The sequence below is a fragment of the Halichoerus grypus genome, chromosome 5 (assembly GCF_964656455.1).
Source record: "Halichoerus grypus chromosome 5, mHalGry1.hap1.1, whole genome shotgun sequence".
NCBI lineage: Eukaryota > Metazoa > Chordata > Mammalia > Carnivora > Phocidae > Halichoerus > Halichoerus grypus.
In genome coordinates this window covers 143,032,990-143,177,168 of record NC_135716.1, presented here as the reverse complement: position 1 = coordinate 143,177,168, position 144,179 = coordinate 143,032,990, and the positions used below count along the sequence as shown (strand labels likewise).

At 46.5% G+C, this 144,179-nt stretch overlaps 1 protein-coding gene and 1 long non-coding RNA gene across 2 annotated transcripts; both read right to left on the bottom strand.

The window, feature by feature from the left end:
- Positions 1–45,680: 45,680 nt before the first annotated feature.
- On the bottom strand, positions 45,681–53,522 carry LOC144381771 (uncharacterized). The gene is made up of 3 exons (XR_013447585.1): positions 53,377–53,522; positions 49,151–49,280; positions 45,681–46,160 (listed from the first exon to the last, which is right to left on the bottom strand). It is a non-coding gene; the product is annotated as an uncharacterized LOC144381771 (long non-coding RNA).
- A 7,759-nt stretch (positions 53,523–61,281) lies between these two features.
- PLPP3 (phospholipid phosphatase 3) lies at positions 61,282–143,595 on the bottom strand. Its single transcript, XM_036122823.2, has 6 exons — positions 142,842–143,595; positions 102,267–102,424; positions 87,677–87,957; positions 87,187–87,244; positions 76,491–76,667; positions 61,282–63,200 (listed from the first exon to the last, which is right to left on the bottom strand). Exons 1-6 carry the CDS (start codon positions 142,978–142,980, stop codon positions 63,075–63,077), a joined length of 939 nt encoding a protein of 312 aa, XP_035978716.1. The 5' UTR covers positions 142,981–143,595; the 3' UTR covers positions 61,282–63,074.
- Between the last annotated feature and the right edge of the window lie 584 nt (positions 143,596–144,179).

Genomic DNA, 144,179 nt, shown 5'->3' with positions numbered 1-144,179 from the left:
GGCATATCTATCAGTATGCCCTATCTCCCGTCTTAGACTGTAGGTACTCCGAGGGCAGCAACCAGGTCTGATTCATCCATGTATCCACCACAGCACCAGGCTGGACACAGTGGGTGTTCAGTGAGTACATGTGGAAAACAAGAAGAAAGATGGAAGGGGAGAGAAAGAATAAGAACCCCTCTTCCCAAGAGCAGCTCACTGAGCCAACTGTTGCGGGCACGCAGCCGCCAGGCAGACCCACACTCTCACTCCTCCCTGTGAGAGCAAGCCCCACACATTTTCTTAGTCCCCCTGGCCAAAACCTTTACAAAATTCAAAAACCTGGCTATGATTTTTCTTTCTAGCAGGACTTTTCTGTGTGATGATGCTTAACCCAACCAGTCACCCAAAGGTTACAGTCACTATAGGGCTGCTAGGGTTATGAGACAACCCATCCCCGGCCCCACGATGCAGGAAGATCCCTGTATAATCTGTCCATAACCATGGGTGGGGAGGACATACCTTCGATTCCTTGGCCCCACTTAGACACAAGCTGCTGCTTCCAACTCCTGCATCTTTGCCAGTGTTCTTCCCTTCTGTCTGCAATGCCTTTAGCCATTCCCCAAACCACACCCTCACACGGAGACACCTACAGCCACCACCCTTGCCACAGCCAATATGCCTACTTGACTCATACTTCTCCTTCAGGATACGACTCAGGTGTCCCCTGACGGACACAGAAGCAGTCTGCATGGCAGGCATGCAGATCAGCTGTCAGGAGCCCAAGCATCAGAGTCGAATCTTAGCCCTAGCACTAACGAGCTGTATGACTGTGGAAAAGTCACTGCCCAAATCTGAGCCTCAGTTTGCTCATCTGTAAAATGGGAATGATAACACCTTCTTCACAGAGAAGGGGCACCTATCCAGAGAGAGAAAGAAAAGAACCATTAAGATGGTCTCCATGTATCCCAAACACGTGTGGAATCTCACTATGAGAAGTAGTAAACGTAAAGAGCTTGGCATAGAGCTCAGCATGTGGAAATCTCTCAGTTAGTGGCAACTGTGGGTACATAGGAAGCATCCCTGTGCCCAGACCGGATTAGGTGCCCCTCCTCTAGATTCCGATAGCACCCTTTGCCTATCCCTGTGGTTGCCGTTCACCTGAGTGTTTTAATATCTGCTCATTATTTGTGGCCTAGCTAGACGTAAGCAACAAATGGGCAGAAACTCTCTCTGTCTTGGTATCCCCAGGACCTGAGAGCAGGTCTATTTATTGTAGGCGTGAATGAATGGGTGGAATGAATGAAGGCATGAGTAAATAAAGTGAATTAATAGGCCTTCAGGCTACATTGGCAACAATGCCTATTCTAAGCCCCACTAGGGCTAGAGCTGGGGCTGCATAGAGTGGCTCAGGTCTGAACCATGCCTAGGATATCACACTGAGCCCCTGAGGACATGGAGCGGTGGGGACAACAAGAACTGAAAGGCAGACTGCCACATGTATTTGTTAGTGCTGAGCCTGCCCCCTCACCTCCTCCCAAGGACCACCAGGCATCTGACCATCAATAAATATTTGCTTGGAATGTAGAGATTCATTTATTCACTTAAGAAATACTTATTGAGGGGCGCCTGAGTGGCTCAGTTGGTTAAGCGACTGCCTTCGGCTCAGGTCACAATCCTGGAGTCCCAGGATCGAGTCCTGCATCAGGCTCCCTGCTCAGTGGGGAGTCTGCTTCTGCTTCTGACCCTCTCTCCTCTCATGTTCTCTCTCTCATTCTCAGATAAATAAATAAAATCTTTAAAAAAAACAAAGAAATACTTATTGAGCCAGACACCATTCCAAGCAACAGGTTACAGCGGTGGATGGGACAAGCATGTTCCCAAGTTAGACAAGAGGAAATAGGATTCCTTAGAGAGGTGACATAAGCCAGGATCACCTGTCACTGTGGAGGTAGAGGAGGAGAGGGAGGAAGAGCAATGGACAGGGAGCCAGGAAGCCCACATTCATACTTTGGCCACCGGCACAGTCATCGCAGCCAAGTCACGTAGCTTCTCTCTGCCCCATGACATGTTCCTATGCAGGATGGCCGTATCTGCCCTACCTACAACAAGGGCAGATATTCATATCGGGAATGATTCTAGAAAATGCTGTAGAATCAGGGAAGGATGACAGCTTACTGCCATAATGAGCTGGTTCTATGACCTCTGTCTACCCCTCCAAGCCTTTACTTCTTCCTCTGTAATGTAGGATAAACACTCACTTGGCCTACCTCCCAGAGTCCTTGTGGTCTCAAGCTAGACCACAGAAGGACACAGGGCACTGTAAATGGTAGAGAGCACGGACGTTGAACTCCCTGCTACGGGCCTGTACTTAATCTACTCACCCAGGATTTCCCTCAGGGGAATCAGTTAGCCTCTCTGACCCTCAGGGTCCTCATCTGTCAAATGGGAACAAATAATCCCTATCTGGCCCAGCCTGCAGTGTTGTGAAAATGTAATGAAATTATGGATATGAAAAACTTTGGCAAATGCTGACACGCTGTATCAATGATAAAGCGCTCTGTACATCTGAAGAACGATTGTTCTTTTTGTTGTCACGTGCGATTATGCTCCCTGTGGTAGAACTGGGCTTGGTCGCACGTCCGTGGCTCACCTATCCAGAGAGAGAAAGAAAAGAACCATTAAGATGGTCTCCATGTATCCCAAACACGTGTGGAATCTCACTTGATTCTTGAAGTGACCCCATGTGTTATGCAGGAAAAACGGGTTTTTTCCAGTATTAGGGAGAAAGATAGAATAGGATTCCAGGTTGCCACTACTGTACTTACAGTGTGACCTTGGGCCAGTCGCTTTCCCTCTCTGAGCCTTATTCTCTACATCTGTCAAATAAAGAAATGAGATTCTTTTTAAGTTAAGAGGCTTATGGCTACAAGAAAATAAAGGTGATAATCAGTAACTCGATTTGTTATCTCACAGCAAGAAGTCCAGCTAGAGGGGTCCCAGGCTGGCTATTACAGGGCCTCAAAGGGCTCAGGGCCACAAGCCAGTTTCTATGTGATTCTTTAACAGTGTCAGGATGGCTCCTGCAGCTCCAAACTTCACACCCTCACTCAGTAATAATGCCCAAAGGCAAGAGGAGGTGGGTGTTTGTCTTGGGCCTCTTCTTAAGAAAAGAATAAGGAAAACTTTCCCAGATGTGCCCCCTTGTATTTCATGGTGGGGGGGGCGGGAGCAGGAGGGTGATCACATGCCTCTTAACTAAACAGGGAGAGGGGGAAGTAAAAGAAATTACCATGATGAGCAACAGAATCAGTGTTCTAATAACAAGAACCAAAGCAGAAATGGCTGCTGGGCAGGCAACCTTCAGTGTCTGACACAGGCTCTGGATCTCTGAAGTCCATTCAAACTGCAAAGTGCAATGATGAGATCAGCCCAAGGTCACAGAACCCCATGGGAGGAACTGAGGACCCCCCCACCCCCACCCAGTCCTCAAGCCCTACGCTGTTCCTAGTGGATGGAACCGGGCGGCAGGTGGTGCCAGTGAATGAACCCGGACCCCAGAGGCGTGACCTTTCCTCTGGCCGGCAGGACACCCGTTCAGCCAAGGTGCACCTCTGGCAGCTTTCTAAATTCTATTTCTAAAAACAGCCTAGCCCACCAGGCCCAGAGCCAATGACCCCTTCCTTTCCTTCCTGCATCTTCCAATAAATAAACAGAAACTGATAAGAGTGACTTGAACAAAATAGAAGTCTATTTTTTTCCCCACGTAAGGAGTCTAGAAGCAAACGACCCAGGGCTCCACCATCTCTAAGAACCCAAGTTCCTTCCACCTCTCTGCCCCTCCATCCTTAGCACACCTCCATCCTTAAGGATATTTCGTGGTCCAAAATCACTTCTGCAACTATCTTTATCATTATGTCAACATTCTAGAAGGAAAAGGGAAAAGCAAAACCACCACCACAAAGACCTTTATCTGCCTTACTCTTTTTTTTGTTTGTTTTTTTAAGATTTTATTTATTTGATGGAGAGAGACATAGCAAGAGACGGAACACAAGCAGGGGGAGTGGGAGAGGGAGAAGCAGGCTTCCCACTGAGCAGGGAGCCCGATGCAGGGCTCGATCCCAGGACCCTGGGATCATGACCTGAGCCAAAGGCAGATGCTTAACGACTGAGCCACCCAGGCGCCCCCCCCTTTTTTTTAAGTAGGCTCTACACCCAATGTTGGGCTCAAACCCACAACCCTGAGATCAAGGGTCACATGATCTACCAACTGAGCCAGCCAGGCACCCCTTACCCTCTCCTTTTTTTAAGGAGATTTCCCATACATCCCATCCCAAAACTTCTTATATCTCGTTGGCCAGAAATTCATCACAGGGCCATACCTTGCTGCTAAGGAGGCTGGGAAATGTCCTTTTTAAACTAGGTGTATTGCAACTCTCAATTCACTTAAATTAGGAAGCAACACGAAGAGAATGGATACTGGGCAGGCAGCTCATCATCTCTGCTACAGTTCCAGGGATGATCTTTTGGATAGGACATCTGCATGGCTGATCCCTGCAAAGTGTTGGAGGACAGGGGACACTGGCAGTGGTGGTGGTGGTTGTTTCATTTTGTTTTTGCTGGCTTTCATCTGGCTCCCTATGGCACTCCGGATATGTCACCATATTTCCCCGAACCTCCTCATGTAGAGGGTGGGACTTCTAGGCCGACTGTGGGCAAATGAAACTGAGGACAAGGTTCATTCCTCCATTTGTTCATTCTTTCATTCAATAAGAATCTACTCACACATCTTCTGCATGCCAACAGCTGTGCTAGCATTGAGGATTCAGAGATTCATCATCAACCCTGCTTCCGGGATGTCACTTGAAAAAAGCCCACGAAAACATCCATTATGATACATTGTGCTAAACTGTATGTTAAGGATAAGCAAAGAGAAATAAGCTGGGAGAGGGGCACCTAACCCAGGCATCATAAGGATGCTTACAAGATGAACAAGAGCTTGTGGGGAAAGGGGGTTGGAGAGGACAGGAAGGAGGCTGGCATGTGAACAGGTATGAACCTGTGGAAGAGTGTATCACATTCCAGAAACATTTTCCTACTGCACACTGAGCCTCAGGTCAGGCTCTGGTTTCTGAGCTTTTTGTCCCAGCTGGTATTGTTTATTCTGCTTGTTTGAATTCGAACAGATCAGAGATTGGATTTCAGCTCTACCACCTAACAATATGAGTCCAGGCAAGGGGCTTCATCTTGGACTTGAGCTTCGCCATCGTCATGAGCTTCAGTGTCCTTGTCCATAAACGCCATCAGCCATTGGTGTTCCTAGCTGGATCCTGACACACAGTGAGCTTTCAATCCCTGTTTCTTCTCTCCCTCCCTTCCCCCATGGCTATGGGGTGAACCCAACTGGCTCTGGGGAACCAGGAAGAGGAGAGAGCCACTGGTAAACAGCTTAAGGACAACAAGAATCGTTTCTGTGTTGATCATGGAACAGGAAAAACTCAGATAAGAGAAACCACGATGCATGCCACAGAGCCAACTGCATTGTTCCCCATGGTAAAGCAGCTGAAAGAGCTCTCACAGCAGGGGGGAAGGTCAACCTCTCCGAAGAGAACAAACCCCCAAGCCTTGTGACCCCGTGACCCCCTCCTGCAATTCCCATGACTCTCTGTGCTGGTTTCCTCCTCTGGAAGAAGGGAAGAGCGTAATCTCTGCCCTGCCAGGCTGTCTGGGCTGTGTGCATGGCTGGCAGGGGCTCTGTAGATTGCAAATTCCGGGCAACCCTGACAAGGAAGGTTGTCTCTGTCTCCTCCGCCAACCTGGCGACTCACCTCTGTGCTGTTTGCGAGTGCTGCCTCCGTGCCTTCCTTCAGGCTCCCCTCCACCCAGAGCTCTCCCTTCTTCCTCTTACCTTCCACATCCTGCCCATCCCTGACAACCGTACCTCTAGGAAGCCCCTTCTGATGGCGCCGGTCCGCACTGACCTGGTGCCCTCAAGATGTCTCCAGACTGGACCGCACCATCAGATGGTCGCTCTCTTTCTTCCATTTCTTTCTGTTCTGCTTCATCCTCACCTCACCTGGACAAAGGCCCACTGGTCTTCCCTGTCTCATCACTCTCAGAGGGCCTCCCCCTGCCCCACCACAGCCCACTGAAAATCCAGGTCCCTTCATCTCTGCCCCATATGATGACTTCAGTCCCTAAATGGGCCACGCCTTGGCTCTTCTTCCCTGTCATTAGCTTTCGGGCTTTGGTTTACATGTCACCTCCTTTGGAAGCCTTCCTTTGGCCTCTGCCTCTAACCCCACTCAGACTAAGTACTCCTACCAGGAGCCCCTTCTGCACCGTTTCCCTCATGACTCCTCTTACCAATGCTGAAACAAACCAGTTTATACCTTTCTCCCCCTCTGACAATAAACCATGTGAGAGCTAGGGCTTATCTCTGCCACTCTTCAGAGTTCTATCCCCAGCACCTAGCCTGGTGCCTACCAGGGCAGGTGCACGAATGACCTACCCTGAATTAACCAACTTTCCACTGACTGCACTGAACGTCAGCATCCCTCCAGCCAGTCCCCAGCATTTATCCAGTGTCCACTAGGTGTCAGGCACTGGACCAGGTCCCAGGAAAGAATGATAAATACAGCAACCCCTGCTCTCACAAGATCCCAGGCTGAGGGGATGGGATAGGGTAGGGGGATGAGGCCACGGGGAGAGAGACAACCCCACTACTGTAGCAGTACAGGAAGGAAGCCAAAACTTCATCTGGGAGAAGCAGGGAAGGTTTCTCAGAGGAGGTGGTAGTTGATGGGTCCTTTCAGATGAGAAGGAGTTGGCTAGGTAGAGGAAAGAAGAGTGGGCTGGCCAAGGTGGAAGTAGCAGCATGTGTAAAGACAGGGAAGGAGCAAAAGAGTCCCTACATTAGAGGCAGGCTGAGAAGCCCTGGGTCATGGGGGCGTGGACTCCAAGAGGGAAGGGGAGGCAATGAGGCTAGAGAGGAAGGCAGCCCACGTGGGAAGGGCCTTGCACTGCCAGGCGATGCAACTGAGCCCTGATCCTGCAGGCAGCGAGGACCCATGGAGACCTTTGAGCATGTTAGTCATGTGTCCACGTTTGAGTTCTAGAAGGATGTCTCTAAGCACAGTACAATCTCATATCCAACCCTCTCTTTTCACAAACTCTCATTCATGACCTCCATCCTTCTTCCTGCAGACCAGTTGTTGTCAAGGTGAGGCTCTGAACCAGCAGCATCACATCAACTGGGAATTTGTTAAAAATGCAAATTATCGGGCCATACCTGACCCACAGAATCTGAAACACCGGGGGGGGGGGGGGGGGGCACCATCTGTGCTTTAATAAGCCCTTCAGGTGATTCTGATGCACACTCAAGTTTAAGAACCAGTGCTCCACAACCTGGTCTTCTAAGAAGGGAAAGGACAAAAATAACAATGTCCTTCCTTAAGCTGCAGAGTTCTTCAGAAACACACCAACGTGAGGGTCTCCATCGCAGTAAACTTATTCTTTCCCCCAACCAACATCACAGCACACCTACTGCGTGGAGACAGAAGGCAGAATGGTTTGGGCCCTTATTCATTCTGCACTTTATCCCACAGATATTGAGTGCATGCTCTGCACGTTTCCAGCTTGAACTTAGACACACCTGAGCCTTGAGTGGAGCAAGGCCTCCAGTGGGGAGGTGAGTCAAGAGGGGTGGGTGAGCTCAGTCCCTGGCTCTGCCTACAGGAGGGGCTGTTCTGGGGGGAATCTCTAGGTGTGCATAGCATGGTCCCCCAGCACAGGGCTCCAGCCGAAGGACTCCCAGCTGTGCAGGGAAGGGCATGGGGTGGGGCACTCCAGCAAACACCAATGACACATGTTTCATATTATATGCAACATTCTTTGTGGAAGCCCCAGTGAAAAATACACATGGCCAACCATCCCTTTCTAGGCAGGAGGGGCCCCAGGAAAGGGGATTTGGACTGCCAGTTTTATCAAGAGTTAGAAACAAAGTGAAGGCTTTGAGTTTGCTAGAAAAACACATGGTTTGTGTTTGGGCTTTTATTTTAAGGATCAAGAGATGGTCTGGATATCAGGGGATACCTGAGGAGCCCACCTGGGTCTCAAGACAATGGTAGAAAGTGCATGGGATCTGGCATCTATCCCAGCTCCCTGACCTCCTTACTGTGTGGCAGTGGGGGATCCACCCGCCTGGCTGAGCTTCTATTTTCTATTTCCTCATCTCAAATATAATAACACCGCACCTCCCAGAAAAGGCACTATGAAGACCCTGTGAAATGCCATTTACAAGACTGCTTTATAATACATATTACAAAAAAGGGATTCTTACCATTATTGATAATTCAGAAGGAAATACTGTCCAAAAAACTATCTGATAGCATAATATAGTGGAAGAATTATGGATTGAAAGACTTTCCAAACTGGAAATCCAACTTCACCACTTACTGGCTGTGTGACCTCAGGCAAGTTACTTCACTTCTCTGAGCCTCAGCTTTCTCAAAATAAGGGTAGAAATGCTCCCCAGCAGACAGGTTGCTGAAGGACTAACACATACTCTCTGTAAATGTCCCTGGCCTATAGAAAGTGCCTCCATCCAAGTGAGTACTGCAGCCCAAAGATGCCCAAAGCAGCACCGCCTGTGCCCCCAGGTTCGAGGCCACTCCAAGGGTCAGCTCTGTGCTGCACATCCCCTCACTGGAGGAGAGGAGGCTGCCCGCTCCCCTGACACGCTTCTGAAAGCTGTTCTTCATTCTCACAGCTCTCGGAGCCTCCCCGGCCACCTCGATCAAGTTACAGGTCCATTTGTTTCCCCTCACAAAGCACCATGGTTTGGAAGCTGCCCCCATTCTCGGGCCTGGGGAGCTGGGCCAAGAGCTCAGCTCTGAGTAGCACAGTGCTGGCACTCCTCATTAAGGCACACAGAAAGTGTCACAGCTGGCCCCATGGTCATTCCCTTGTATGTGTCTTCATCAATTTCCAGGCCCCTGGAAGCAGCCCCCTAGCCTCCACTTCTTTTCAGCTGAGTAAGTTCCCTGGAGGGGAGGGGGTTTCATAAACCCACAGAAACCTGGCAGGTGTCTGTGAGGGATCTGATCCAAGGCAAGGAGGCAGGAGTGAACGTTGGTGGACCATCTCCCACATCCCAGGCTCCTTGTATGCACAGCACATCTCAGCATGAGCATCACCTTTCTGGGGGCCCCTCTCCTGACCCCCCCAGACTCGGTGAAGTCCTGCTACACACTCCCTTAGCAAGCTGCATTTCTTTGGCAATACTTACGAGGCTGTGTTGAATCTTTCTTCCTGTGGAAGCTTCGTGAGGGGCAGGATCAAGTCTACCTCCTTCTCCAGTGATCATCTAGCACCTGCCACAGTGCCTGGCCCATGGTAGGTGCTTCATATTCTACCGAATGAATGAAGAAAACCGCAGGGCCATGGTGTAGGGCTAATATTTTCCTGACTTTTCAGAGAGGCAACTGAGACTCCAAGAACTGAAATGTCTTAGCCAGTAAACAGTGGAGCTGAGATTCAAACCCAGGCTCTCACCAGGCCTTGTTGCATTTGATTCGTATTAAGATCAGGCTGAAAATGTTAACAAAGGCAATTTTTAAAAATAAAGAAGCTGAAACTATTTGCCCAGAACTCCCTCTCCACCCCCAACACAGCGTGATTTGTACCAAGTGAGAGGATTCTGAGAGCTCTGTGCAACCCGCACAAAGCGGAGAACAGGGACAGGGGTGGCCCTTGTCCCCCAGCTGCCAGGGACCAGCTCCTCATGCTGAGCCCCTCCCTGGCTGGTCCCCACCAGGGCAGGACTTGGATGAAAAGTCTCTGGAGAACAAAGACTACATTTTCCCCTGCAAAGCAGAGAAGCCAGAGCTGGAGAAACAATGGCCTTGCTGGGATCAAAGAGAGCAAGGCCCAGACAAGGGACAAAAGCTGAGTCCCAGCAGGATAAGAATGACAACCTGCTCTCCTCCTTTTGCAAAGGTCTCCAGAGAGCATATATGCAGTGGCGCGGGGGGTGGGGGGTGGGGGGGCGGCCTCACGTCCTTTGAGGCCCACCCCACCTTCCTACCTCCATTCCCAGAGGCCTCCCCTCCCCACACCACAGAGCCAGGAAGCAGCCTAATTGTCCTGCCCCCTGCCAGCCACATTTGATTCCCTTCTAGGCCTTCCCTCAAGTTTTTCCTCTACCTAACGTGCCCTTCCCCTGCTTTCCTCTGCAGTGCACTTACTCAGGCTTCAGCTCAAGAGCTGCCCCCTCTCTGCCCTCTGTGACCTCATGACACCTGGACCACTTGCATCCTGCAGTACGTCGCCCCCACCCACATGTCTGCTTCCAGTTACAGCACTGACCACGCTGAATTATTACTACCAGTGTCAATGCCTGCCTCCCCGACCAGACTAGGACCACATGGAGGCTGGGACAATTTCTTAACGATTTTGTAAATGCACTGCCTGAGACATCGGATAGGTCAACAATTCGTTGAATGAATAAAGCAATGAATGGTGTAGAGTGAGCTCTCCCAAGGCATGGAAATCCACTTTGGGTGAACCCAAACCTCTGTGACCTGTCAGTGTCCCTCATTGACGTTACGCCACTAGCATTCTTAAACTGCCTCCTCTCTGTTCAGGGCCAGGCTGGGTGCTGAGAATGGATCAGTCAGCAAAACAAATTCCTACCCTCATGGAGTTACAGTCCAGTGGTGCCTACACACTAAAATGCACACAAAGAACCTGGTGGCAGAAGCTGGCAGAGCCATCAAAATATGTGAAGGTCAGACTCGAATGCCCAGAGAGACTTTGTCTTTGCCCAACACTGTCCCCATGCAGATGGAGATGGAGAGAAGGAGCCCCAGAGCCCTGGCTCCAAGTCTGCTGCCTCACGATGCCCTGCAGTGGTCAGAGGGATCAGAGAGACCCTTCTCTGGCACAAAGATGGAGTCCGGGGCTTAAAGCACAAAGCAACCCCAGGAGGGGCCCCTCTGGAGCACCAGGCTCAACCTAGAATTCCCAATCAAGGGACAGCCACTTACCACAGCAAAAATAAGAAGTGATGCCTTATGATGTGTTCACTCAACAATCATTTACAGTTTGTAGTGCATGTTCATACAGGTGGTCCCATCTCTTCTAAGGGCAGGTTTCAGTGGGACTAGGCTCTACTCAGGTCTTCTTCTTAACTGGGACCTTAGATGAGTTATTTCTCCACTCTGAGTCTGAATTTCCTCATTTGTCTCTTGGGACCAATCCCTCCCACTGGCAGGGCTACGGTTAGCATTACTAGTCAGCTTGGGCTGCCATAACAAAGGACCATAGGCTGGGGGGTTAAACAATAGCAAGTTCCACAGCTCTGGAGGCTGGAAGTCAGAGATCAAGGTGTCAGCAGAGTTGCTCTTCTGAGGCCTCTCTCCTTGACTCCCAGATGATCGCCTTCTCCCTGTGTCTTCACATGGTCTTTCCTTTGTGTCCTACTTTCCTCCTCTTATGAGGATACCAGTCATCCTGGATTGGGTTCACCCTAATGACCTCATTTTAATTACCTCTTTGAAGGTCCTATTTCCAAATACAGTCACATTCTGATGTTCCAGGATTAGGATTTCAACATATAAATTTCAAGAGAATACAATTCAGCCTTAACAGTTGGAATAATGCTTGTAAATTCCTGCATGATGCCTGGCACAGAGTAGGCACCGGCTAGATCGGAGGTGCCACTGGCACTGGCATCCCAGGGAGACACGGGACGGCAGACGGCCACCAGTTCTCCCTTGTATGTTCTAGTGGATAAATGGGGGCTGGGAGGTGCCAGACAAGGTTCTGAGTTCTAACCCTGCCTTGCCTCCTGGATGACCTTGGCAATACCTTGTCACAACAAATGGGCTGCATTCTGTACCCCATAATATCTATGTTCCTTTTCTTCTTACATAGTTTCATTGTGTAAACAGAAAAAAATCAAGTCCCCAGCTCTGGCCACTCCCACGGCAAGACAGGAAGGAAGCTAAGGTTCTACCATTTTCAGAACCAGTCCACGAACACTCACCAAGGACTCAGCTTCCAGCTGTTGCTCTGAACATGTAGCTGAAGCAACGTCAGAAAACACTCTCTCCTTACCTTTCCCCTACTGCCCTACCTACCACGTGGGAGCGGTACTTTACTTAGAGGCACTCGGTTAGAATATTATCAGGCAAACAAGATATAACTTAGGGAGCCATCCTGGTAAGACTCACCTGTCCCCAGGTCACCCACTGATATTTTAGGCAAAACTCATCTGTTTGGCAACCTGCCCTGCCCTGCCCTGGCCTGCCATGCCATGCCCAGGACAGCTAACCCTCCAAGAGCAGGGGACAAGGCAAGAGTACCAACTTTGAGGTAACTTCTCATATTGCTGCTTGTTTGGCGAGATGCTAAAGAGGTTGTTGGTTTTTGTGGGTTTTTCTAAAGACTGCATCAGGAATTTGTTTTTGCAATGTGAGCCCAGGCAGTTCCTAGAGACTGGCTTTAGTCTATTGTATTTGCTTCCTCTTTGAATCCAGTCAAATCAAGATAGTGATGTCAAAAGAGATGAGTGAGCACAGGAGAGATGCTGAAATGGCACTTTGGCACAGCAGGAAAAACAAAATGGGTTTTGAAAAGGTGCTAATTGGTCTCTGGGCCAGTGAGGCCCTATTTGGGAGCTCACTGTGCTCCATTCTGAGCCCCACATTTTGTGTTGGTTTTCAAAATGACCCATGCTCATTGCAGAAAATTTGGAAAATAGAAAAATGTAAAGAATATACACATATACACACATACATATTTATACACATGTGCACACACACACACACAACTCATAAGCCTATCATCTCCAGGTAATTATGGAAATAATTATTAACATGGGGGATGTATTTTATTCCAGTCTTACTTTCTGTTAAGTTGAAATCATACTAGAAATAATGCTTTCTACCTTGTTTGTGTGGTTTTTTTTAGCCTCAGTGAGGTATAACTGATGGAGCTTGCTTGCCTTAATTAGCATTTCATCATAGCGTTTTTTTAAAGAAGCTTTAATATCTGCAAACCACCATCCCACTGAGGGACGTACCGCTGATACTGAGCCACTCTCCTGCTGTGAATGCTTCAGTTAGTTCTGTTTTCTGTTTTACTGTGGATGGCCTTTCTTTTATTTGTTGGTCTGTTATAAATAACGCTACCTTGGACATGCATGTACTTTATCCATCTTTTCTGAGGCACTGCCATGTCCTTAATTTCCTACACTGTATTCGTGAAACAACCTTGAGAAAAGATGAGGGACCCAGAAGCCAAGTGATGAAACGCAGCTTGTAAACCCTGAACTGAAGCAGAGCCCACTTCTCTAGACCTCAAGCCCCACACTCGTTCTTCTACTCTGTGCTTCGTGTTTGTTACAAGGTGAATGCCAGGGGCGTGAACCACCTGACAGCCACATCTCATTAGGAAGCATTGGAGGAACCGGGAATTCTGCACCTGGAGGAGAGAAGACTTCAAAAGCAAAAATTTCTTCTAGCACCTGCCAGGACAACAGATTGCCTGAGGCAAAAGCAAGCAAGGGCTTCTATGTGGAAATTAGAGATGATTTCCACTCAACATAAGGAGAAAGTGCGGTGCCATGGGTTTGACATAAGACGGACTTGAGTTTGAAATCCTGCTCCAACACTTACTGATTGTTGACCTTGAACAAGTCACTTGTGTTCTATGAAACTTAATTCCCACAAATTTAAAGCATGTAAGGCTAATCTGAGGGTTAGTGTGCATTTAGTACAGTTTGATTTATACCAGGGGCTCAAAAAATGGTCACTATTATTTTTAATACTCTGTTATAGTTGTCCAACCCCAGAATGGGCCACATTGGATGTTCAAGCAGAGTTGAACTGCCAGAAGCAGCCAGACGCTGAACCAGGTCATATCTAAGTCACATTGTAGAAAAAATGTGAGCCAGAGATAGGAGCCCTGGACACAAGACCTTGCTCCATTACTTAGCAGCCAAGGCCTAAGGACAAATGACTTCCCTTTGGGGGCCTCAGTCACCTCGTTTATAAAAATAGGTGTAATCACAATGCACTCCTCACTGGGCTACTGGGGGAAAGAAAGGAAACTGTTGATATGCAAGCACTCATTGTAACCCCAAAAATTTCCACCAAAGTCCATTAATTTTATGATTATCATTCCAACTCAATGATCCGATGACTCTCCTGGGGTTACACAGAGAAAATACAACTGCTGCCTTCCAGACTCCGTCGCCCTTCACACAGTCACTGTATTTTACGCAGTTGTTTAAAGAGAGAGCTGGGCAGATGAGCACTACATGCCTGGAGTTTGGACAGGCTCACGGTGCTGCCTGTGGAACTGCCTTTCATCTCCCAGGAATGTCTTCAGTATTTACAGAACAGACAGATAGCGCCTCGTCTCCAGGGCTGAGGCCGAGCCTGTGAGGACCCTTCCCCGGCCCCCTCACCTCTGGGTGTGGGACACTCGCAGGTTTTGGACAGCTGACCCTTCGGGCTGGAATGCAGTGAGCCAGGCCTGACACATCTTCCATCAATTTCCTTGGGAAAGAAAGAGCCCAGAGAGGCAGCCTGCATTCATTTGTCTGACCTCAGCCATCCCTGGTGTCTTTGGGGTTTTATCTGCTCACCGATCGCAGCACCTAACTGGTGCCCTTCACTCAAATGTCCGTTACATGAGGCCAGACATTACTGATCCTCACTGCTCTGACTTCCATCCATCACTTAGAAAAGGACAGGAACTGCATTCAGAGGAAGAGGTGGCTCATAACAACTTCACCCCATAAATTCTAATTATGTGTCTTCTTAGCCAACATTAGCTTTCCTCCATTGAAAACTTGGGATTTTTATCAATCCTCCATCAGTCTCCTTAAAGTAGAATTGGGCAGTTGAAAGCTCTGAACACAGGTAGACCTGATCATAAATACCAGTTCTGGCATTTATTTGTGATGTAAGGCAAGCCAGGAGGTAGATTAGAGGAGAGAATGTAAGTGAGACCCTAAGCCTGTTGCCTGGGCCATAGAGAACACTCTGTAAAAATTAGCTGTTGCTTAGCTGTTGTACTAGGTGCAGGATCTTGGGCAATTCATACAGCTTCTCTGAGCTTCAGCCTCCTCATCTGGAAAAATGGGTCCTCTGTAAAAGGTGGTTGGGGAGAAAGGAATAGGTTTCACACTCGGAACAGGCCAGGTTCATTTTCTGCTTCTTTCATTTAGCAAACTGTTTCCTTGCATGTGGTTTAAAGGCACCTCAGAGCTTCAGGTTCCTTTTCCATAAAGTATAAATAATAATGCCCATTTTTTCAGGGCTGCTGGGAGAATGAGAGAATATCTGGAAAGTTCCTAGCGGGAAGAACCACGATGACATTACTCCTGATAGGTGACTGGCAGAATGATTACCACTTTAATTTTGAATGGCAGCGATTTAAATTTGGCATCTGAAGCCATCACCTTCTTCAAAGGGTGGGAGAGTATAAGCGCCAGCCAACATCGCAGCAAGCAGATACTGGAGGTAGACGCTGTGGGCACAGCTGATGGGCCACATAAATTAAATCAGAACCAGGCTCAAATGACACAGGCAGCCACTAAGTGCTTTGGTGCAGAAGATGACTACTCTCCCATCTGTCCCAGCCTTGCCCTGCCCCAGTTCAGGAATGGATATTCCTCTAGACCTGAATGCATGGAACAGTCAAAATAAAATAGACTCTTGCTCCCTAGTTTTCATTCCCTCCTCAACCCCCGTATCTATCCTGGTCACTCCTCATCTAAAAGCGGCTTCATCAGACGACTTTCAGTTTAAAGAGCTTCAGTGAGTTCCTAATATCTCCCAAATGAAGTTCAAATTCAAAGCATCAGGTTAAGGTCTGCTAGAATTTTCCACCACATATCCTGAGGTGAGCTCATGGTATGGTGGGGCGAGGGCTCTGGACTAGGAATCACACACGCTGAGCTGAAGGCAGGCCGGTGCCACCGAGTGCCTCAATTGTCTGGACAAGTTTCCTGAAGAAACTAGTGAATATCCCTCAGGTACTACAAGAGAGGAGCTGGCGCTAGGCACTTCTGTCTTGTTATTTCTGGTGTCCTCACAACAATGGCTGTGAGGCAGAGATGCTTATTGTCTCCGTTTTGCAGAAGTGGGACAGAACTCAAGACCAAGCAACACTGACAGAGTCTCTGCGCTCACTTCCTGGTGTAAAACATGGAGGCCCTAGGAACGCCTCTCCGCGGGAAACAGGAGGACTACCCCCATACATCGTGAGGTTCAGGGCTTTTGCCGGCATCCCCTCAGCTTGAGTGTTGGTACTCTTCTGGGCCTCATCATCCTTTTTTCTTGATCTGTGGCTAAGCCATAGAGACCAGCATGGTGTCTGGAACGAGCATGGATTTAATAAAAATCTGCAAGTATTTTGGAAGCCTGGACACATCATCAGGCTCCCATCATAAAAAAAGGAGCAAGTGACTCCCCCCACCCAGCCTCAACTAGCGCAGGCCTCCCTGTTATACATTCTCAAAGTTCCACTGCATTTACCTATAACTCAGAGAATTATACACAGTGGTAGCATGGAGGCTGTGGAGTTCATGAGGGCAAGAATTATGTCTACTGTGCTTATCACCATATCCTCAGTGCTGAAGGAACAGATGATTAAGAAGCCTATTTTACCTGGCAGTGCTGTGTGTCCAGCATGAATTACAATAGGAAGGAGCAGTTGAGACAAGTCATATGGGTTCACACTGATATAACTGCTGGCCAGTGTTTGTTAGTCCATTAACAGTGACAAGGAGACTAAGGTGAAGTTTGCTTACAAACTCCTAGGAGAGCAAAAGTTTAGCCCTCGAGGAGCTGAGTTCAAGTCCCACTGCTGCCCCATCTCCCACTGCATGACGCGGGGAGGTGCTGTCTCCTTCCTGGGATGAGAGGAGGCGGCATCAGGAGAGTTCATAATTTGCTTCCAAGTCTGATATTCACATTTCCCACTGGCTAATTCCTTTAGCGCCAATGTCTAAGGATGTTTCAAAGAGAGCTGAAATTGTGTCCTTAATATTAGAATATTAGAGGCACTACTGAGGGTAAAACACATGTTGACCAACCCCCCCCCACCTCAAAAGGGTGCAAAGATTTAGGGCACAGGTAATTCAAAAGGAAAGAGAGGCCCCAAATATGAGGGTGAGGGTTTTTAATATGACCAGAGGGATTCTCAAGTTCTCTCTCTCCCATGCTCTCCCTCTCTCCCTTATATACACACACACCCCACACCAAGTTAATCCTACTACCCATGTGGACCAAAAAAAAAAAAAGAAGAAGAAAAGGGATAGGAGACGGAAACTGGCATATAGCATCCTATCTGCCCCCCCTTCTCTAGATTATTCTTGTTCAAAGCCTAGGTCAACCAAGCACAAAGCATCACCTCATCAAAATCGCCTATGGTGGGGATCACATCTGTTCAAATGCATATTTCTAGGCCCCATGCAGATCTCCAATGGCCCCCTCCCCACTGCTTATGCTTAGTAACTTCTGAGACTCACTGCATAAATGCTTAGCCCACTTGGGGGACTATTTAAATGTGCCACTTTATATACATATATACACACACATATATATATTTATGTATAATATATTTATTTATTTATAGAAAGAGCACTTGAAGTATATGAAATCACCAACATTCAACAATTTTTGACCTTCAAAAATGGCAATTTCATATGATTCAACCTAAACCACTGGCATACATGATTCAGACCTCAACACAACCTTCCAGGTAGGTATGTTACTCCTATTTTACAGCAAAGAACAGAGGCTCTGCAGGGCTCCACATCTTGCTGAAGGACATGGCATCAGTGGGAGGCAGAGGAGGATTGGAACACAGGTTTACCCGTGTCCACCCACGTACACCCCTGTGTCCCTGAACTTGGCGACACCACTCCTCAGGACAACTGAAACACTAGACCGATGTGCACTGCTTTGGCCACAGTGTCTGAGACTGGCGCCACCTCTGGCTCAAAACAGGCTGTGAGTTGGTCCCTCAAGGCCTGGGCTGTGTGCGCAAGTTTTCAGAAAGCCTTGTTTCTTGTAGAACCAAACTGATGTTTTTCCTGGAATGGCTTTTGGAAGGGAGCATGATTGCCGATTAAATATGAAGTGGTTTGAAACCTCAGTGTCTCTCTGAATAACGTAATGCGTACTTCTGACGACCAGGAAGGGGTGCCAAGGGGCTGTCTCCTCAGGGTTATTTAAGTGTCCGGGTCTCCAACACCCCCTCTGGAAGCTGCTGCAGTGACCCTCTTTGGGTCTGACGCCCCCCAAGGGATCCGTGTCCTGAAGTGGCCTGAGGGCTGGGAGGGAGGACTGCTGTCCCCAGAGCCATCAGCTCTGCTGGCTGAACCGAGAGCTGGCTGCAGAGCTCCGTGCCTGGAGGAGGAGGCAGAGACACACACACACAGTCTCCCACCATCTTAGCCTGGGGTCAGGAGACCCTGGCCCATGACGCTCTGGAAGAAATCCTGGAGGCGGGTGGAAGGAAAAAGAGAAGCTTTGTCTAGAAGGGCCTCCTATGTTATATCTACCATCTCTTTCAATTCTTCAAAGAACCCTCAATATGGTTGTTCTTGTCACCACTTCATACATAAGAAAAACTAAAACTCAGGGAAATTAATACTTTTCCCAAGTTCACAGAGGATTTGAACCCAGGGCTGATTCCAAAGCCCCTGGACCTCAAGAAGAAAGGGGCAGGTAGGGGAGAAGGAGGATTAGTTTTCTGCCATGCACTGTACTGGATGACTTCCTCTCCATTATCTTCTTTATTCCTACCATTCTTGTGAGGAAGGCATAATTATGCCCATTTCACAGGTAAGAAGACTGAGGCTCAGAGTACTGGCAGTGTTTGCCCAAGGTTACACATGCAATAAAAAGTTAGAACCAGGCTACAGTCAAGGCTGGTCCTCATTTCCCACTCCTTCGCACTGGCTCACTGATGATGAGTCCCAAAGTCTGGATCTCTTCCTAACCCTACCCCTAACCGATGTGTGATCTGGGGCAATTCACTCACCAATTTCAACCTCAGTTTCCCCTTCGGAATCATGAAAAGGCAGCAAGAGTCTCTGAGATTTGTAAATATGAAACAACAGAGGCCCATCTAAACAGTCTCTACATGGAGAGACAACCTGGCTCCTGGTTGGGTTATAAATAAATATTGTTTAAGTAGCTGGCCCTTGAGCTGTCTTTGTATTGGGAAAATACCTCAGAAGACACCAAAAGCGTTTATGTCGGTCTCTAGGGAGAGGTTGGCAGGGGGACTGGGATGTAGGAGTGTTTGGGAGAAGCAAGAAGCTTCAAGAAACCCTTGGAAAGTCCCTCAAACAGCTCACGCAGCCACCAGCTCACTCAGCCACAGCAGGAAAAGTGTAGGTGATCTGGGGCTTGTGCAATATGATTCTAGGGTTGCTGAGAAACCGGGTGATATTTTCTGCACACCTGCCTGTAGTAAATGTATTACCAGGTCATCACCCCCAATTTCTTCACCCCCAATTTCCATACCCGTGACATCTGCAAGAGTCAGGGTGTGCAAACATTCAGTCCTGGGCCACCAGTTACAGGACAGTCAACCAGAGACTAACCCTAAAAAAGGAAAAAAACTCATTTGTTACAAACCAAATGAATACCAGGCCCATAGTCAATAATAAAAGTAACAAATACTGCAGTATTTTTTTTTACCTAATAATAAGAAGTAATAGCAATAAAAAGGAAACTAAGGACAAATGAGAACGGTGGTAACTGTGACCAACATTTCCAGAGCTCTTTCTTTGTGCCTATGTGCCAGTCCCTTTGCATTCATTATGTTTGTTAATCCTTGCAACAACTTGATAAAATACTTACTATGCCCACTTCACCATGTTGGCTCCCTGAGGCTCAGAGAGGGTGAGTAACTTATATGAAATCAAACTGCAGGTAGCTGGCACATTGGGAAGCTGAACCTATGTCTGTGACTGAATGCTCTCGCTGCTCCCCACTGAACCAGGAGGCCTCCTGGAAGAATTTCATGAAGTTAATAAGTCACTTTCCCTTATTAACTGTGCTGCCTTGGTCAAGGCATCGAACCTCTCCAAACCTCAGTTTCCTTATCTGTAAAATGGAGTTATGTGGGGAACCAAGAACATTAGATCCATTTGCATACTCAGCCAGTCATTCCACAACCACCTGTGGGGCTCCCCTGGTATATGGGGCACTGAGCTGGGTTCTAGGATTAGGGAGCTGAAGGAGAGTCTCTGCTGACAAGGACAAAGGACCCCGATGCAACTAACCCAAGGCAGCATGCTAAGCATTATTAGGGCACTGACTGAGCACCCAGCAGCACCAGATAAATGTTCAGAGTTCTTAGGGACCGGACATAAATTATTATTATTGCTGGTCACTGGAACATTAAAGGCTCATTTCCCTTATGAGTCTCCCTTCCTGGGCTCTCTCTTGAGATCCCGCATTCCTCAGATGGACACTTGGGCCAACAGAACTTGTAAATGCAGCTGGTTTCAGAACTTGCAACACAATGGACTTTTTTTTTTTTTTTTTAACCCTCCAGAAGCTGGTAACTTGGAAAATCCCAAAGGTGACTCAGAGACTTCCAGAGAAAGTGACCACGGCTGAAGCCACTAAAGCCCCCGGACTCTGCCAACCCCGCAGCTGCCCCTCTCCTGGGGCAGACCTGGCCGGAGCTGCAGCCCACAGGCCTTCTCACGCCCTGGGGCAGCTGCGGGAGAGGGCACCCAGCAGCGTCTCCGTATCCGGTTTCTACTTGCCTCTCAACTCTGTGTCAATTGTGGGTCCCTGGGCAAGTCCCTCCAAGGTCAGTGTCCTCTTCTATAAAGTGGATACAGAACTGCTACCCTCTTTTCCTCCTAAGGCTGCTGTAAAAACTCAAGGGAAAAGTACAGCATTGCGCAATCATTTACCTGTAAGAAAGAATCTATTTATTCTCCATTTGCTGAGCATACACTTTGTGTCACAAGCTGACCAGAATACCTAAGATTTATCGGGTACTAATTCCATATATCAAATTAGTTAATAATTCTACATTAAATTTCATATATTAAATGTGTTAATATATGTTTTTAAAAAGCTTAGTTTTTACCTGTTTAACTAATTTAATTCTCATAACAAGCCTGGAGGTAGACAGTTTCTGTACCCCCATGTTACAGATGGGGCAGCCGTTGACAGAGAAGTTAAGTGACCTGCTTAAGGCCACAGAGACACAGCAGAGGAGTGAAGAGCTGGACCACAAACCCAAGCAGGACAGTTCCAGAGTCTGTGCTCCTGACCTTTATACCACCTCCCTCTCCAGGGGCAAGATAGGTTTCTGCCTTCAGGGGGTTCACAGTCTGGCAGGAAAAAGAGACAAGTAAGCAGACAATGACAGTATGATTCAGCTGTGATGGGGGACGTACAAGGAGCTGCCGGAGCCAGATGGGGGGTTCTGACCGAGCCTGGGGGTATCAAAGAAGGCTTCTTGGAGGAAGTAGATGTACAGTAACAAAGAGGGAAAACCCTGGGGTGAGAAGGGGACTGGTGCATGTGAACACCGGAGGGAGCCAGGGGAGAGATCGGCTGGGGTGGATCACACAGGGCCTCGGAAGCCATATGTGTCAGGCAGGGTCCCGGTGGGAGGGAGGTGACATGCTCACCTTCATGATTTAAGAAAAGCTTAAGAAAGGAACTTTACACAAAGTGTGGGCAGGACTGGGAAAATGATCATGGATGCTGTGGTGCTCAAAGGTTAGCAACCATCACCACCTGCAGCCTAAGGAGACAAGAGGAAGGAGGGGGACAGGAATGTGGCAGGAGCGGTGGCCTTCAGTAGAAGGGTGCAGCCCTCCGTGGGAACCTGGCAGGAGGGAAGCTGGAGGTAAATGCTTTGACCACTCCCCCTCCCCTCCCCACCTCTTGGAGCTTCACTGGTTGAAGCCAACTGGAAACATTCACGCCAGTGGGCCTGTTGGCACACTCAGTATGGGTCAGGGTCCTGAGGCCCAGAGGATGGCAGACCTGCAGGGGCCAATCCGAAAACGTCTATGTCCTGGGCTTTGGTATTTACCCTGAGGGTGGTGGAGAGCCATTGTAGTGACCCTGTCACTGCACTAAGGGGAGTGTCACTCTAGAAGAATGGATCACAGTGTGACGGAGAAGGACTGGAGGCAGGAAGGCCAGTTGAGAGGCCGTGGCAGATGTCCCCGTGGGAGGGGTGTAGGCCTGGACCCCAGCAATGGTGTTTAGGGTAATGAGATTCTGACAAGTCATTCGTAAGGCCTCCCCAAACCTCAGGAAACTGCAAACCTTTCCTCTTCCTCCTACCTTACACACACCTCTTACACACACAGCAGCACCAGCACCAATCCACGTGCCCTGGTGCTGTCACCAGCTGCATCCTCTGTTCCTCTGACTCAGATCCAGCTCACACTTGTCGGGCATCCCCAGGACAGCTGACTCTGTGCCACTGTGTGGTTTCATTCAGACCCTCCACAGATCTGTGGTCCGGGCGCTATGCTCTCATCTTACAGATGAGCAACATGAAGGTCAGACGAATCCAGAAACTTGGTCAGGGCTCCCACAGCAAGTAAGCGTCAGAGCCAGGACTGGAAGCCAAGCCTTCCTGGCCCCTTCCGACCGGGCCCCTCCTGCCCTGACTGTACGGGGTAGACCACCTCCTCTTCCCCTCCTTTCTCTTGCCCTCTCCTTTTCCCTGCCACGAGACCTCTGATTCTTACACTTGGACACCCCCAGGGGTTTCCCTGGCGAGAGACATCCTCCCCTGTAGAGTCCGAAGAGATAGAGCTGGGCATAAAGTCACCTTCCCACCAGCCCAGGAAGCCTGGTGCGCTGTCAGGGCCCCACAGGCCTGCGGTCCCAGCAGTGGCACATCGGCTCCACCCACCCTCTGAAACAGAGGGCAGGCATTGCCTGCTGTGGGATGGGTGAGAATCACAGTAACTGTTTTACTTGTAGGGCATTTCCTTCACTTCACGCCAGGCACTATTTGAAGTGCTTTACATTTCATCATCACAAAACCCCATGTGGTATATACTATGAGTATTCCCATTTGACAGATGAGAAAACAGAGGTGCAGACGGTTTAAATAAATTACCTAAGAACACAAGCACAGTGAGCAGCAAGGCTGGATCAGAACTTAGGCAAGGGGGTTCCTGAATCTGCTCACTTAATCTCCTCATGTTTTCTGTCTGAGCTGAAAAGCCCCAAAGTACATCCAATACCACCCCTCATTTTGCAGATGAAGACACTGAGGTCCAGAGAATGGGAGTAGCTTGCCCCGGTCCGTGGCAGAGCCTCTAGAAGTCTGACTCCCAGTCCAGGCCCCCCCCCACCTCTGTCACTACACCCCGTCCGGTCTTCCACGGAACTACTACTTCCCTGGCTGGAAACAGGCTGGGTTTCTTGCTAACAGCTCGATTATGCTGCGGTGAGCACTCCACTCCAGGAAGCCAGTTTACGGGACATTAAAGTCTCTTACTAATGATCTATGTTCCTCACATTCAAACTGGAGCTTGGCCAGGTGCTCCAGGCAACACCCTGCAGGAGTCGTGAAGCTTTTGGCTGGGGAATAACCAAAGTCAGATATTTCCAGAGACAGGAAAACCCCTAGGGTCCCATTCCTCAGCTCCTCCACAGCCCACAAGGAGATCGTTCTGAAACCAATGGAAGATATTTTCTTCTCCTTCTGAGATTCTCACGGATGACACCTGGTTAGCCCGGGCTCCCATGACCACCTAGTTACTCTCACCCTGTACTTATTCTATAGATGAAAAGCTGCTATGGGATTTTGGATAGGAGATGTCTTTATCCAAACCCCATACTAAACCAATGGGGAAACTGACACCAGCAAGGAGATTGGGCCAACTCCAAGTCACACAGTAGGGCCAACAACAGCCAGAGGCAGACTGGAAACCTGACCTGTTCACTCCTAATCCTACTTTCCATCACACCATGTAGGGTCCTCCCAGCACTTTGCCCAGAGTAAATACTCACTGAAAGCGTCTTAACATTATTCTTAAAATCCTAAACGGCTGTAGATATCTTTTCAAAAATGTATTTGTAGAAATAAAGAAAAAAAATCGTTCAGGAAATAACTTGTCTCCCTCATCCCTTACCTAATCTGTTTACTCAGGATGACTGGGCCAGTTACCAAGCTGTCCCTTTCCTTCCCCTGGGGGGCTTGAAGGAGGTAAATTTAGGACATATCAGTGAGTTCAATGAGCTGATGTTTGTGAGTCTTCAGCTTACACAATGTTTTCATTTTCCAGCAACCTGTGAGGTAAACACAAGCCTCTTGCAAGAGACAGTATGGTCGGCCGTGTCTCCACTGGGCACCGGAGTGAGACAAACCAAGAGCTGGATCCCAGTCCCAACACACACAACCCGTGGGAGCTCAGCTCACTTATTTATCTTCTCTAAGCCTCTATTTTCCTCATTTATTAAGTGGACATCACACCCACCTCACAAATTTGTTGGGGAGACTGAACAAGATAAGGTGCCCAATACACTATAGCACTCAGGAGATGTTAACAATGATTATCCTTGGCCAGGGACCACATTATCAAAAAGGTAGTTAACCCTGGGGTTTAAGAACCCAAAATAGGGGGACGCCTGGGTGGCTCAGTTGGTTAAGCGTCTGCCTTCGGCTCAGGTCATGATCCCAGGGTTCTGGGATCGAGTCCCACATTGGGCTCCTTGCTCAGCAAGGAGCCTGCTTCTCCCTCTGCCTGCCTCTGTCTCTCTCTCTCTCTCTGACAAATAAATAAAATCTTAAAAAAAAGAACCCAAAATAGGCAGCAAATAGAAATGAGCATCAGAAGGGTTTGACAGATTCCAGTCACAGTGGGAGCTGGATATACTCAGGATTGGCACATCACTCTGGTTACTCTAATCAGAGTGAATACAGGTTTTGTGAGGGAGCTACTGGGAAGAGGCACTATGTTCTTTCCGTTGGATGTGAATATAGAGAATGCAGATGTGGAGGTGCTGGCTGCCATGCTGGCACTATGTGGAAACTGGGAATGAAGCCAGCAGGGAGAAAAAAGCCCAGGAAGGGAATTCAGGTGGGGTCCTGATGACATCCTCTGATTCCCTCCTATAGCAAGTTCTCCCCCAGGGCACTGAAACTGTATGAACCAAGGTATTATTTTTGGGTAGGGGAGAATGTCTATCACTTACGAGTAAGAGAACCCTACAGATTCACCCACTGGCCCCCAGTGTTGGTGAAAGATCAAGAGAGCCCCTGGCCTGTTGAGAGAGAAGCGTTGGATGATGCCACTGGAGCAAGATACACAGGGCACTTCAGGGAACCATGGGAAAGCTTGACTCCTTAAACTGGATAGTGAAGATGTGTTTTTGATGCTATTCTTTGTGCCTTGCATGTATGAAAAATCTCACCCAAAAAATTTTTTTTAATTCTATTTAAAGAAGCATAACTAGGAATGACTTTTCTAGAGATAATTTGGCAATGCTAACAGTTACAATGCCCCAATTTATTTATCAATTTCATTAAATTACCAACTAAAGATGCATAAACATTTCAGCTCTAAAATTCCTCTTCTTATCCTGAGAAAATATTAAAATGTGCACAAAGATTTATGTTTCACACTGTTTGTCATTTTCAAAAACTGAAACAAGAACTTATATTTATCAATAAGGAACGGAGTAAATTATGGTAAATCCTTACAAGGGAATATTTATTTAGTCATGAAAAAGAGTATAGTAGATTTTTCAGTGTACTGACAGGAGAAAATACCTGTAATATAAAGTTAAGTGGAAAGGGTGGGAGAGAACTGTGTGTCATTTAGAAATTGCAGAAGACCTCATCACAGTAGCTTAAAATCACAGGGAATTATTCTCCAATGTGAAATAAAACCTGAGGAAGGACAGTCTGAAGTGGTATGGCTATTCCTTTAAGTTGTCAATGACTCAGAAACTTTCTTGTGATCTCCAACGTGGGGCTCCCATCCTCAGGGTTCCATCGTGGCCTAAGATGACTGCTGGAACTCTAACTTTACATTTGTTTTATAGACCAGAAGGAGGCAGGAAAAGAGCTAAAAAGCCACGCCTCCCAGCTGAATTAGCCTCTTTTAAGCAACCTTCTTGGTGTTACACAATCTGTCTGCTTCTCTGCTATTGGGCAGAAATTAGCCACATGCACACACCTGGCTGGAATGGAGACTGGGAAATGTAGTCTTTATTCCAGGTGGCAATGTGCTCAGCTAAAAATCAAGATTCTGGGCACCCAGGTGGCTCAAGTCAGTTAAGTGTCTGCCTTCAGCTCAGGTCATGATCCCAGACTCCTGGGATCAAGTCTGGCATGGGGCTCCCTGCTCAGGAGGGAGTCCGCTTCTCCCTCTGCCCCTCCCCCATTCCTGCTTGTGCTCTTGCTTGCTCTCTCCCTCTCAAAAATAAATGAATAAAATCTTTAAAAATAAAAAAAATAAATTAAAATCAAGATTCTGCACTAAGGGGTGTGTGTGTCGCCATGTGTATGTAGAATGCAACATATATGTTTATTTGAATAAAGTCTGGAAGCATATACATAAAACAAAACACAGTTATTAAGTCTGGGAAGTCGAATTATAGAGTATTCTTTCACTTGCTACTTCATATCATCCTGAATTCATAAATTATTTTTTTCAACCAACTTATATTATTTTTAAAATCAGAAAAAAAACATAAAGATACCTCAATATTGGGGAAAAAAAGAGGTAATGGTATTAAAGTCCTATAATGTGAACTTCAGAGCGCACTATGTAATTAGCAAAAATATTTTATGCCAGGGTTTGAGTATATACATTTAGTCATGCCATTATTAACCATTCTCAGATAGAGTCTTTAGCGCATTGTATGCCTGAATAAGGGAAAGGCCAAACACTGTAGACATGAAGATCTCTTTTCTGGTCTAAAGAAATTAGAATCTACTGGTGATACTCTTATCGTGATTGAATGAAGACTTCTTTTCACAAACATTTCATCTCCCCATGAGACTCATGCAGTGAACATTAGTTGAGTGCCTACCAGGGCCAGACAATTTAGCAGGCTCTTTATCTATTCTCACTTCATCCTTCACAAAAACTCTGTCAGGCAGATATTATCGTCCCATTTTATAGATGAGGAAACCAAGCCTGAGAGAGATGACTTGATCATATGTAGCTTAACACTAGGTCTATCTGGCCTCGAAGCTTGTCCTTTTTCTACTCACTGGGGGGTTCCTCAGAGCTAAATTGCCCCAGCCCCTCCCCTGGAGACCCGTGGATGACAAAGGACAAGTAATCCTCACTGAGCTCCTTGCCTCCTACCTTAGGAGCCTCAGAGTGTGAGGCTTTCTAAAATTAGGCCGATCGCTTCCTTCCCTTCCTCCAGCCAGTTTTAAATATAGGCTCTCCTATCCATCTTCCTTACTCACCAATGTTTCCTCTGAACTTCACGGACCCTCAGACCAGCAGTATTTTTCCTACTGCCCTCTTAACTTCCTCCGGCAGTCTAACTTGTTACTCATTTTGGACCCGATATTCTGTGAACTTGTTAATGGTCTCCCTTACCTAACTGCCAGCTCTGACACAAGTCAGAAAGAGCCTCCATGTATTAGTCACCCCTTAGGGACAGAGCTGTCCATGTCCTGCAGCCCGTTCCATGTTAACTTGAGTGAATTTCCTGGAGGCAGTGGGTGTGGTAGACAGAGCCTGGGCTTTGGGCCCAGAGATACTTGGGTTTGAATCTAGGCTGTTCGATCTTTCTGAGTCTTGGTTTACTTATTTCTAAAATGCAAGTAGACAATATATCTTTTCCAGGCTGCATGTGAGGGCTGATTGAGATAAATGTATCTGATTGCCTGGCACCTGGGAATTGCTTAACTTCTGTTGTTTCTCTTCCTTCCAGTTTTCTTGATTGAAAATGCCCCAAATTCTCACTTTATAGCTACAGAATATCCACGTCAATTATAATTATGCAAGTAATTACATAGCCTAATAGTCAAAAGCACAAGCTCTAGGACAGAATGCCTGAATGTGAATCTCAGCTTCATCGCCTGGTAACTAGGTGAGCTTGGGCATTTACTTAAACCATTTTTGTTTGTTTGTTTGTTTTTTAAAGATTTTATTTATTTATTTGACAGAGAGGGATAGTGAGAGAAGGAACACAAGCAGGGGGAGTGGGAGAAGGAGAAGCAGGCCTCCTGCCGAGCAGGGAGTCCGATGCGGGGCTCGATCCCAGGACCCTGGGATCATGACCTGAGCCAAAGGCAGACACTTAACAACTGAGCCACCCAGGCGCCCTACTTAAACCGTTTAAACCTCAGTTTCCTCAACTGCAAAATGAGTTTTATGACCACACCTACCTTGTGAGGTTAAATCACTTAGAATAATGCCTCACCCATTTGTTAAGCACTCAATTTATGTAAGCTATTATTATAGTTGCCGTGCACTGAGCTCTTGCTAAAGGCCAGCCTCTGTGTTCAAGTCCCATATATTTACAACGCCATGGGTCATATTATCTCCACCTTTGGGCTGGGGAAAGGACACTCCCAGCAGGAGGGTGACTTCCCCTGGATCCCACAGCTGGTAGGTGGCAGAGGCTGGGTTCATGTCGGGGCCCTTTTCCACCTCACTATGAGTTTATCTCCCTCTGACTTCCAGCTCATTCTCCAAGGAGCCCCCGTGGCTCCTTTGCAATTTCCTATCCTGATATCTCAGGGACATTTCCACATTAATCTTGGTTTCCTACGCTATTTATTTTCTGTTACCTTGCCATGCTGTATCACAAGGGTTGATTAATCAGAAATTGTGTCTCAGTGGTTATGACCCTGAAGGAAATGTTCCAGAACCCCCGCCAACCCGTCACTGATCTCAGTTCATGAAGGACAAGCTGTTTATCAGAGGGGCAGAAGGCAGCCTATTGTTGAGATGTAAAGGAAAGATGACCTGGTTAGAGCGTCTTGTACAAGACTTGGCCTCCGGGACTTGCTGAGTAAGCGGGTGCCCATGTGGCCCTCTGTAAACAGGATGGTGCCGGTCCAAACTGCTGACACGCAGCTCCACTACACTATGAAGGGAGGCTTCCAGGAGCAGGGATGCATGCGCACTGATACACTCACGCACCCACCTAACAACCAGTAGAAATTAAGATCACAGAAGCTACCTCTGATTGTTTTCCACATGCTAAGGAGGAGGTATGCATACCTCTTGGGTGTCAGCTCTGACCAGTCCCTGCCTTGCTCTTGAAGCTCCAAGAATCCCAAACAACCCAGAGCTCCCTGCAGGCTGCCTCCCCACCGCCAACCCCCACCCCCCCCCCCGCCCCCAGCAAGCTAATTCTTGCTTCTGTGCCTTTATCCAACCATTCCTTCCTTCGACAAATATATTTTGACTATCTACTATGTGTCTTTTGGGGGTTGAATTGCATCCACCCAAAATTCATATCTTGAAGTCCTAACCCCCAATATCTCAGAATATGATCTTATTTGAAAATTGCAGATGTAATTCGTTAAGATGAGGTCACACTGAAATAGCATGGACTCCTAATCCTATATGAATTGTATCCTTCTAAAAAGGGAAAATTTGGACCCAGACACACATGGGGTAATGGCACATAAAGATGAAGGCAGAGAGCAGGGTGATGTATTTACAAGACAAGGAACATGAAAGATCTCTGGCAAACCACCAGAAGCTAGGGAAAGACATGCAACTGCTTCTTCCTCGCGGGCCTCCGAAGGAGCCAACCCTGCCTATGCCTTGATCCGAGACTACTAGCCTTCAGAAACAGGGGAAACTAAGCTTCTGTTGTTTGAGCCGCCCGGTCTGTAGTCTCTCGTTACAGCAGCCGAAGCAGACTAATCCAGCATCAGGTCTGAGGCCTTGGGGCGACCACACTGAATGAGACACAGGAGGTCCCTACCCACAGCGAGCTTACATTCCAACAGCAAGGACAGACTGTAAAGCCACAGAAAGACATTTCAGCTCAGGAGCAGTGATGTTAAGGAAACTAGAACAGGGTAAAGGGATAGACAGTGACTGAGGTGCTCAGAATATACGCCTGTGAGGGGGCACATTTTGAGCAGAAGCTTGGATGAGGTGAGGGAGCACGGCATGAGAAGAACAGGCAGCCCCTGTGCCCGGTGGTCCGCCTCTCCTGTGCACCTCCCCCCGTCACAGCTGGCTGACTCCTCCTCCAAGGCTCAGTTCCGGTGCCATCTCCGCCTCAGAGACTTGGCTGACCTGCAGGCTAAGCCAGATGCGCTCCCCTCGGGGTTCCCAGGTTCCTCAAGGACAGGGCTCTCCCTGAATTCCCACATTGTTTTATAATTGGGGGGGTTAGTTTGTATGTGTGCCTAGAGAGTTAGTGTCCCTGTGCCTGCACTGCGCTTTCATGGAAAACAGAGCCATCCGCATCTTATTCATTTCTGCATCTCCAGCACTTGGTACAGAAACTGTGCAGAACAGGTGTGTGATACGAGCTTGCTGCGTCCATACACGGATGGAGGCAGAGCTGCGTGGAATCACGTCCCTGGGTCACTACAGCCTTATGAGATACTACTATACTCATGGGGCAAATGAGCAAATCTGGGGCGGCCCCCAAGGAGGGACCCTGCCTATTCACGCCAACTGCAGGGCAGCCACAATTCAACTGGCCTGAACCAGTGAAACAGCAGGCTGGGCAAAGTCACCAGGAAGGCCCAAGCTCCTTGAAGGTGCACAGCCTTTTACAAATTACACTTTGAGAGTTGCCCTTAATCCCCACAACCGCCTGAAATGTATGCAAACCCAGGCTAATTGTCTTCATCGGACAGACAGGAAAATCTTGACTTGGGGAGATGTATTGAGTTACCCAGGGTCTCATGGCTGGTGAGTAAGAACTCCCAAGCCCCTGCTCCTTCCATTTCTGGTGCAGTCTCCAAACTCACTGACCACGAGAACCGTATCTTACACACTCAGACATAAGAGGACCTGCAGCTGCATCTAGTCCAACCTCTTACAGACAAGGAAGGGGCTCCAAGCTCACCATCCTCACCCTCAGGCCAACCTCATTCCATTTACTCCAAACAAATACCAGAGAAACAGAGAAATGCTACTCTGTTCCAAGACAGCAGGAAACACCTGCCCTTTAAAACAAAATAAATGAAAAGCAAAACAAAGAGAGAAAAAGAAAACCATTATCTAGACAAAACCCTAAAAACCATTTTTCCCTGAGAACTGCACTTTATTCTTCAAAGCCCCTTTTCCTGGAAGACCGTGGCTTTCCTAGAGGATTAAGTTGGAGGAGAGCAGACTGAGGATGAATCCACCAACCACAGCAGCCCCCTCCATCACCCCTTTCATGAGAAACATGTGGAGGTAGACAGGAGTAACCACGGGAATGGCCAAAGCTCAAAAAGCTCCTGCCTCTGGGCACCTGGGTGGCTCAGTTGGTTGAGCGACTGCCTTCGGCTCAGGTCATGATCCTGGAGTCCCGGGATCGAGTCCCACATCGGGCTCCCTGCTCAGCAGGGAGTCTGCTTCTCCCCCTGACCCTTCCCCCCTCTCATGCTCTCTCTCTCTATCTCATTCTCTCTCTCAAATAAATAAATAAAATCTTTAAAAAAAAAAAAAAGAAGAAGAAGAAGCTCCTGCCTCTCTGGCATAGATGGGGTTTCACATGTCCCAAATGGCCCAGCATTCCCAGCAGGAGATGGCAGAGAGCACAAGTCCCAGTGTGGCCAGCAGCCTTGGGGTCAGCAAAGGTTACTAAGGCCTCTCCTCAGTCTGAAGATCACCAAGACTTCAATCCTTGCTGCCCACATTGCAAAACAGCCCTCTGTTCTATCCTGGGCCTCTGTGCCCAAGTCAAGGTTATGGCTTCCACCTGGAGAGGTCAAGGTCAGATTCCAGAGCAGCAGTCACCCCCCAGTCCCCATGTGAAAAATATCTTTCAAGCTTACAAAGCATTTTTGGGTACAATATCTCAAAACTGGTCTAAAATTGAGGGCTCTTATCCCCTGCAAGCTTACTTCCACTCCTGTGTTCTCAGTAGACACCAATATTCACCTATCATTGAGGTAGAAAAACCCAGCATCTTCACTTCATCTCTGTATCATTCTCATATTCAAATGATGAACAAAGGCAGCTGATTCTACTTGAGAAATGTCTCCCCAGTATCCCTTCCTCTCCGTCCCTGGAGCACCTGCCCTAGGCCAGGCCTTATTGCCTCTCTCATGGCCTTCATACCACAGCAGCCCTCCTCCGCCTGCCAACCCACCCTATCTGTTGGTCTGATCTTCCCACACAGTTACCCTGATCGGGTCAGTTCTCTGCTCTGACTGTTGAATCCCGATTTCCCTTGGGATACATCCAAACTCTCTATCAGGAAACACAAGGCCCCACAGAGCCCAGCCTCATCTCCTCCTACCGCTTCTGCCTTCCACTTTTCTCTCGGGCACCTGTGAGCTGCTTAAGACCGCATCGCACCGCTTATCATCTCCACTCACTTCCTCCAGTTTTTCCCTTTCCCTGGGACACTGCCCCTCCCTCACTGACCTCCACCCCTGCCTAACTCTTACTCATTCTTTGAGGCACAGCACAAGGATCATCCCCTTGAGGAAGCCTTGCCGGGCCTCCCTCACCCTACGCCAGCCACCTGGCAAGGGTAGGTGCCTTTTCCACAGCACTTCTAGGACCCAGGTAAGTCATCTGCCCATAGCCCTTTCTGGCTATGTTGTGCACCCAGAATGTTCACGTGCCATTCTTCCCATCTGACTGAGCTCCTCCAGGGCCAGAGTTCTGTTCTACTCATCTCTACACCACCAGCTGCTAGTCACAGCCCTGGCAGAAAGTAAAAACTGAGTAAGTGTTGAATGAATGAATCTTCAGTGGACTTGATGTAACAACTTATGAGTGGAAATGAGGAGTCTAGGGTAATTCCAAGTTTGAGCGGCTGGACAGTGATAATGTCCATAAGCATAGGAAATAGAGGATGAGTGAAGGTTTAGGGAGCAGATGGCCACCTGCACCAAGTAGAGACTTCACCAGGTAGTTGGGTCTAAGTCACCCGCATCAAGTAGAGACTTCACCAGGTAGTTGGGTCTAAGTCACCCGCATCAAGTAGAGACTTCACCAGGTAGTTGGGTCTAAGTCACCTGCATCAAGTAGAGACTTCACCAGGTAGTTGGGTCTAAGTCACCTGCATCAAGTAGAGACTTCACCAGGTAGTTGGGTCTAAGTCACCTGCATCAAGTAGAGACTTCACCAGGTAGTTGGGTCTAAGTCACCTGCATCAAGTAGAGACTTCACCAGGTAGTTGGGTCTAAGCACACTGCTAGAGCTCAGGAAAGCACTCATCTGGTAAGAGAGATCATCTGGGGAATCACTGCAATGGGAAAATTCCCCAGAGGGGGGTCTAGAGCAGGACAAATAGTGGAGGAAACCCTGAGCAACCCTGGCATTAAAAGGTGGGCAGAGAAAGACAACCCCATGCAAATGACATGACAGAGGGGGTGTGGCCAGGGAGGTAAGAGCTGCTCCATCAGAGTGATGTCAACCAAACCAAGGGAGGAGTGCCTTTCCAGAAGAGTGACATGGTTTCCCAAAGCAGCAGTCAGGACCACACTTCTTCAGCGATGGGCATGGCCCTTTATAATCTAGCCTTTGCCTACATTTCCCACCTCATCCCCTCACACTGTAGATCCCAGCTTGTCTTTATGGTTTAGAATTCCTTGACTATGCTCTGCCATTTCACCCTCCTGTACCTTTGCCCAGTCATTCCCTCTGCCTATGAGGTCCACATCCACCCACTCTGAAACCATCATCAATCAAATGCTCTCTTGAGCTTTTCCTCCTATAAAGCCTTCTTAGCCTGTCCCCCACCAAAAGAGTGAGTTGACCACTTCCTCCTGTAGGCCTGCACTCTTCTGTCAACCTGGCTCTTATAGATCACCTGTAACACTGTATTTTTGTTTCCATGCTTGAGTTGTCTAGGAGCATGGGCTGTCTTATTTATTTCTATAATGCCAAGACCAGACACATAGTCTGGCATAAAGTCAGAAGCCCGTATATTTTTTTGAATGAGAAAGAATAAAGGACTATGCACATCAACATCACTCAGAGAACAAAGCAACAGAAGTGCAAAAATCAAAATCTGGTTAATTAAAGGTTCTCCTTTTTTTGGGATTTGGCTAACTGAGGTCTTCTTGGAAATGCCCAGGTTAAACAGTACATAGGATGCTTTAAGGGAGTTCTGCCCTGGCCTATATAAGCTCCTGAACATAGTTGCAAATGAACTAATCTGGGTGGGAAGGAGCACCTTTGTGGGGTTATAGAGAAACATCTGTTTGTGTTGAGGCTGCCAAACTGCCTTTCCCTTGCCCCAAGTGCACTGAGAGTGTCTCATAAATGTTAAATAATCATAATGACCATGCTCAAGTGGTGTCAGTGGTCATAAAATCTAGCTTTTATGGATGATTCCCTAGTCTCCTGGTGGGTGGTTAGGAACTGAGCAGGCCTGATGGCCAGAGGTCTCCATATAGGCTGCATCTGAGAGACCTATAAGCTTGGGTGGCAGAAAGGGGATCCAATCACAAGCTGGGACGCCCAACCATTGATTGATTGAGGAAGGCCACCCACACTGAGACTTCTGGAATCCATTGGTGAGTCATTGGTGGGCCAAAGGATTATGTCTTCAATATGGGCCATTGGACCTGATACCGAGGCATTTCCTGCTTACAGCTTAGGGGAGCTATCCTTAATGAGGGTGATGACCTGTAGGTCCAGATGAGAGGAAAACCCTAGTCTCATTTACCCCTCGTGGGGCATGGCTTCCTAAGCTTTTTCTGATTGTATACGCTCCAGCAGACCTCAGTTTACATTCATTCATTCATGACATCATTATTTATCTGTTGTATTCATTCTTTCCATGGACATTAACTAAGTACCTGGGCTAGATGTTAAAAGTACAGAGATAAATAAGACATGGTTCCCACCCTTGTTGGGTCAACTGTAAGGAGGTAAGTAAGACACCAATTTTCACATAATGTGTTCACTATATATAGCCATTGAGGTATGTACAAAGGGAAGAATGGCTACCAGAGAGGTGACATTTGTAAAGGATGAACAGAGTACCACCAGGCAGGTAAAAGGGAGGAAGAGGGGATACCAGGTATCCAGGAGGGCGGAGGAGGCATTTGAAACAATTAGATACATAGAGTGAGAGCAGTGCCAAAATAGGGGTGACGACCAGGATCTCTATTTCCATAATTCCAGGGGCTACAACTCACATCAGCATCTACAGTCATGCAGTGCATAATCAGCCCCCCACGCCCCTAGTCAGGAGACCTGGGCTCAATTCCTGGCTCTGCTTCTAACTAGCTGTATGATGCTCTTGGACAGTGCTCTTCCTGTTTTTCAGTCTCTTCAAGTGCAGAATAAAGAAGCTGGACTGGATAGCTTCCAAGTATCCTCCTCCCTCTAGAGTCCTCTATGAATCTGTGAGTCTAAGCAGAGCTGAAATGACATGGGGGTTAAAGCTTGTCCTCTGGGACTGAATTGGGTATTGTCCTTGGAAATGAGACTTTAATCTTCACCCAAGTCTTGATTTGTACATAGGCTGATAAGCATGGATGTGTAGACTATTAGCACTAAACGGGAAATTAAGATCACTTAACCCAAGTGGTTCCTTTTTGAGAACATGAGACTAAGGACCAGAGAGAGCAAATGATTCACCCAGAGGGAAACAGCAAATTGGATCAAGACCAAGACTCAGGTTAGGACAGAAGTGTTCTTTGCACCAAGCCAAGTAGTTACCAAGTTTGACCCTGAGTCCCTCCAGAACTCTGTCATGGCAGAGCACCCAGTTGACCAAACCTATAGATCTAGGACCATAGCACACTTCCACCTGGTATTTCTGTGAAATATGGGACTTCCAAACCCTTTACCTCAGAAGTAAACTCAATCTATGTAAATATTCAAGTTGCTTTAGACATGGCCAAGATATTTTAAACACCATCCATTCTGACACCCAAACAAGAACCCAAGTGTGATCCTAGCTCCTCCCTCTCCCTCCTATTGTCTCCTGCCAGATCCCAAACATGTCCCTCTCCCTGTACCACCACCAACGTGTTCCAGAGCCACACCCTCTCCTCCCTGGGCTATTCTATCAGTGGACTAACTGGTCTCCCATCCTGCCGTGCATCTTCCTCTGTGCAGCCACCATGACAGTGGTGACTCTCCCCTGCTGGGCAAGCCGGGGATGCTCCCACACCTGCCAGATAAAACCCAAACTCTGCAGCGTGGCATACCACACCTTTTGCGATTCTGCCCCTCCCCTCCCTTCACACTCCACAAGGTGCACGAGGATTACTTATGGGTCTGCAGATATGCCGTGCTCTCTCGGGTCTCCGTACCTTTCCTCAGACTGTTTCCTATGCCCAGAAGGCTTCCCCTCCTCAAATCCATCTGCCTTGTACATCCCTCTTGTACTAGTCTGCTCCAGGTGCAAAATACCACAGACTAAGTGGTACAAAAAACAGATTTTATTTCCTCACAGTTCTGAAGGCCAAAATCCATGATCAAGATGTAGGAAAATTCAGTTTCTGATGAGAACCCTCTTCCTGCTTAGGGACAGCCACCTTCTCTCATGACTTTACATGGCCTTTCCTCTTTGTGTGCATGGGAAGGGAGCTCTCCAGGATCTCTGCCTCTTCTTACAAGGACACCAATCCTATTGGACTAGGGCCCTACCCTAACGAACCTCATTTAACCTGATTACCTCCCTAAAGGTCATACCTGCAAATACAGTCACATTCAGGGTTAGATCTTCAATATATGAACTTAGGGGAGAAGGACAAAATTCAGTCCATAGCACGTCCATTACAGCTCTTATCTCTACGAATCAGGATGATTTATTTTCATATCTGTCTTCTCTACTGGCTTCCGAGTTCTTATGGAAACTCAGAATGGTCTCTGAATCCTTTTATCAGTGAGGACCGGTCCAGGTTTTGTGAGGCCAAGGCCTGAGGCTTATAAGGTGTGGTGCGTCCTCATTAAGAAAAGGATTAAAAATTAGGTATGAAGTGAATTTAGAAAGGGCCTGTGCAAGTGAGGGACCCTGGAGTTAAGCTTTACGGCTTCACAGTGTATCTGCCTCTGGGCTAATAATACAAAGCCTCACTGGGTGCTAGAAAGACCACAGGTTGGGCTGCATTCCAACTTCTCCTTTCTTTTTGGGCAGATAAGTTCATTATCTGCACCTCAGTATTTCTGCATATCTAAAATGGGCTTGTAATACCTGCCGTGTGAGGTCTTTTTGAAAATGTAATTAGATAATCTGAAAGGATATTCTATACTTGTTTATGTGCTCACTGCCTGCGTTCCCAACTACAAGGTGTGCTCTGTGAAGAAGGGGACTTGCCCCGGTCACTGCTGAATCCCAGTGCCACGATGGTGCCCTGAAATGGCTAGATGCTCAACAACACTGTTGACAGAAAGAATGCAGTACTCAGTAGTCCCTGAAAGACTGGTGCCTGGTACCCATCGGTAAGTAAGTTTTCCCTCTTGAAACTATTGCTATTATCAGTGAATCTTAGTTAAGTGAATTTCCTAAGGAAGAGACAGAACATACCAATGCTCAGAAGACAAAAATCACTGTATGCTAGAATCTGGGGAGCATTATAATTCAAAACTTCTTACTGTCCTAAAATGTTTTTAAAGCTAGGATAATAAAATATCTGGAAGGAAGAAAAGAAGAAGAAAATCGGGGGAGGGAGAAAGGAAGGGGGAGAGAGAAAGTGAGGGTGCGGGGGTGGGGGGGAGATGGAGAGAGACAGCCAAACAACACACAAAACCCTCCAGGCAGTGGGTAGAATCAAAACAGGAAAGCCCCAGAAATTTGACATGGTTTCTCTGAAGACTAAGAGCATATTTATTCCTTGTGCAGCAGCTACCTCCATAAGCTCCAGGGAGTAGAGGGTGCTAGTAGGTGCTCTCCAGTGGGCTGATGAAGCGGGGGCAGGAGCAGCCTCAGCAGACAACCTCGAATCGTGCCAAGCCCCAGTCTCTTGCAGCTTGGAGCTGAAAAGCCAATCCTCCAACTTGGCTCTGAACTCTTCACCCCAATCAATTAAGAGAAATCCCATCAAAAACCCCAAATTAAGTCTGCTTGGCCTGACCTTGATGATTCAAGCTAAAGAGACATCGCTGCTCCTGGAAGAATCTGTCATTTTTAAATGGCTCACACTGATGGTGGAGGAATTCAGAGAGAGGTAGACTGAATCCCAGCACTCAAGAGCTGAGAGGGACTTAGCACTCACAGAGCGCATGTCCCAGCAGGGTCACAGAGCCTCGTTAATGTTGCTGGAAGAGATCTCCTAAAGTGATCTGGCTTCCTATACAGGCCATTTAATTCTCACACTTGACCGTGTCAGTAACTCTGACTCATGGTTCAAGAATAAGAGCGTGGCCTCGGCTTCACAGACCTTATTTCATTTCTCACTAAGCTTCCTAGGCACCGTGTGAACTTAACCAAGTGATTTCACCTTTCTTGGACTCCATTTTAATTTCACCGTCCACAGGACGGTTAATGGTATTTATCTCACATTCCTGTTGTCAAGATGAAGATAGCATTTACTTAAAAGCAGGTGCTTTTAGTGCTGAATCAAGGGTGATTTCCCACCTTCTCTCTTCCTCCCCCTTCCCTCCACTCCTCTCCAGCTTTGTTCGCAGCAGGTACTGTGACAGACACAGGGTAGAGTACAGAGTCCTTGCTCAGGGGAGCAAGCTCCACCCCCAGCTGAGCTTCAGTTCCCGTGTCTATAGAACGTGAAGGTGGTAAGATATGGCCTCTACAGACCCATGCTCCCTGACCAACTTCTTGGACACCACATGACTGTCTGTGTATCCAGGCTGTGGGCCAAGCTGCAGGGATACACAGAAGTCCCTTCCCTGTCCTCTAGGAGCTCAGAGAAGACTCCAGCCAAAGACAAGGAAGAGAAAAAACCCACAGTAAGCATGAAATTATATCAACACTGTAAAGAGTTCAGAAGTCATGGAGAAGGGGGGGAAATAGCCACATAAGGGGGCCAGTGATGAGATGGTCAAGGGGGAAACCCAAGAAGAACTACAGTTCTCCTTGTCTGATTAAAAAATAAGAAACAAAGGGGAAAAATGGTAAAACGAAGTAGAAGTTCACCAGTCAGGGCAAACTATTTCTGGGCATCGCACATTGTGAAGATAATCTGGTGCCTACCAACTCCTACATGTACTTAGTCCTCTGGATCCTGTGATTATTAAGGCTGGTGGGAAGGAGTATAAAATCAAAGGAGACTGAAAAAAAGAAAGAAAATGAAAGAAGAGGAGGTAAGAAGAAGGAAGAAAGGAAGGAAACTACCTTTGGTTTCACTTTTATGTCCTAAATCCCACAGCAGGTCCCTTCACTTATTCACTCCATGAATGGAAAAAAAGAGGGGGGCAGGGGAGGAAGAAAGAAGGGTGGAAGGAAAGAAGAAACCTGTAAAGTGGATAATATCTTCTTTGTAAACATGAGGATAGCAAAGCCAGGAGATGAAATGCCTGGCCTAAGGCCACACAGCAGTAAGAAGCAGAAGCAAGACTGAAAGCCAACTATGCCTGACTCCAAAGCTCATGCTCCTTTCAAGGTATCCTGATGCCTGGGGCAGAGTCTACTATATCCCCCAAATGGTGGAATAAATGGAAAGGGATAGTCTGAAGGGCCAGGACATCACAGACGTAGGAATATATAAAGAACAGAGGCAAGACCCCTTCCATGTGCCCAAGGAATCCTGCCACTCCGGCTACTAACATTCCCCCCCCTGGGCAAATTGCCTTATCTCGTATACCCCCAGTGGCCTTATCTGTAAAGTCCTTTGATGAAGGAGACTAGATTAGCTAAACTCTTGAGCTCCCTTACAGCTTGAAGTCCTTAGAGTCTACTCACATCACAGAATTTCATACCTAGAAAGGACTGTTGAAATTAGTCTTTCTCAAGCTTGAGAAATGGCTAGCTCCTGTGGCAGCAATCTCCATTTAGCCCCTTTATCTGTTCTTTTTTTTTTTTCATAGTGAAAGAATTTTTAGTTGGTCACAAGGATGCCCAGCTAAAGAGATTTCTTAGCCTCCCTTGAAGGTAGGGGTGGACACATGACCAAATTATGGGCAGGGGGATGTGAAAAGAAGTGATGTGTGCAACTTCTGCCCTTAAAAGGAAATGCTAGACTCTCACCTTTCCTCCTATCCTCCTTCCTACTGGATGGAATACAGACTTGACGGCAGGAACTAGAACCGCCATCTTGGATCACAAGATGGAAGGCATGTGTTGAGGACCACAGAGCAACATGATGGAAAAAGCTGAGATCCTGACGCTTAAGAAGCCATCATTCTAGCCCTGGGGCGCCTATCTCGACTTTATAGGAGAGAAATAAATTCCTACTTGTTTATGCCACTGTCTTCTAACAAATACATCCCTTTTAAAGAAAAAAAAAATTCACAGGTTCCCCAATTTGGGAAACACACTGCACAGAAAGTGAAACAGGGAACATTTTAGATGTTTTCAGGGTGTTGCCACACTCATACATATAAACGCCAAGGGGGCTGCTTAAATCTCATGTCTGTCCATGGAAAAAAGAGGTGAGGGAGGGTCATCTAGATAAGCAGGATTATGTTTACATTGAGTGGAGAAAGGGTTGGATAATCATTTAATGTATATGTGAAATTATAAAAATGATCACAACACTTTTTAATTGCCCTCACCCCCACCTTAAGCCCAGGGACCAGAGGAGCCAATTTAGAGGGAAAATGTTCAATCCAATTGTTTCAAACTAAATTCCACTATGACTTCAGGGCAATATCTAGTAGAGCCAGAAGTCCTGAGAGGATGAGTAAGGACAAGGTGCAGTTGAAATCAGGAGAACTCCAGGCCCCAAACCTGCCTCAACCACAATACCACTGTTTTCATCTGGATTCCACACTGAGGGTCCACATAAGAGTTCAAAGAGCTCTGTTGTTCACATTTCAATAAGTGAAACCTTCTGGTTAATAGAGGAAGGAACTAGTATCCAAAAAGAGGAAGTGACTTGCCCACAACCGCACAGTGAGAAGCAGCCAAGTTCCCAGGCCTAAAAATCAGCCTCTTCACCTGAATCAGAGCTACCGAACAGACCACACACCTTCTAACCCAGGGACAACCTGACCAGACCCCTGGAGTCCCTCAGCCCACTCTTACCCCAGAGATGGAGCTTCCCTTTCATTCATAGTGACCCTCTCAACTCCACTGGTATTTCAACCAGAAGAGAAAGAACCTTTGACCACCGCAGGTGGTCAGAGTCTAAGGATGAGCCTGGTGAATTCCCATACAGGCCCCAGAAAGTCACGGGTCACCCAGCCTGCTCAGCTGACCCAGAGAGAGGGATTTCTTTCCAGGTCAAAATGGCGTGACAGCAGATGGAGGGAAGGTCATAATTCCTGTAGCATTGCGATCACGACCAAAGGTCACTTCTGCCCTGAAGAAACAATCAGGTAAGTGCCTGGTGTCAAGAACAGGCCACCAAATGCTTGGGCCCTGGTGTTGGCCACACGGGTTAAGATTAGAAGTGTTTATTCATAGGAATGATGCAGAAGTTCCCAGTTCTCAAAGGGCTTTTTACACACATTATCTCATTACATACAATGCTAGAGGGAAGGTCCCTTATGATACTGTAATAGACACCAGAGGCCCATCATCTCGCTAAAATGTAAATTCCTCCAGGGCAGGGGATTATGTGGACTTTGTTCACTACTATTTCCCTCCTGTTTACAACACTAAACTGAGAGTGACGCCCACTGATTATTTACTTCATGAGTGAATAAATGGCTCTGCCGATCCTTCCAACCTAGTCTCCTCAATTCCCCCGGAGCACCACTCACTCTCCCTTCTAGTCACACTGAACACCATAGGTCCCCCAGTGACGGAAGTGCTTTCCCAAGCCTGCAGGTTTTAAACATGCTCATTCCTCAGCCTGAAATGGACTCTTCCACCTTTGCCTTCTACAGGACCTTTACACCTCAGTCTTGGCATTCAGGGCTGCGGTGGTCAGATCTGCAAACTGTTCACCAGGCAGGAGTGACCAGCCCAGGGGGCAACTGGAAACTGTTCACCAGGCAGGCATGACCAGCTGAGGGGGCGACTGGAAGCAAAATACCTGCTTGGGCTCTGCTGGCCAAGCTGTGCGCTCCGGTGTGGGGCTGCATTTGCCCAGAAAAAAAGGGGGGGCACCTTTTTCAAATTTTCATGAAGGTTTCATAAGGGCTGTTGTGGCCCTGTGGACATCAGTTCCTCCGGGGGGCCTTTGCCCATACCCCAGAGTAGTTGAGGATCCACTAACAATGTCTGGTCTTGTCTCTTCTCCCCTCGAGGCTGTGAGTTCTCCCCCTGTAGGACTGTCTTGTTATAAGTTGTCTCATCCATTAGGACCGTGCCAGATCCACAGTGGGGGTTCAAGAAATGTTTACTGAATGACTGAGTGAATAATGACTGAGCTCTAGAGAAGGAACTGCCTTTCACAGGGTCACACAGCCAGTGATTGGCAGCACTGGCTCAAGCCCCCCAGACCTCCTGGAATTGAGTCCAGAGCTGCCTTTCACGTTAGAAGCCCTCTTTCCTTCTAAATAACCCTATTAGAAGCCAAGCCTTCAGAGACACCTAAGTTAGCAGTGAAGACAAGCCAGAGGAGCTAAATTAATTTTGAGAAGTCTCATGCATCTTTTTCACTAGGTCAGTGAGGGTTACTCATGAAGAGAAATACCTGGGAGGGGGGCTCATTTTTCCACCCCCAATTCATAACTCTATTCGTCACTCTTCACCCAGATTTAAGAGGTGCTAACTGAGTTCCAGCAGGCCCCATGCCTCCAGTGCAGGCTGTCCTGACCAGGCTTTGCCCCCTTGATTCTTAACATGCAAACCTAAACCAAAGTTGCTTTACCAACTGGCTTCTCTAAAGGGTCCCAGAGCTAAAAGCATCTCACACTTGGGTTTTTTGGGATAATGTGATCCAGATCCCCTGAGGACATGCTGCACAGGAGAAAGTGAGGAGGAATGCAGAAAATCACCACATTGGAAGCCAGAAGACCCAGGTCCCTGTCCTGTTTGAGTCGGAAATTCCTCATGGGAAAAGTGATATCTGACCATACAACTGGGCCAGGACTAGAGCTATTTTGCCTGCAGAGGCCAATATCCCCAAGGCAGTGTCAGAAAGATGTGAGTCAAGAGGGCTGTGATCGCCTCCCTAGCTAAGGTGGGGTGTGCTAGGTGGAGCAGAGAGAATCCAGGCCTGGTCTCCAGTTGGACTCCACCGCCTTCTCACTCTGTGACCTTGGGCAAATCACCGAACATCTCTGAGCCTCAGGTCCTCATCTGAATAAGAGGATGATACACATTTCTACTCTGAAAGGTTTCTGCTTGTTTGTTTTGTCATACCCTTCTTTCCTTATCTACTTATCTCTAAAGATAACAGAGGAGTAAAGAGCCTGGGCTCTGGGCTGAGATTTGCAGTGTGATTTTAGGTAAGTTACTTGTGTCTCAATTTTCTCTTTTGTAAAATACTTGTAAAAAATACCGTATTTTGCCCAAACACCTCATGGAGTTGTTACAGGAACTAAAATAAACTAAAGTATATAATAAAGTACTTATTTAGTAAGTGCTAAACAAGTGTGAACTACTCTTACAGGAGAAGTCTAACCTTAAATTATTAAGAAAGCCAGAGCACAGCATAAAGGGCAGAGAACCTGCATTCCAGGACCGTTTGGGAATCTTAAATAATTCCTTACCCTCTCTGGGCCTCCATTTATTTCCTCAGTGAAATGAAAGGATAGGGGATCCCTAAGGGTCTTCTAGTCATTCCATTCTGAGGGTCCCGATATCTGCCCTTGGAACCTCCTGCTCCCTGGGGCTGAAACATCTGTCTCTGCCGTGAACTCCCTACTCATCCTCATTGACCAGGTTACATTTAATTTCATCTGGGGCTGCTTCGCCGAATCACACGGAAACGGGCAAACACACAAAAATGACCACTGGCATCTTCCCCTGCCTTCAGCGTAGCATTCACCAGATATAGCACTTACTACTTCACTAATCATTAGTTTCTCTCCTCTCCCCACCCAGCAAAGCCGGTACCCCTGTAGGGCATGGCGCAGGTGGAGTATCACAAAGTGCCTAGGCTCTCAAGGCAGATCTGGGCCAACCCGAATTCTGTCCCTACCATCTAGATGATGTTCGGTACGTCACTTCAACCCTCATCTAAAAAGAAGCAGACTAATATCTACATCATAGGGTTGTGAGGATTCCATGCAGGGACGGCCAAGAGCTGGGGCACGACAGAGTCACCTGAAAAGGCTGGAAGTCGCTTTTCTGTCTGGAAACGTCCCCCGGGTGTGGCACAAAGACAGCACAAAATACACTGCTGGAGGGCCGCACGCAGTGCTCCGAGCAGCTTGGAAATCCAAAGCCTCCCGCCGCCCCGCCTCCCCCACGGATAAGCCGCCTCCACAAAGAGTTAGCTTTCAACCACTCTTCTGACCCCGGTCCTCTCAAAACCAGGCCGGGCTGGAAGCCCTGGGCTGCTCCCATTGGGCCCGTGCCGGCCCCGCCCTCCCCCGTCCCCCCGGAGGCCACAGCAGACAAGCGCACCGCCGCTGCACACAGCATTCAGCGCTCGCAGTCTAAACCGTGGGGGCGGGGATGAGAAGGAGGGAATTGGGGCCCAGCCGGCCGCACGCCCGGACCCCAGGCCCCCGACGCGGCACCGAGGGCTCCGGAGCCCACACCGAGCTCACCGCGGGGTCGCCGCCCCCGGCACGCGGGACAGGCCCCGCCCCCCCACGCGGGCTTCCAATCAGCGCCTCCTTCCGCCTCCCGCCGCCGGAGTGCTCGGCCACCGGGGCGGCGGGCGCGCGGGAAAGCGGGCAGAGGCGAACCCCAAGGCGCGGGCCTCTCAGGCGGCGGAGGTCACCCTGGGAGAAACGCCACTCACCTCCTCCTGGAAGTCAGAAGATACTCCACACGGGAAAGCGACGCAGAGGCTATTACAAAAAGGAAAAGGAGAATTGGAGAGTCACAAAGTGCTCTTGGGAGAAAAAAATTATATATAGAATATAAAAATCCCTACTGCACCCTCAGATTCAGAGATCCACTGCTCCCATCACTCAGCTCTATGCCTCCCTTTCACTCCTGCCGCAGCTCCAAGGCCAGCCTCCATCACCTTTGCTGGGCCTCAACCCCCGTTCCACGCCCCCCACCAACACCCTGTGCCCGTGCCAACCCCCACGCTGGTTAAAACCCACCTCCCGTCCGCCCTCACCTGCGCCGGCCTCGGGAACGCGGCCCAGGAGCACACCACCTTGCTGACTGGTCTCAATAAATTCCTGTCACCAACTCCAAGTCTACTACGTTTCCCGAGGGGATTCCTCCGCACTGATCTAAAGGACCGTTGACATCTTCTCTCTTACCAGCCCAACACCTCCTCCCCCTGCCTCACAGCATCTAATCTTGCCGCCATTTTACTGTGGAAGTAGACGCAATCCGGCCAGGTGGGCCACGTGCCGCCGAGGCCCGCCCCCCGCATCTGCCTCGGCGCTGGGCCTGAGCCGGCCTCCTGCCCGCCCTCGCGCCTGGGGGTCTGCAGGTGGCCCTGGCAGCTTTCCTAGGCCTCGCCTCCGCTGGCGCTCCGTGCCCACGCTCTTCTCGCCCACCCTGTCACTTGCCCCTCTCGCCTAAATCATTCTCCTTGGCACACAAATTTTCTCCTTTAGAAACAAAAGCAAAGCAAAGCCAAACCAGAAACAAAAATCTCTTCTGGTTCCCTGTCCCTCCAGCTTCCTACCCGCTGCTCTGCACCCTTTACGGAGCAACTCATCAAGAACCTTATATTCCAGTGGTGGTCAAGCTTGTTTGGTTCACCTGCCCTCTGAAAGAATATGGAAAAATTAGTACTCTAAAGCACATTTTTAAGTTAGTGTCTAAAATTGTTCATTTTAGGGGCTCCTGGGTGGTTCAGCTGGTTAAGCGTCTGCCTTCCGCTCAGGTCATGATCGGAGATCCTAGGATGAAGTTCAGCATCAGGTTCCCTGCTCAGTGGGGGAGTCTGCTTCTCCCTCGCCCTCTGCTGCTCTCTCTCTGTCAAATAAATAAATAAAATCTTTTTTTAACATTTAAAAAGTTAAATTGTTCATTTTATACTTATGATCTCATCTATCCCTGAATCCCTGACATATATATACATTTGTATATGTCATGCTCGGCATTTAGTTTACATGAATGGCCACCAGAAGTTTCCTAGCACTCTCTCAATGTCATATACTTTTAATTATTTTAATCAAGAGAATTATGTAAATGCACAATAGAATCTAATTTTTTAAGCAATCATATGAACTTTACCACAAATAAATTCACAAATCTGAAAAAAAATTGTTCATTTTAAGTTTAGTTACAAACATGGTAATTTACGGTAATTTGTAAATATTGAAATTATAAAAGTATTTAGTCTTTCAGGTGTATCCAGCTGAATTTAAATATAGCATTCTGATGCTTACATTTACTTAAAAAATGGATGAAAGAACTAAAGAATCATAAATTTTACATACTTCCTTTTATTCCTTGAACTCATATTTTTATTCCATTTACCTCCACTCCAGAATCTTAGCCTAGTGCAGATTATTTGATCGAAAGTCGTTTATTCATCATCATACCATATATCTAACAAAAATGTGGATATAAATGGAAATGTAAAATGTTGTGTTTCCTGTATCCATGTGGTTCTAAGTATTAAAAAATTCCATCTGAATTATAATAATCAATAGCACACAATTGATCAAAACAACAAATACATTATGGATTTTTAAAAATAATTCTTAAACACATAAAGTAAAATTTGATTGGAAATGAATCTCATAATGAGATATATGAGGATTTTCTTTACTCAGTTCATGTACCCATTGGTATATATTTAAGCTTCAATTCTGTTCCTATTTTTCATATTTACAGATGTCAGCACTGAGAAACCTTATTCTCAAAAATAAGTACATGGAGAAAGAGCTTGTTAAAGGAATGTGACTCAATTCTTTGAATTCCTTCTAAGGCATATTCCAAAAACCACATAGTGAACTATCGTCAAAAATTATTTTCAGGGGTGCCTGGGTGCCTCAGTTGTTAAGCATCTGCCTTTGGCTCAGGTCATGATCCTGGAGTCCTGGGATCGAGCCCTACATCGGGCTCCCTGCTCCGCGGGAAGCCTGCTTCTCCCTTTCCCACTCCCCCTGCTTGTGTTCCCTCTCTTGCTGTCTCTCAATCTGTCAAATAAATAAATAAAATCTTTTAAAAAAATTATTTTCAAATGTGTATTACTGGATGACAAATCAGTTTAGGGCAGTGTGAGGTGCATATTAGACATTTAGGCAGAGATGTCAGAGGAATAATGCATTTTCTGTCTGCTGTGATGAAAACAGTAGAACTCCGGGCAGCATCAGGATGTGAGAGGTGGCTGCAAAGGCTGACACTGACCCTGACCCTGACCTTAATCTTGACCCTGATCCTGACTGCCAGTGGGATGGGAACAGCACTGAACTAGAGTCAAGATTTGGATCTAGGGGCGCCCAGGTGGCTCAGTCAGTTAAGTGTCTGCCTTCAGCTCAGGTCATGATCCCAGGGCCCTGGGATGGAGCCCCTCGTCAGGTCCTCTGCTCACCGGGGACTCTGCTTCTCCCTCTCCCCCTGCCTGCCACTTCCCCTGCCTCCTGCTTATTCTCTCTCTCTGTCAAATAAATAAATAAAATCTTAAAAAAAAAAAAAAGACTTAGATTCTAATCACAAGACCTAGTCTCTGTTGGCAGTGTGAGCTTGCCCAAGCTATACAACCTCTCTGAGCCTCGGCTTCCCTTTCCCTCTTCATGGGGCTAGAGGCAGAAGGAACGCTCACAGGGAACACTGGCATTTTGAGTTCTTTAACTTTTCAAGAGAACAGAATAACACAGATCCAGGTACAGCTGAATCACCAGCCACACATTCTGACTTTTATTTCTTTTTTTAACTTTTAAATGTAGTAAGTTATACATAATATAAAGTTTTATCATCTTAACCATTTTTAACTGTACAGTTCAGTAGTGTTAAGTATATTCACATTGTTGTACAACCAATTGCCAGAACTTTTTCATCCTGCAAAATTGAAATTCTATACCCGTTAACCATTTTGTTCTTTCCTCCCCAGCCCGACAACCACCATTCTACTTTTTTCCTGTAACTTTGACTATTTTATATACTTCATATAAGTGAAATCATACTTCATTTGTCCTTTTGTGATTGTTTTATTTCACTTAGCATAATGTCCTCAAGGTTCATCATTTATAGCATGTGTCAGAATTTACTTCCTTGTTAAGGCTGAATAACATTCCACTGTAGGTATATACCGACTCTGAATTTTATTTCACACTGAGATAGGATTTTTTTTCTTTTTTTAAAAGATTAATTTTTTTACTTTAGAGAAAGAGAGCAGAGGGAGGGGCAGAGGGAGACAGGGAGAGAGAGAGAATCTCTAGCAGACTCCCCACTGAGCGTGGAGCCCACAGAGGGCTCGATCTCACCACCCTGAGTTGAAGACCTGAGCCAAAATCGAGTCGGATGCTTAACTGACTGAGCCACCCACGTGCTCTGAGATAGGAATTTTTTTTTCTTTCTTTCTTTCTTTCTTACTTTCTCTCTCTCTCTCTCTCTGAGAGAGAGAAAGAAAGAGAGAGAAAGAGCGAGCTTGCGCAGTGGGGGAGGGGGAGAGGGAGAAGCAGGCTCCTTGCTAAGCAGGGAGCCCGACACAGGGCTCGATCCCAGGACCCTGAGATCATGACCTAAGCCAAAGGCAGATGCTTAACCAACTGAGCCACCCAGGCACCCTGAGATAGGATTTTTTCTAATTCAAAAAATACTTACTGATCACCTATGTTTCTGCATATTCATCTGTATATGATGTCCCAGACAGATATAAAGTTTACAGTCTACTGTAGACTTAAAAGTTGACCCATTCTCCTATCCTATCTTTTCTTCCATCAATCAAGCCTATGGGTCAGAATATCACGTTGATACCACAATCTCAGTATTCTAATTTGGAGCCCTGAAACTACCTAGTTCCATCCTCCAAGCGTACAACACGTCTCCAGATCCTTCTTCACACCAACTCAAACGTCTGCCCACCTTCATTCACTCCCTTATAATAGCTGCACAGGTGTCTGTATCTCTCATGAGATTGTAGATCTGTTTGCAAATAAGAAGGAAATAAGATTTTATTCTGTATTCCCAGCACTTTAACAAAGTATTTGGTACCTAGAAATGTTTAATAATTCTTTTTTAAGGTTTACTCCTAAAGTTGGAAAATCTCTCATTTATTCATTCTAAATTATTCAAATAATTCAAAATTTAAATTCAAAATAATTCAAAAATTACTGCTCGCCTTCTATGAGCCAGGCTCTGTTCTAGGAGACAGACTGTCACATAGAATAAGGCAAGCTGGATCCCTACTCTCATGGCACATTCTGGTTTGGTGTGGGAGAACCAACAATCAGTAAAATACCAGGCCCAGACTAGAAGAGAGTGCTGGAGGAACAAGGGCCCGGCTTTATACTGACTTATACTGGGGAGTCAGGAAAGTCCTCTCTGCAGGAGTGTTAGTTAAGCAGAGGCCTAAATGACAAGAAAGAGCCCAGCAGGGGAAGAACATAAGGAAGGGCATTCTGGGCAGAAGGAACAGAGAAGGCAGAGGTCCTGAAGCAGGAATATTGTATTGATGCAGGTTAAAGTCATAGTACTTCTATGTTAGAGATAAGACAATCAAATCGAGGAGAGAAACAGTGATTCGTCCACCTTTCACAAGGTGGGGGCTAGGTACAGCCAGAAAGTCATCATAGTTAAGGGGTTTGCAGACATTTATCAAAGCAGTCCAATCCCCTAAACTATGAAAAAGAAGTCGCCTGACTGACCTTGATCCCCAGTAAACCCACTTCTCATTCTACACTCTTGCACTGGGCCATTGATCCCATCCACTGCTCGTGGCTTCCTCCACCTGCACTATGTCCACATACTTGTCCACCATCTCCACCAGCTGTTGGCTCCAGAAAGCCTACATCCAGCCCGGATGTCTACTCTGCGGCAGAGATTCTAGCCCCCTACTGGAATGCAAGCTCTATTTTGTCCTGTACATTGCTACATGCTGGAAACCAAAACATTTTCTGGCACCATAGTAGATACTCAATAAATATTTGTTGAAGGAATGAATGAATGAATAACCAAACTGCAGACCTATTTTTCCATTATTCACTGGATGTGTTCACTCAACCTCCCACAAACACCTGAAGTTCAACATATCCATATCTATGACTCTGTCCTCCAAACTGCCCTTTCCCTATCTCATCTCTCTTAGACATCAGTACACACTCCACCTCCCTGCCCAAGTCAGAAACCTGATTTCTTCCGTGTGATGTCACCCATATCTAATAGGCAATGAGATCTTCTCAGTTCTAGCTCACGATATTCCTAGAATCTGTCCCTGCTTCTATATATCTCCTCTGGGTATGCCTTGGCAAAAAATCTTATCCTTCTCTCCTGGATTAGTATAATAGCCAACCAATTGTCTCATTTTTTTTTCTTTCTTTCCTACTTAAGCCTCTATTCTGTACAATGTCCGTAAGAGTGATAATTTAAAAAGTATTTTTAAATTGTAAAAGCAACACATTCATTCTAAAGCTATGGAAAGTACAGAAAAAATGAAAAATTGAACAGAAGTCATCAATAATCCTACTACACAAAGATAAATCCAGTTATTTATTTATTTGTTTATTTATAGTTTCTTTCTCCCTTCTTCCCTCCCTCCTTTCTTTCTTTCTTTCTTCTCCTCTCTCTCTCTTTCTTTCTTTCAAACCAAAACCAGAACCATCGTATTTAAGCTCCGAATTCTTCTTTTTGGGTTGACATTTTATTATGAATGTTTCCTATACCTTTCATTGTTGTCAAATACATTCAGATGCTTTAAAATATTACATCAATTGGATGTATTATAATGGATTTAATAATTTTCCAATTATTTAACATTTAGATTGTTTCTAATTTGATTATTATAAACAGTCTTCAATGTGCATTCTCACACATAAACTTTTGTCTTTATCTCTGATTATTTCCTTATGATAAATTCCTAGAAGTAAAATTATTAGATCAAATTATATGAATGTGCTTAAGACTCTTGACAATTTTATCAAGTTGCGTCAGAGTAACTTTTAAAAAAATGCAAATCTAAACATATTCTCTTTATTTTTTAAGATTTTTTTTTTAATTTTTATTTATTTATTTGAGAGGTGAGTTCCAGCCCCACGTTAGGTGTTGAGATTACTAAAATAAAATAAAATAGAATAAAATCCTCCACTTAAATATTTCCAGTGAGTCAGACCTTAGGTTAAAAATTCATGTCATTTAATCATCAGCCCATTTCATATAGTTACGTTGTCTCCAATGTCCAACTGAAGAAGTGGAGACTCCATTAGTGGGTGGCTTCTACTGTTAAGTGGCAGAATGGAGACTTAAACCCAACTCTCTCTGCTTCTAAGCCCACATTCCTTATCACTGTATATAATTTGCTTCCTCTCTGAACTTCTTGCCATTTGGATTCCCCTTCTCTAGGTTTCCATAGTAACCTGGGCTTACGTCTGTCTTTCTGTTTGTCCATATATCAGTCTCTCTCGCTAGACTGTACATTCCTTGAGGGCAGGAACTATGTCTAAGTCACAGCATAGGAGCTCAGTGAATATTCATTGAATGAATGAGAAATGAATCAACAAACACTGGTTGTACTCTAGTAACTCTGACCTCGGTTTTCCTTAATTTCCTTTGCTGTCACTGATGAGGACTTTATGAGCTTGTCTCCTTGGGGGATCACGATTCATTTCCTCTGATGTCTTGATTCATGCTGGGTCCTCCAACTGTGCAGAGGTGATATCATGGTCATGGAACTCCTGTGCCCATAAAGGTGGACCCCCAGACAGCATCCCGTGAATCAAGCACAAAGAAAGATGTCGAGTGGCAGCGCAGGTAGGAAGTTTCTGTTTGCCCACACGTGCCAGAGTAATGAGAGGAAAAGACACACAGAAATAGAAGGCAGAGGCTTAATGGGATGGAAAGAGGCCCTGTGTGCGGCAGGAACTGGCCTCAAAGGATTAAAAAGAAAATGAAAAGTGAAAACTTGGCACATAAGTTTCAATCGGCATGAAAGAGATCAGGTCCACAGGAACCATTGTCCACCGAGGCTGTCCCATTGATGTCAAAACTCATTCCACTCCCCCCCCAACACCCTAAATGCAAAAGCAATGCAGTGTTTGCTTAGGTAGAATGGATTCCACCCCCATAACAGGCACCTTCCATAGGGAGAGTTTCTGACTGAGAGCTGCTTGGACCACATATTCCACAGTTTGGTCACCAAAGTGGCAATTATCCTTTATTTCCCTTCTCCACTGTCACCACAAACATCACAGCATCTCCACAAATGCCACCTAACAGTTGGTGTCTCCCACTCAGAAGAAGCAGTGTGAATATGGACATACATATATTTGGATGCACACACACATACTTGCATGCATATCCGGAAATATACAATAATGTATTTGCAAATACATATACATACTGGCACATATAATCACCCCACACACACACACACACACACAACTTCCACATAAATAAGCTAAAAGAGGGACTCTCTAGTCATCTATTCAATCAAAAATTATTTATGGAGTTTCTACTCTGTGCTGGCCTCCGTTCTCCATCCTAAGGAAAAAATAAGACATTGTCACTGCCCTCAAGTTCTCAGTCAATACATGAGATAGACATATGGTCAGTTGCAGAACAAGAAGGCAGTTGGAAGGCCAGAGAAGCCATCCAACACAACCTCTGGGCTCAGAGTTTTTCCAGGGAGGGTAGAGGCAGATCCAATCCTTGAAGATGACTAGCTAAATATGTAGAAGCAAAGTAGTTTGAGTTTAGGAGACTTGCAAGCAGTTCAGCATGAATGGATTTTAGGGGACAAGGGGAAAAGTAAGTACACATTGGGAAAAAAAAATAGGGGTAGAGGGATAGGCAAGTCCCAGATCACGAAACTCATCCCATGCTGAAATTCCAAATTTAGCAACATGGCAGACTTCACTAATATAGAACTATTTCCCCCAGAAAAACAGGTAGAAATACTGAATAAAATATACTACCTCTCTCCAGTGAATAAAGTATAATAGTTTCATGCCCCCATTAATCCATGGACCAGATCAGTAGAAGTTCCCTAAATCTGAAATGAAAGAAAAGTATAAAACCAAGGTAATACCTTGAGGCTGAAGTTGATGTTGAAGAGGTATATAGAGGTCAAATCATGCAGTCTTGTGTATCTAAGAAGTCTCAGCTCTTTCCTGCAATCCTTCTTTAGAAATTTTAAAAAGAAAATAATATGATTAGATTTGCATAGCCTAAGGCCTATGAAATCCTTGGGGCTCCCTCCCAGCAGGAGCAAAGACAAAACTACTTTTAAAGACCAGGGCCTATGGGACCCCTACAGAAAACACAAGCCCTGCTATAGATAAGCTCAGCATAAAAAATTATAAACAACACGAGCTCAACCTATTAAGTATCCAAAATGAAAACTAAAATGCAAAGGGATTTTACTTATTTATACTTATCAGATTGTTAAAATTTAACAATCCAACAATGCCAATTGTTGAAGATGAAAATCAATTGGAATTCTCATGTGCTGTTAATAATAGTATAAGTTTGGGGCGCCTGGGTGGCTCAGTCGTTAAGCGTCTGCCTTCGGCTCAGGTCATGATCCCAGGGTCCTGGGATCGAGCCCCGCATCGGGCTCCCTGCTCCGCGGGAAGCCTGCTTCTCCCTCTCCCACTCCCCCTGCTTGTGTTCCCTCTCTTGCTGTGTCTCTCTCTGTCAAATAAATAAATAAAATCTTTAAAAAAAAAAAAATAATAGTATAAGTTTGATGCAACTACTTCTGAGAGTATTTTGGCAATGATGACTGTTAAAGAAAGGATGTATATACTCTACTATCCAGTGATTCCATTTCTGTGTATATCGGGACTCAAACTCACTTACTTGGACAAGGAGAGAGACATAAGGGCGTGCATTGCTGCACTGTATATAATAGTTAAAAACTGCAAACAACTTGAATGTTCTTCAACATCATAATGGATTAATAAGGAATGGTTTACCCATATAGTGATGCTACAGAGTGGCTAAAATAAACATTCTAGATCTGTGTTCCTTCATATATAAATTGCAAAAACACAATGTTGAGTATTTAGAGCAGATTATAAAAATATATACTATTTTGATAATTTTTACATATATACATATTTAAAACTCATAAAACAGTTCTATACATTACTCATGAATGCATCCATCTATTGGGCCAACTAAGATCTGACATGAAAGGACTAGCGTTCAGGATAATGGTTACCTTTGGGACAGACTGTGGGGAAGAAAGGGACTGAATTTAAATTCTATCTTACAGTTTGTTTTTAAATTATAACAATATTTAATCTGGAATAGGGTAAAATGCAAATTTATTATATCTGAGGGGTAGGCATATGGTTTCTATGTAACTCTGTATTATATTACATTTTTAAAATAAATTGAAATTTTAAAATAAGAATAAATGCCATGCAAAGGATTTTATTCCCTGAGCAGAGAGTGACATGGTTAGTTTTGTGCTTTGGAAAGCTCCCTCTGGCCCTTGTGTGGAGGAATTTTTATGAGAATGTAGGCGGAGGCAGGGTCATTACAGGAGACTAAGAAAGAGTTAATGAGGCCTGGCCTAAGTTCATGGTCAGGGAGTGAAAGGAAGGGATGAGTTTAAAAGCTATTTAGGAAGTAAAATTGCCAATATACTGTCAGTCTTTTTCTTTACCCTTTGGTATTTTTTGTTTGTTTGTTTTTATAAACTTTCCTTTTTCCCTTTAGAATTGAATTATGACATAGCAATAGACAAATGCATAAATCATAAGCATATTGATTAATAAATTTTCACAGTGACCACCACCCAAGGCAAGTCCTCTCCCAGTCAGTATACCCCCAAAGGTAATCACATATCTGACTCTGTCACCAAAGATGAATTTCATTTGTGAATTGAATTTATTAAAATAACAGAGGCATTTAATTATCACACATCATGAGAGTCTAAATCCAGGTGGTTTCAGAGCTGATCCATCCAAGGCATAGGGCCAATGGGTCTCTGAAGTTCTGGCTTTTTCCTTATGGCTGGCAAGTTGGCTGCCATAACCCCAAACATCATACCCTCACCCGACAATGCCAAAGGAAGGAAGCAGCAATAACCAGGTTAATGAGATGTCTCCTCAAGTGCCTTCCTGTTTTCTCAAATACATAGAACATGAGCAGCTGCAAGTTGGCTTGGAAAACCAGTGACCCTCTTTTTTAGACTCCATGATGGAAGATAGGTTAAGAACAATCTTCTTAGGTTGGGTGCCATTATGACAGTCAAGTAATTTCCTTGGTTTCCAACCAGGCCAATTCAGTGTTAGGAATCAAGTAGTACAAATATTTATTTTGGTTCAAGAGTCTTTTTCTGTCTAAGGTATAATCATTACTCTGGAATTTTCTGTTCTTGTTGAGCTCCTTGACGTATTGTTTTTGTTAGGCTGGTTTTATTTTTTGTTGCTGCTTTCCAGTTTTGAGATATAATTGACATACAGCACTGTGTAAGTTTAAGGTATACAGCATAATGATTTGACTTACATGTATCGTGAAATAGTTACCACAGTAAGCTTAGTTAATATTTATCATCTCATAAAGGTAGCAAAAAAAAAAAAAAAAAGAAAGAAAAATATTTTTTTCCTTGTGATGAGAACTCTTAGGATTTTCTTTAATAACTTTCAAATAAACCATACAGCAGTGTTAACTGTAGTCATCATTGCATCCCTAGTACTTCTTATCTTATAACTGGAAGTCTGTACCTTCCACCACCTTCATCCAATTCCTTCTCCTCCCACCTCCAGCCTCTGGTAACCACAAATCTGATCTCTTTTTCTATGGCTGTTTTCTTGCTTGTTTTTTTACATTTCATATAGAAGTGAGATCATACAGTATTTTTTTTCCTCTCATTTATTTCACTCAGCCTAAAGCCCTCAAGGTACATCCAGGTTGTTACAAATGGCAGAATTTCCTCCTTTTCCATGGCTAGATAATATTCCATTGTACATATATTCCACACCTTCTTCACCCATCGATGACACTTAGGTTGTTTCCACGTCTTGGCTATTGTAAACATTGTGGCTCAAGACGAAACCCAAGAGGGAGACAAACCATAAGAGACTCTTAATCTCAGGAAACAAACTGAGGGTTGCTGGAGTGGTGGGGAGTGGGAGGGATAGGATGGCTGGGTGATGAACATCGGGGAGGGTAGGTACTATGGTGAGCACTGCGAATTGTAAGACTGATGAATCACAGACCTGTACCCCTGAAACAACTGTTAATAAAAAAATTAAAAAACGAACAAAAACCACTGTGGCAGTGACATGAGGGTGCAGATATCTCTTTGACATAGAGTTTTTGCTTCCTTCAGTATCTTCCCAGAAATGGAATTGCTGGATCATATGGTATTTCTACTTTTAATTTTCTGAGGAACCTCCATACTGTTTTCCACCGTGGTTGCACCAGTTTGCATTCCCACCAACAGTGTAAGAGGGCTCCTCTTTCTCCACATCCTCACCAGTGTTATCTCTTGTCTTTTTGATGCCATCCTAACAGGTGTAAGGTGATATCTCACTGTGGTTTTGGTTTGCACTTCCCTGATGATTAGTGATGCGGAGCATCTTTTCATAGACCTGTTGGCCACTCATATATCTTCTTTGGAAAAATGTCTAGTCAGGTCCTTCGGTGGTTTTTTTTTTAATTTAATTTTATTATGTTATGTTAATCACCATACATTACATCATTAGTTTTTGATGTAGTGTTCCCTGATTCATTGTTTGCGTGTAACACCCAGTGCTCCATTCAATACATGCCCCCTCTTTAATACCCATCACAAGGCTAACCCATGCCCCCACCCCCCTCCCCTAGAACCCTCAGTTTGTTTCTCAGAGTCCATAGTCTCTCATGGTTCGTCTCCCCCTCTGATTCCCCCCCCTTCATTTTTCCCTTCCTACTTTTTTTTTTTTTTTAACAAGCTGGGTTATTTGGATTTTTACTGTTGACTTGTGTGAGTTCTTTATATATTTTAAATATTAACCCCTTATCAGATATAGGATTTGCAAATATTTTTTCCCATTCCATTGGTTGTTTTTTCATTTTGTTGATCATTTCTTTCACTGTGAGTTTTGCCTATTTTGAACTTCATAAAAATGAACTCACACAGTGCATACTCTGATGGGCTTGGTTTCATTCACTCTATAGTCTTTCTGTGAAATTCACCCATATTGCTGTTCATAATGGGGGGTTGTTCATTTTCATTGTTAAGTAGTGTTCCTCATGTGACTATTTAATTATCTACTTGATTGTTGATGAGAATTTGAGTTGTCTCCAGTCTTAGATTGTGCATCTGTAAGCATTTTTGTACATGTCTTTTGGTGAGCATACATACATCCTTCTGTTGGGTATATATTTAGGAGAGGAATTTCTGGGGGATAGGGTATGTGTTTTACTGGCTTTAGTAGATACCGCCAACATTTTCTAAAATGGTTGTGCCAATTTACCTCCACACTTGCAGTGCATGAGAGTTCTAGTTTTCATGTCTTCACCACATTGTACTATCAGGTTGCTTTTTTTTTTTTTAAGTTAGAAAAGGAGGTCACAAGTATGTAGTGATATCTCATTGTGATTTTAATGTACCTTTCCCCATGACTAACAGAGTTCAGCATGCTTTTATGTTTATCTCCCATTTGCATATCCTCCGTTATGAAGTTTTAAAAATGGTTGTCTCTTTTTCTTTTTTTTTTTAAAGATTTATTTTTAGAGAGAGAGTGTGTGTGTATGCTTTTGTGCGCATGAGCACAAGTGTGGGGAGAGGGGGTAGGGGCAAAGGGAGAGGGAGAAAGAATCTTAAGCAGACTCCTTGCTAAGCACAGAGCCTGACACAGGGCTCGATCCACAACCCTGAGATCATGACCTGAGCCAAAGCCAAGAGTTAGATGCCCAACCGACTGAGCCACCCAGGCGCCCCTCTTTTTCTTCTTATTATCTACAAATTGTTTTGGTGTCAAAAGAAAACTACCAGGGCCTCCCTGTTACTAACATTCATCTGTCATTTCTGGGGCCATTCCTTCCACGTCTTCATTTAAAAAGAGATGTGGGGAATCCAATTGTGATTGTGTGCACTCAAGTGTTTTTGAACACTTTGCAAAGGGCTGTTAAAGGCCTGATTATCATCATTGGAAGGGTTCTCACAGAAGCTGTTTTTTTGTTGTTTTTTTTTTTTTAGGATTGGATGTTTTAGAAGGGATGCTTATACGAGGTGGGGAGAGGGTCCACATGAAGGGCCTCAAAGTCTTTCTGACTCATTCATGTTCCCAGAACACTTTATACAGGTCCCTCCGTCCCCTATCACACCACCATCATTATTTGCTACTCATTTGTCTCTTCTAGACCTGCATTTGGCAGGGCTCTTCATTTTGTTGAGGCAGGGAGTGATGCAAACAGGCTTTGGCCCAGGGGAGCTTCCTACCCTCAGGACAGGTCCTCCTGCTGACACCTCTCATAGCTTCCTCTACTTTCTTCATAACACTCACTCATCTTGGGGTATATGGATGTCTCTGTCGTTTGAGCGTCCGATTCTTGATTTCGGCTCAGGTCATGATATCAAGGGCGTGAGATCGAGTCCCGCTCAGGCTTCATGCTGGGCGTGGAGCCTGCTTAAGATTCTCTCTCTTCCCCTCCCTCTGCCCCCCACCCCACTCTCTCTCTCTAAAAAACAAAAACAAAAACAAAAGCACTCACTTGTCTTAGTTCTTAATTACAAATGTGTCTGATTATTTGATTTTATAAATTCTCCTCTAGCCTATAAACCTCTTAAACCTGAGATCCTGTTCCTTTAATCCACTACCCTACCTTCTGCGTTTGCTAGTGCTCAGCACACAGTAGGTAATGAATACTAGTCGGTAAGTAATTGAGATGGTTTGGATCTGAATTCGAGTTGCCTGTACGATGGCACGGCTCCATCTTTCCTTAAGTTTCCAGGAAATGGGGTTATTTCTTATTGAGACCAGTTTAGTCTGTCAAGAGCTACTGGAAAGTTGTGATGGGAAGACTGGAGGATGAGCAGTATGGGGACACTTGGGTTTTGGTCTCCCAGCCCCTCCCCTAACTTGCTGTGTGTCCCCCTTCACCCTGCCCCCCCCCAGCAAGTCATTTTGTCTATCTGGACCTTTGTTCCCCTCGATTTGAAGGGGAAATTTGGATTCTGACCTCAAGGATCTTCCTGGCTGCATCCTGGAGCCCAATGAAACATTTCTGCTTACAGGAAAATGCTGGGCAAGTGCTAAGCTAGAATCAGGGCCTGAGCGGGCTTGTCTAGAAGTGAAGAGCAGGCTGACCCAGGTGGTAGGAGCTATGAGCCACACGGGCTTATTCCCATGGCCTGAAACCAAATGGAGTTTGCCTAGCTGGATTTTGAAATTGCTTGTTATCCACGGCTCCTTTTTTTCCTTCCATTTTCTCTTTTGAACAAGAATGTTTGTTATTCTACACCTGTCCCATCACTGAATTTTGGGAACAGCCGACTTGTTTCACAGGCTCACATGGAGAGTAATTATGCCTCAGATCGGATTAAACCCAGAACCTCATCCTTATCCGACTTAGATGATTTCGTTTCGATGATGAGATCTGAGACTCTGAAGTTAAGATTTAGGTAAGATTTTGGATCTGAGTTGATGCTGTAATGTGTTGAAACTCTGTGGGATGTTGGGATCCAGTGAAAATATTCTGCATGTGTGCTGGATGTGAACCTCTGGGGCCTGGAGGGTGAACTGTGGTAGGCAGCAGGATCCGCCCTCCCCACAAGATGTCCATGTTTTGTTTTGTTTTGTTTTTTTATTTTATTTATTTATTTGACAGAGAGACACAGCGAGAAAGGGAACACAAGCAGGGGGAGTGGAAGAGGGAGAAGCAGGCTTCCCACCGAGCAGGGAGCCTGATGCGGGGCTCGATCCCAGGACCCTGGGATCAGGGATCATGACCTGAGCCGAAGGCAGATGCTTAACGACTGAGCCACCCAGGCGCCGCAAGATGTCCATGTTCTAATCCCTGGGGCCTACGCATCTGCTATGCAACATGCCAAGGGGGAATTAAGGAGCAGAGGGAATGAAGGTTGCCAATCAGCTGACCTTAACACAGGTAGAGAATCCTCGGTTATCCAGGTAGGCCCAACGTAATCACCAGGGCCTAAATGGGGGAGAGGTGGCAGAAGCGGAGAGAATCAGAGAGGCAGAGTGAGCAGGACGTGGCCCAATGCTGCTGCCTTTGAAAATGGAGAAAGCAGGCCACAAACCAAGGATGCAGATGGTCTCGAGACGCTGGAAAAGACCAGGAAACAGCCTCTGCCCTAGAGCCTCCCAAACTGTCAGATACTAAAGTCTATGCTGTTTTAAGCTACTACGTTTGTGGTAACTTGTTACAGCAGCAAAAGGAAATGAATACAAGGCCCGGCCAGCAACTGACTCCTCCAGGATCTTAGACAAGTCATTTCATCTTTGCATTGCTGCGTAGTCCTCATTTCTCAAAATAAGAACTGCCGATGAAGGGGAGATTTCCAGCTTCCCGGCTTCTCCCAGGCTGGGCCGACACAGGGACAGAAAGCAAGGGCCAACTGCCATCCTCCCTGTAACGCCCTCCACACTCCTTCCTTTGATGTATAAAGGGCTCCCTTGGGAGCTCCCCAAGCACACCTTATCTGGAGTACTGCTCCTTATCTGCCTTTGGGGGACCCACAGCTCCTCCCTCCTCGACAAAACCCCTTTAGAATACAAAAGCTCTTTAGAACTGCTGGAGACAGAGCAGAGCCAGAGCCTCTCTGGGCAAACAGGCTTTCAGAGATGAAAGAGCCGCCCAGACAGCCATGGCGATCCATGGCCACCATATTTCCCACTGGAAGGATCAGTGGTGCCCTGAGGTAAGGCTGGCCCATTCAAAGACCTCAGATCGCCCGCAGTCCCCCTTCCTCCCACCACACACCTGACACAGCACATCCCTCGAACATTCTAGGATTCCAACTCCTTCATTAGTTGTGTTATGAGCTTTTATTTAAAAAGCACATTTAATACAAGGATAGTTTCGCAGATACAAGTTTTCACTTTGTATTCTACAAAAGTCTTTGAATATTATTCTCTTTACAAAAAATGGGAACCTTACAAAAATACGGACACTTTAATGTTTTCATACAGTTTTCTCTAGTTGCAGTTATTTCTTTCATTGTAAAACAAGGTCTACCACAGAACTACGATATTTTAGTTGATATTAAAAAAAAATTAACTCAATGCTTTTTTAAGCAGCTAATGTAAATAACACAGGTCGAGACACAGTTTATAATCATAGTGGATATAGCTAAAATTGTTTCAGAAATAATATCTTACATAGTTAACTTTTAATGTTTTATACATTATTTATATAATATTTATATATAAAAATCATAGCTTGCTAGGAGTTGAAATGAAAGGACGACTTCTGTAGTGAGGATGTGCATGTGGTTGATCCATGTGGTTACATTTAGCCCTTTGAAAGGTCTGCATCCGCCATCGGAAAGCCTTTCTTCCTTCCTCCTTTCCTCAAAGGTTCAGTAGAAAGGATCCCTGTCTACTGCCTAGAGTGGGGCCTTGCTTAGAAGGACACTTATGGAGAGAGGATGAGAAAAGCTGTACGGAGATTTAACCCATGTGTTCTGCCCAGCAGAACCTACCAAGAACTGCCCTAGAGATCAACCCCAAGACAATAGTGCTTTACACAGCTTAGCAAGAGCAGCCCCACAGAGACCCTCGTCAGCTCCGAGATCTGGAAGGGTAGCCTGTCAGGCATGAGACCGTCTGCTACTCTGGCTCATTCTGATTTCGAGGAGCCAAAAGGCTGGTGAGTTTTTCATTTTTGCCCCTTCGCTCCCACGTCTCTTGGGTGTAAGGCTGCTTTCCATCAGCTGGTGGCAGAGCACGCCTTTGCTCTGTCGGGACCCTCCCAGGAAACCCTGGTGGGCACACAGCAAGGGCTTCGAGGGAGCAGCAGTGAGCGAAGCTAACTGTTACCGGAAGTGTGCAGGTGCTGGCTGACTGTGAACACAACCGCGGTATCCCGCAGCTGACGTCCCCCCATCACCGCGTGATGCGGCCAGAGAAGACCAGTGAGGGCCAGCACCCTCGATCTCCTCTGAAATGGTGCTATTTGTGAAATTCACTCATCCACAAAGAGTCTCCTAATCACTAAAGTGAGGGGCTGTGGTTGCTGGCCTGTGGGCCGCGGGAGTGAGGGCTGAGGCCTCAGGACTAGGAGCTTGCACTCAGGATCGAATCACCTGGCTTAGAAAACTTGCTCCTGCCTTGTATTTAACTTCCTGAACCGAAGTCACAGTACAGAACAGAGTGGGGTGGACAGAGGGACACGAGAGAGGAGCCCCCCAATGGCTATTCTCTTGATTCAGGGCTATTTCTGCCGTTGCGTGCTACGAAGTGAATCTGAGCTTTTCTCACAGGCCTGGGATTCCTCGGGTCACAAGGCTGACTGGCAGACTCTACGCAAATCATTTTAGTGTTTGTTCCAGAACAAGCCCGTGTTCACTAGAACATGAACACTTAAAACCAATTGCACATCCGGGATTTCGGCACTTGGTGTTAGTTTGCTGCTGTTTCCACATAGGTGAACGCTACCTATTTTGGAAGGCCACAAAGTAAGACTTTTTTTTTTTTTCCTTTTTAAAATTGGTTGGGCAAAAAGTTTTTCCCTACATTCTACTGTCTGATGAGATTGGAGAGCAGCAAGAACTTGCTGTCAGCAGTCATTTTATAAAACAGCTCAGGAGGTGGGCGGCACCTACACCATGTTGTGGTGATTGTTCCTGTCAATAATGTCCACAGGTGAAAGAATTTCCTTCCGGAGAGCCGGGGGAGGCAGGGACAGTGTCGTCTTGGTCTTGAAGAGGTCGGACACAAAGAAAACCTAGAAGCACAAAATCAGACATCCAAATCAACAGCCGACATCTGGGGTCTGGGGATAGGCAAAGGGAAGGTCATAGGAGCATGGACTTTGGGAAAAGGGGACCCTAAACCATAGATCTTTGAATAGGGAAGGATCACATAAAGATCATGTATATATATATATATGTGTATATATATATATATTCCAACTTGTGTTATACGGATAGGGAAACTAGAGCCCAGGGAAGGACGGTGACATGCCCCAGGTTGCACAGCCGTGGTAGGAGTAGAACTCAGTTCTCTGGACTCTCAGTTCAGTGCTCCATATCCGAAACCCTACTTCTTTTATTTCTCAAGGCAAAAGAATAGCGATGAAAAATAAGTTCCTAAACAAGGAAACAAGTCATAATTAGTCACACTCATTAATCCACGATACTTTCCTTTTCCTCATAAAGAAATCTAGGGTGTGACCACAAGAGATCAGCCGACATGAATTCTTATCAGCAGGACTGGAGAAGGAAGCAGTTGCGACCACGTTTTCCTGAAACCCAGGGAGCTCAACAATTTGATGAGGGTGAAGAAGCCGGGGTTTTGTGGCTGAGAGAGTCAGCAACTAACCCGGAGGAGAGGTCAATGAAAACTCCTATCGCTCCTTCCCAAAGTCCTTCCTCCTTGTGAGCATGAGACCTCACCCAATCTTAGAATCACTGAGGAACATTTACTGAACAGCCGACCTGCAAGGCTACGGGGATGGCTCGCGCGTATAGTTCCCGTCTCAATTAGCTGACGATGACAGATTCAAGAACTTGATGAGTTGGCGGAGTAAGAAAAATTTGTGCTTTGTATTAGATGGCAAAGTAAACATGCAGACATCCATTTGAGCCACTCAGCAACAGGAGTTTGTATTGAGTAAACCATAATAAGAGGCAGCTATCAGTCATGTCTTTTAATAGCAAACACATGGCTGGAATGGAGACTAGAACACAATTCCAAATTTCCTCATGTCTAGCAGCTTTCTGGATTGAAAAGTCCTTGTCCCGCAGTGGGTCATGCGCTCACTAATAATGACGGTACTTTGGCTTCATTCTGGACACAGTATAGGCTAGCAAGTGAAGTTCTTAATTTAGTAAGACTTTGCCAACACCAAGGCTTGGAGCAGCCAAGGCCCAGCTGTAGTAGGGACTTGGATCACCTGTTGAACCAATTTCCAAAATGTCCTTTCTGTAGAAATACAGCAATCAACAAAAGGACCACAAAAATCACAGCAAGAAACTGGCGATGCTGGTTACTCAGGAGCTGCAGTGACTAGAAGACAAACGGGAAACAGAGACTTACCAGCCGCTACGGAACCATGACACCTTTTGCATTTTGTTCCCGTGCCACAGATCATCTACTCAAACATTTGCAGTCCAAGCTCTACTGAATATGCCATTTTACAAAGGAAAAAAATTAGGCCTTCTGTCCCTTTCTTTTCCAAGGAGGTATAAACAGTGAAAGAACTGAGAGCCAAGGCAAGAAAAGATTTGTTCCCAACCCTGCTGGGGAGTGCCAGGCCCCCTGGCCGGGAATCCTTTATACACGCTGGAGAAGAGGCTTTCAAGTGCTCCCGGGATAAGGAAATACTAATGAACATGATTAAAGTTAAACGTGGAGACAATTAAACTTTCCAAGTCTTGCCCGATAGGTGCAGAGCCAGTGTCCCCACCTCCACCTGGAAAGCACCTTCCCCTTCCCCCTTAACTTTATATTGGACGAAGGCTTCGATCAAGCCCTCCATGGCTGGCTCTCAGCTGCACTTATTCCTGCCCAGCAGCTGCCCGCACCAAATAAGGGCTCTTACTGCTCTCGTTTCTCAGAGATCTTTCTCCCAGCTTCATCCCATCTGCTGAAGACAAATATAGCAGGGGACAGGCCCCCAGCCCCCAACAAGCATCTTCCCTTCAAGATTCTGACACCACCTTAATCTATTGGCTTATTTCCCAGTTTAATTTTCTGAGCTCATATCTACTGCATATTAGGGTTTCCGTTTCCCAGCTGCAAGATAGGGATAATATCGAGGTTCAAGGCAATAACGTACTTGAGGAGACCTAAACCTGCGTCTGGAACATACTTCAATAAAAAATGTTCCTTTCTGTAATGCTCTGGGCCCCGAAGGAATGACCTAATGGGCCTTGAGCAAGCCACGCTCCTCATGTGTCCCAAACCTTGCTTGTCAGCTTTTCTTCCTAGATGGGAGGCCTCTTGGGGATGGAATCCGGGCCCTAATGATCCTACATCACCCACAACACTTAGCATTGAGCCTTGCCCACACGAGGGGCTCAGTAAGTGTTTGTTGTTGAATTTCTAAACTCCTCTCTACTGGAAGCAAGCACTCTAGCCTTCGATCTTATCGGCACAGGCAAATCCCCCGGACTTGAGGGGAACCACGTGCTCATACCCTGCATGTGCGCGACTGGGCGGTGGGATGAAAAGTTGAGTGAGGTCCAGCAGAATCCCCCTTTAAGCTGCATTTCGCTTTCAGCATGAGCTTGAGCTTACACAAACACTTTTTTGGGATCATGAAACCCGATCCTGTCAGGACTCAACAGGGCTCAGTTTTTCTAACGCTTGAACAGCAGAACACAAAAAGGACTAGCAAAAGTGAAAACTTCGCTTGGAGCAGCTCCATTTCCTGCAGAAGGTGATCTCCACCCAAAAAGAAAACCCAGAGGCCCAGGCGGGGAAGGGTCTATACAAATGAGGTAGCTATCTGATGTCTAGGGGACTGCTCCCAGCCTGCAGCCCCGCGTCCACAGATCTGTGTGTAGGAAAGCGCACAGTAGATAATAAACAACAGTGTCGGCAAGCCAGACATCTATACCCTATGCAGCAAGAACAGTTCTTATTTGCACTGCCCGAAGCATTTGCCTTCAATTCCATTTCTCCGGTTCTTTGCATTTTATAAACTGCTTTTTCACAATGAACATCTGCTCTGTGCCAAGCCCTGAGATTATAAAGATTAAGTATATGTAAGAGTCCTTTGCCCTCCAAAAGCTCACAGGGCAATGAGGGAGAGATCCAGGCAAACAGACAGCTACAATGCAGTGTTAAAGATCATGATAGAGGGAAGCCAGGGTGTTCAAGCAGCCCAGAGAACGTGGCACCTAACCCAGACTGAAGGGGACGGGAGGGGCTTTAGAAGGCTTCCCCCAAAGGAGGTCTATTAGATGAGCTCAATAAGGGTAAGTGGGAGTTAGCCAGGTGGTGAATGCCAGGAATGTTGTTCGAGGCAGAGGGGCGCAGGAGTGAGGGAGGACAGCACGTTCAGGAGCTGCGGGAAGGAAGCTCAGTCTGACTTGGGCCAAGCAGTCCATAAGGCTGGAGAGGAGAGCGCCAGATCTTGAGAAGCCTCCCGGGACACGTTAAGGAATTCGGACCTTACCCTCACGGGCCTCAGGAACCACTGTCAAGGCTGTCCCAGGGAAGCAGCCTGTTGAGAAGGCCATATCTAAGAGGCAGAAGGAGTCGAAAAGGGAGCGGGGAACCCGAAGGCAAGGGCGCCAGGTAGGACCTGCAGCATTTGGGGAGGGTGAGGCCACCGCATGGCTCTAGCACAAGGGAAGACAACACGGATTTCTGAACCACTGAGAACGGACTGCGGTCGACAGAGGTGCTGTGTACGTGTGTGGGTGGTTATGTGTGCAGGGGAGGCCATGCTTTCCTTTCCAGTTCTGCATTTAACTCTAGAAATCTGTGCACTTGTTCCCACCAAAACTCTTAAGGTTTGGGTAACCACACCAGCGGAAGAAAATTCTAGCTCTGCTTTCCTCTGCCTTCTAATATTTGGGGTCCCTCTAGCAGTACCGAGGACCCAAGCCCTCAGGACAGTGGAATCCTTCGACCGAGAGCAAGACTACGTGCAAACAAGGCAATTCTAGGCGAGAAATCCCGTTCACGGTTATGAGAAGGTACGAAGCATACAGATAGTCCCCTTGCAAATGGTGACTATCCTTACTGGACCACTGTGTACTGGCAACCAGCTTTGCCCACTAGAACAACACAGACTGGTCTTCAAATCCAAGCTTTGCCATCTTTAGTAAAATACCTAAGAGAGAGACACAGTACCCACCTCCGAGCGTTGCTCTAAGGATGTGTTGTAACAAAAGGCACATGCGTGACAACGTGCCTGGGGCCCAGTAAGAGATTAAGAAATGGGATCCACTGTCACTGGCTCGTGTGTTCAGTGCCTACCTATACAAAGTCACTTCTCTTCTCCCGCCCCTTGTGGGGGAAGGCAAGAAACAAGAGAAGGAGCTAGAAAAAAAGAAAAGGACAGAGAAGGGGAAAGAAGAATGATTCAGAATTATAAGCCAACAGGTAGAAGTCAAGCCAGACAGGAAGACCATATGCAGGTGGGAGTTTTCCACAAGACAGATAGAATCTGATCTCGAAGTCCTGTAATTTCTGAGGCTATTTCGGGGAATGAGTCAGCACAATCAAAAAGGAAGACGCCTCTGATATCCTGTCGCCGGCACGCTCTGGCTCGAGACACCAGCCCCCCGGAGCCCACACAGCCCAGCGCTGCTGGGGTGCTGCATGGCTGGGGCTCACCAAGAACCAAGCCAGCCAGGAACAAGCATTCTGGTCTGTCGCCAGGTTTCCACTCCCGTTGCTGGGAATGGCCAACTCAGCGAATTCTGAGGGTCATGTTGTTAAGGGTAGATTATGATGACAAAATTATTCTTTACATGTTTCTGGAGTCCTTGAGTGCGTCAACTTCTGAGAATGTGTAAGTGAACACCTTGAAAAGAGGAATCGCATCCTCATACATTGAGATTTTTATAAGCACCCCCCCCCCCCAGCCCCAAGCTTAGATGCCAGCACAGGGTGGATAAATACAAAAGGAGAAGAATGTTGGAATCCTACAACCAGAAGAAAACGGCAAGTTGTCCATTCTGGTATTTCTGAGTGTCATCCTCAGATCATCTATTTCAGAATGAGCTGGGGGCCTCTTGATAGAGCAGAGGCCTGGGCCCGCCTGAGACCTACTGGAAGTGTGGCCTGGAGTCTGCCTTCAACAGCCCTATAGGTGTCTGCCCTGCAGGCTCAAGTGAGGAGAACCATCAGTGGCCACTGCGTACACATGAACAGATGGGCTCAAATCCTACATCTGCTACTTAATGGCTGAATGTCTTACACATCTTGTCATTGCTTTGAGAGCAGCTCCTTTATCTGTACCCTGGATTTCGTGATACCTTCCTCAAGCTGCCCGTATTTTCTCTTTGCTACCCACACAACTTTCAATGACCTTCCGTCTTAGCCCTAGGCATAGGCTTTCAGGCATAATGCTACACGATATTTCCACTTTAGACTATGACCTACTCAAGCCCATGAACTACTCAGAGCCCAGAAACTGTAGCCCTCAATAAATTCGAATCCACCCCATGTGAGGATAGAGACCATGTGCTGGGTTTTTTTTGTTGTTTTTTTTTTAGGATTTTATTTTTAAGTAATCTCTACCCAACATGGGTCTTGAACCTAAAACCCCGAGATTTAAGAGTCACATGCTCCACCGACTGAGCCAGCCAGGCGCCCCTGTGCTGCTGCTTTTGCAGATATCCCCATGCCTTGGCCCCTGGATTTCCTTTTGGCATCCTGCTCTATCATAATAAACAATCTCATAGATTAAAGGAATCATTTTCTTTGCAGGAGAAAGCCTTGGGACCTGGCTCAACCTCATGCCCTAAGTGTAAGTGCTGTCTAAAGAAAAGCCATCCTTGGCAGCCCTGTCTTTTGACTAAATGAGAGTGACCCAATTGCAATCATCACTTTTTGACCTCAAAAAGGGCCTCCAGTGGCTTTTGGTACTGGGAACTTGCCAGCGTCTCTGTTGAATGATTTCCTGGTCTATATGCGAGGGAACTTGACGGGGTGGAAAGAGTGTCATGCTTGGAGTCAGACAGAAGGATCTGGTCCCCAAACTGCTCCTGCTGTGTCACCCAGGTCAAGCCACACTCTCGTTGGGGCTTGAATTTATCCAAAGCGAAGAGGTTTGTGACTTCAGATGATGGATCTGCCTTGTACTTGTGTGCAAACATTATTTAAAAATTCACCTTCACATAGTTATTGTCAGGCTTCCATGGAAGAATTTATGTGAAAACACTTTCTACCCATAAAGGGTCATTCATATGCTGCCTCAGTTACCATGGTTCACGCCCATCCCTGCTCCTGAGGGATGTGGAGGAAGTTAGTCCCACAAAAATAAGGAGGGCTCAGAGCAGCAGAGGAGAGGCGGTGGGCGCCGTTCTGGAGGAGGAGAGGGATCTGTGGCTGCCCAGGGGCCTTCTAGGAAGACACTTCTAGGTTATGACGAAGGAGGGTTTCCGGGAAGGGGTCGCACCGGGCGGACAGCTCTGCTAGTTGGGCGCTTGATCCAGGAGGAGCCGGGGTTCACGAACACCGTACAGAGACACATGACAGAGGCTGGAAAGAAGCAGGGGCCCTCACTTCCAGAAGTCCTACCTTTTGAAGTTTCCTAGGATCAGAAGACACACTGGATTCTCACTGTTCTCATCCATCCCTGTGTCTCTGCAACATTCCTTCTCCTTTGTAGCTCATAGAAAATGTCCCCTCGTCAAGGTTCCATCTCCTGGAAGAATTCTCTCTAGCCTTCCAACACCCCCAGGAAGAACTAACTATCCCCTCTCTTGTGTGTCCCCGCTGTCCCCACTAGGTCAGTGTTTTTCAAACTGCATGTCACAAGTCATTAGTAAGTTACAAAATCCATTGACTGGGTGGTCACTACCAGCATTTTTAAAGGTTCAATAAAAAATATTAGAATGTATCACACACAGTAAGGGTAAGTCTCATCTGGTGAAATGTTTCAGTTATGTGTGGGTGCCTTTATTGGGTTGTGATGGAAAATGTTCTTATCATGGATCATGGTCAACTCTGGGGAAGCTCCTGCATGAAAGCTCTTTAAGGACCAACTCTTCTTAGCTCCAGATCTTTAAGACAAAATATAGTACTTCCCCTTGACACATTCCATCTGTGTTGCACGTGCCAAGCATGAGCATCTTTTATTCATTGAATCCTCAATCCAAAGATCGTGGGAGATATGATTATCCCCACATCACACAATGGGGAAAGGTGGCTGAGAGGAAGTGACATTGCACTCCCCTTTTGGAGTCTCTGCCTCATCATTCATCCCATTCATCTCAGCAGTGCAAAGAGAAAGGAGATTTGAGAAGGACACTGCAGAGGGTGGAGGATACAGTCATCAACTGTTGGGGCCAAAGCTTGTCTCCACTTTAGCTTCCTTCTCTCACCCATATCCACGGTCCTGGCACCCCTACCCACCTGAGAGTGGGTGCCCTGAGGAAGCAAGGTCTCAGCCCCAGGGCCTACTGGGCAAAGAGCTAGACTCTTGCTGGGCCAGAAGAGACCTGCAAGGTCATTTCATCCATTTCCCTTTGCCCAGGCTGCAGTGGGATAAATCCAATGCGAATAGATGGGAATCTTCCATTAGAGAAGGAGATCTCACAGATTCTTGGCATAGACCAAGCATGTTTGGAGTTCACGGTCTTAGTCCTGTGAGAGAGAATTAAGAGGGCCGGGATCTGGTCCCAGCTCTGCACTGTGTGTCCTCGGGCATGTCACACCCTCTCTGTACCCATTTCCTCTCGAGGGGTGTCACCACGGAGCTCTTCTTCACACTCTTGTTCTGCTTGTCTCTTCTCCCAAGGTCACCTCACTGGGGCAGAGACAAAGAACACCCTCGCCCTCGCCTACATCCTGGAGGAAGACAGCAGCGCACAGAAGAGCAACTGCTAGCGGAGCTACACCCCCAGGGAAGAGGAAAACCAGGAAAGTTTCTGCTGTGTGTTTATGACATTCGAGCACAGCTGCTTCCTCTGCCGACCCGACGGCAATGGCGCCCTGGCCCTGCCCTGCCCCGTAATTTGCCATCTGCCAGGGGGTCAGGGAGGAGGTGACCAGATAGGCAAGTTGTCACCAGACAGGAAATGAACTGATGTTTGTTGCCTCATCTGAGTCCCTGGGTTACTCCAGGCGTGGGTCTGGTAAGCTCAGCTGTAGAGCTCCTGTGTTGGTAGGGATGTAGGGATGACTGTGTGTGGGGGGGGGGGCAGGAGGGGGACCGTTAAGGGTCAGTATGTGCCTGTGTTTGCATTGGCTCGTCTGCCTGTGCGTGTCTGTGGTTCTCAGTGCTGGGGAGAGAAAGAGAGAGGATGGCCGTCTACGAGTCTGGGTGCTACTGGGTCTGTCCATGTGCCTCTGGGTCTCCCTACCTCCATCCACACGTATGAAGAAGTACATCAGTGCGCAGGCCTATCCGACCCTACGTGCCCACGTTTCTGTTCAGTCCCTGATGCCACAGAGGCTTTCTGTTTGTGACAAGTGCCATCATCTTTCCTCTCTGGAAAGGGTTCAACGAGAGAGCAATTGGCAGGGAGGAAACTGAATCGGTTCCTGCTTGGCACGTGGTTTTTGTCTAGACACATTTGCTTGCCGGGACAGGACTTACTCTGCACAGACCTAGCTGAAAGTGCTAAGCTGTCGTGGCCTGTTGCCCAAGGCTCTGCAGTGACTCAGCCAACATTTTAGGGTGATGCACTGCACCCACCGGGGACTTAGAGACAAGTCCCCATCCCCGTGTAGAGGCCCCCTTCACGGGCACTGCAGGGAGTTGGTTCCATCTGAGAAGGGAGGTCGAGCTTAGTCACTACAAAGTCAGCTACACCTTTGAACTTCTGTGGGAGAAGGTCACAGAGCTATGGGGCCTGCAACATCCATTTGCCGGATGAAGAAACTAGGCTCGGAGGGGAAGTGTCTGGCCTGAGGTCACAAGCTCATTCATCACTCGTTCTTTAACCAAGGCTCAGCAAGCGCCTATTGTGCCGGCCGCTGCACTAAGCGTGAGAACGAATCACCAGAAGGTGAAGCCATGGGTTCTGCTATTAAGACGCTGGCCGTCTAGCTGGGGAGATGGGCATTTGGGCAGTCAACCACAATAAAACCAGGCTGAAGGCCACAGCAGGAAGACCATGCAAAGGGCCATGGGAGCAGGAGGAGAAAGTCAGACAATTCTATCTTCAGGGAAGAGGGAGGGGAAGGTGTGGCAGGTGAACAATGGTCCCCCGAAGATGTCTGTGTCCTAATCCCCAGGACCTGCTAATATGTCACCTTCCATGGCCAAACAGACTTTGCGGATGTGATGAAGTTAAAGACCTCAAGATGGGCAGATTCTCCTGGATTCACCAGGCAGACCCAGTGAGTCACCAGAGCCCTAAGAGGGAGGCAGAGAGTCGGAATCTCAGAAGATGTGGTGATGGAAGCAGAGGCCAGAGAAAATGAAAGAAAGATCTGAAAAGGGAGGAAGGTGCCATTGGCTAAAGAATGCAGGCAGCCTCCAGAAGCTGGGAAAGTCAAGGAAACAAATTCTCCCTCGAGCCTCCAGAAGGAACACAGCCTGCCAACACCTTAATCTTAGCCCGGTGAGACCTATTTTGTAATTCCAAACTCAAGAACTGCAAGAAAGTAAATCTGTGTTGTTTTAAGCCACTAGGTTGGAGGTAATTTGTTTCAGCAACAACATGGGAAACACAGAAGGTTCCACCAGCGATGGGGTGAAGCCGAAGCCATGCTCCATCAAAGGGGGACCGCCACCTAAAACAGGAGCTCAGGGTGTGGAAATATTGAGAAGTCTGGAGTGCCTGGAGGTGAGGGGTGTCAAGAGGAGGAGACCAGGCCCTTGGGTCTCACAGCACTGGCTCTGTCGACCACCTGCGGACAACCCTGGCTTCTCTACCTTCTCTCTGTGGTATTCGATCCTTCATGTCCCTTCCTCTTTAGAGAGGATGGTCACGGGTACAGGGTAGAGCGGCATTTTCAGGGGACTGCGGATGATCTGTGAAAAGCGCTTATCATCATGGCCGGCACACGGAGCTCTCAATACGTGTTTGCAAATGTTACTTCTCTATTAAGGTGATGGGGAGTCCAGTGAAGGCCGCTCAGGTGATCGGGCAGAGGGGGAAATGGATTCTGGGGTTCTTGGCACCCGGGCAGTGGCCTTGTACCATCCTGTGCTGCCTCATCCAGCTGCTCCTCACCAACCCCAGGAGACGCCCCTGTGCTCTGTGGTTCAAGATCCATTCCCTACAGCCACATTCAGAGAGGAGTGCTTGGCTTTTCCTGGGATTCGCTGGGACAGCCAGCCCTGGCTCTTGAGGGGGAGTTTCTGCCACAAGACACAAATAGAGGCGAGGCCGCGGGCTCTGGCCTAGGCCACGAACGCCACCACTGCGCAGCTCCAGGAGAGCGCTGAGGCACTGTGCCACCTGTGTGGCCACGGCCCGCCACCCGGCCCCTCCCCCGGCGACCACAGGGTGCTCACATGGCCTCTGGGCTGCCCAGACCCATCTCCAGCTCAGGCCGGGGTTGAGCTTTGCTGGTCTTCCTCACACTCAAAGCCAGGAGGACACAGCTCTTGTGATGGGCAATCGCCCACTGCCTTCTCTCCTCCACGCTGAGCACTCTTGAGCTCTTGGGCTGACTAGCCACAGCGTCTTGCCCCGGCCTCTCTGATGGCGTCCGTGAAGTGGATTGCTCTGTGTTGGGATGCCAAGCCTGTCAGGACCACGAGCTCCTGAGTACCAGGCCGGGTGTTAGGCATTTGGAGAAAAATAGTAAATAAGACCAAACCCCTGCCCTCATGTGTCCACAGCTAAGTAGGCCAAAAACAGGGAAAGATATTTATCATCCCTTTCCAAACCGTCTTTACATTGTCAAACAGGCTTTTAAACTCGAAGCAATGGGGGCGCCTAGGTGGCTCAGTCAGTTAAGTTTCTGACTTCGGCTCAGGTCATGATCCCAGGATCCTGGTTCACATCAGCCCCACACTGGGCTCCCTGCTCAGCGGGGAATCTGCTTCTCCCTCACCCTCTACCGCTCCCCCGCTTGTGCTCTCTCTCTCTCTCTGTGTCAAATAAATATATAAAATCTTAAAACAAACAAAAACCCCAAAAAACTCAAAGCAATGACCAGATCAGCCCAAAGGGTAGGGAAGGGCCCTGTGACACCCTTAAATGATGCTCCTTAGGCAGTTGTCTATGCTGTTCTGCCTCAGGTTAACCCTGGCTGGCCTTCAGCTCCAGCAACCACCCTTCCTTGCCCAGTGCACAGGGCAAAGCTCCGGAGTCAGGGGGCATGTGGGGACAGCCATCGACCAGTTCTGACCTTGGATGCCTTGGTTCATCTCTCTGGAGTCTCAGTTACCTCATCTATGAAATGGCTCCATGTGTCTAAAAGGAGCCAATGGGTAAACGATCTAGAATGGTGCCAGCACCGAGTCGGGGCTTTACAAACGCTAGTACCAAATTCCTATCCCAAACTACAGTCAGCCAGAGCCAAACAGGATAGAAGTCAGACCCCTCGCTTCCCTCCTTGAAAACAAACCGGGTCCTCCCGGACACCGTCTCGCTGCACATGGCGAGTGCTCTAGGATATGCAAGAGGACGGTTACGAAGGACTCCCTGCACCTCTTTAAGTTGGGGGTGCAGGAGACTAATGAAGGCAGCATAGCATGGAGAAGGAAACACAGCAGCGGGCCAGGGGGCCGTCGGCCTGCCGAGAGCACAGCTCAGAAGGGCCCAGTCCGCAAAGGGTGACCTCTGCCTGCAAACACCGGACCCCTGCTGTCACCACGCGTTAAAGGGCCAGTGACAGTTGCCCCCATGAATGGTCTGCTCCCACAATTTCGCTCCCCTCTGGCCTTGACTGGAACAAAAAGAAGAAGAAGAAGAAGAAAGAAAGAAATGAATAAAGCCATCGAAACAGGCAGTGCCTTGGCAAGCAGCTCAGACGCGATTTTCTCCGTGGCGCCCGCTCTGATGGCCCTGGCCCCCCGCCCCCTCCCTTGCCTCCGCAGCCCGCACCCGGCCCCGGCCTGCGGCCGACGTGCGCCGTGTTCCAAGTGCTGTGCTGGCCGGCCGTGCGAGCAACCAGACTGGGATGTCCTCGGGAGCAAGGGCCCTGCCTTACTCATTCCTCTGCCTTCAAGAGAATGTCCCTTGCAGTGTTCTCAAGGAAGGCAGCCACCCACTGATTCTCGATTTTTATTGATTAAAACACACATTTACTTACTCTGAGCTAGATTCCCTGAGAGGCGCTGGTGAGACAGGGAGAGCAACACGTATGTCACCTATGGTCCCTGTCCCCGGGGAACTTTACAGTCTCAAGGGAGACATGCATCTGCAACGTCAGCACAGGGTGACAAATGCCATTAGAAGGAGTGCGAGAGGCTATCGTCGGGAGACACGGGGCCGCAGTTAGGCTTAGAAGGGAGGAAAGGCCGAGGGCACGTCTAGATCTCTGGATTGTTCACGAGTCCTACAGTCGGTGGGACGAGGATTATACAAACAACACAACCCGTGTGTGTGGTGCCTAAACATCCAGCCGTTACTGTGCTCTGGGATTCCCACGGGCCTGGTGTGAGCACCCTTGAGTGGGGCCCGGGAAGGCACAGGATCAGAGCAGGTGCTCCTCACGGTTGCTGAATAAGCCCCTCAGAACCTTTCACAGGCAAGTAAAACAGAGATTCTTTAGGAGATGGAGGCTCAGGGAGGTGAGATGCCTTACGCCACACTCACTGAGAGTCAGGGATGAAGTGTGAGAAAAGGGTAACCCGGTCACCTGGGGCAAATGAGAACCTGGCATCCCAAGGCCATTCTCTAGGCCCTTCTCTTGATGGACAAGGCCCTTCGGGCTAGCCAGGGTATGGCTTAGCCTTGACCTAACCCCCCCTTTTCTAGCCAACACCAGGTTTAGAGTCTGACCAAGTCACCCTAAAGGTCACAGTGGGAAGGGTAGAAGTTTCCCAAGAAGCTGAGTTCTAGTGAATTTAAGTGTCCGCCAAAGCAGCATGTGAGCACCAGATGAGTCAGGGACCCAGACTCCGCTAGTCACTTGACATGTGACCTGGGGCAAGTTTCTTCCCCTCTCAAACCCTAAATGTCCTCATCAGTAAAATGAGCAAGGTGGACATCTAAGATCTCTTCCAGCTGCAATGTTTTATGAGCCATGATTAGACAGAAGAAGATTTCTCTGCTGAAGGAAAACTCACAGGCTGGAAGGAAACAGAAAGTACTGTCCTTTTACTGAAGGGGTCCTAGGGTGGGGTGACTTTTGATACAGCGGGCAGAGAAAAGGATCGAGAGCTCGCTAGCTTTGGTTGCTGAGCTGGAAACATGGAACAAGCAAGCCACCTGGGGCGTCCGGAGCTTTGCTTATGCACTGAGAACAAGATGCCACTCACTATGCAGCAGGCCACCAGGGCTCCTTGAGCAAATCCTGCCAGCACATCGCTGGGATGGTGCTTGTGGTCGGACACGCGCGACAGTCCCGTGTAGAAGGCCATCATGATCAGGGTGAACTGCAGGAGGGGCCGGAGCAGGCGGGCCCCTCGCCAAGTGAAGCGGGCCTGCAGGTACAGCTGGAGAGAGGAGAGAAAAGGAACAGAAACTAAGTGCATTAGAACACCAGGTCCACCCACACTCCATTTCCACTAAATGGAACCATCTGGACCGTCGGTGGCATGGTGCACAAAGAGCATTCAACCTGGATATGACCTCAACTCAGTTACTTAAACCTGGAGCCTTAGTCCCCATACTAAAAAAAAAAAAAAAAATAAGAAAAACGAGAAGAGCTGAGGAATGCCTTAGAGCCCACTGCCTGGCACATTCTAGACACTTCATAAACATGCGTTCCCTTTTATCTTCTTCATGATTGAAACAAACAAAAGCGTAGTAACCAGGGGAGTAAAGGTTTCTTTTCTGCACTCCATGACAACTCATGCACTGCATTTGTGTGTTTCCCTGGAGATCAGGGCAGCACCATCCCTACTCTACGTGCTGCTTAGGACCTTCTTAGAAATAAAATGCAGGATCGATAGGAGAGGTTCTCGTGATAGTCACAAGGGGATGTTTCTGCTTCAACAGAAAGCACCTCTACCAAACAACAAGTTTCTAAGTCACCACTCCCAACTATGGATTTTTGCGTTCGAATATAAGGAAACACATAAACCAACCAGACAATGCCGGAGAGCTTTCACACACAGGCTGACAGACACTGGGCTGGGTGGAGTAGAAGAGTAACCTGAAGAAAAATGGAAGAAAAAAAAAAAACCACCTCTGGCCGAAGCAAAGAAGTTGAAATGACGTCAACTGAGCATTGTCCCTCAGAGTTATCTTGCTGCAGTTTCCGTTCTAACCTCTGGGCACAACCTACTTCCCAGGTTCCTGTGGGAACTTGGGAAAGGAGGGGGAAAAGGCAACTGGACAAGGGGAACTTCCGATGACCAATCAAAGGCAGGCACTGGGGGCGACCAGGAGAAAGGGGAAGAGAGCAGAGGGGAGGAGCTGATGGCTCGAAGATAGACCTGGGACAGAGGCAGAGGCAGGCCTCAGCCCTTCCTGAGACAAAGGGACACCTTCCTCTGGCGGACAGGAAGGAGCAAGCCAGTGACTGGTCCTGAGGCGAAAGACAAGTGGAAGTTTCTGGAGCCACCCTTGCTAGTGGGGGAAGACAGCCTACACTGACTCCTCAAACTACCCGGAAGACGATTTCCAAACCCAGGCCTACACAACAGCAGACAACTTTATAATCATTATGAAAGTCTATGAATGCATTCTTGGGCAATCTAAGAATAACAAATGAAAAATAATAATAAAGAATGCACTGATGTTGGCTGCTAAACAAGCGATAAAGGTCAGCAGTTTCTCCTATGTAAAACAACCAGTTAAAAATCTACAAGAAGAGGTAAAATCCTCACAGCAGCCAACGTGATTCTATAAACAGTAATTAGCTTACCAAGAACTACATAGGACCCTGTATGAAGTAAGGGACATAAAGGACAAGTTGAATAGACAGCTAGAATTTTTATTTATAAACACTCAACTTAAAAGCTCTTAAAGTTGATACGTAAATCCCATCAGATTCCTAGGGACATCCTAAAAAGATCTGGAGGAAAAGACTTGAAAGAAATTATGCTAAAAATAATCTAAAAGGCCAAAACTGTACAACTAGCCAGAAAACCAACCAACCAACAAATAAGCCAGGCACTCCAACACAGAAATGGGAAGCTGTAATTCCTGCCCTACAGAGCGTTCGTTCGTTGGGGGAATCCATGAAAACAAGCAAGGGCACTTACTGGTTTCCTAGGAATTACGAAGAAAATTGGGGAACCAAGGTCAGTTACAGGGGAACGGGCACTTGACTTGAGTCCTAAAGATGAATCTGCATTTGCTAGGAGTTGAGGGGACAGCGGTGAGGGGTGTGTATTCCAGGCAGAGCAATGGCCTAGAAAGAAGCCAGAGTTCTGGAGAACCTCACAGCTTTCAGTACAGCTCTTCAGGGTGCGGGTGGAGGTACTGATAACCACAGGGCCACAGAGGCAAAGGGGGGCTCAAGAAGGGTGTGAATATCAAACTAAGGAACCTGGTTTTTACGTAGTAGGTCAGTCTTTCTCAAACCATACTCCATGGAGTACTAACGGTCTTTTAACCAAAGATGGTAAATGCTCTATAGGAAATCCTTAATTTTACTACTGACAATACTCACTGACGTTTACAGAGTATCTATCTATTGAATCACAATTGGGAAATGTTACTGTAAGCAAATGGTGAAAAATTAAATGATTTTAAGCAAGGCCCTCAGTACCATAAAAAATAACCTGGAGGTCAAAGGCTACCCCTCGTTTGCGCAGAAATGAGCCAGCAGTGCATTCTGCAATCGTGAATCAAAAGATCCTTTCCCTCCAGGAGTGGGGATGGGATGACGCTGGCGTAGCTCCCACTTAACACAAGTCTCGGGGCAAAAGCAACAGTCTGTTTGCATTGTGCCTCCCGTGATCTGGCCTTCCTCCAGCATTTTGGCAGCAGACAAGGGTCGGGTCAGGGACAGAAAGAACACCAGGTGCTCATCAGAAAAATCTCATCGAGCCTTAGGTTTTCTCACAAATAAAATAATCTGCAGATCCTCAGAAAAGGCTTGTTTAAAATCCTCCAACTCCTCCCCGCCCCTCCGCGCAGAGTTTAGGTCATGGGCCTTGGAAATCAGGGTGGGGCAGAGGAAGGGTGGGTTTCCCAACCGGACATGGCACACATCTCCCCTTCCACTGACTCAGATACTAAAGGCTGGAGCTTAAGTAAAGAAAAAATAAATAAATAAATACAGGAGAGGAACTTGAGGAGAGAGGAAGAGACCAGTCACCAGGAGAGCTTCAGGAAGGGAGTGCTTATGAATGAGAACGGAGCAGGGGCCACGGGCAAAGAATACCCTGCAGAAGCAGTCAGATGTGGAATGGCCAGCAGCACGCTGAAGCTTGCTCCTCGCTATCCATCAGTAACCAACACATTGATTCAGGTCAAGGTCTCAGGACTGACCTTGACGTCTGCAGCTGGGGCTTCAGGGGGAAGCAGAGAAGCAAGAGTAGCGTGAATTTGGGGGGTGAAGCAGCCCTGACTCTATCACTTCCTAAGTGGGTGGTCCCTCAACTTCTCATCTGGGAAACAGGTACAAGAGTACCTCTTTCTCCCGGTTGCCAGGATCAAATGAGACACACGGGACCGGGCACTCAAGGTGCTCTTCAGAAATCTGTATCACCCTTTGCCTTGGTGAATGAGATTTCCTCATTGACTGTGGTTGATTTCACCAAAACAAGATGACTACTAAAGCAAAAGATTGCACAATGACCTTCCACATCGTGCCTACTTCTGATCTGAGAAGCTGGTCGCAATAGGCTTTGAGGTTGACCAAAGGATCTGGTAAGTCCTTCCGTGCCCCACCAATCCTACTGCTAAATGGATTGGCTTTTGCTGGTTCATAGCCCAGTTCTTGTGAGGCTCTCCGTACCAGAGGCTTGGGCCTCACCGTGACCAGAGAGAACTTTCTGGAGCACCCTGCTCCCTTGGAAACCTGCACCTGGGGACAGGACAAGGGGCAGGAGACTGCATTCATTCCCACTGCACAGGAGGAAGTCACACTCCGGACCACAACGATACTGTGGTCCTTGTCCTGGACCAAATAGCAAGGAGACTTGCACGGAATCGGAATTTCTGCAGGGCCTCAGGAAAAGTCCTAGGCATCCTGCAAAAGGGTGGTTAGGAAAGAGCTAAGCAGAGCTGGACAAAACCAGAAAGGCTGAATTGCCTTGACCTCTCACAGAGGTCAACAGCCCTGAGGTCCTGATTTATCTGTCTTTACTTCCCCATCTGCCTGAAGGTCTCTGGGCTGGCAGAATCCACTTCTAAGCGTCAGTGTGACATTGCAGAAAAGGGTCTGATTTGTAATCAGAGCAAAACCAAATTTGAATCTTTGCTCTGCGCTATGCCATCTGTAGGATGTCACTCTGCTTCTCTGAAGTTCTGCTTTCTCTTATGTAATGAGATTCGTTCATTTAAAAAGTAAACACAGGGGCGCCTGAGTGGCTCAGCCGTTGGGCGTCTGCCTTCGGCTCAGGTCATGATCTCAGGGTCCTGGGATCGAGCCCCACATCGAGCTCCCTGCTCTGCGGGAAGCCTGCTTCTCCCTCTCCCACTCCCCCTGCTTGTGTTCCCTCTTTCACTGTGTCTCCCTGTCAAATAAATAAATAAAATCTTAAAAAATAATAATAAAAAAATAAACACCTGTCGCGAGCATCTATTCTGCTCAAAATTGTGAAAGACACACTTATAAAATTAACTCCCTCCCTGAAAAAAAAAGAATATCAAAATTAAAAATGAAATCTCGTTCTTATACTAAGATGTTTCTTCCAATTGCTAAAATAGAACGGCTGACTATAGACAGGAATGAAAGCTGCGTGTCCCCCCGCGAGCCCCGATCCCCAAAAGGATATATGTGAAAGTCCCCAGCACACCGAACGCACTCCATAAATGGAGTTCTCTCCTCCTTCCCAGTCCTAGCTTCAAAACTGGGGTCCTGTGGAATTCCAACAAAACCTCTTTGGAGAGGTCTGGCTGAACTCAGGCCGGCTCCTCTGGTCTGAACCGGCAGAGTCAGATGTGGGGTGAGTCACACCGGGTTCTTGCTAAGTCATTTGTGTTTCATTACATGATTTGCATACTGGCGAAACAGGTCCCTACTGTCCTCTTACTGCATTTCCATTGCTCTTGGGACTGCTCTGCTCAGAGTGAAAAGGAGGCTTTTGTCCTTCCTTATGTCCCTGCCTGCTCTCTCCCTGGAAGTCTGTCCAGATCACTGACACCCACAGGGAGAAACTTTCTCCCTTTTCTCATCTCCGCCATGGCTCACGCTTGGCCCTGGTTCATGTGCCTGGTGACTCGTCTACGTGGGGCAGAACTGTGATTTCTCTCTAGGAAGTTATTCAACTGCTTTCAGGACAAAAGAAGAATTTTTAGCAGACTTTTCTCCTCCTTCAGGAGGGAATCGGCTCTTGTTTTCTGTCATGATCAGGGGGAGAAAAAGAAACTCCCCCTCAACAAACCAGTTTGTTGAGCACTGTTCCAGACACTGTTCTAGGCGCTTTACATGACCTTACCTGCAATTACCACAACCATCCTGTTGGGTAGACACCACTGTGCCCATTTTACAGATGAAGAGATCAAGGCCAAAAGGCCATGTCACTTGCTCAAGGTAAGAGAGAGCCATGTTTTACACTGAGTAAGATGTGTCTTTTTCTAAGTCCGAGCTCTAATCACAGAACCTGGCTTCCTTTAGAGGGAATTAGTGCTCTGCACACGAAGTATTGGTCTTACTGGTATTCTGTCTGAGGAGAAAAGCAATGTGAGGGGACTACGGGGCTGTCGTGGACTAAAGGACAGCCTATAGGGGATGTTTGGATGCGCATGCTCCTGGAATTCATCTGCCACATACTTTTATAAGGCCCACGTCTAAAATGCAAGTGTGTAGCTTTTCTAAGAGCGAGAGCATTAGAATCTCTGCCCTGATTATAAGCTAAGGAGAACCTGTGAACTGTGCAGTCAGTACCCCTCAGAGTGGAGTTAGCAGCCCTCCCCACGGGGCCCTGTGCCTCAGTCCACCTGAGTCGGAGACCTCATCTACCTGTTCTGAGACTATTTACTTTTCAGGCTTTCCACAACAAATAGGAGGTTGTTTGGTGTCCCCAGGTGCTCACACAAGGGCTGGCTCAGAAACTGCCGGATGGACAGACAGATGGGTGGATGGATGATGGATGGATATAGGCGAGGGGAAAGACAAGGGAAAACATCTACATCTGATATGGTGGTTTACTCCCCATAGAAACCACAATCTTGTCCCTGCAGGGTTTCACCAGACACTCCCAGGATCTGTGGGCATGTCTCATGGGCATACCAACCCTACCACTCCAGGATTCTAAACATGCTGAACAAAACCTCAATGACTAACAACCACAGGCCAGGGAACATGGCTGTCAGAGGACAGCCACTTCCCTGTTTCCTTGGTATCCGACAAACCCTTTGACACATAAACAGTTCCCACGGGCACCCCAGTAAAGAGTCAATACGTCAACAGTTCGGCAAAGAGGCGGCAAAGGCCTTCTCTACACCACCCAGGTCCTTTCCCATCGATCAATTCAGGGATGAGGGGATGAACACAATTCTGACTAGAATGGGAAGGAGCATGGCTTGGGGATGTAGAAGGCCTGCGATTGAGTCATTCATTCATTCATTCACTCATCAAATATTCGCTGCATACTTAACTAAGTGTCAGACCCTGTTTGGGGCGGTGGGATACAGTGGTGAATCAAGAGACAAAAGCATCCCCCTCATGAAGCTTACAATTTATCTGGTAGAGAAATGAATGTAGACATCAGACGGTGAGAAATTGGGTGGGGGGCAGGAATAAGGCTGCAAAGGGAGTTAGGGAGTATCGCAGGAGGGGCCGGGGAAGGCTTCTCTGACAAAGCACCCTGAAGAAGGCAAGGGGGCAAGGTGCTCGTTCGGGTAGGGAGGCATGGTGGCAAAGGAAAGGCCTGGCCACCAACCTGCTGTTGCCTGATCTGAGCTGCAGGAGGAGGGGCTGGGGCGGCTGGTCCTGAAAGTCCTCTCAGCTCTCACTGCACCCTCCATCCCTTGGTTCCTACTGGCCACCACAGCTGGACTAAACTGAAAACCTGCAGCTTGCAAATCACCGCCCTCCTTTTCACCTGCACACACCCTACTGGCAGCCTTCCCCAGCTTCCGCCACCCTCCACTCCAGGCTGGCTTAGGTGTCACGACTCTTAAGTTTCCATAAGGACCTACACCTGCCCCCCCCGCACAGTGTACCAAACTGCTGTCATCGTCTACTTGCTCCCCTAGACTGAGCACCCCAAGGCCTGTGCCCATGACTTCCCAATGTCTACATCCCCACCCCTGGCGTGCTGCTTGGTCTATCACAGGCTCCCATTAAATACGTGCTGATATTCCAAGTTTTGAACCGACGTTGAGCTCCTTGAGGGCCAGGCCCAGGTCTGATTCACATTAGTAGCCCTGCGAGGTAGCAGAGCGCCTGGCACAACAGACGCCAGGTAGGCCCACAGATCGGGGCCTGCTCGGGCGCTGGCATTTTACCCAGAAAGCCAGTCATCCTCCATCCCTGACCGTGGAGGGCCAAGGCCGGTCCAGATGTGGTTCTCTGGGGCTTAGGCCAGGACTCAGGGTTAGAAAAGCATCACGCATGCTTTATCTGCTGTGGGTTTTTCTTATTAGAATCTGCATTAATCGCTAACATGCCTTAGCCTCATCTGTAAGCTTCTATGCCCGGAGAGAATTTGGTGTTTGGGGCATGGTTTTTCCAAGCTAACCATTTTACAAATCAAAACCTAACGTGGAGTGTCCTTCAGAGCCACGGGAGGCCTCAGATGGCAGATGCTGCCGACAGGCCTGGAGTAGAGGGCGCTGGTGCTTCCCGCCCCCCCACCCTGGAACGCCAAGATAATGAGGGCATAAGTTTGTCGCTGACGGCTTCCCATCTTTTCTTGTACCACTTGGGGTAGTTCAAACTTCTTTCAAATAGAACCGCAGAGATTGAGACATAAGTAGATACCATCTAACTCCACTCTTTCATTTGACAGATGAAGAAAGTGGGGTCTAGAGATGAAAAGTAGCAACGATCCTGCAAAAGAGACATGACTGTCTCCACTTTACAGAGGAGTACACTGAGGCGGGAAAGCTAAGTAAGCAACCCCAGGTCCCAGAGCTAGTCATGAGGTGGCGGAATCATCCAGGTCTGCCAGACTGTGGGGGCAAATGCCATCAATGCTACACCCAACTGGTTCAAAGGTGATTTTCCTCAAGTCCCCCAGGGAAGCTGCACTGGGGGAGGCCAGGGTCTCCTCTGCCCACCTCCACTTCCTGAAGCTCCACAGAGAAGCACTGGGGGATGGGCCGGGGGCTGCTCTGAGTGCAGCATTTCCCACAGACCCTGACAGGCAGCAATTGTGCTCTAAAAAAGCTTTGCACATTGGACATTCAGAGGGTTGAGATCTCTGCGTAGCATCAGTAGAAGCAAGCCTGCCGAAGAGCACTGTCCTCCTTGGAATTTAGTCTCAGGGGTTGTTTCAGGGCAACATAACCTGAGAGCTAAAAATAGAGCCCTATGTTTATATGTTGTATATATGGGTATCCGTGAGTTGTGCATGTTAAAATGCGTGCATTTGCAAGGCTTCTCCAGTGTATGGTGTGTGCACGGCTGCGTGTGCGTGTGTAGTAAGATGCTAGGGCCATGGAGGACTAAGGAGGCTCTTCTCTTCCTCCCACCCTCTTCCCCTGCCTCCTTCCCTTCCTTCTTTCCAGAAACATACAGGCACTATAATTTTTTCCTCCCTCAAAGATGCGAACAGACGTTCGGTCCGAATATACCCCTCACTCCTCACCCCTGCAGAGGAGGTCTCTGGCTGTAATCACCGCTGGTAGGAGGTGGTCGTGGGGGTGGGGGCGAGGGGGCAGGTCCTCCATTAAAGCAGATCTGAAGAAAGGCGGGTTGCCGTTAGGGGAAATGGAAATGAGAGTTGGGAACTTATATTCTGGGTTTTTTTTTGTTTTTTTAAGATTTTATTTATTTGACACAGAGAGGGAGAGGGAGAGCGAGCATGAGCAGGGGGAGTGGCAAGCAGAGGGAGAAGCAGGCTCCCCGCTGAGCAGGGAGCCTGATGCAGGGGCTCGATCCCAGGACCCCGGCTTGACCAACTGAGCCACCCAGGCACCCTGGGAACTTATATTCTTTAAGTTTATCCTGGTGGGGTTGTTTTTGTGTTTTGAAGAGCAGTACCATGAAAAGAACAGACAGTGATCCTGGTGTCATCAAGACGAGCCTTCAAATCCATTTTCTCCCTTTTACAGGAGATGGAACTTTTATTACTAAAATTCTTAAGATTCGGGTTGGTTGGTTGGTTTCCAGCTGAAAACGAGGTAATCAAGATGCATCTCATCGAGTTACCGAGAGAACCGAAAGCTGTGGTGTGAGCTTGCCCCAGTGCCTGGTACACAGAAGGCACCAGAAACAGGTCAGCACCTTTATCTTTTCGGCGGCTGTAGAGCATACAGTGCAGAGTTGGTTTCAAAATTACCCAGTATTTTTCTCTTGGAAGAAAATGAAGGAATGGGAGAAAAATGAACACAGACCCACTCCTCCAAGCACCTTTGCAAAACACTGAAATTACATTTGTAAAATTGCTTCCAGACCCGGGTAAAGTATAAAAAAATGAAATAGGAAACTAAGTATCTTCGTTAAATTAGCTTTCTAAAAGCAAAGCAAAAGCAAAACAACAACAAATGAAGAAGGGGGAGGGGCACGCGATTCGTGAATAAATAAAATCCCCGCTTGAGGCTTTTCGGGGCCCACCTTTCGGCTCTGGATCCCAGGTAATGGGAAGCCCGGAGGCGTCCGGGCTTGGAAAGGATTGCAAGGGAAAACAAAACAAAACAAAACCCTTCTGCTAGTTTTTCCAAATCCTAATTATGTTTTTTAAGTAAGTCAAAATCAAAACGTTCTCTCTGCAAACAGCTTATGATCCCCTGAGCTACGTCTGACCTCTCAGCGCCTTCTTGCTCTTCATCAAAGGGGCCGAAAGCAGGAAGTGCCTTGGCACAGGGACCTCATTCAAGGGGAGAGGAAAGGCAGGGGACCGTATGTAACTCACAAAGAGAAACAGACCAGCCGCCCTCTGTGCTGCAGCTGGAGAGGTGGATCTGCACTGTCCCAGCGCCTCTAGGAAGTCAGAGCAGACGTGGCCATGGGAGGGGTGACACAGGGGTTCAGATCATGGCCCCACCACTAGCTGAGGAACCCCACCCCCACCCCCATCACACTGCTTAGCCTCCCGGGGCCTTGGTCTCTGGATCCCAGCAGCAGGGATACACATGTCATGCCTCACCATGTTATTATGAGATCACGTGTGCTCACGGAGGCAGAATTATTCTGTCACACTTGAAATCACTCTAAGTCGTCAGATAATGACAATTTTTAAAGCCTTTCCCTCAGCAGGGGATGGAGGAGGGCTGGCATGGCGAACACCACAAGGAATTTGATGACAGGGCTTGGATGTGAGCAATAGTGCTAGTGTCCGTGTAAATTCTGACAGTTCACGTGAACTCTCCGAGCCTTACTCAGTAATCCTTTCCCACAAAAGAGACAATATTACTTATAACCTAGGGTGCCTGGAAGGGTCAACTGAGTTAAATGGATGTTCAGAGAACAGGGCTTGTTACCATAAAGCGTGATATGAGTGTCTTCGTCACTTTTTAACTTCAAAATGGGTGCACAATCCTTATCAAACAGCCACGATAAATATTAATTTTATTTGAAAGATGAGAAACACCTAGAAAATAAAACAACTTCTCACTGATGCTATGGCAGAGCTCAAAACAGAACCTCATTTTTCTAGCTAACTTCCCTTTCAAGGATTTCACAATGAAGTCTATCCCTAACCATCCCAAGGGCTCTCTGCACAGAAGAGATTTAAGCTGGGGCTGGATGCTGCACTCCATTGGAATCAGAAGGAAGGTACTTACCACCAGATACAGCATAGTATACATGGAGAAGGAGGCGTGGCCAGAGAAGAAGGACTTCCTGCAAGAGCAAGAGAGGGCCATGAAAGGGCCATATTCACACGCCTGACACATGTTTGCCTGTCTGTCTTCCCTCCCTAGACTGTGACCTTGAGAGCAGCACCATCTTGTGTGGTTTTGCATCCTTTGTCGTGCTTTGGACACACTGTCTAGAACCTAGCAGGCACCCATGGATGCGTGAGTAAGCAAAAGAATGGATGAATGGATGGATGGATGGATGGATAGATGGATGGACTTACCAGTGTTCTACCATAACTACTTATTTATCTATGTATCTAAATCATTTGACCCTGAGTTCCTTAAGAATGGGGACTATGCCTTATTCACCCCTTGAAACCAAAGCCCAGCACTGAGCTTGGCACCTCATGTAGTGTTCCCTGAACTGCCTGTATCCGGAGCGCGCACACTGTGACCATGGTAGGCGGTGACTCACCTGGCCTCCTGGACTTTGCTGTCATCACCTCTGCATTTGTAGTTTTCAATGTAGCCCTCGGAGCAGTTGATCTGGCTGAAATCGGGGTTGCAGACATTCAGGAAGTGAGGACGCAGGCGCCCTATGGAGACTTTGGCAATGTCTGTGAAGGACTGGCTGATAGCACAGCCGAAGAGGAAGCAGCCCACCTGCTTATAGAGGGCCGCCACGTAGGGGTTCTGAACCGTTGACCGGGACTTCTCCTTCAGGTAGTAGATGCGGTAGAACTCCCCAGTGATGATCTGAAAGGAAACCAACAGGGGAATTAGGCAGAATCAAGGCCTGTCATCAAAGTGGAGGTGGTAAAGGATATTCAGTGACATAAGAGAATGTTCAGTATATAATGGCAGGCTATAATCTAGAAAATCTCAATTTGCAGCACGCCTGGGTGGCTCAGTCGGTTAAGCATCTGCCTTCTTCGGCTCAGGTCATGATTCTGGAGTCCCGGGACTGAGCCCCAAATTGGCTCCCTGCTCAGCGGGGAGCCTGCTTCTCCGTCTCCCTCTGCCCCTCCCCCTCCTTGTGTACACGCTCACTCTGTCTCTCAAATAAATAAATAAAACCTTAAAAAAAAAAGGAAAATCTCAATTTTCTATTTGAGAAATATATGGACAGAAATATGCATGGAATGAAATATAGGAGTGCTAACACAGTCATTTTTCCCTTTTTGAAAAAGTCCCACATGGCCATATGGTACCTTTGTAACAACAAAAATATACAATCAAAAATATTTATACATAAACATATATAATATTAAATATATATATATATATATATATATATAGATGTTGGGGCTCCTGGGTGGCTCAGTTGGTTGTGGCTCAGGTCATGATCTCAGGGTCCTGGGATCGAGTCCCGCGTCAGGCTCCCTGCTCAGGAGCCTGCTTCTCCCTCTCCCACTCTCCCTGCTTGTACTCTCTCTCTCTGTCAAATAAATAAATAAAATCTTTAAAATATATATATATATATATGTATGTTATATCTAACAGTTATATGTATTATTTTTAACAAAGAAAGAGACAAATAAAGACCCAGATATAGAAAAAAAGATTAGATGAACAATCAAGGACATGGTTAAGGCTTGGTGGCCAGAAAGTCAGAGGATCTGAGCCAATCTCAGGATACTGGGCTTCAGAGTCAGGGATCATCAGCCTTGTGTCAACACTGAGCCATGTTAGGGGTTTCTATAGGAAGGTGAATGCCCAAGAACATGTCTTGGGTTTGAGTCCCGGCTCTGCCACCTGCCTGGTGTCGCTTAGCCATGACAACCTCTCCAAGCTTCGGTTTCCTTCTCCATGAAAGGAGGCTGCACACGCCCTTGCCAAGTCGTGGGTTTAAATCTGGTAACATGGATGAGAAATGACCTGGGTCACAGAAAGTGATTCTTTCATTTTCCTTCTGAGAAGAATGCTGTGATGAGAACACTGGCCTACAAACCAAGGAACTTGTAACACCATGCCCTTCGGTGTTTGCAAATTTCTAAGCCTGCAGCCATTGTCTCCCATCTCCTCAATCCTAGAGGACAGCCAGTGAGTCTTGGCTTTCATACCCTTCCTCCATCCCAACGTGTTTACTCCTAACACTTAGGGGAGGCTTCTCAAGCCTGGGAAAAGAAAAGCCACCAGTTACTGATTACCCACTGCATACCAGGGATTGCTCCAGTAGGCTTTATTTCATGAAATCCTGACAACAGCCATGAGACCGGTGTGGCTGAAGCTCAGACAGGGGAAGCAGCCCAACCCAAACTGCCCGGTTTTACAGTAAGACCGGGGGTCCAGCTTGTTCTCCGTAAGGCCACTGCCCGTGATGCCTACACAGCAGAGGACTCTGGTCACGCCCAACCACACAGCCTGCTGCTCTTGTCTTAACTCCATCGCACAGCCCCGGCCACTTCCTGATGGCAACCACAGTCCAGGGACAACAGCAGTCAACTCATCATGCACCACAGAGCTCCTTTTACAGTTTCTCACAGGGCAGGGTGATGAGCCACACTTGCTCTTTCAGGGAGCACAGATCATGTTCCCAACCACGAGGGAAGTAATAGACGGACATATCCGGGCACTCCTTTTCAAAGTCTCCCGTTATTGTTTTACAGCTGGGGAAGGGGTCGAGGCATGGGGTCTGGTCCAAGTTCTCAAGGGCTCCCAAGTGCAGCGGGGGGATGGCCAGGTAGAAGGGAGATGCCAGCTGGGCCCAGGGGGCCAGCAGGTGTGGGAGCGAGAACAGCCACCAGCACTGCTAACGTTTGTGCAGCGATTCTGTGTTTATAAATACCTGATTAGTTCTAAGTGCCACACTCTGGCTCCCAGATTGCACTGAGTGTGATCCTACGTTACAGAGAGATGGTCAAAGGCCAGTCCAGCGCAGTCCTGGCTTAGCCATTCTCTGGGAGAGCACCTGATCTCACAGATGTGCTCAGGCATTACTGGTTGAATGAATGAATGAATGAATGAAAGCAGGACCGTAGTCTTCATAGTTGTTTTATTCCAAACTGGAAATATCCTCTAAATGTTACCAAAAGTCCTTTGATAACATGTTGCAGAGATTAAAACCTGAGAAGCATAGCACGTCAGAAATGAAAGGGTCCATTATACATGGAAGAAACTGAGGTCCAAATTAACTCGCAAGGAAAGATTGGACCCAGGTGTTCCAGCTCCCCACCCAGCATTCTTTCCTACCATTGCTGGTCTAATTCCCCTTTGAACCTGTTTATACTTTTACCCTGTGTAACCTTGCAGGCTAACAGGTTCCAGATGTTCACTACCACCATCATGCTCTTTCTTCTTTATTTATAAATCATGCTCACATGACTTTGGAGGCAGGGAGATGGCCACTCAACTAGAAGGCCGTGGCCAGAGTTCAAGTCCCTACTCACTGAGTGAATCTGAGATAAGCCAGTGTCTCCATTTGCAAAATGAGGGCGCTTGACTCTGTAATTTATCACTTCATAATTGCAATGACATTCATTTTCAACTCTCCTGTGCTACGTCCACCACTGGCCTCCCCACCAAGCAAAGGTAATAAGCAACAGCAGAGGACAGTACTTTCTCAGAGACGATGCCACGGCTACGGGACACAACCAAGGCCCCACGCACAAGGCCCTCCCTGCCCTTGGATGGTTCCTGAGTCCCTTGATGTGTCACAGCTGCAAATAAGAAACTCTAAATTGACTTGGCTTGAGCCTGACTTCCTATTTGATGCTGAAAAAGAACACGTGGCATTTCACTGCCAACCAGCATCTCGTACGTGAATTTACTGATTAATCTCAGGTGAGTCACCTTTCTGCTTCGGCCACTTCAGGGAGAAAGGTTTGGATTACAACTCAAGGACACCTTTCAGCTCTAACATCCCTTCATTCTAAAACTTTGGTTTCAGTGTCACAGGCCTGCACCCGGCAAACCACCAGTTAAAATGCTTCCTGCTCTCACGGGAGGAGAAAGAGGTAAAGAAGGCATTTCATGGCATCTCAAATTCCTAATAACAAAGCTATTAACAGCAGTAACCTTGTACATTTCTTTTGTACTTTACAGTTTCATTTGATCTGTGATTCTGTGAAGAACTTATACCCATTGCACAGCTGAGGATGGTAAGGCACTGAGGGACAGGCACTTAGCTGAAGGAATTGAGGCTTCTAAGTGACAGAGCTGAAGTAGAGCCCAGATAGTTCAAAGACACACAACAGACTATATCGACAGAATTTTTTGTTACAGATCTTCCTCGACTTACGGTGGGGTTACGTCCTGATAAACGCATCCTAAGTGGAAAATATCCTAAGTCAAAGATGCACTGAATACGCCTAACCTCCTGAACATCATAGCTTCGCCTAGCCTACCTTAAACATGCTCAGAACACTGACATTAGTCTACAGTTGGGCACAATCAACACCATAAAGCCTGTTTTATAATTAAGTGTACAATAGCGCATGTAATTTATTGGATACTGCACTGAAGGTGAAAAAGAGAATGGTTGCATGGGTACAGAAAGGCTGTTTACCCTCGCGATCACAGGGCTTGACTGGGAGGTGAGGCTCACTGCTGCTGCCCAGCATCACAAGAAAGCACCGTACCATGGATCCTTAGCCCATGAAAAAAAAAATCAAAATGGAAAATCAAAGTATGGCTTCTACTGAATGCATATTGCTTGCACACCATCGTAAAGTCGAAAAATCGTAACTCAAACCACCATAAATCGGGGATCAGCTGTATTTCTATCGTTTATTAAAAACGATTTCCACTGCAGAACAGCAATTGCGTATTTTCAAGGACAGGGCCAGGCTGAAGCCATTTAGCAGACACATGACTCCAGGACCACATGGCTTCTGGGGCAGCCCTGACAGATCTCGCAGTTAATGAGCAACAAATTATGTATTTTCTCTATCCCCTTGTACAGAAGGGTCGGGGAGTCGACAACACAGCCATAAATCATCATTATGAACCAGCCGGACTTGGCTTCTTGTAATCCTAACCCTTAAAAGACCATTGAATGAGATTCAGGCTGTGAGAGGCGGCCCAAATACCTCACCTCTGCAGAAGAGGCAAAGGTTTAAATTGTTCTCTGACACGTTACACACCTAACGCCGGAGTTCCAGATTTACTGCTTTCGGACCTTATTCATTACTCACAATGTTTTTATTCCTGGGTAATAAAATCAGCTCTTCCCTCCCCCTACAAAGGCTCAGGCCCCACCCGGGACTCCCGCCCCTCCCTCCCCCCCAGCCCTCAATTCTGCTACAGTCAGCAAGGTTGTGATATGTAAATTTCACTACCCAGAAGAATGCCTTCAATGTTGATCCCTTTCTGAAACAGCGAGCAAGCGAGCAACACATTCTGGGGCGAATGGCAAGCTGCCAGGCAGCAGAGGAGAATTCTCCCCGACCTGCCTTTTAAAGCACTTGGCACAGAAATCTGGAAACTAATAAAGTGGGAAAGCATTGCAATTAAGCTCCGAGGGGACAGAAAGGGATCGTTCCTTGCCTGAGAACGGTTAATGGTTTGTCCCCATCTCCAAGAGAGCCCTTCTCTACCTATCCTTTCTGGTGTCAAAGAGCTCCACTGCCCACATGTTCACAAATATCAAAGTGTTCTGGGGAGGAAATTTGGAGATCATTGACTTTTTGGAAAGGAGAGAGCACGGGGTGGTCAAAGAGGCACTGATTTTGGAACTAGAAAAACCTCAGTCTGAATCCCATCTCTTACCTTAGGCAAGTGGCTTCACCTCTCTGGGCTTAGGTCTCCTCATCGATAAAAATAAAATGAATACCATCCACCTGGTGGGATTGCCAAGGGATGCAAGGAGGTGATATGCCAAATGCCTGGCCCCCAGCAGAAGACCCCTCCAAAAGTTAATTTTTTTCTCTTTCCCTTAGAGAAGAGGAAACAAAAAATGAACACACACTTGTAGAATTTATCTTTTCTAAGATCCTTCCAAAAGTTCCTTGGAAAAGAACATTCCAAATTGAACAGTTTGGAAGTACCGCCCCTCCAGAGTAGGACCAGAAAATATGTGTATGGATACATTGGTTTTGACCATTGTATCTACAGGATGTCTTTCTTAGGGGAACAAAGCAGAAGAGAAGTCTAAACCCCAGGCAGCAAGAGAAGGCCTACGGTACTGTTTATGTCATTTGTCACATTCCCCTCTATAAATGATCCCAAGAAAAGTTAAGACTTTTGCACAGCATCCCAACAATCCCTCTTCGAGAGATTGCTGAGCTCGAAAGACAAACTTCCCTATTTTCTGATCTGCTTGAATAATAATATTTGCGTAGCACTTTACAACTTACAAAGCATTTTCACATCCATTGCATTATCTGCTTCTCACAACACCCTAGGAATTACTAAATTATTGTCACCACTTTATAAGTGAGTATGGGGAAGGCCAGAGAGGCCGGTGAATCAGGCTTTATCAGAAATTCGGCGATGACAGGGCTGTTACTGCAGTGTGGACCCCACTCCAGTCCTTGTGCCTTGTCCCACGGCATGAAGCCGGCTTTCTCTGCCAAGTCCTGGCAAGCAGCAGGATCTGTGTTTCCAGGGAGATGGATGCTCCTAGAGCACCTGGTAAGGTCACATACTCGTCATGCACTTGCATACCTCAGTCCCTGCTAGCCACAGAGCGCCAAGCTGTTCTTTTACATCTCAGTTATGCATATTAATGAACTTCTTTCCGCCCAGAACAGACTCATTCATTCAACAAACCCTGGATGATGGACAACAAAGAAGGGAGAATCATTTTTCTCAGTCCCAAGCGAAAGGAAAAATATATTTGGGTCCTGCTTCTAAGGATGGAGCCAGGAGTGTAACTGTATTTTCTCTGAAGCTGGATGCTCCATCTAGTACAACAAGATGCAGTATCTTTAGTGACTAGAAAGAATTGATGAGAAATTTAATCTTCGTTTCTTCTCCCACTTGGTTGTCTTCAGCCTCTTGGCAGGGGATCAGTGCCCTGCAGACGGGGGCACACGGGGAAAGGCGAGGACAGAGCTCTGTGCAAGGCCACCAGTGGAGTTTCTGGGCCCTGTGGGTCAGTCAAAACTCCAATATCTAGAATATAGACAGCAAAGAGGCCAGAGAGAGGCCACAGAAGCTAATTAGGACTGAAATCAGTGGTGGTTGCCCGAAGCTCATACGCTTTATGAAGAAGGCAGTCTGGAGCATGAAGCATCATTTTCCTAAAGGTCGGGGACTCAGAACCACGGGTCTCCTAGATGACAGCCCTGCCTGCCCTTGCAAAGGGGTCCTGAATGGGTTTTCTGTAGCACTGCCTGCTGCCCATCTCTTACTCTGTTTTGACACCAAATTCCCTAAACTTTCTGAGTATCGCACCACGGTGCTTTTCTTCCTATTTCTCAAACACCTTTCTCCTTCCAGTGGCTCCCCCCTTCAGGGTTCTATCAGATAAATGTGGGTCTTCCTGGGGCTGAAGCCTGGCCTTTCTGCTGTGATCTCTGCTGCTTCAACAGTTTGAATTATTACCTCTGGGAAGATGACCACCCAAAGGACATCTCTCTCTCTCTTTCTCTCTCTCGTTTCAGCTCACCCCTTATTCCAATCAGTCCTCTTCCAATCTTCTGCCACATCTCCCAACTAGCTATCACCGGTAACATCAGCATGCCAACCTATATGATCACACTCATTCCAACTTCCATCCCAAACCTCACTGCTCTTCCCTTCATCTCTGTTCCAGTCACCACCATACAGGTGGTGCAAAGACATGACCCTGCAGACCTCACCTCCTTATCCCACTGTCATCCAATTCTGGTCATCCTACTTCTGCAAGCTGTCTCCCATCCATCTCTTTCTCTCTCTTCCCCTTGCATTGTCTCTACCATGGTCCAGGCCTCATCCTCACCTTGGCTGCAAAACTGACAAAGCTAGCTTCAAACACTTTCATCAGTCTCTAGCTCATTAATTCGGGTAGAAACTCCTTGACATTCAAGGCATTTCACAATCTCACTGTGCTCTTTTTCTACCCTATCTCTATCTACTCCCTGATGCTCTATTTCTCCAGCCAAACAGGTTTGTTTTACATTTCCTGAAAACACTCCATTGTTTGAGCTTCTCATCCCTGAAGCAATCCCTTCTGCCTGGAAGGCCAGGCTCTCTGATGAAAGTCCCACCTGCCCTTCAAAGTAGAGCTCCAGTGTCAACTCGCAGATGGGGTTAGAGTTCTGGCTCTTCTAACTCAGGGGTCTTGGACGACTGAGCGCTCTAACTCTCAGTTTCCTTATGTGTAAAATGGGGACGATGCCAGTACAAAGAGCTCCAGGGCCACTGTGATAATTAAGTGGGGCTAGTGCTCCATGGACGATGATAATGGCAATGATGATGGAGTCTTCAGCAATGAAAGTAAGTGATCTTCCTCTGAATTCCCATAGCAGCACTTTACTTAGCCCTCACACCATCTACTGCCTTTGGCCTCTTTTGTCCTTGAAGCTCTCAGCTCCGGGGCCCACCACCAGCAGAGAGTGCTCTGGCTCCCCTCATGTTCTCTGACCAGCTCCTCAGTCTCCCTGAGAGTAACAGTGCAGTTGGTCTTCTCCTTGCCCGGCTTCCCCTTTGGACCATCGGCTCCTGGGGGTAGTATCTGTGTCTCGTACACCAGCTGCAGGCAGAGGTGTCTCCCACAATGCCTGCTTGTTCTAAGGGAGGTCTCACCAAGCATCCACCTACAGCAGGCTACTGCCTCCTGCAAAAACCACTTCATACAGAACACTACTGCACACCGTCGGTCTTAGGATCTTACGCAGTTATCTGCCCAGTGGTCTACATGTGTTGCCTTCCTCCATATATTGAGCTCTCCAAGCAAGCCCAGAAACTACACGTTTTTATAGCTCATGGAATAAAGAGCACTCTGCATAGCACCTAGCACAGAGTAGGCATTCCATAAATGTCAGTTCAAGCACTGGGCTTTGAAGCCAGAGAGACTTGGGTTTTAATTCCTGCTCCCTCATTCACTAAACAGAGAGTAACCATGCACTAGCAGCCTCTCCCTCTTAAGCCTCATACCCTGCCCTATTTGTAAAAGAGGGTAATTAATACCTACCTCATCTAACTGTTGAAGAGGATTTAAGATAAGGCATTAGTCCCCCCACCATTGGATAGCTTGTAAATGTTATCAGATTCTCCACCCCATTCCCTAACATACACCCACTGACTCACAGAATGGATTTCTCAGCCTTCAGAGCATTATCACTTAAAATGGATAAATTAAAAACCACTTTCATACTGGATACATTTTCCAAGTAGTCATTAACCCCTAAGAGCTACAGAGAACGAAGGAAGAACTGCTGCAACTCTCACTTCTGCCAGGGGCTGGGTGTGTGTGTGTGTGTGTGTGTGTGTGTGTGTGTACAAACTAAATTCTAATCCCAATGCCTGTGTCTGTTAAATGGCAAATAGATGCCCCATCCCACCAGCCCCTCAGGGATAAGAAGGTCTCAGAAGAACTCTGTAGCCATCTGATCAGGGAACGAACCAGTTGAAGGATTCATGTGGCCACTCTCCGTGGGTGGTCCTGGTAATTGCACAGATGTAGTGGATTGTAAACTGGGGGACCGGGTCTCCTACCAAGGCACCGCTGGGCCAGCCCGACTTCACTGTTTTCAGAGTTGAAAACTTGCCCTAACCTTTAATGAGAAGGCAATCTTGGGGAACCTTGTTTTCTTGGCACTGGTCTCTCAGATAAAGGGGGCTGGGGGGTGGGGAGGAAGTAATGAAGTCCAGATGTGGGCACACTGAAGCCCGATCCTGAATAAACAAGTCTTGGAGGTATTAAGCTCTTCTTCTTGTCTCTCCAGCGAGAAATCTGCGTGTCCTACAGGGCCTGTTCCCATGCGCATCATGGGCCGTATTTAAGATTTTAGGGAAGCAGATGGGATACTTTTCCCTTCTGCATAGGTCCTCTGACATCTCCTGGCCTAATGCTTTTGATTTTCTGCCCAAAATATATGGCTTGTGATTTCTACAAACACATACTGAGCACCACAGCCTGTGCCCTGCACGAGCAGTTCAAAACCAGACCAGGCCGGTCCCTGTATTGCAGCTCACAGAGTAACCGAAAAATAAATAAGTAAACACACAGGACAGTTCCACACAGTAACTGCAAAGTCAGAGGCGGCCCAGGGAATCTCTGGGACCTTTGGAAGGTGGGGGAGGAGGCAATCAAGGAATGTTTCTTGGAGAGAGAGAGAGATGTCTGCCTGGAGTTTATTTAGTACCTACATGGGCAAGAGGGAAAGCCTGGTCTCGGCCTTCTAGGAACCTGTTATCTAGCTGGGGAGACAAGACCCGGACACAGATCATATTAGTAGGACAGAAGTATGGAAGGTGCTATTTGTCTGTCTGAGATGCAACTAGGGCAGAGGTGTACCACTGGGCCCCCAGCACCTGCTACCTTGGGGGTGCCTGAGAAGTAGCTGTGGAGGGCAGGCAGGCAGGCTTTACAAAGCAGCAGTGGTGCCATTATTTAGGGAAAAAAGAAAAAAAGAAAAGAAAGAAAAAGGTGCCTTTGAATCAGAGGACCCCTGGTCTGGCCCTGCCACTAATTAGTTATGGGAAAGTCACTTAATATCCTTGATCCCCAGTTGCCTTAGCTGTAACAATCCACCTCCCAGGACCACCGCCAGGTGCAAATCAGGGAATGTGCACATAATGTGCACTTGGTTAACTGTAGGACACTACGGAAATGAAAAGGATGATTCTCGCTGATGACACGCATAATGTCACTTGATTTGACCTCCAGAAAAACCCTACGGAGTTGGTGAACTACTGTTACCAATTTACAGAAAAGGAAGGTATAGTTCTTTTCCAAAGGGGTCTGATAATGAATAAGCACAAAAGTCAGGACGCGAACCTAAACCAGATGATGCCAAAGTCTGAGCTTCTTCTCCAGTGAGGAATATTACAGAAGTCACATTCAACAGGATCTTTGAGGAAAAGTAGAATTTATACGGCCAGAGGGAGAAGGGGATGCACCCATGACTCATCCATGCTTCAACTCCTAGATATTAAGAATCTATACAAACCACTTTCAGGGTCTGACCAAGGCACACACTGAGCCCATGTTTATTTGAAATGAATCCTGAGCATTTTTTCCATGTTAAAATCTTCGCCCGTAATACTCTTCACAGTGTAGAGCAAGGCAAACTGAGAGGAGGCTAGGTAGGGGGTGATACTTCACTGGTTTTGTTCCTAATCTCACGGCCGCTGGAGTCATTAAACCTTTACAAGGCAGGGACAAGAACCACTGCTTTGTGGATTTGGAAAGAATTCCTATTATGCTATAATTCCAGAATCTGAGATATGTCTGAAAAAGAAGTCAAAACGACTAGATTTTTCCATATCTCCTGCCATAAAAAGGTGTCTGCTTTCTCTATAACTGCTGATGATCTGCATGCCCACATCACACTCTAAACTGCACCCGGCCCCCCACTCCTTTGTTGTGGGGACACTCAAACTGGAGCAAGGGCATCCAAATCAGTCAAGGCTTCTCTTGTTGTTTTAAACAAACTCGAGGTCAGCAGGAGAAGGCCCCGGGCAGCAAGTTGCAGGATGATTAGATTTCCAGCCCTGGGTCCCCCTCCACCCTCCCCGACTGTCATTCACGCCCCCTGATCAGAAGCAGATCCTGGATGGAGCCAGCCAGGCTCTATGACCAGTCATAATGGGAAAGGGGGAAATGTGTTGTTGTTGTTTAATTTAGGCCGTATATAGCTTTTCCAGAATTGAGTATACTAAAGTGAATTACTCATTTTTCCTCTGAGGTCTCTGCTTCAGCTTGTTTCCATGAGGACTCTAGTACCTAATGGCAGGTTAAGTGGGTAAGCAGACCTCATGATGAGCCCACATCTCACACGTGCGTCCAGCTGAAGTGCAGGGGAAGCTGGACCCGGAGGTAAAGTCCTCCTGCAGAGAGCACTGGAGGGCGAGTCCAGAGATCTGTGTTTTAGTGAATTAACTACAAGGGAAGAGCGGGAGACAGGATGGGTCCCAAGGCTGGAGCTCCTTCCCTGATTCTATGTTTATTAGACATGAGGTCTTGGCAAAGTCACTTCACCACTTTTTGACTGTTTACTCATCTACAAAGAAAACAGTTAACATTTATTGAGTATACTATAGGTGCCAGGCACTGAGTTACTTTACATACATCATCTCCATTTAATAGATGAGCCTACTGAAGCTCACCGGGGTTAAGTAGCTTGCTGCACATTCCACAGCAGGAGTTCAGATATGCTCGTACGTTCAACCCCTATGCTAAACGGAGGGAGACCTTTAAGATTACCTAGCTGTTGGGGCTTCTGCAAGGGTGAAATGCTTAAACATGGCTCACAGGTTTCTACGGCACATAACAGCCCCTAACAAAGGCTCATCCTATGTCCAAGGCCGTGGCACGTGACTGCCTGTTTCAAGGAAACCTGAGAGGTCAAGGAGCACTTTAATTAAAACACCAACATGACATGAGGAGAGAAGCAAGCCAAACTAAACTCCTTGAAGCAGATCTTTCTCAGAAATGCTAGCATTTCAAGAGGAAGAAGGGGCTGGTCTTGGCCAACAGCAGGGAAAGAGCTGCTGAGCAGGAGTTTTGCTTGAAGAAGGAAGCACCGGAGAGAGGGGCAGCCCTCAGCGAAGCTTCTTTGGCACCCTGTGTCCATATAACCCAGCACAACAAAGTCCGTTCCCACAAACAATGGCGTTGGAGTCTCAAAGCCGACCCCATGAGTGAATGCGAACACAGATGAGGAAAATGAGGGCTGCAGAGAGCGGCGGTTCGCCAGGTTCACGTGCCTCTGAGGAGTGCCACTGCCCACTGCACCGGGCCTGGGAGCTGTCCCACCAGGCAAGCCCATGTCAACTGCATGCAGAGAGGGCAAAGGGCACGTGACACCCCGTCCCCATGCTATTCTTATCTTAACCACTCCTGGGTTATAGTCGGCTTCCTAGAAGCACTCAATTAACTGATCCTCCAAGTGTCAAAAACACCTGTTCAAACCTTAGTACAAGATATTGTACAATTATTTGCCTTCCGTGACAAACTTCTTTTCCACGAAAAGCCATTCTTCCTACAGAACTCACCCCCACACTGTCAATTTGGAGCAAATAGTAAAATTAGATTTTATATCTTCAGTTTCTGAACACAAAGATCCTCAGTCCACCTTTAAGAAACTACTAGAGTTGCCAAATGGACTGTATTTATTTTAAAGGTTGGAAAGAATTCTACTAGTCCCCATCCCCCTTCCCAATTTCAAACTGTTGATTGTGTGCCTGGTTTACGATGTTATTAAAAAACAAAGAGGGGTCTCAAAGTTTACAACCAACCTCCAGAGTGGGGAAGTCAAAAGAAAAACTTCATGAAGTGTGGTTCAGTACCATCAGCAGCTTGCATTTGATCCAGAATAGGCAAGAGTAGCCAACTGCCTATCTCTTGAGCAGTTAATTTGGATAGGACAGCCACTCTCAGTTTGAAATCAAGTCTGCAAAATGGAAAGAGGGCTATCAAATAAGCTAGGGATAGGCTTGAGCCCCAATTTTTATTTGCTGTAGACTTTGAGCATATCATTTAACCCCTTTTGAGCTTCTGGTTTTCCAGTTGTATAATGGGGATATTAGCACTTAACTTGCATGTAGTATTCTTAACTTCAGCTTCCTTCCTTCTTGGCTTCTAAGACAGGTCAAAGATAAGCTTCCAGGTTCTGGCTAATATAAACATGACTCAAGGATCTGAGAGGAAGAATTTATGACCTTGGTGGACAGGACGCCCGTCCCTTATGCCCACACGGCTGGGGTTCAAGGGCAGAGAACAAACAGAAAATTCTGGAGGTGGAGCATGGACAGCTGTGAAAATGTAGGACTCACAAATTACAAGACCGGATCACCATCGGATTACCACCGGATTACTCTCCCCACCCCTGCCCCAAATGGGCACATCTAAAACAGGGTGGCCATACCCCAATTGCCACGAGGTGACCAATGCTCAAAATAATTCTGGAGTTGGTCCCAAAGTCTGTGGTACATTTTTGCATCCTCAATGAGGACTTCACCCTTAAAGGGAAGATCTATATATTTACACTTGCACGTGAGTAACCTGTTCGGCAATTGAGAGTTTGCAAAGTATTTCAATATTCATGACCTCTCTTACTCTTCATCGTAATAGTATGTAGCAAGATGGTCATTCCTGGTTTTAAGAATGTACAGCCTGTCAGTGGAGTGCCAGGTCTAGAACCTCGGTCTCTCGATTTCAAGTCCCATTTTATCTTCACTTTGCCACCTGGATGTGAGAAGGGAACGATATACCAGAGAACACCAGTGGGATGACCACTGTTCCAGCAGCATAGCCATGGTGTGAAGACAGCCCAGAAAATGCCTGTGACATCTGATGGCATCTCCTCCCCCTCTTCTGGGGCTCAGCGTCATGGCTCAGAGCTCAGACTCTGAGCTAAGGGGTACCTGGGTTCAAATCATAACTCTGCCAAGTGAACTTGAGCAAATTATTTTTACTCCTGCAGACCTCAGTTTCTTAACTTGTAGAATAAAGATAAGAACAGTATCTAGACTTCACCAGATGGTTGTGAGGATCATGCAGGCCAAGTATTTTAAGGGGGACTTTGTATACTTTCATGATACTTTTAGTATATACGTGCATATATAGATTATACTCCTGGTGTATACATACATACATATATATTTAGTATTTGAAAATACTTTTTTTTTTTTTAAAGATTTTATATATTTGTCAGAGAGAAAGAGCACGAGCTGGGGGAGGGGCAGGCAGAGGGAGAAGCAGGCTCCCTGCTGAGCAAGGACCACACCCCCCCCCCATTTGGGACTCGATCCCAGGACCCCGGGATCATGACCTGAGCCAAAGGCAGATGCTTAACCAACTGAGCCACCCAGGTGCCCTGGAAAATACTTTTACTAATAGCATTAACCACATGAAATAAACAGTATTAATCAAATCAAATTCTACTTCATCTGCCAACTGTGCTGGCTCAGATATTCTGAAATGGGATCCAGGGGCGGTGAGCAGGGTTGAGGATGGTGGCCCGGACGCTTACCGCGAGGATGGCGATGACAATCCCCACGGCGCAGAGCACGGCATCATTTATCGTCTCACCGGTTTTCGGGGGATACTTGATGCTCTCGTCATTGCAGTAAAACCCTCGGTGGTAAGGCTTGATGGTGCTTGTCTCAATGATGAGGAAGGGCAGGCCAGCTGCTCAAGATGGAGCCACCACAGGGACCAGGAAAAAAAAAGAGAGAAAGAGAGAGAAAGGGAAAACATCAATAAAAGGAGGCCAGAGAAGCACTGACCGACAGCAAAGACCACCCCGAACAACAGCATTGACAGGGATAGTAATTCCTTGCATTTGTAGCGACGTCGGGACCACAGAGAGCACTCAGGACATGCATGCCCTTCCTTCCTGGTCACCCCCAACAGGAGCACAGAATGACCCTCTTGTCTTGTCCAAGAGCGTGTGCTGTGGGAGGCAGAAGAGCTGGGGCAGGAGCTTTGCCCCTGCACACAACACCCTGCTAAAGTTAGACCCAATTTGTAATAATGACCAACAGAGCCTCAAGTCTAATGACGTCTCGTTCTCCAGGTGCGCCAGCCGTCACCATTCCCCCTTGGAGAAGCTCATCCCAAGGCTCTGCTGCTTGGAGCAGGGAAGGCCTTGGAGTCACAGAACCTGAATTTGAATCTCAGATCCACCACTCCCTAGCAACGTGGCCTTTGGTTCTAATTCTGTCTTCCTGTGCCTCAGTTTCCTCACAAATGAGTTGTGGGGATGAGGAGGGGAGAATGAAGCCCATAGGACTTCTAGTGTGGTGCCTGGTACATAGTAGCTGCTCAGTGGTGCCCTTTTCAACCTCTTTCTTCCACTGAAGAATCACTAACAAGACTATGCGAGCTGAGTGGGGCCCTGCCGCACCAGGTCGCCCTCGCAGCTGCTGCCAGTTTATCAGTGTTAGCTCAGATGCCGTTCTCTTAAAGGTCATGGCAAATGGATTCCATCACCTGCCAGGAAAAGCTCCTCATAACACTGAAGCAAAAAGCGAAGGCCTACAGTATCTCTTGTCTGATCATTGCAACGGCCTCCACATCGGTCTCCTGGCCTTCACTGTCTCTCACACGTATCTACCAGTTCACTTTCCTGACCACGAGCATGTCACTGCCTTGCTTAAGTCTCTTCAATGGCTCCCCATTGCACAGGACGAGATAAAGTCCCCAAGTCTGACCTCTGGGGTTCCCTGTGACCTGGACCTCCTCTCTCTTGACTCATGGTCTGCTGCCCTCCTGGACACGGCCTCCATGGAGACAGTACACAGAGACTGTGTTTTGGTTCATACTCTTCTCTCAGACTGGAAGACCTCTTCTTCCCCTACCACCCAAGTTCAACACCAAGTTGCCATGCCACTTCACAAAGTCAAAGGTGAGCCGCTGTTAGGACTGGGGAAGACCAAGAAAAATATCTTGTTAACAGCCAGCACTGACGGAACAGCTAACGCCAGCAATGTGGAAGGTACTTTATACCCATTTTTGCATTGAACCTTCCAACAACCTGAAGCGGTCACATTAAATCATCATGTAAGCACCCGTCGTTCATCTTCAAGCGAAGAGAACAGAGACTAAGAATATTTTGCCCATTCAGAGTCTCTCAGTCTACCCCCAAATGCCCGAATCCCCTAATTTAACTTTGCAAATTGGTTTCATCCAACTGTGAATTTCATTAGCTGAAAAATCCCAAGATAAGCAGTTGTTTAAAAGATAAAATTCCATTTTCATGTTTCTGAAAAAGGAATTAAATTCACGTCACATTGCTCGCAGCCCCAGACCGCCTCTTAAAAAAAAAATGTACCATGAACTCCACAATTTTTCAATTACTTTGGTCCAGACCAGCAGCGATAAAAATGCTCACTTTCTAAAAAGTATATTTAGGTATCACTGTGCATACACACATGGATTTATTTGGTTTTATTCTTTGGATTTATTTGAATTCTACGGCTATTTATTTTGTGACCCCTAACTGCTTCCTGCTAGAACAACAATTTACTTTATCAAATTCATACTGGTGCTTTGAAAAGAAAGAAACAGCAACACACCACAGCATTGTGCCTGACCTTCTCAAAGTAAACACAGAGGGGCCCTGGAAGGCAGTAACCATTAGCTCTTGAGACTCTGTCTCTGCGAAGGAGTGAAGCGGGCAAGGGGGGGCACTGGGTAAGCATGGTGGCATAGAAATGACAAGAGTAGGCAGCCAATCTTCGGGGGTAGGGGGGCTGGGAGAGAAAAAATATCATATGGGCCTGAACCATCTTCATTCTACTACTCAACGTTTTGAAATGTGGCCAAGTTGGCTATGAAAAGTAGCTGAGAAGCCAGCAGTATGATATTAATAGTCCGCTTTTAAAGTTCCACACATTGTGATAAAACGTCGAGCTCCACGTCTGAGCCTGGCCATAGCCTCTGCGGTGCCTGGGAGCCAAAGCGTGGCTAATAAACTCAGGAAGGGAAAAGACCCTGAGTGCCTTACATTTGTGCTACGCTCTTAGGCCCCAGCTTCTACTTTTAATAGTGTTCACATGATAGGCCTGTAAAACATATGTTTCTAAGGACAATAAAACACATATAAAAGAGCTGTGGAGTTAGACAGAACTGGGTTAATGATCTCAACTCTGCTCCCTGCTACTTGAGCAAGTTAGTTCACATCTCCCCAACACCCTTCTCATCTGTGCAATGGGAAGAATGAGATCTAGTCTGGGGATTGCCAGGATGATGTAATATGCCACTACCCTGACCCATTCATTTATTCAACAAATATTTATTCAGTCTTCACTATGTGCATGGAAGTACAAGCAATACAAAGACGGCAAACCCTGCCCTCAGGGAGCTTACCATCTAGTACGGGAAGACGTGATGGAATAAAATCAGCACAGGAAGTCGCTTTAGTTAAAAGAAATCAAGCAACAGCACTGGGTAACATCAGCATGGCATCTGGCGCACACTATGGACACTCAATAGATGTTAAAAGGATGAAGTGGTGGGGGGCAATCCCACAGAGAAGGCTAGTAAAGAAAATCTGTTTATTCCGTTCCTTTGCCCTCTCTTAACCTGGGAACAATCCAAATCCTTTCTCTTCCTCCTTTGCCTAAGGCTCGGGGAGTTTCCGGTTCTGATTATATGGATGATGACCACAAACAGACAAGAAGTTGGCTCTGAATGTGTTCTGTTTAGTTTCTTGAAAAGCATGGAGATAGCATTTAGAAAACCCAATGGCTTTTTCTGTCTCCCCTACAAACTTGTGGTATGATTGGGGGGGGATGCCAGTCAAGTGTTGACTTGGCTCCAGAAGAGAGTAACCTCAGATTCCCTTCAGTTGATGGGAAAAGCAGAAACATTTTCTCAATGGGGCAGCTAGTCCTCAAAAGACAGAGCATCATGCCTTGCCTCTCCAGGACACAGGGAAGAGGCTGTTCTTTTCCATAGCAGGATCTCCATTTCCAACGCTGGCACCATCTTTATTACCAACCACTATAGTCCCCGATCCCTTCATTTCAAAAAAATTCCCAGTGCTGGTGCCTGGGAATCTTGAGGTGAACACATCATACATAGTACCTACCCTCAATAGGCTCATGGTATTTTAAGAAAATTACAAAAACAAGTGCATTAAAATATTTCTAAATATGAGGACTGACATATAGAGTACAGGGAGGGCCCAGCAAGACTACTCTACCAGGAACACCAAAGATGGCTCATTGAGGATGGGAGGCTTGAGGGAATCCTTATGTGAGTAGGAGGTGTTTTGGATCCAGAGACTAAGTACACTCAAGAAACTCAATGTAGTTTAGGGATTTCAGTAAAGCAGTCATTAAAACTGATGGCCATTATAAGAATACGATTTTAAACTTGGCTACAGAGCTGGAAGAGACACACAAGTAGACAATGAAAGGAAGAAAGGGAAAGCTGGCACAGACACAACGATAGTAGCTAATATTTACTGAACGACTATTATGTGCCCAAACCGTGCTGAGGAACCCCACATGAACGTCTGCCATTTGACAAACCTGGATGCCTACTATGTTCTCAGCACTGACCGGGCCACTGTGCTGATGGAAGTCCCAACCTTCAAGTGGCCCAAGGGCTAATGGGAGAACAGTCATAAAAAATGAACACATTCAGTCACCCTAAGATTCAAGGGGATTAAAGTGACTTACCAGAGACACGAGGACTTTTGAGTGCTTTCTAAAGTCAGTGAGTCACTTAAAACAGAGAAGGAAGCCCCTATGAGTATTGATAAATTAGCTACAGCTCAGCAAATTTCATGGCCTTTGAAGAAAAAGATGCTTTCTATGGAACAGTCAAGGCAATAGCATGGGTGATTATTCACTGAATATTTACCATGTACCAAACATGGGCTCAGTATCTAATTTAACCAACACTCTGAAGCCAATATCCTGGACTTTAGATTTATCTGTAATGAAAGGTAATTACAAGTTTCTGCAAAGCAAAACCAAAAAGTGTGTGTGTGTGTGTGTGTGTGTGTGTGTACATACCATCTGGTGATTCTAGACCCCAACTCAAAGCACTTCTCCTCCTTTTAATCAAGGATCAATTAACTTCCTATACCTCCAGGGACCTCTTGGCTTATGTAGGCTGCAGAGGAGGCGAAATACGAACTCACTGACAAACACTTAATGGGCAGAAAATCAAAGCATGAAGAAAGGCCCCTGTGTTGGGTTCGGGCCTTTGAAACTTCTTGGGCTTTGAAAAACTAACACTTGAGCAGGTTGGGTGGTTTGGGGGGTGGGGTGTAAAAAAACACAGGGTAAGTTTTTGTGGCCCACCCATTGATAAAGTCATGTGGGAAGTGTTACCAAAGTGACCCAGCCCCAGAACCCTGCTCCCTTCAGCCCCAGCTTCACGTTTGCACAAAATTAAACACAGCCTCCTGCTCTCAAAGTGCTTTTTAGAAAGCCCGTGGTGTGCGTCAGGGAAAGAGTGGGGGTGAGAGAGTGAATAAGAAATCTCCACGCTTTGGCAGGACCCAACTCAGAGCATCAAGGAGGGGCTGCCCATGGCTCCAATAGACCAAGGCCTTCGAGTGCTTTCTCAGAGTTGTCCGGCTTTCTACTTCATCCAATCTGTAGTTACCTTAAAATAAGCAGAATCCAGGATCTGTAATAATTAAACAATAATTAAACAAACACCTACCCACAGAAGAGTCGGTGCAGAATCCTTATGTGGGTATCAAGCGCAGACTCACTGCTCCAATCAGTGAACTCCACGACAGCACTTTAGACATCAGTACAGTATAGATTCTACTGTTCTGCTCGTTTTACAAATGATAGACTGAGGCTCCGAAAATTTAAGCAGCTCATCCAAAGTGCAAAGCTAGCAAAGGGTGCCAATATGGACCAGGTGGTAGAAATACAAATGGAAGGCATGGGGCTTCTGATTTCAAACTTAGAGTCCAATTAGGAATTAATGTATCTGAACTTCCCCAAGAGCTGTGAAAAGGTACGTTATTATTTTCATTTGTAGCCAACAGAAAGCTGAGGCCAGAAGTTTTGTAACGTGGCCAGGGTTCCCACATGAGTCAGGTGGTCACTGGGATTTGAACCCAGGTCTGTCTGTCTTTTGGTTCATGTTTTCTTACTCCATGACCTGACCCTCCCTTTCTTTATAAATGTATTCCCTGTTAAAATATGACCAACTGCTTTTTTTTTTTAATCACTTAAGGCCAGAATGGTCAACCCAACTACTACTTAGAGGTTCAAAATACAAATATTTATGTTGCTTGTAAGTGACAGGGTTTCTATTTAAAGTAATTAATTGCTACTGGTCTTAGAAGTGTGCAAACTTTCTTTGGTTTACGATATTTGTCCAGATTTTTACACTGGACACAATCCAGATGAGACAAAACTAAGTTTACTATGAAGGCGTTTCCCACCTTTGAAACGGGCTGCCATGAAAAACACTTGCTGTTGGTTGGTGTGAACAGGCAATATTCTGGGTCTAGGGGTTTTCTCTGACAAATGCTCATTCTTCAAAACTGCAAAGTCCAGTCCCTTTCTTCACAAAAAGAAGATTGTCAGAACCAAAAGCAACCCCGTGGTAGAAGTGAAGAAATTAGTGGCTGATCTAGTCCTGGTGCCTGGGTTTCCCGAGCCCAGGTCCAGGGCCCTCAGTGTAATTCCACAAACATGTAGGACAGTTCCTGAGTATGGGGCACTATTAGGTGCTGGGGACACACAATGTCAAGATCCTGCACCGTTTCTGAGTTTCTCAACTTTGGAAAGTCTCAGGTTCCATGACAAAGGGACACCTGTCTTTAGTCTAATCATAGGTGTCAAAAAGAACTTTGGATGGCCTTTCTTATTGGAAAGTGCTTAAGGAGAAAACATTTTATTCTCCAAAATAATATGGGCCACCTTAAAACTCTTAGCTCTGTTTTGGGCCTTTTCAGTTGGATTTTGAAAGGGTTGTCAGATCCACTAGGGACTTAAAAAACAAACTCACCAACAGTGCATGATTCAGACCTTTTCACGAAGAGAGCCCCAGCCCTCTTCTGTAGACCTGATAATACACAACTACCAGAGCTAACAGACTTACAATTCCTCTATCCCAGGTCAAACTGGGTTACCTCCTTCCTCTTTGGACCCCTCTTTTAAATAAGGATTAGAGTAAATTTGCATTCATTGGGTACCTACTATGTGCCAGGAGCTCTGGATACATCAACTGATGTAACTCAAAACAATCCTCTAAAATAATTATTAGCATACAGCCAAAGAATTGAGAATCAGAGAGATTATATTTCACCACTGTTGATAAGAGCAGTGTAACCAGGATATATAATAGAATATTGAGACCTTTGAAGTTCACTCAGAGATGGGGCCAGTTAGCCTTTCTTGCTAAGTACACATAGGAACTAGGTCTATATACAGACATTGGCAAAGCTACAAAGCTCTGGAAAAGTGTATGCTGACCTTGAGCAGGGATAAAAAGCAAGGCTCTTCCTTAGATGATGCTGAGATGGATTTATATAGATCCAGCTACTCTCCTGCCTCATCTCCCTGATGACCCAAATGTGTTTATTTCCAATATGGCTGCCCAGAGCTAGGACATAAGAAGAATCCCGATGTGTGCATGGGGTTTAATGGCTCTTACATAAATAATCACATTTGATCTTCCTAACAACCCCATGAAATAATGTCTTAACATCTAGATTAAAGTACCCCTGGAAAACTCCTATATGTCTTTCAAGACTTAAATATCTCTTCTACAAAGGATTCACTGAGCCACGTTAGCCACTCTGGCAGTTACTTTATCCAATTTATCCATGAACTTCAGAGTCAGGCAGACAGGATTTTACATCCTACTTCTATTACCTGCTGTGCTTACCGTATGACCTTGGGCAAGTCACTTTACCTCTCTGGGCTTCATCAATGTACAATAGGACTTTGTACAATAATTCCCAATGTACGGAGTTGATTGTGAGGACTGAGATGACACAGTTTATAAAATATCCAATTGCCTGGCTCCATAAATGTTAGCTTCTGCTCCTGCATGTGACAGGAAGCCCCTGAAAGCTTTTAAGCAGGTATAAGATGTGATCAGAGTTCAGTCAAAAGCTCCCTCAAGCAGCTGGGGTCTGCCAACTCCTTCCCAAATGCAATCTGATCCCACGGGAAAAGCACGCTCATAAAATCCTCTAATTCCAGGGACTTCTTGGGATTGTACATAGAAGGGGCTTCGACAGTGGCTGGCAGGACCTGGCACCCTGATGCAGAGGAGAAATCTCGCGGCAGGAACCCTGCCACGTGCTGTCAAAAGATCATACAGGGCTGAATGGGAGGTAAGTCTATAAAGGTGAAAAAAATTCTCTTTTCATTTTCCCAAAGAGTTAAACACACATTCGTCAGCATGCACACTCCCACCCAAGCTCTGCTGCCCAGGTGTACACAAAGCACCAGGTTCACGTGGAAGTAAGATAAACAACACGTGGACTGGCAGGACATCAGACACCTGGGAGGGCCAAAGTTCGAGATAGTCCAAAGGCAAGGCTGGAGCCAGACGCAGTGCCAAAAGTGAGGAGCTGGAGCACTATTGGAGACGCTGTGAGAACCAAATTATGCTGGTGGGCAATCCAAGGCCATCAGGGCACCGAGCTGCATGGGCCAATCTAGGTCAAAGGTCACATGCTGGCAGCCCAGCACCGAGTCTGACCGCAGAGATGTTCTGTTTGGTCACCCACGGCTTAAATTTCTCAACATCAGTTGTTACCATTTCATGACAGCAGGTCTCACACGACATCCAGAGTTCCAGCTATCACCGTGGCTGTATGTGCCCTCTGCCATTCCTACCGTCTCCCTGACATCCAGGCTGCCGGTCAGTCGTCACTGTCCCTGAGCGTGAACTGTCGATTCTCCTACGCCTGGTCTGCGTCCGTCATTTATGTTACCCACCCGGCCCCTGTAGACATTTTGCTTTTTCCACCACTGCTCTTGAAAATATGAAGTTCTTGGATGAACCCATAAAAATACAAGTAACTAACTCTTGGTTCAACCATGCCCTCCATGGTAGGTAATGGCCTCATGAGACAAGTGTGTATGTGTAGGAATATATGTATCTGTTTTATATATGATATAAACTCATATGCATGAGTTTATATATCTGTTTTAACCTGAAGCCTATCTGTGTTCAATTAGAAACCCAGTATGATTTATCCAGCATACTCTAGCATGGCAATTATTCCTTTTTCTGTAAGTCCCCTGCACTAGCTGAGAGTTTCTTCAGAAAAGGGTCCATATTTTATTCATCTCTATATGCCCAGCACAAAGAGTAATTCCTAGTATTAAGTGGGTGCTTCACAGACGGATATTGGATAAATGTATATAGGACACAAACTAAAATCCAGACGATGTGGCTCTGCCCCAAATACAGTGTATAGCTTATAGATCCCTTTTTCCCCCACCTTTCTGAATTTTCATCTGAACTCTCTCACATCTCAACTCCTGTTTTTCTAACACGATCCCCCAAAACAACACACCACCAGACGTCCTCATGAAGAGCAGAGAAATCGTGAAGAATTATTTACGGGGCACCTGACCAGTTTCAAGTCTCAGATGTGTGGCTATTGGGCTGGATGACTGCTAAGACCCTGAATTTTCGCTTTCGCAGTCTGTCATGTAGTGAAACTATCAGGAAATACTTTGTAGGGTACCCTCAGGTAAGCTGAGCAGGCTGCTCAGTGGCCCCACTCCACCCTGCCCAGTTGTCCCAGGGGCCTAGAGATCCATTTTGGCACACCCCTGGCCCACTTCCTGTGATCCTCCTGGGAATGGCTGCCCAGGAGAAAGCTCCCAGTAGAGGAAGAGCACAAATCTCAAGAAAGCAGCTCCGATCTGGGTTTGAAAACCCAGTTTTGCCACTTAAAAACATTTATGCAACCATCAGCAAGCTACTTCACTTCCTCAGAGCCCCCACTGTAAAAAGAGGACGCCGATACCCATTTTAAAGAGCTATGAGGATGACCCATCCCAGGGCAGGGATTTAACGAAGGTGAGTTCTCTGCCCTCCCAGCCTGAAAATCTACTCTCCAGCTGTTTACATGATGCCAATCAGCCTGCCTGACCGGTTTCCTCTGGTTTCCTCAAGAAGGTGGCCAGACTAAGCTGGACAAGGCTGTATCAGCTCCGACAAGGACTGTCACTCCAGTCAAGTGATGCTGGAGCCATTCCAGGGTGCCAGGGATAAGACAACCCTCGCGCCAGGAGCACACTCCCCACTCCCAGCCTGTCAACGTCCCTTCTGTAGAACCCAGAAAACTTCTTCCAATCTGACAGCTCCCACCTGCACAAGTAATTCCCCGATGCAATTTTGTAACTGAATACAGGCCCTGAAAGCTGGAAAGTTTGAAGTCCAAAATAATCTCTCTGACCTTCTGCCTAAACACTCACTAATCACTTTTTAATTTGTCGTTTATTTCCTCTCTCGGTGCTGTATTCACGGGCTACATTTCTGTTTTAGAAGTATCCGGGGAGGGAATGGCGTTACAGGACACCTGATTGAAGTACCAGTCAAACTTCTCTTCTCCACATCCGAGGCCTGGTGTATGCCCCACCAGGATTTCCAGAATGCACTGGGTGGCCAGAAAGTGAAGGAGAAAAAAGGTGCTTTGAAGCAGAGTCCTCACTGGGAGAATTATGGGCTACAGGAATTAATAGGATGTGGTCCCTGCCCTCTAAAAATGCAGACTCTCGGGACAGCTACCCATGATGCAGTGGGACAGGACCCGCCAGGGAGGCCTTTCTAAATTGCCCAGGGAGCAAGGAGGCATGACTGGGCTGCCAGCAGGGATGTAATACCAGTTTATTGACTAACCCAGTAAATGCATTTCAAAGATTCCTTGCCGTCATTTGAATGCCAACAACAGAGTTAAGGCTATACAAAAATTTTTTTAAATAAAAGTAATTAAAAAAAAAAAAATCCAGAACTGGAAAGATTCCCCCCCAAAACAGTTAACAAAACTGCTGTCGTAACCCACCCTCATCCCCTACCCAACTTTTAACCCCGAGGAAAAATAAGAAAAGGAGTTTGAGGGAAGCCATCTAATTCCTAAAACACAGATGCTGAAAAGATGCTAAAAAGGAAACACTGGCAGCTAAAAATGTTGTTCACTCCAGAAGAAATGTCTTACTTGGAGACAAAGGTTTCTAGTTTAATCATCACTAGGATTACTACAAACTGAAATAAGTTGAATCCAAATAGATGGACTAGGGTCATTCCACATTGTATGTTTATCCTAGCGAATTAGGCAACCTTTCACCGACTGAATAATGAAGTCTCAAGTAGTCAGAGCTGGGTCAGCTCAGCCAATGTCTTGGAGAAGAAAATGATTTCCACACTAGTTTCTGATTCAGTGAAGAGATGCCTGCTATCCATAAGAAGAAAACACAAGTGAGTTTGGGAGTATTAGTTAAGTTTCTCTTGGCAAGGCGACCTCAAAAAACAAATACCAACCCACACTAACTGATGATCCTAATAACTCGTCTTCATCAGTGTTAGTGAGGCTATCTATATAGTCACACTTCTGTTCTCTCAGGCTCTGTTTCTTCATGTGCAAAACAAAAGGGACGATTTTATCAGGTGCCTTAGGGACATTTCTAATTCAGGAGTTTTCGCCTTTAGCCTAGATGTTTTATAAACAAACTGCAGGTTTCCTTCCCGTGGCATCCTTACGGGGCAGATGGATGGGCATCGCCACCTGCCCGCTATGCCCGCTGGGGTAACAGGGGCACACTACGTTCTTTTAAGTCTGGGAAGAGACACTGGCTGAGCAGCGCCCTCCAGAATTCAAAGGTGCTCATTTATAAAAGAACAGCTCCAGCAAACATCCCCGAATCTGCAGACCTTCAGATGCAAACTGAATTCATGACTGGCAGTTCTTGGCTCTGTCAAAGGAAGAGGTTAAGAGCAAAAATGCCCTGTGGGTTGGAGGCAGATGGGAATGAGCATCAGCTCCTGCAGCAGACTGGGTACTATTGTAGGCGCTTGAGAGCGGGGCCTCCTTCATTCCTCCTAGTCATCCTTTCCAGGGAAGCAGCACCAGCTTGGTTTTGCAAAGGCCCAGACTGAAGATCAGAAACAAGGTCGTGGAGCAGCGGGGCAGAAATGCCACTGGGCCAGGCTGGCTCTCCACAGCTCTGGGCAGCCAGCGCTTGTCCTATCTGTAGGTGCTCTTGCCCAGACCAAGAAGGGGTGCCTCTGGCAAACTGGCTGGTTCCCCGGAGTTAGAAATCCCTGTGCTCTGGGGCCACCCTCAGCTGCTCCGGCAGCCCTCCCCTTCCCCCCCACCAGGATGGGGATAACAAAATGTGGGCATTCAGATACAGGAGAACGGGCTGCAGTAAAAAACCCCTGTGGTTTGCTATAGGAACCCTATTGTTCCAGAGGGAAGCTCTTTTGCCAAAACTCTCCAGGAAGCCACGCTCTGTGATGCATTTTTCAGCTGTTGAGAGAAAAGGGTAGTTCCTGGGATGTTTCTTCAATGGTCCTGGAAGCCAGGCCCTTAATCCTTGAAAAGCAGCAAGGAGCCAGCTTCCCTCAGAGGGACAGAATGTCTAGTGTCCTTCTTCCAAATAAAAACATAAAAACTCCTCATCTTCCCCCTTACAACCTCCCCAAATGTGTGAATCAGGCAGAGGGAGAGAAGAAGGTAGTGAAGCCCAAGAGGGGGTGGTGGTTCAGGCCTTCTCTGCACCCCTCCTCCCCTCATGGCCCTGCCCACCTGACCTCTCTATAGCAGTAAATTACAAAGCCCCCACTGTTCTCTCTGCCCATCCTCCCCATACCTCCCTAACCCCCCCCCCACACACACACATACATTTTTTTTAAGGGCGAAATGCCAAATAACATTATTCCCCTTCACCATGGTATTGCCATGAGAGCTGCCTGGTATGTTTGCCTGAAAATTGGAAGGTTTTCATGGAAATCTCGGCCTCCACTACAGCTCTCCCTTTGTGGAAGTGGACTTGGAAAGAAATGGAAGGCCCCTAACTGGAACCTAATTGGGCAGAGAAGAGCAGAGAGCAAGGCCCCTGGGATTGCTCAGAGGCCGGAGGGGTACCCGACCGTGCCTTTGGCAGCCTGGGACGGTCCCCTTCTGCCGCGGCTCATCTCTCTGCACAATGTGGCTCTCTGTACTGGGCAGCCTCCCCTCAGACCAGGGACCCTATTATGCAATTGCAGGGGGCGGGGGAGCACAGGCAGCGCATATATTACCACCCAAGGGTGCAACACAGGTATCCCCGGCGCATGGAGGTCAACGGCAGGAAACGGTTTCACAGCCCATCTGAATCAGCAGAGCGCCAAGAAAAATCGAAAATGGTTTTCTGAGTTTGGTCAGGTTTTGTGACCCTCTGGAAGGAGCAGACCTCGCACGAGTCCCTCCCTTCTCTGGTTGTGGCAGTGTGACCCCGGACCAGAGAATTCTCAGGACCTCCGCGTCAGGCCGCAGGGAAGAGCTGCCGTGAGGATCTCCCCAGCTGGGGTGTATGGGGGGTCACACAGCTGGGCACGCACACAGCGCACGCACTCGGGTTCTCCCTCCCCCGCCACAACACGAGGCGGGGGGGGGGGGGGGGGGGGGGCGGGGCAGGCTGCCGGGCGCAGGACCGGATCCGTGAGAAATCATCTCTCCTATCCTGCTCCCTGTACCACTGAGAGCAAAACTGTGGATGTGGGCTCCTGCTTGTCCATCAAGATGACAGAATGGGTCTCGGGCAATTCATTATTCAACAAACTGGCCCTTCACAAATCCCATCCAAAGGAATGGTTTGATGCCTTTCAGTACACTGACTATACAAAATACTGAAAGAGCAGCGCACTTCAAAAGCCTCACAAAAACCCAGGCCTGGGTTTGGCAGGAGTTCCTCAGCCACTGGGTTTTTCTGTGTGTGGTTTATAATAACATGCAAGCCTGATGCCAACTCCTAATCTATTAAGGGACTGCCAATTAGCAGGGGGCTTAGAGCTGCAGGTTTGAGAACTGGGGAGCAGGTCTAATTAGGGTTCCAAGTCATTTCTCTCTATCACCCCCTCTCAATCTGACACCAGGTATACTGGCCTATTGTTCTGCCTAGAACCTTTCTGTATTTCTCAGCACGCTTTGTTTGTTTCAAGGTTCCAGGCCTGAAGGCTAGTGCTGATTTTCACATCTGTCTTGCAGGGTAAAATTGGGCATTGAACGAGGTTATTCTCTGGATAGTGACTTTCAGATTTGGCCAGTCATCAAAATCATCAGGGACACTCATTAAAAAACACATTCCAGGCACTACCCAGACCTGCTTAATAACTCAATCAGAATTCCCAGGACAAGGGCCTGAGAAGTTGAGCTTAATAACTCAATCAGAATTCCCAGGACAAGGGCCTGAGGAGTCTCAATTGTCACAAGCCTTTGAAATGATTCTATTCCCAGGTGATTTGGGAGTCATTGCTCTAAAAAGTAAAAACAATTTCATTTTTTAATTCAAGGGCTTTTAAAAAAATGGATGCATAATATACATAAAATGAAACTTTTATATGCATACACCAAATAAACACAATTTTAAACCACAATGAATATCAAATGTTTGGAGCGCCTGTGGGGGGGCTCAGTCCATTAAGTGTCTGCCTTCTGCTCAGGTCTTGATCCCAGGGTCCTGGGATCAAGCCCCGCATCAGGCTCCCTGCTCAGTGGGGAGCCTGCTTCTCCCTCTCTCTCTGCTGCTCCCCCTGCTTGTGCTCTCTTTCTGTCAAATAAATAAATAAAACCTTTAAAAATATATATCAAATGTCTGCCATTGCACCTATGTGTGCTGGAGACAGGAAATACTGAGATGAATAAAACAGGGTTCCCACCCTCAGAAGAGCTCCCTGTCTAGGGATGCAGCAACATCCTAGCAGAAGAACCAGTCTTTCTTACCTAGGGATCCTGTGAGATTGCAAACCTGCAGCTCTTCCTTCCTCCTTTCTCTTCTGCCTCATGGTGGACTTCGCTTTCCAGTATCTTTGCCAAGATGGCACCAAAAAGGAAACAGAATGATTTCAGACACCCAACTTCAGAGGCCTATCTTAGAAGGGCAGAAAAAGCCGGAGAAACATATGGCTTCAAGAGACAGGAGAAATATGGGCCTTACGACTGCCTAGGCTGAAGACAGAAACAGAGTGGGTCCCTGCCAGCAGACAAAGCCCTGGGCTGGGTTTTGGAGCCCAAGCCTGGATAACTTTCTCCACTGAGAGTCCCTGTTCTTCACTGAGCCTCCTTAGCTATAAAAGAGAGGAAATTGGGACTGGGTGGTCATATCCCAAAGCATGTGCAGCATGAGCCTTTTCCCTGGAGTCTTCACGAAAGTTCACTGCTGAGTCTCAAAGGGAGATGTACAAACTCGAAGAACCGGAACTCTCCAGAACACTCTCTCAAGAAAAGTGAGCCTAACCGATCTCTCACTGGCTCTAAAATCAATGTTTCATGTATATGGCTTTCAAACGAGACGCGCTTCTCGGCTGGCAGAGAGTGTTTTGTATTTACCCTCTGCAGTGCTGGATGCGCAGCAGAGACTCGACAGAAATCCGTCTAGGCTAGACAGTGTCACGGCCAGACCGCTTTACAAAGATGACTCTGGCAGCCGTGTGGAGGACGGGGTCCTCAGAACTCAAGCTCCCTGCTAACTGAGGCGTGACCAACCACCTTCCCGAGGAAAAGCCTTCTGCATTTTGTAGACACATCCCCATCAACCCCGAATGCGATGTATGAAGGCCTCCCACAGCCTTGACGCCACGCTAGGTCCTGGCCAGCACAACTCAAATAAACACTGCCTGCTCTCCAGGAGAGTCTGAGGCTACTTCCCTTCTTGCTTTAAACACCTCTCTGGAACCAACTGCTACAGCCGCCCTGTTCAGACTCTCGGGTTATCTTAATACACAGCACTGTTCGGGAGCATACCTCGGTGCAGGCTGGAAGCAAATGGCTTGAGAGGGCAACCCATCTATTGGCAACTGAAGTACAACAGCTTGGTGTGGCTCTAAGCACGGGGATTTTGGAGTCAGACACTCCTGGGTCTCGTCTCCACCTTCACCACGTCGGTTCCCCTCAGAGGGATGTGAGAGGAATGAGAGCCTAGGAGCAAAGATGCTAAGACAATGCCTGGCACCCAGAAATGCTCGGTAACTGTTACTATGACAACGATGGGATGGTGTGTCTTCTGCAGCAAGGACAGAGAGAGGTGTTATCTTGGCCCACAAAGAAACCCATTGTTTACCTCATGCGCAGTTACTGAATAGGTACCATGAAAGTCACCAAGCCTTTGGCTTTTTTATGAGACACGAGTGAGTGACACTATGGATTATTAGGAAAAAAACACAGGCTTGGGGGTCGATTCCATTTGCATTTGAAGCTCGGATCTGTCTCTTTTTAGTCCTGTGACGTCACACGAGCTGCTAGCATCTTGAAGGCCATCTGCGGAATGGGGCTAGCTGAGCCCATCTTGAGGGGTTTCTGTGAAATTGAGAGATACAGTACGACATATAAAGTGCACTCAATTCATGGGAGTGGTTGCTGTTGCTCATGGTCTTCCCCACAAAAGACATCAGCATGAAGGAAGGCGATTAGGGCAGCCCTTTGCCCCCACGTGGGAGCTCTTCACTTCCTTTAAAGCAGCCAAGGGCAACAATAAATGTAGAGTTTTCTAAAATACCAGTGTCTTTTCAATGTTTGATTATTTCCAGCTAAAGGAAAATAACTGGGGATTTTCGTAGCATTTCTTGCTGGTCTGAATGGAATGTCCCTCGGGACTTCCTTGGACCTTCACTTCATATTGATAAGTCTCCATCTCCATGGAGACTATTTGTTCACTTTCTCTTCATTCACTTTTTTCCAATAAATATTTATGATGCGCCCACAATGAACAAAGGACAGACGTGAGAGCAACTGGGGAATATGCAGCGATTATAGGTCAAACCCTTTTTTTAAATTGCTGCGAGGGGGCACCTGGGTGGCTCAGTCACTGGGCGTCTGCCTTCGGCTCAGGTCATGATCCCAGGGTCCTGGGATCGAGCCCCGCATCAGGCTCCCTGCTCGGTGGGAAGCCTGCTTCTCCCTCTCCCACTCCCCCTGCTTGTGTTCCCTCTCTCGCTGTCTCTGTCATATAAATAAATAAAAAATCTTAAAAAAATAAATAAATTCCTGTGAGGAAGTTAAGAAAAACAGTAGGAGGCGGTGGGGCACCTGGGTGGCTCAGTTGCTTAAGCGACTGCCTTCGTCTCAGGTCATGATCCTGGAGTCCCGGGATCTAGTCCCGCATCGGGCTTCCTGCTTGACAGGAAGTCTGCTTCTCCCTCTGACCCTCCCCCCTCTCATGCTTTCTCTCATTCTCTCTAATAAATAAATAAAATCCTAAAAAAAAAAAAAAAAAAAAAGAGTAGGGGTCAGCCCGAGTGCACTCAGTGAAAAAGAGACACAGGGATCTACGTACTGCACAACGCCAGAGGTCACTACTTCCAGGCTTCGGTTCCAGCCAGGACTGAAACTCAGTGCCATTCCCACTCCTGCTTCACAGAGAAGGCTGAGCAGGCCCCATACAACCTCCTCTGCTCAAGAGCTGCACCGGGGACCTTGTATTTCTTGTGAACATCCCACCCTACGCACCACGGCCCGGCTGACTGCGTTAGCTGGGTATTGTTACACTGTTCTGGCCTCCCCTGGGGTCTACTGGTGTGTATGTGCCATCCACGCCGAACTTATCTCACTGAATTAGTAATAAGGAAGCAGAAACACCCGAAGTGTGGGACATACTGTAAAATAATTGGCCAGAACACTTCAATAAACGCAATGTTATATATATATACATAAAAGATGAGAATCTGTTGCAGATAAAGGAGACTAAAGACACTGTATCAAATATGAGTGAAACTTGATTAGATCTTGGATCCAAAAAAACGCTATAAAAGAGATATTGGGACAACTGTACAATTTTGCATATGAACCTTATATTAGATATTACTGAATAAATGTTACTTTTCTTGTAAAAAAAACGTGCATGGGGGGGTGTAGTTGGCACACGTGTGTGTATACGTAGCTTGCCATAATCCCTCAGGAGAATAACAAAAAACTAAAGGGAATCTACATAAAGGATAAGGAAACAAGATGAAAACTGATGAGCCATATGCAATATTGGCTGGTTTTACAATGAAACGTGATCCAACTGCCAGGGAATCATTGGGATGCCCCAGAGCCTATGGGGTGCTGTATTCCCTCGTACTTCCAATAAGAATGGGACAATCTGTGCAACAGGCTTAGCAAACACTTTAGAACAATGAGAAGTTTTAACAAAGCATAGTGTACTGTACTTAACGTCATTTTTAAGTAACATGATTACTCTGGTTTCAGCTGGTCAAACAGTTAAATTTAGCAATTAATAACCATCATCAAACATTGTCTCACACTAATCAAATTCAAATCAAGGAAGTAATTTTTTTTTCTTTGTTCACGGTATTTTCAATTCATGGGTAGAAAACAGGATGTGATGATAATGCACATTTCAGAGTCACAGAAGCCTAAATTTAAATCTCAAACTACCTGCCTGGGGCCTCATTTTCCTTGCATATAAATGGAGGGGTGCTATGGCTTGGAGTGTCCCCTCCCCCCAAAAAAAATTCATAGTCAAAGTTCTAGCCCCAGGACCTCAAGGGTGTGACCTGATTTGGAGATGGGGTCTTTACAGAGGTAATTAAGTTACAATGATGTCATTAGAGTAGATCCTAATCCAATATGACAAGTGACCTGCAAAAATGGGGATATTTGGATGTAGAGACACCTGGACAGGGCCTACAGGGAGGATGCCATATTCACATGAAGACCACCATCTTCGGCCAAGAAGAGAGACATGGAACACCTCTTCCCTCACAACCTTCAGAAGGAACCACTTTGCATCACTTTGATCTTGAACTCGTAGCCACCAGAGTTGTAAGATAATAATTTCTGCCATTTCAGCCACTCAGTTCATGGTACTTTGTTACAGTAGCCCTAGCAAGCAGGGGCAATAGGACCTACCCCAGAGAGTTTTAATTTGGGGGAGTAAGGCAAAGAAAGCAAAAGGGAATGAAGAGAAATCTGTGTGATTAAAGGGTAATCCTTAATTCTGAATGACTGTAAAGAGAAATAACTTTAATTATGGCATTTAGTAGCAACACAGAAAATCGTATGAATATATATGTATGTATATATACCTACTAAATAACTGAAAGAAAATCAAATAAAAATGACTAAAAGGAAATATGCCAAATGGTAATAACATTTGCATTAGGTAGTAGATTATGGGTGATTTTCTCCCTTTTCCCAAATTTTGGGTAATTTAAAACATCAGTGATGAAAAACAAAGTCATAGATTTTTAAAAAAAAAGGCTAAAAATGTATGCTAGTGTCAAAATACTTGGGTTTTTCCATTTTTTCAATTTTTACTGAACAACTTCTAATATGTATCAGGCCCTGAGTTAGGCACCAGGAATATGGAAGTAAAAAGAAGAACATCCCTGCCTCAGATTTCACTGTCAGGGTTCTACATAAACCAATATTTATCCTTTACACCTCTCCAAATACGTATAGGCATGCAATATTTCCTCCAAATTTCAATCTCCTGTGCAAAATGCTCTAATTCAAAGAGGGAAAGAAAAGTTGCCTGTGTGGTCCAGATACCGATAAACACATCAGAAACTTTTCTTCTAAATGTCGTTGTTCAATAAACCAATCAGCTGTTATCACTTCTCTGATTAAGCCCAGTTGTCAAAAACACCACCTGCAAGTGGGAATCTAAAGAGGGAGACAGCTGTCCCTGCATCTCATGACAACATCTAATTGATGTTAGGGTAACCTAACCTGTCTGCAGATTCAAGGCCCTGGCCCCTCTGAATTCAAGTGTGCTTGCATTTGCTGGTTGAGCAGCACATCCGTAAAACTATGTAGGAACAATAGCAGTTAACTGCCGCATAAACAATGCTAACAGGTAGAGGCTGGATACCCTTAGATCTTGACTCTCAAAAGCCACCCAGCATGGGCTACATTCTTGATGCACATGGGGGGCAAAGAGTACGCATTTAAGATCACTCATCTATGACAAACTGTCCCTTCTTGCTCACAGCTCGGAGCCCCATCTGTTCCAGAAAACTCAAGTTTTCCAAATGTGTGCCCCAAAGTCACTGCACCTCTTCTAGGTGATGGTCCCAGCTGACCCAGGCCCTCCCAGGCTCAGTTCTGTGGTCAGTGGTTCTGCCAAACCCTCTCATTTCCTTCTGTTGTCCCCATTGTTCTATTTCACCCCCCGCCCCCTCCCCCAATCTTACCCAGCAGTTGACAGGAAGGGGGTCTTTACTGCTCATGGAAGTGTTTGCTTAGCAGGTACAGTTTAGATACATAAAAATGAAGAACAGGGAAAAAAAATGGAGAATAGAACCTGCTAGAACTTATTTTCTCCTCCTTGAGTTATATCCCTGAATCTTCTCCATGTTTATCACTCTTCTCTAACCGACCTGTGCCCGCAGGGCTCCATCTATTGGGTCGGTTTGCTGCTGTTAATCTGTGAAGATGAGTATTAGAAGCGTGACTTCAGGGAAGGTCAAATTTAAGAACCTGTTTGGGGGGGTTGGTGCGGGGAGGAGGGTCACGTGTACGTGAACACAGCGGTGGGTACTTATGAAGAAGGGCAGTCTCCTTCCCTTCAAACCTTCAAGTTTGAGCTCCTTGAACAGGAACCATACCCTTTCAACTCCACAGCTCCTAGCAGAGAGCAGGTGATCAGTAAATGTTGCACGAATACACGGGTGAATAAGTGAATTCGTGAGCATAGCTGCTTTGGGTCTTGAAAGAAAACCTTTGGTCTCCGGTCAGACAGCCTTGCTAGAATGGTCACGTCTGTGTGTACCTTCATGGATCATTTCCCTCTTCTGCGAAAAGACATACAAAGAGTAAGTCCATATTCTACAGGCATGCTGATTAAGTGGACAGAGGAAAGATAACAGCTTCTGAAACCAACTTTCGAGGGTTTTGGAATAAACTCTCGCTGTATGGAGAAAGTTTATACTTCCTCCATCGATCTCATAGTCCCTCTCCTCCTCAGCAAGTCCCGGGGCGCTGTTCCAATCCCACACTGCTCTGTGCTGAGGCCAAAGCCCCGTTTCCTGCCTCAAAAGGCCCTTTGTTTGGGCTCTCTTTCCAAATCAGCGTATCCTGAGCTTGAACCCTCCTGCTTTTGAGAACTCAGATGCCTTGGCAGCAGAAGGCCTTGCCAGCAGGTTTGTAGTCCTAACAGCTTTCAAAAACCTCAATGTGAAGGCATGTCCAAAGCTAAGAAACTCTTTTCATGGGAGGGGGGGAGACAGAGTATTATTTTAAGAGTTGCAAAAACAACTTCAAATTGACTCTTTAGTCTTTAATTGCTACCAGAAGACTGAGAACTTCTTGTTCTCTTGTATTTAATTAAGATGATAGTTTTAATCAACTTTAAATGATATTGGTTAATATGCTCGGCTTAATCTCTCAGGCAAGTTTTGCCTCAGGACACTGGAATGCATTAAAGATGAACTCCCAGCGTGCACTCTCCCAACTGGAAAACATCTTCCTTCAGCGAGAGCTGATGGAAAGGTAGCTGCATGGTGCAGCTGCTATAGGATTCTCTGGAAGGACTCCAGAGCTACTTTTCAAAGATCAGGTAAGTTATGTCTAATCCATGCTTTGTACACTACACATGCTGTAAATCCAGGTAGCACTCTCTTACACGCTTATTTGTTCTGAAGCTTGCCAATTATCTCGGACAGATAACAGTTCCTGAACAAAAAGTTTTGAGGGAGCAGGGCAGAGATTAATGCAGAAGAGCCTATGGTCTGCCAGGCATCTTCCAATCTTGGGACAACCTCTAAGATAGGAATTATTGTCCCCATTTGCCAGATGAGGAAACTGAATTTCAGAGAGATTATGACCCTTGCCTTGGGTTGTGAGCTAGCAAAATGGTGGAACCAAGATTTGAGCCCAGAACTGCCCCAAGACACATCCTTTTTCCATTCTTAGAGTGGAACACTTTAGGCAAGACTTAAGTTGGGGGAACTTGGTAGGTGAACCTCTTCATCTCTCCTCTTATGTTGAAATCCTGTGACAGGATTCAGGCATTCAGTACAGCCAAGACTCCCAACTAAGCACTGTGCTAGGTGCAGCCTTTTGTATTTTATGGCCATAAGCAGATCTTAAAGACCATCTAATTAAACGGCCCCATTATTTAGGTGAGGAGTATTAGACCAACAGAGCATAAGTGATCTGCTTAAGGTCACTAACTAGTGCCAGAGCGCAGATGACTTGAGATGGGCGGGGGGATGGAAGTACCCCAAGGCAGACATAGTGAGGGAGTAGGATGAGCAGAAACCAGCCATAATGGATTCTCTCTCCCGCAGGCAGAGAGGAAGAGGAGGGTGCTCTGAAGAGGGAAGACATGATCAAAGGCCAGAAGGCAGACATCTGTGGGGTGTGTCTAGGAAACAATGAGAGCAACATGGCTGAAGGTGGATGTCAATGAGAATACCTGTGCCTTCAGAATAAGGCTGGCAGGAACTCGAAACTGTTAACAGTAGATGCCTCCGGGGATTAGAATTTAGAGGGCTGGCGGGTGAGAGGGTTATTCCCTTTAAGCATAATCGTATTTTTGGAATTTTTTTACTATTTTATTACTATAAGAATATATTACTACACTTTGAGATGTTGTGTTAAGGTTTAAAAGGCTTTGTAGATTACTGACACATGGGGCCAATATCTGGTTTGCAGAATAACCAAATCCATAGTATACAGGGATGCTTTAAAATATGGTACTTACTGGATTTAAACTTGAACTTGCACAAGATAAGGGTTTCATTTCTTCTGGATTTTACCCATTTTCCAAGATAGTTAACTTCTCTGAGCCTAGTTTTCCCATCCATAAAATAGGGGTAGGCAGGGGAAAAACTTGATGGTCAGGTCCCCCCACCTCCTGCATTCTAAGATTTTTCTAAAGCGTGGTTGTCAGTACTGGTCAGAGCTGAGACAGAAAAACCACTCTGCTGGTGGAATGCCTTATTGGACAACGGTACCAAACGGCATTCTCCCGATTCGCCATCCAAACGACTGTGATATTACTACCCTCAGCCCCCAAAATCAATTCTGCTACCTCTGTACGATGTCCGTGCTGTACTTCTAGAGTTGGATCTACCAATGTCTACTCTAGAATACTCACGGGCAGGGACCACATCCAATTCATCATTAGATCCCGACACCAAGCACAGTACCTGGTACATTAAAGATGCTCAAGGAATATTTGTTGAAATGACACATCACGACCACTTATTCTGGGGCTTTTAATGATAAAACTAATTAATATTATTAATAATGATAATAATTACTTGAAGACACAGTACCAAACATAATTGATGCTGCGTTATAATTATAGGAAGACAGATTTCATATTAATATACTCTTTTGAGGCCAATAGTCACAGGCAGGGAAAGCTACCTGGCTAAGGTGACCCAGTAAGTTAGAGAGTAAGGCAGAGAAAGTTAGGACAGAAACCCAGATTTCTTATTCCCAGTTTGGGCAACTTTCTTCTGCAGAAGGCTTCTGCTCTCTCCCTGAAGAACCTCACCTAAGGCAGGACCAGATGAGAAAAACCTCTCACTCTAAAAACAGCCCTAGCTTTTAAGGTAAGTTAAACTTTTTTTTTTTTTTTCCTGAATGGCAGCTATCATCCTTAGTACAAATTCAGTCTGCTGACCAAGTTCAAAACACTGTACGAATACAAAGTTGAACTCAAAATATCTAACTGCATTTCATTTTGTTACATAACCAAGTCTCTCAAGTTAGTTAATACTTGATGGGCTGATACAAACTCTAGCAGCAAAGGGTTTTTTGTTTTTTTTTTTCCATTTCATCACACTGTCTCGCAGGAAGTATGTGTTAAGTATCCACTGTTTAGCTTTATAATTATACTTAATAATAATGTAGCTATTTATAGAAAGAAGACATACTGTGCCAGGCTACCTTACCATTGTGGTTGTAGAGGTAGCAAAAGTGTTGTTTTTCTTCTTGCTTCTTGTCTCTATTTTCTAAAGTAACTTTTTCTTGACATTTTCTTTAATTAAAAAAATTTTTTGAAAGCATCTTTCTTTTTTTTAAAAAATGTTTTATTTCAATTTGATTTGGTTAACGGATAGTATACTATTAGTTTCAGAGGTAGAATTTAGTGATTCATCAGTTGCATATAACACCCAGTGCTCATCACATCAAGTGCCCTCCTTAATGCCCATCACCCAGTTACCCCATCCCCCCACCTCTCCCATTTTCTTTAATACAAATTTTTAAGCATCTATTATATACCAGGAAGTCATACCCTATTAAGATGGAACTGTATAAAACAGAAAACAAACCGAAGTCTCCACCTAAGAAAGATCAATACAAAGGGCCCAAAGAAGGTCTAATTCTGCCCAGAGGAAATCAGGAAAGGCTCCACAGAAGGGGCTGCACTTGAACTGACTGAGTATCATGAGGTAAGTAGCACATATCGAACGAAGAGAAATGACAGTGGGAAAGCACGTGGATTGGCCACAAGATGGAGATGTCTGGGACAAGAGTATGGAGCAGCGGAGTGGGGGGGATGGGAAGCAAGGGAATGAGGAGCAGGAAAGGTTGGCTGGGGTCTGATTCTGAAGGGTCTCAAATATATTTAAAGGTTTATTTTGTAGTCAATGGGAGGTCATAAAAGTCCTGGTCTTAAGAGAAGGACCTATGTGATCAGAATTGCAGTTTTAAGAAACGACTCTGTGGGCGCCTGGGTGGCTCAGTTGGTTAAGCGACTGCCTTTGGCTCAGGTCATGGTCCTGGAGTCCCGGGATCGAGTCCCACATCAGGCTCCCTGCTCGGCGGGGAGTCTGCTTCTCCCTCTGACCCTCCTCCCTCTCATGCTCTCTGTCTCTCGTTCTCTCTCTCTCAAATAAATAAATAAAATCTTTAAAAAAAAAAAAAAAAAAGAAACGACTCTGTATGCTTAATGCATAAAGTATATATGGGGGAGAGCAGACACTATCACTCTAGAAATAAACCTCTAAAGAAATATTTTCAGCCACAGGTATGTGACAGCATGCACCTAAAATGAGAAACAGAGAGAATGCAGAGAACAAATTCAGAAGATAAAATATATATATTCATTGCACAACACAGATACGGCTTTACAGCCTAAAGCATTTTCCTGTATATTTGTGACACCACACCCTTGGGTCTCAATAGCTGTATAAGGCAGGGACGGAATGAATCGTCACCCCCACTGTATCATTCCTAAAGTAGCAATAATTTGCCAGGGGTCCCCCAGCCAATACAGCAAAGCAGGGAACAGAGCCCAAGATCAGCACAGAGCTGCCTCCTAGACTCCATACTGGAAGTTTTTCATTTAATTTTCCACTACCTGGCTTTGTTTTCTCCAACAACTGACTGTGTGTCTTATCTCCTCATCTTCTCACCTGCCCCTTAAGGGCAGGATCCACCTCTTGTTAAAAAAAAAAAAAAAAAAAAAAAAAAGCCTTTGCATTTATCTCAATAAATACTGAAGGATAGATCAGATAGACAACAGGGTCCCAGGAATGTTCTCATCTGCAGTTTTGGTCAACAGCCAAGAATGCACTTTGCCATTGGTCTTGTGGGCATCTCCCATCCATCACTGACTGGTCCACAGTAGAGAAGCAGCCCTCGCTATGACTCTATGATCCGAGGGGCCTCTTGCCAGATGCTTTGCCTCTCTGCACTCTGAGTGCGAAGGAGCTGTACAAAATGGGTCTGCTCTGAGTCCTAGCTAACTTTTCCATGGGTCTGTGTTTGTCAAAGCTTCATGCCAACTCTGTCAGAAAAAGAAACGCCACAAAACTTCTTTTAGGAAAAGGAGAAAAAGACCTACTTTATGCACTTGCTCTCATGCTAATCACACCACCATTCAAATCCCAGATGAATAGGACACCTACAATAGCCTGGGAAATACACAGAGCCTGTAACCAAAGCATAGGCTACTTCACTCAAAATGTTGCATTTCCCCGCCTTTTTAACTCCTTTGGAGAAGACCGATAAGAGGAAGGGTCAACAGAATGTGAAGCTGCCATCCCTCCCCAGAAAAAGTCGATCCATTTCTGTATGAAATCGGCAAAATATTCTCCTGCCCTGGCCTGTCCTTCTCTAATGCTCTACGGAAGCGGAGCTTCTCCCACGTATTTTCAATAAAAGTGGCTGCATGGCATGAGTGACCAGCTCCAAGCAGATTCCAGCAAAGCACTTCCCCCGGAATCTTAGTAAATGATCTCTGCTAGTGATTAACTAGTTGAATTATTAATACAGCGTGTCACCACCCACCAAAAGGAGTTGAGACAGGCATTGCTGATAGGTTCAGAGAAAACTAAAATGAACTCCAACCTCCTCCTTCATAGGGTTGTTGTGAAATTCAAGTCAGTTAATAATGCCTGTAAAGTCCCTTGCATTACTGCCTGCCAGAGAAGGATTCGCGAAGTGCATGCCCTCCCCCTTCCAGCCTGAAGGTTGTCAGTCTAATCTCCGTCCTCCAGGAATTTTACAAACAGGCAAAACTAAAATGGGCAAAAGGCTTTAAATCCCAAATCACACTTGGAACACTTTACAAGGCCTGATAATTTCATTTCAAAACTTTCTGGCTGACTTGCTTGCTTCATAAGCTTATTATTGAAAATAGAAGTCAGTGCAAATTCCAACGCCAGTCTTCACTGCTGGAGGAAAGAGCAAAGGTGTTGACTGGTTCTTATCCCAGGCACTCGACCACTTTTCCAGTTGCAGGATCCCCAGCAAGCCACTCGACCTCTCCAAAGGGCAACTGCTTCATCTGTAAAAATCAGCTCTAGCAGTATCTCCCCTTTGGCATTATGCTATTTGGTGGCGCTCAAAAGCATTCTTTTCCTAGCCTTCTTCCAGTTGGCATTTGGAGAACGACATCCTGGGCGTAGTGTGGTATTTGTGTTTTGTTAGCTTTCAGGGTTTAGGCAGCTAGAGATCTAGAATGAGAGAAATTGAGGCAAAAAAGGATATTTACACTCTAATTCTCAGATGCATACTTTATCATTGGATGGAACTATTCACTGAAAGAGATTATTAATTAATAATTACTGGATTTCACAGCTGAGGCCAGCAGAACCGCAAACATCCAATTTAAGGCAAAATCATAACTAAAGGTTCTTCAACCATCAATGGCCCTAGGAAAATTAAACCAAAAATCAAGATGGCTTATTTCCCTCCATGGGATTGAAAGCACCCAGTATTTTTAATGTTTTGACCCAAGAAGTATATTTTAATTTCCCAGCGAGCCCCTGGGAGTCATGCATTCACCCAATGCCTATGATGCAGATCTTCCAAAGCAATGATTTACTAGGATGAGTGGAGTCCATCATCCCTCCTGCCTAGGCATTGGAGTTACTCTCTCCAAAGAGATTTAAGCAAGAAGCCCACTAAAAAAAGACTCAGGTAAGGTGGTAACACCCTTGGAAATATTTTTAAAAATCTCAGCCTGCTAGAAGTTCTTTCCTATAATCACAGTATGTGCAGTTGCTTCAAAAGACAATACTCCGTATTTAATCAAAATGTCCATCAAGGCCAAGATGACAGCAAGACAAATGCAATGATGAGAACTAACGTATTTGGCCATTCTTCCCCAGAAACCTATGGAGGCCAAATTGACCAAAACAGCTACTTTGGGCAAGTGTCTAATGAAATCCACCGTGTGGCTGACAAGCATTTCTGCCACTTCCTGTTAGCGGTTGCAAACTCCACAACAATGTGGGTCATTTGTGGGAAAGAGGCTACTAGCAGAAGTTCTATTCACCACATTTAATGAAGGTGCTGCACCCACAGCCACTAACCAGAGAAGCTCACAATTTCTCAATGTGACTCAAAGGTTACAACAAACCACAAGGACAGCAGATCAAGCCCACGGTACAAAAAAGGTCACTAACAGAACAACCCATTACTGCTGCCTGATGTGAGTGACAAAGGCCTAGTTCAAGCCCCTCTTCCCATGACACGGTGTCTTCCTCTCCTCTAAATTCACAGAGAGGCGTATCTATTCTAGGATGTCCAACCTTTTCACCACCAAAGATACCTGCCACTTCCTTCTTGACCCTCTGTGACGTCAGGAAGATGTCTTCATTTACCAAGGAAAATGTATTTTAAATCACTTCTCTCCTTTTGTTAATCAAAGCATAGAAAGTGGTAAGCCCACCTCCTGATTAGTGGAAATAACCAGCAAGACCAGAGTGAGTGGACAGGTGTCCTTCCACATTCAAATCATAGCACAGAATGCCAGTGCTTGGACTAGTCGAGGCAGAGGCTGAGGCTCTGAGTTAGTCTAGACTAGCTGCACACTGGTAAATGTGTTACAGTACGGGTTAGCTATTTTTGAAGTGCTGAAAATAGCATAAGATGCCCCATAATTGCCCTAATACACCTTTACAGGTCCAGAGAGCCCAGGGTGAGAATCCCAAGTCTAACTCAATTTGGACAAATCATCACGTGTCACCAATGTGAGAGCCAGCACGGAGGGGTGCAGACAAAGGGGGCTTCAGAAGCCCTGGAGAACAAAAGCAGTAGAGCCCAGTGGTGAAGGATGGCCCAAAGGGTCAGACGGCTTAGGTCTGACCCCAATATTGCAAAAGTCACTTGCCACAGAACCTCTCTAAGAAGTGATTTTTTAACTCTCTGAACCTTATTTCTATAAAACGGAGATAAGAGTAATAAGGACTCCACAGACTCAGTGGGGGGATTAAATGAGAGAATGAGTGCACCCTGCTCCAACCAGGGAGAGGCATAGAGTGGGTACTTGACAAATGTCAGCAATTGCCATTATTTTGGCAGGCCTGAGTCCCAGCCCAGCCCCACACACATTACCTGTGTGAACCTGGGCAAATCATTTACCCTCTCTGAGTTGCAAAACCAGGTGACTGACATCTACCTTATTCTGTTATTGGAAAGATGAAGCAAGACAGTGTCTAATGCTCCTGATAATAAAGGTGTCTTTTCCTCACCCTTTTGTCATATTGGTGGTTTCATTTTTTAAGCACTTACAGTTTAATTTTTAGAGTAACATCCAACGTGACGCTTCTACTAATCCCTAAAGATGTGTGTCTGGGTCTTAACAGTCTTTACAATCTCCAGCATCTAGCACGTGAGTCCAAAAGATACATGGTAATTCTGACTTCTGAGTTGATCATTATGTACACAGCCATACATCTAGCAGGGAAAAGAGTGAATGATCAACCTCATCAGAAACTACAGTTCTACTTCATGGTCTTAAAAAATACTGTAAAACAGATCCGAGGAACATGAAGGTCTTAACATTAGGATCTGTACTTTTAACTGTTTTTGAGAGACTCTGAAGAGCTGAGGCTTGTTTTCATTTTGCTGAGGCAGGAATCTGCTTGTGACATCCCCAGGTCTGTGGAAGTATGTTACTCAGCGGGTGAGCGGGTCTAGCTGACCACCCAGCATCTTTTTCTCAGTCAGCTTCATTGTTCTCTGCTCACTCATCTTAAACCCAGTGACAGTAGTGAACTGATTAAAAACTTTGCTTCTTTGTGGAAAATGGCTCAAAGAACAAAGTGACACTAGAGTGGTTTCATGAATATGTTAATTCCAAAGGTCTTTGGTAAAACTTTTGTGTTTTCTCTTTACATATTTTAATTAATCTTAGGCTATTTCTAAAATGGCGCAGCCACTATGCAGAACAGTTTGGCAGTTTCCTCAAGAAGTTAAACACAGAGTTACCACGTAATCTGGCAATTCCACTCCTAGGCATAGATACCCAAGAGAACTGAAAATGTGTGCACACATAAAAAACCTGTACATGGATGTTCATAGCAGCATTATTCATAATGGCCAGAAAGTGGAAAACACTAGATGTCTGTCAACTGATAAGTGTATAAAATAAATGTGGTATGCCCATACAAGGGAATATTATTTGGCAATAAAAGTCAATGAAGTACTAATACATGCTCAAAAAACATGCTGTACATAACGTGATACAGTATGGATGAACCTCACAAACATTATCTCGAGTGAAAGAAGCCATTCACAAGGACCACAGATTATATGATTTCATTCACATGAAATGTGGAGAACAGGCAAATGTACAGACCCGAAGAGTTGATCAGTGGTTGCCATGGGATGGCGGGACCAGAGGGTAAATGGAGACTGACTGCTAACAGGTTCGAGTTTCTTTTTGCAGCGATGAAAATGTTCTAAAATTGATAATGGTGATGGTTGCCCAACTCTGTAGAATATACCGAAAGCCTGTGAACTGTACATTTTATATATATAATATATATAGATATAATTTTTATATAATTCAGGTATTATATCTCAACAACACTGTTTTAAAAACACCATTACAACCCAAGAAAAACTGTTTCTCTAAACCAGGAGGATTTCCAATGGCCCATTTATTTTAAGATTTTAAGGGGCGTTTGAGGAACTAAGAAATTCCAGAGTGGGGGTAGAAAGAGAACTTATAGCCTCATCTGCCTAGTAAGGCTATGACCATGAAGCATTTCAGTAATCCTACAAGATGGATTTCATTAAGCCTTCTATAAACACTGCATTGAAAGTGTTTGTGAAGGGAATGGCAGCACCACCGTTCAGAGGCTCCCACCTAGGAGATCAGGAGCTACCTGTCATCCTTCTTACTCACCCTTCTCTTCTCTGTCTCCAGTGCTTATGGTCCAGCTCTGCCTCCCTGTTACTGGTCCCCCTCCTCTCTCTCCCATTTCCCTCTCCTCAAACCCTGCAGATCTCAAACACAACTCAGAGCAGATTAATCCTCTCTTCAAAACTATTCATGAATATGTTAATTCCAAATGTTGTCTATAAAACTTTTCATTTTTTTCCTTACATATTTTAACTAATGTCACGCTATTTCTAAAATATGGTGCAGCCGCTATGGAAAAACCGTTTGGCAGTTCCTCAAAAAGTGAAACACAAGAGTTACCATATGACCTAGCAAATCCACGCCTAGGTATGTGCAGTGTTTGGTTTCTATATGACATTTTCCGTAATAAAAAGGAAAATGAAAACAAAAATAAAATTTCATTGGCTCAGCTGGTCCTCCAAAATAAAGTTCAAGTTCCTCGGCTGCCTGCCTTTTACAGCCCCCCTTCATAATCTGGCTCCAACTGTATCTCTCCAGCCTCATCTCCAACATCCTCCTTCCGTCGCGCAATACGAACACACATGCTGTACTACACTGCAGCCTCCCATACTCACCCTTCCCAGACTCATTCACGTGTGCCCTGCTCAGCACCTGTTGCCCCCTTTGCTGGATTACCCTCTCCCCTCTCTTGGCACATGAGCTAGGATTTCTCGTGTAGGACCCAGCGCCATGCCCTCAGGCAAAGTTCCCCACTCTTCACTCGGCTGCTAAAGCTTCTCCTCCACCACCCCACATCAGCAACTTAAGTGTGTTTAATTCCCAAGTCTGTTTCCCACTCGCCAGCCTGAGAATCCGTAAATGTCAAGGAACCCTGCGGGCCCAGCACACAGTAGGTGCTCAAGAAACAACCACGGAAGACAGGATGGATACTTGAAAGATAGGTACAAACCTAGACTTAATTAAATAGGCTCTCTAGAAATTACACTGATTGATACCGCAAACTAATTTGGGGGCCAGATATAAAGAAACCATCAATGAGAACTGCTTCCTTCGCTTCATTATAATTATGTGTATTATGTGCTTTGGGGGTACATAAACAGGAACCAAAGCATACTGCTTATTATGACAAGGCGCTTATACTGATTTGCATTTCTCTGCGAAACTCTAGAGGCATATAATTTTGTTAATTTGTGACAAACCTCAAAAACACACTTACCACCAATATTCTGATTGCAATGTATACTTTCAAAGCACGCAGAAATCAACAAGTTCCTTTCAAAAGTTTCCAACTGGATCCTATGTGTGTTGTTTGGTTTGGTTTTAAATTGGGGAATTTCAATGCAGATTCTGATTTATATCTAAAAGGATGGTTCCACAAGGATGTTTGAGAACCTGACCTAGCTTTCTTTTGAATGTTGGCCCCACCAATTAATGCCTGACATTGAGAAAATTATTTAATCTGAGACTCCGTTTCCTCCTTGGTCAAATGAGAATAGTTTCTACCTCAAGAGGCTTTTGAAAAGCAAAAACTTCGAAAACTTGGGTTTCTCTTTCTTCTCTCCTGTGATACATCATTTGCAAAAGCGGGCGCCTATTCAAACTCAAATCAGTCAGCAGTGATCTTGGGTAATAAGCACTTTCTAGAACAAGCGCCAGTTGGAAGAACAGTGGTATCCCAAAACTGCCCCGTCCTTCAGATTTGCCTCATGTCTCTCTGGCCTCACTCGACTATTACCGGACGAATCGGGATTAAAAGTTAACCTGTTTGTCTTGTCCCCCCCCCCCTTTTTTTTTTTTAAGATTTATTTATTTTTTTGTCAGAGAGAGCAGGGAGCCCGATGCAGGGCTTGATCCCAGGACCCCGGGATCATGACCCGAGCCGAAGGCAAACGTTTAACTGACTGAGCCACCCAGGTGTCCCATCTTGTTCCTTTTTTTAAGGGACACAGGCAAGAGAAAGAAGACAGGACCTTCTCCGGCTGGAGAACCGGACCTCCCGGACAATACCAATCTCAAACTGATAGTAAACACCAACAGAAAAGCAAAATGGTATAAAGGCAAGACATGGGTTGTAGGCCCTGATCTTTCAGCATCACCGGACCACTGCAGCCTCTCATACTCACCCTTCCCAGACTCGTTCACGTGCACCCCGACTCCCACCTCCTGCCCTGGCCTGCCCCAAGAGGCCTGTGTTTCTGAAATAAAAAATGACCTTGATGTTGTTGATAATGACAACTCTAAGAGCTACTGTCAAATTTTGAAGATTCCATGAACCTAGGCAGTAAAGAACTGTTCCAACAGCATTTTCGTTATTTACGCTGTCCACAGCAACACACTCTGAGCTGTTTTGCAATTATTTATCTATACCTAGCTTCTCACTGCCCAATGAGATCCTCAAGACTCATATTTGTGTCAGGGCGCCTGGGTGGCTCAGTGGGTTCAGTGTCCAACTCTTGATTTCGACTCACGTCGCGATCTCAGGGTCATGAGGTCAAGCCCCGCACTTGGTGCGAAGTCCGCTTGAGATTCTCTCTCTCCCTCTCCCTCTGCCACTCCCCACCCCCATGCTTATGCACTTGCTTGCTCTCTCTCAAATAAATAAATCTTTTTAAAAAAAAGACTCCTATTTGTGTCCTAGATTGGGCCCTGTAAAACATCGTACACATTCCAACTCAATAAAATTGAAATTAATAAAAAGGAAGGAACTAGAAAAGCGCAAGTCTTTGCTGCATTAACTACATTGAAAAGTGGGCAGCAAGACAGATTAAAGGTGACAAGAGCCCTGGAAAACCGAATGACTACTGACCAGCTGGGGCCCGTGGGCAAGTCACTGAACCTCCCTGAGCTATGAAAGGAGTCTGGAACCGATACCACATGGCTGGCCTGAATAATCAATATGATAACAAACACAGCTACTCCCTCCCTTTCTCCAGAAATGTGGACAGGGCCCTAGATGACGAGCATTTTCGTCACTTTCAATCCTGACTGTTCTCTTCAGTTAGATTTTTCCCGGGGCTGTCAAAAGACACAGAGAAGAGTTGACCCGAAGACAGACCATTTGTCCCAATTCCCTCCCAGCTCTCCTAAGGTGCGTCTGTCCTTCTCTTAAGATGATATGGCCATGTCCCTTCCAAAGGGGAAGAAGAAAGCAACCACCGAAGACTACCGAGGTCCCTGCATTGTGACTTTCCCAGATGGGGTCATCTCTCCTCCACTGCTTTTCTTCAGCTAACCGAAAACATTTGTGTTCCCTCTGCCTGGTTTTTGCTTAGGATTCTCTTCACAATTTTCCCCCCTTAATATATTTCAGGAAACTTTGCTGCCAAATAAATGAGCAGATTTCACAGCACCACTGAGGAGTAAGAACACTGGGAAGGAAGGGAAAATACTACAATTACTATGAGTAATAATAGCAACATGAGACTGATAATCATGATAAAGTGCTTTTCTAACTTCCTAAAGTGCTTTCAGAGTCACGACTTCATCAGAGCTTCACCGTATCAGGGTGTCACTGGGTCTCTTGCTTCTTTTCCAGATGAGGACACCTTTCCACCTGGAAAGGTGAAATACTTTTCGCCCAAGTCGCACCCAGATTGGAGGGAATCCAAAGCTGGTATTGTTTCCACAATACTTTGCCAAGCTAACTTTGATCTTTTTAAGGGCTCTATTCCAAATCTCGTTTATTCATTTCACTTTTCACTCAGACACAAACTTCAGTATCTCAAAAGAAAATATTTACAGAGTTAACACCTCATTTTTCCAAAGTGGTCACGAGCTGGCAACTTCCACTACACAGAGCTCAGTTTAGGACCCAGAAACAAGTAAAAATCCCAGCCTCTCAACAATTAGGAGACACCACCAAGTCCCTACACTAAAAAAATCACCAGAGACCTTCAGGCCTGCACCCAGAGGTAATTTTTCCTTTTGAACGAATTCTAACAAGTTTCATTATCTTTGCTGTAAAGATAGGTGTGCTGGCCACAAATGAAAAAAACCTAACAATGTGAAAAGTGCCAGAACATTCAGTCCAGGGACAAAAAGCCCCAGACGTAGCCAATTGCCCTAAGACACCAGCTGTTAAACAACACAGTGATTCTCTGATTGGCCTGATGAGAATCACCAGAAGCTTTTAAAAAATACAGACTCCCAGGCCTTGGTCCAAAGCCTGCTGAATTTGAATCTTCTGAGAAGGAGCCTGAGAATCTCTATTTCGCACCAGATGGGTTTCCTTATTAGGTGAGTCTGTGAGATGTTGATGTCGTAGACATCCCCCAAATGAGTGATTACTCCTCCAATAATATATACTGGTTGAACTTACCCACTCGGTAGGGCGTCTCCATAAATATAACTGCCTACACAGGGAAGAAGTCCTTGACTATGACTACGGTCTCATTAGCAACATGCTTTGACCAACCGGGCTTGCCAGCCCAGACAACTGCACAGGAAGGGGAAAGAAAGAATCCAAAACTGACAGGAAATCAAAAAGGGCTCAAAGTGGAAAAGGCCACCAACTCCGGCCTTAACAGTCTCCCACAAAGACAGCTATACCCCCATGGTGTATCTCGTAAGTATGCAAGAAAGCTAGGGAAAAAACCCCAAAAAACCAAAAAGCAAAAACAAAAGACCCTAACCGTTCAGGATAATGAGGAAATAGAGGTTTTCAACCATTCTGGAAAAGGCAGTGTGGCTTACCTACAAAATGGAGGTTCCCTTCTTTATTTCAACCCATGCAAGATGCTTGGCTGGACAGTTGGCCAGTTGATTAATGAAAATCTGTTTCTATATTCTGTGGTTCACATGGTAGATTAAGTTATCAAAACCTATTGAGTTATTAAAAACACATACTTAGTGAATATAATAAGAATAACAAAAAAAAAAGGGAAAGTTACCTGTTGTGCTTGTGATTACAGCTGACCCTTGAACACAGATGTGAACCACACGGGTCCACTTACACACAGATTTTTTTCAATACAGGACAGTACTGTAAACACATTCTCTCTTCCTTATGATTTTCCTAAGAACATTTTCTTTTCTCTAGCTCACTTTATTGTAAGGACACAGCTTATAATACATATAACACACAAAATATGTGATAATTGGATGTTTATGTTAATGGGAAGATTTCCGGTCAACTGGAGGCTGTTAGGTTTTTGGGAAGTCAAGTCATATGCATTGTTCAAGGGTCAACTGTCCTATAAATTTCAGGAGGCAGGTTAAAGGACACATCTGGCCAAGGAAAAATCTAGCTGGTTTCTCAGTGTATTGGGTTAACTTTAGTAACAAGTGCTTCCTTTCCCTCCAGAATGGACACCAATATAAGCTAATTGTCAGCATTAAGTCTTTGGTTAAAAAATGTTAACAATTCAATCGATGATGAATACTCTAACAGAAGGAATGACGGAATGACTGGGTTTCTACATCACAGTATGTATCTACCAGTACAGAATCCTAAAATTGTTAGTGCTAGAAGAGGTCTGAGAAGATGATCTAGGCCCTTCCCTCCATTTGCAATAATGAAGAAACTCAGGCCCGGAAAAGTCAAGTGCATTTCTCCGAAATTACATAGCATTGAAGCAGCAGTCCAAGGCCAGAACTCCTATTTCTAGGCTCATCGCTGAGGTAATGTACAATGAAGACCTAAGCAAAATGCATGCATGAGGTAGACATTCAACAAATGGGTCATTCCTCTCAGAGAGAAATCGGTCACAGAACGCTGCATGGCAGCTTTATGCGTTAGATGTGATCCTGCCTGTTTCACCAATGGAAAAAAAAAACAAACCCTGAGATCCACAGAACACCAACTTGTCCACACCACACAACTGGATGGTGGCGTTGGCCAGCCTGGAACCTGAAGCTTCTAGGTCTAAGTCTCTTGTTCCCTTCGCTATACCACACTGCCTCTCTTCTAGGATGAAAAGTGAGTAATTTAATAATAACACAAGATGATGTTACGTAGCCCATATATGGAACCAGTTCTAAGAATTTCATCTCAACTGTTTAACTGAAAATCAAAAAAGGCCAAGAACATTCTGGAACCGCTAAATTACACAGCATGGTTGCTGAGCATCCAAATTCTAAATTTTTACCTGTTTGAGCTTCTTTCCCTTTGCTTCATGATGCTCCACCCTTTGACTGCATTTCCTGGTGGGGACTGGCACAGGAGTCCGGCCTTTCAGACTAAACCTGACCAAGCACCTGCTTCTTCAAACGCCTCCCACCCCTCCTGGTATAAGTTCAGCTCACCTACCTTCTGGTATCAAAAGCCAAATGAGGAACAGTTTTTGTTTGAACAAAAGAACCTTCTCTAAAGAGGGCTCAGGGTACACTGTGAAGATCAGTTGGCTCAAGAGTTCTGCTCAGTTTTAGAGGCTGCCTTCTCAGCTTAAGTTTCGAGTCAAAATGAATGGCAATCATCTGTCGTCAACTTACTGGGCAAATATGACGTTCCCCTATTTGAAGTGCAGCTTTATGATCTTCACTGTAATATTACTGAGTATTTATTTCATGATCTCATCTACCTATGATTCTGAGACATGTATGAAGACAACCACAAAGCCTTCGTCCAGGGCTCCAGGTTACAAATCTGCATTTGCCCTTGCGTTTGCCCAAATCTTGAGAGATTAAAAAAAAACCTGTCACATTCAAGATTTCTTTACAGCAACATAATTAAGTGGCCATTTTGCTCACCGTTTTGCAGATGAACTAACTGAACTCAAAGGATGAAGGGCCTTGAGCAAAGTCCACGCAGAAAAAGCCGGACCTGTCTAAAACTGCCTAGCCCTCCAAGTGCATGCAGGGTTGGAAGGAGGCACTCAGTAAATAGGTGGGATGAGGGACAGGAGAGAGGGAAAGCGGGGGCACAGACACTCAGCATGGATTTACCAAATCTCTGCATTTTGCTCCAGCCACGTACTGCTGGTGTTCTTTCTGTGGAACCACGGTCTCATGGGGTCAAAAGGTGCCCTCAAAAATCTGTGAACTACTTAGTCTCGGAACCAGCTCCAAATCCAAACAATGCCGTGGAGCAACAAGACAGTATCACTGACCAGAAGAGTTCAACCACCTCTCTCCACTTGCTTTGGTGCAAATGGGTAACTTGGAAATGTGGAGAGCCAGGGCTTTCTGCAAACAGCTTCAGGTTTTTCTGATAAGAACCTTGAGTCTGAAAGGGAGATGGACTCCAGTCATGCTCACTGAAAATTAGGCATCGACCCAAATCGACTTCAGGGTTCATCTCAGAACTTCCACATGGTTTCCTCACCTATGAAATGGAGATAATCTCTTCATGAAGGTTACAGCGAAGAGTACACACATTTATATTGAGAAGAGGCTAACAAAGCTTAGAAAGAAAGATGCTCCTCCCTTCTTGCCTGGGAATGGCCTCCACCGCTCTCCTGTCACCTGGTACACCAGAACCAATGCTCGGACCTGTCACCTGGTACACCAGAACCAATGCTCGGAAAACAGGAGGCGGGACATATTATGTAACTGAAAGGAAAACAAAATCAATTTCAGAAAGACTAGAGCACAAAGATTCTTAACTGTATTTATAAAAGCAATCAGTTGGCAAAGACAGCTGTTCAATGGGAGGTAAACTCCCTTCAGGGTTCTCGGACACCAGATTCTTTTGGCCTTCAAACAAGAGGGGACTTTTGTTTTTTGCTAAGAATTTCACATTCCAAGAAGGTATGTGAAACAAGCTCAACTGCTCACATATTTCCACTCACATAACACTTATGTAGCACATCAGCTTTTATTTTTTCCAGATAAAAGGAGATTAAGCTTGGTATATATTCCTGTGAGAGAATAAACAGAAAACTATGTTTCTCTTTTTTACTATATTAGTGCCCTGTAATCCAGACCATATGATCCATAAACTATATAAAAATTAAACCATACTGACAATCTTAGGCAAAAAGTGAACCAAGAAGAAATAATTTTTTTTAGGGCTGTTGTGTAGGGGATATTAAAATCACATGTTGTGTTATTAATTTTCTTTTGGAAGCCAAACAGAGTTCTCCTGCATAAATTTCTCAAGTATTTACCTTACAGTTTTTCCTATTAAAGGCAGGTGAGGCATTAAATTAGGGATGTTGTATTTTGGTCTATGCATAGGGGAGACATGGATAAGTCACTTTGAAAATGACTTTGTTGGCATGTTTGTTTTTTCTTTTTTTAATAGCAAGGCAAATACTCCTTAAATAGATAGCTATGTGCCTCAGAATAAAATGCAGGCTCCAGTTATCACCTTTTTGAGGTAAACAAAATCATTTACTCAAACAGACCAACAGTGAGTAAACATAATCAATAGCTAGGTAGAGAATATTAGCTTTCGGGGGACACAGGGAGAGTTGGGGCAGATGAAGTGAAATGTGCAAACATCCACCTTACTTGCACTGTCAATGCACAACACTGTCCCTGGCTAAACTGCAGCTGATAGGTGTGTCTTCCTGCAAATTCCTTCACACTTCTTTCCCCTTTAATAAGAATGCACCATCTATCAGGACTGCCTTCTGAAATCAGAAGACTGGAAGAGGGGACGAGAACAATGAAACTCTACAAAGGTTGTCAGGCATGTTTCTAGCTTTGCTTTTCTAATCACAAAGTAGGAGGTAGGAGGGTACTCAGCACAGGCCGTCTGGGAAGAGTTTACCTTACCACCAAAACACACCAGTAAACACTGGGAAGCCCCAGACAAGTTTACAGCAAACAGTTTCAATGTGTTTAGTGTTCTCCTTGTACTCCCCCAGGACCAGGGAGGGCCTTTTAAAAATTCAATAGCTTGGCAGCGGACTTTAAATACTAATCTTCCCACTGTGCAGGATAATAAGCCCGCGCAGCCCACAGGAAGGCAGGCCCCCCAGTGACAATTCCTTTACACAGCATCTTAACGTCCAATTTCTATGAAGAGGTGGGAAGGGAATTTGCCACCTGAACTAGTCACCTCTCTTGCCTTCCACAGAGCACAATTCTACCCACAGCTGTCTCCCGGTACCCAAAGGGGACAATTCTTATGTTTTAATAATTCTAAGTGTCGCATCTTCCTTTGACTCCCAAACGTACTACGGACAGTCAAGCCAAGCGCAGACCGACCTCAGTGAGGACCTTGCTGCAGAAAAGACTCATGAAACACGAGAGAAGTGTAACTCCAGCCCACTAAGTCTCTGGTTTGCACAGTCTGCACGGACAAATCCATTTCAAAGGGGACTTACGTCTCCGTGCAGGAGTTCTATTTTAAGGGAACTGAATTGGGAACACAGATGTTTCTTCAGTTAGCAGAGTTGGCAGAACAGCTCCTGGACCAAATCCGAGTTCTTAATGCAGGAAGGGGCCTTAGGAGAGCATCTAATTCAACCCACTCACTCAACTGATGAGGAAACCGAGGCCCAGGAGGCAAGGAGGTGGCACGCCCAGCAAGTGGCAGAGTAGCAGTGTTCTGATGACAAGTCCTGTGCGCTTTCCATTACACCATGAATCGCTTTAAAAAAAAATATTCTACTCTGACTTCAACCCTGGAACTCCTGTAGATTCATGTCAATAGCTTTCTCCCCGCCCCCGCCAAGTTCATAAATCCTCCTCACTCCCCGCTCAATTTTTTTTTAGCGCCCACAGCTCTTCGGGCTGGGGCATCCAACTAGTGTGGAAAACAGAAATGGACCATCGCCTTAACTTTCTGAGACCGCAGTTAATCGTGGTCCCCAAACACGATCCTGATCTTGGATTGCTTTCCCGGTGCCTCAGTTTCCTACTCGGTGAAATGGGGCTCCTCACCCAACCCGCACGGAGTCGGGGCGAGGGCTGGTTGAAACTAAGTCGGTGACACCTCCTACCGCCGGCACACAGTAGGTGCCTAACAAGTGGTAGCTGAATGGGTGCCCGCATCAAGCCCGCGGGGCGCAGCTTCCAGCCCTCCCCCCCCCCCGGGGCGGGGGAACGTGCGGTGTGTGGTGGGGGGAGCCGGGGAAAGGCCAGCTCGAGTCCGGCCGGGCCGAGGCGGCGGGAGCGGAAGGGTTGGGTGTTTACACACAGCCAGCGAGGAGGCTGCGCGGCTGCAGGCAGGGGCCCCGCGCCCCAGGAGATCCATCTTACTCGGATCGGGGGCACCAAGCTCCGCGCGGGCTCGGGGTCACGGTTCCGCCCACCGCCCTGCGCTACGAGGCCGAACCCACACCTTCCGCGGGAGCCTGCCTGCGCCTGCGGCCGGAGGCGGCTTCTAAGGGGCCGGGCTCCAGTGGCCCGGGAGAGCCTGAGCGCGCCCCACGCCCGCTTCCAGGCCGGGAAGTCGGCGGCCCGGGGAAGGGCGGGCGCGGGGGCTCGGGGCGGCGCGAGGGCTCCGGGACAGGGCTGGCGGGGGGTGGGGGGGGCGCGGGGCGGGGGGCCAGGCTCACCCATGAAGAGGCAGAAGAGGTCGAGGCAGATGAGCAGCACCCGCTTACTGCCGCCCTTCCTCGGGTTGTTGTTGAGCGCCGGGCTGCCGCCGTTCTTGCTCTCCGGAGCGATCGCCTTGTCGTACTTGTAGTTTTGCATGGCGCTGGCTGCGGCGCGAGCCTCCGGCCCCGCGAAGACGCCCAGCGGCGGCAGCCACACACCCGCGCGCCCGGCCCGCCTCCCGGCCGCGGCTGCTCGGGGACGCGGAGGGTCGGGCCCCGGCTCGCTGCGCGGCGGCGGCGACGGTGCAGCCCGCCGCGCGCTTCCCACTGCAGCCCGGGCTGTTTTCTGCTCCCCGCTGCTCCTCTGCGCTCCTCTCTCAGCCCCAAACCGTCCGCAGGTCCGGGGGGAGGAGAGCCGGCTGCCGAGCAGACCCTGCTGCAGAGCTGTGCTGCTCGGGGCGCGCTGGGCTGGCGCGTGTCCGGCTGCGCGAGCGGGGGAGTGGGCAGCGCGGGCGCCCGGCCACCTTCCTCGGCTGCTGCGTACTTAATGAATGGGAGCCGCTCCGAGCCCCGCCGCTCCGGAGCGCCTGCCCCAACTCCAACTTTTCCTCCTCCTCTTCCTCCTCCTCCTGCTGCCGCCGCGGCTGCTGTTGTGGTCGCCTGGGTTTGTTTCTGCACTTTTATCGCACGAGGTCCTTTTAAAAAAGAGAGAGAGAGACAGAGGGAAAGAGAGGGACCTCCTTACTTGGCTCTGAAGAGATCCCGAAAGCACAGCCCCTTCCTTAAGCTGCCTAAGACGTAGGATAATTAAGGCCACATTTTCCCCCACCCCCTTCAAAAAAAAAAAAAAAAAATCCTAAAAGGAAAAGTTACTCTCAAACCAGAGAATCCGGGAGCCCCTAGCGTTCAGAAACACCAAGTTGTCACAAAAAGAAAACTATATAAATAAAAAGAAACATTTTCTTCCTGGCCTTGGGTCGGGCAAAAGTTGAGGCTGTAGAGCGAACATGCATTGCATTTCTCCTCCTTTATAGATTTGGGGCTTTCAAGTATTTGTTTCGCTTTGAATCGTATTATCCTGAAAATACTCAGGGAAAAACGCTCAGCACCCGATACTGGGCTGGAGTCTGAGAATTTGAACTAGAGACACGACTCTGGAGCCAGACCTTGTAGATTTGAATTCTGGCTGTGGCTCTGTGCCTCAGTTTCCCTATATGTAAATGGAGATATTAACTGTTTCTCCCAAATACAGTAATTGTGAAGACTGAATTAGTTAATACATGTAAGCATCTAGAACAGTTCCAGGTACATACAAGTGCTATGTAAGGGTTAGCCGTGACCTTTATACCTGTTTCT

What these genes read in the sequence shown, in the direction of transcription:
- PLPP3 (XM_036122823.2), bottom strand. Translation starts at nt 142,980, where the DNA reads ATGCAAAACTACAAGTACGACAAGGCGATCGCTCCGGAGAGCAAGAAC. An exon ending in AGCAAAGTCCAGGAGGCCAG is followed by an intron (nt 87,245 to 87,676) that starts GTGAGTCACCGC and finishes TTGCTCTTGCAG; the next exon opens with GAAGTCCTTCTTCTCTGGCC. An exon ending in ATACTATGCTGTATCTGGTG is followed by an intron (nt 76,668 to 87,186) that starts GTAAGTACCTTC and finishes TCCTCTCTCCAG; the next exon opens with CTGTACCTGCAGGCCCGCTT.